Source organism: Sphaeramia orbicularis, chromosome 16 (assembly GCF_902148855.1).
Source record: "Sphaeramia orbicularis chromosome 16, fSphaOr1.1, whole genome shotgun sequence".
In the NCBI taxonomy this organism is placed as follows: Eukaryota; Metazoa; Chordata; class Actinopteri; order Kurtiformes; family Apogonidae; genus Sphaeramia; species Sphaeramia orbicularis.
The window spans coordinates 52,748,916-52,893,094 of record NC_043972.1 but is presented as its reverse complement, the minus strand read 5'-3'; the positions used below and the strand labels follow the sequence as shown (position 1 = coordinate 52,893,094).

Below are 144,179 nucleotides of genomic sequence, written 5' to 3'. Positions count from 1 at the left end.
TTAGGGTTATTGTCAGGTTCAGACCACCTAAATTCAAGGAAAGACACAAGAACACACAGGAGTCAAGTATCTCTTGCTCGCGAGGAGAGTAGTTGACAGAACACTGCTCAGCCACAATGCCCCAACTCACTCTGAGGGTCCTGCCCTTGCTCTCCTCATTTATTTCATTTGGGTGTTCCCTAGTTACATGGGTGTGATTAGTCTGAGGGTTTATGTATTGATCACATTGTTAGTACATGGGTGAATGATTATTTTCCTCTTATTAAATGTCAAAACTGAATCATCCAGACACATCTGTGTAGCCTTTGTGTGAACTTCTGCTTTTGATCAGACGACATGGGTCAACTGGTCTCCAAGGCATGGTCCCCATCTTCCGAGGTGCTTTCACTTCTGCAAAACCTGTAAAAGAACTCTAAGAGCACTTTGCCCTCATTCAGCATAGCATATAATCACATGATAAGTATGGCATGAATGTGATAACTTATGTACAATTATTCTAACAGTTATTTACACAATGTGTCAACCTCGTTTTCCTCTTATTCTTATTTCCTCTTAAACACCAATCAGCCATAACAATAGGCACTTTTCCACCAAAAGCCCAGGAACTTTATTACCAGGAACTTATTTGGGGTAAAAAAAAAAGTTCCTGGTAATTGCGTTTCCACCGCACCCCAAAGTTTGGGGTAATTTATTCAAATCAGGTTGATGATATATGAGGGAGCAGTAACAGAAACTGTAGTCCAGTTCATGTACATTCACAAACTAACCTCTAGCACAATAAAATAACACAGTACTTCAAGTGGATGGGTTGGGTTTAATGTTTTACTGGTTGTTGAATCACTTAATCCCTCTAGAATACATTTTAAATGAAGTTAACCATCATTACATATCCTTAATTTGTATTTAAAAATGGTAGAACATGTATTTTCAACTTCTCATTCCTTAAACTAAATCACATCTAACTTTAAGTGTGATGGATGGTTCTGTTTCATTTCTATTGTTTTACAGATATAGTCCAGGTTCAACCCTAAAGTCAGACACATTTACTCAAATGCCTGCATTTATTTGACTGACTTGACGACATTTGACTGCTTATTACTTATAAAAGTACTTATACGGTACTCATATTTTGATGCCTTGTAAATGAACAGACAGTTTTGGGTTAGATTTTTTTTTTTTATTAAAAATTGAAACAAAACAAAAGGTGCAAAAAACCAAGGTGCCTTGAGATTAAAAGGGAAATAAACGTGTGAAAGGTTCAGGCTTTTGGACCAGTGTGTGTGACCAGCGTGTCCTGGACAGCCGGTCTGGAACTCCATGGTCCCGGTGCCTGTTAAGCATTCCTACAGGAAAAGTAATAAAAATGCATAAATGAGTGATAGAACACGTGATGACAGATTCCTACCAGTGTGATGTGACATGTCTGACCTGGGCCGTTGTATACAGCAGTGGACGATGGACCAGCGCACAAACAAGCCACAGGTTCAGAAAAAGAGGCGAGTTCGTCCAGTCCATTTCAGGTGGAAATCACAATACATAAAGAATAAGTCGGTGTTCAGCTCACTGCGACAACACGAATACATCCAGTTCTCTGATTTAGGTTTAGTGTCAGACTGTTGACCAGTTAGCATTAGGTTAACCGGACTTCACTTTTGACTAAACAGCTGGTGCCGCTGACTACTGTTACAGCATGGAACCAACTAAACAGTGAATATTTCTGTGATATACATACCATTGGTTTGGTCGACAGTCGGATCCACTGCGACCGTTGTGGTCCTTTAGTTTCCTTTAATTCTGCATAAATTTCTTCTTCTTTTCTCGTATTTCTTTAAGCTTGTGTCTTATATTTGGCTCCGACAGCTTTTACTCGAACCTCGCTCGTTTCGTGTCGGCAATTCAAAGTCCGTCTGAATTTCCTTGTCGTCTGTCCACATGTTGTAGCTTCTCTTTTGGTCCATTTTCCGAATTATCAAAATACAAAGCTTGTGGAAATTACATGAATTAAATATTGGTGGTGAACAGAATGCGGAAATGCTGCAAGTGTAGTCCACCACTCAGTGTTCTGCAGCACACAGCTCCGCCCCTTAAAGTTCCTTGTAATTAGGGGCTCGGGGCTCGGGGCCCTAGGGCCCGAGCACCTATTGTTCTTCCGTGCGTTTAAACTTATTCTTCATCTTCCGGACAAGATTTCGCCGATTAATTCAGCCTAATCCGCTGGGAGTAGCCCTGCAAATAATACATCAAAATGTTGGGTTTCATCGGGAATAGTGTGCTATGACTCAAGGTAGAGATTCATTAATTTTTCGCAGAGTTATTGGCAAAAAACATGCAAAAAAAGTCCCATAGAAATGAATGGGGAGAGGAAAAAATCAGCCACAAAAATCCACTTGTTTCTGGCTGCTACTGCTTCGCCATACTTTGACCTACAGACTTCATTTAAACTTTAAAACGCAGGCATTTTTGTCATCTCCACAGAATTGTACCTTGTTTGAGGATGAGGTTTACAGTTTTTGATAGATGGGTCTTAGAAAAGGGTCAGATTTGTCAGAAAACACCAAAACAGAGCACACATTCCTGGCATACCAATCTCATTAAAGTGTGAAAACAGATGAAAATCACCTCAAAATTTTGTGGATAACTTGTCCTCCCGGCCAAACGATACATAGGAGGCAAATGATTCTTTCCAAAAATGTAGTCACAGTTCCTGGGCTTCATATGAACCTAAGTTTGAAGACCTAGCTCTTTCTAAAGTGAAATGGCAGGCAGTAGAATGGAGGCTATCCCCTCCTCTTCTTGTATTCAAATCAATACAAACAGATTGTTTTCCTGATAAGTTGACTGTTTTTACACTGCTGTAACTCTGACATTTCTCACAGTACAAGGAAGAAAAACACATCTGTGTGTTCCAGAGCTCTTCGTGCCAGTCATGATCACTTTAGTTTTCACCTGTCTTTTACGGTTGTTCCGTACTGAGCAGATGTTTGGGACCTATTCCAGAGCTCTTTCTGCCTGTCTCTGTGTCTTCTGAGCCCACTTCCCCCTAACAGCCTGAATGTCACTGTGGCAACGATAGGTCTATTAAGGGTCATTGGCACGGCCATTGATCAGGGCTGTTAACCTACACAGCTGTGGGGGGGCCAAGGGAGAGGGGGGCCCATGGGAAGTTAAGATTTTTTTGTTAAAGTTTTTTTTTTTTTTTTTCCAACTAAATTATATGATAAATTGGACCTATATGCAAGCTTCACACATTAGATTTTATAAATTGGTATAATATTGTATTCCATAAAAGTACAGACTGCTGTCACTACTCTGTGAACACCCATTTAGAAAAGCACAAAATTGTTCACTCCACACAGAGTTTGAGAAACGCACTTTGCTTGTTAGGCTACGGTGACTCGTTGCATCTCTATGATAGAAGAAATCTTATCATGATGTCACAGTTTTAAAAAAATAAGTCAGGATTTCAGAGAAGAAAGGAAAGAAAAGAAAGGGAGAGAAGGCAAAATGAAGGAAGTCAAGTTCTGACCAACTTCTTTTCAAAGAAAGCTGAACACAAACTTTTAAACACACAAGATGAAATGGCATTATTAGGTGCCGTTAACTCCTCCGTTATCGTTGCTAATATAAACAGAGGCAATCCACAGCAAGAGCAACATTTTCAAATGAGGCTTTTGTTATTAACCCTTTCATGCATAGTGGTCACTACAGTGGACAGTTATTCTATAGGTTTTCTTTGTATATTCATGGGTTTTGTTTTTTTAGTTCCATATCAACCAACACAGTGGACGCTTATGCATCATCCCATACACTGACATTCCAGTTATTTTCCTGTTCTTTTATCTAAATCAATTGCTGATTGTTGTTAGACTGTAATTAACAGAGTTTTTAAAGTTTTTTTTTTTTTTTTGTATATTTTCTGAGTGAATATTAACTAGTATTATAGTGTGCTAAAATGTTAAAAAAAAAAAAAAAAAATCACATTAGCAGAAGTAACCTCCTGACACCCAGGAAAATGAAAAATTTAGCTTTTTTCCATTAAATATTTGTCTTGATTGGAAACTGCATTATGCAACAGTTTTTTGTGTGTCTTTGTTTGTTTTTCAGATACTTTTTTAAAATTATTATTTATTTATTTATTTATTTATTTTTTATGGAATGTTCTTTGCAATGGACAGCAAGTAAAACTGTAAAACTTCTGTCCCCTACAGACGACAAAAATGCATTGCTGGGTCTCAGGAGGTTAAAAATGTTTTTATTTTGTGGTTTTCACACAGTATGCCAGTAAATTCATGTTTCTGAGCTTCAACAATTAAACACATGGTGTTCAGCTGAGTGGACATTTTTGTAACTCCATGAACAATAGGTTCATAAAACAAACAAACAAACAAACAAACAAATAAATAAAAATCACATTTTTTTTTCATTCCTATAGAGGAATAAAAACACTCAGGAAAAAAATCTTGATGAAGGTTCTCATAATTCCTGCATGAAAGGGTTAAGGTAAAGGATAAATAAAGTAACGGTAGGCTAAGATTGCAACAGCAAGCTACTGATTTGAGGCAAGCAAATATTAAATGAATAGCCTACTAAGCTGTTATGCTGGCTACATGTTAAATAATAATCTATAGCATAGAGGATAGTTCCCAGATGTCATGATATTTGCCTTCACAATGGCTATCATCCATCCTAGCTGCCTGCTAAAACGTAATTTGTGAAACACATTCCAGAAAATGTCAGAGAAAGTGATCCTGTAGCAAACCCCTCACCCTGCACTGATGCAGACTTGAGACAAGCTGAGCTAGTTCAACATGAAAGCAACATGAAACTATTTTGACTTGAATGACTGTAGCAACAGGGCATTAGTGCATTTGGTAAGAATTGTTAAGAGGTGTTGATTATTCTTCATGTTCCCAGTGTGGTTCAATATGTAAAGAGTAGATTAAGTGAAAAAATCTACACGCATTTGATTTTTTGAAACTGTGTGTGACAATACATACATACATACATACATATGTCAGATTGAAAATGTTGTATTTAGGCTCACAGGAATTCTAATCATAAAACCTAAGGGAAAAAACTACAACTGGGTGAGGTCAAGGGCGTCACAGAAGGACAGCCCACTACTTTTTGATTCATAACTTTTGAACCAGACAAGTTTAACACAAATATTACACATAATTCGAAGGGTCTAAATGCCATCTTAAACATATTCAAAGAGCCAAATTTAGTTTCAAATATTTCTAAATGAAAAATATAAAAAACTACTGCGTCACGGATGGACAAAAAATTTATGTCTATTTTTTGCAAGAATAACAAAGTTCTCAAAAGTAAAGTTTCTACGACATTATCATTCCTAAAATGTATTCAGTGTAAACCTTTATACCCTCTATTTTACAACCTAATAATTGGTTAGAGGAAAAAAATGTTTTATCATACCTAATAGGCAAGAGTTTTGACAAACATCAACTGGCAAATGGCAGCAAATGGCAACGTCACAGATGGACAACAAAAGTAAATATCTAATTAAATAAATAATATTCAATAAAAATTAAATATCAAATAATTTTTTTTATTTCAATTATCAATATCGTACACTTTTCTTTACAATATATACAACATACAAATACACATAAACAGTATATTAAAATGTATTTTGCATAGATATTATTGATTGATTGATTGATTGATTTGATGGAGAAAACTTTACACAATAGTATGGCTCTCCCAATATAGTTAAATCATGATGTTAGCCCTGTGATATAGACACTGTGTTGGTGGGTAAGGCCCTTGACAGATGTCAAATTACATTTGTGCAGGGGTATAGATAGAATTTAAGAAGGGGGGAGGGGGCAAGGCATAAATACTGACTGAATGAAATGATACTGAATCCGACTCATACTGCCACCTAGTGGTCCTGCACGGTAACTCAGTAATTTTTGGTCCGATCAGCACCAAACTTGACCTGGATAATGTTGTTCCTGCCTCGAACAAAATGACACAGCGATATTGAACCCAATTCATAGCGCCATCTAGTGGTCCCGGAAATTTGCCTCGGCTGTGCGCCGCTTGGGCCTGGATGTGGATGCGATCTTGCGATCGCGAGCGGGGCCTGTTGTCGTGAACGACCTCAGAATAGAACCGACGGTGCCCCCCCCCACCCCCGACCCCCGAGCCCCTCTCACAATTTCCGCGTGTGGAAATTATCTAGTCTGGATATTACTACCTCCCTACCAGGAACTTCTACGGGGTAAATTCGGGGCCGGGGAAAAGTCATTTACCTGGGCAATTTTCGGTGGAAACGCACCAGGAACTTTGAAAGTTCAGGGTAATGCACAAAGTTCCTGCAAAAGTTCCTGCGGTGGAAAAGGGCCTACTGATTATTTCATTATAATGGTGCATTTCACTGGAATGGAACATATTAAGCAGCAGGTGAACATTCAGTCCTTGAAGGTGATGTGTCGGAAGCAGCAAAATGATCAACATAAGGAACTGAGTGACTTTGACAAGGCCCAATTGTGATGGTAATGACTAGGTCAGAGCATCTTCCAACTGCAGGTCTTGTTGGGTGTTCCTGGTCTGCAGTGGTTAGTACCAACCAGAGCCTTCAATATAAACAGAGTCGCGACACTTCCAAAGACTCTCGTTGTAAAAAATGGCAGAGGAAATATGGACCTACTTCCGGGTTATGGAGGCGCCGATAGTTCCTACACTGAGTTTAACATCAACTGAACACAGTCATTTCTATTGCAGCTGATCTAGGAATTCCAGCGCTAAGTTAATAAGATATCATCATCTTTCAAATTATCAAATGTATTTCCTGTATGAGCGGACATTTATGTTGTGAATTCTGTTTTCTTTGGTATGTGTTAGCATTTGTGTAAATTTATTTCTTAAACAACTGTTATGTTTGATTTTCAGCTGTAGCCCTACAGTTAGCTAGCTTGATTTGGCCAGCTGTTGAGATTTAACCACTATAACTACAAATTATGGAGTTTTTAAGATAAGGTAACGTTGATACAAATTTGTTATGAGTGGGTTTTATTTTAGTTGTTTTGCTGAACTTGGTGGTGTTTAGTTAAGTTTGTCAGCTGAGGAAAAGTACTAATTAGGAGGAGAGTTGCTGTAGAGCTGAGCTCTGCTAATAAAAGTTCATTAAAGTTATTATTCAGGGGTTAAAGGAGGCAAAACTTCTGTAACTTGGCCTTTGTAATATCCGACTCATCCTATAAGAATTCTGTTGAGTTTTGAGTTTGCTAATGTTTAGTTTTTTATGAGTTTAGCGTCTGTGCTAATGCTATCATGCTAAGTTAGCCGCTACGCTATCCGCTGGTTAATGCGTTATTGTGTGTGTTATCAGGAGAGCAGAGCTTGGCAGACACACAGTGTTCACACACTTAACCGCTGTTTTCTGCTTGTACCACAGTCCTATAATCGTAAAACTTAAAAATGGTAAATTGTCTATCTCCTTATGAGTACAGAACAATTGCAGAATGAATGAACTTGTAAAGTTAGCGCCACTCACGTAGCCTACCCAAGCTGACACCTTTCCCCCCAAAATGTACGTTTTCAAAGTAATAAATGCAGTCCTTTCAGTGATCAACCCCACTACTCAAAAGTATAACACACACAACAATACATACAGTAGTGACACAACGCTTGTGTGTGGTTTATTTTGAGATTTACAATGCAATAATACACTCACTGATGTTCGTCCCATAGAAGAACATGACAGCGTTTGATTTGTTCGGAACAAATCAGGCTTACACAGTGGTATAGTCTAGTTTATTCTAGTGGGTATACTCAGATTTTTCCCTTCCCAGTGTCGTTCACCCCCGTCCTAGAGCAACATGTGCCCCACAGCACCCCTCCTAGAGCAGCAGCTGCTCCAAGACAGCCCCACACAAGAACCACCACGCTCATTAACTCATAAAGTATGCAGCCACACAATTGAGATCATGAAAGACTGGTTATTCATTCATTCATTCATTCATTCATTCATTATCTGAACCCGCTTTATCCTCACTAGGGTCACAGGGGTCGCTTGGAGCCTATCCCAGCTACTTAAGGGCAAAGGCGGGGTACACCCTGGACATTTCGCCAGTTCATCACAGGGCTGACATATAGAGACAAACAATCACTCTCACATTCACACCTATGGGCAATTTAGATTAACCAATTAACCTATCAGTGCATGTCTTTGGATTGTGGGAGGAAGCCGGAGTACCCGAAGAGAACCCACGCAGACACGGGGAGAACATGCAAACTCCACACAGAAAGGTCCCACCCCCGTCGACTGGTGTTGGAATCGAGCCCAGGACCTTCTTGCTGTGAGGCACGAGTGCTAACTACTGCACCACCGTGTTGCCAAAGACTGGTTATGTATTATCTAAATGTAAATGTATTGTAAGCAACACAAGATGTACATAGAACAGTCATTAACAGCTGGACAAGACAAACAAGTTTCAAATAAAGAAGTCTGCTCCTCAGATGTAGACATCCTTTTCTCTTTAAGGATGCCAGTTGATTTTGTTGCACTGCAGATAGCACAACCTGTGGAGGTAAGCAAAAACATCAGTACTTAACATTATAATACAAGTGGTCCTTTTGTATCTGTATTAGCATTAAGACCTGCTGAACAGGGTCAAAACCTATTAACCCATAAAGACCCAGCGCTACTTTATGTCAGTTCTCAAATGACATTTTCTCTATGTCTAACCTTTCCTAAGTGATTTATCACCATTAATTTATAATATTATCTTCTGTATTTTGTATTTTATCAGTGTAAATCAAGTATTTTCCAATATTTAATTCACTGATCATGTAGATGTTCATAAAAGCTCAGATCAAAGTTGATGGTTATTATATCAAACACAGAGAAAACTGAAGAAAAAGTGACTTTTTCAGTATTATACATCATTAACCAAGTGTCTCCATCCAGTGTCATGGTTTTACCAATGAATCAATGTTGTAGAAGATGACAGTGTTTCCACAGTAACTACGGGGCCTCTGAACGTCCAAATGGGTCGTATCTGATGACCATGAAAAGAAGAAGAACTGCATTTTACACCAATTATTTACATGTATTTATAGGATTAATGTATCAACAGTTACTAAACAGTTTAGATCAGTAGGTGGTTTGGTTGGTGATGGATGTTTGGGTGTTTATAGGTTAATGAATTTTTTTTTTTTTACAAAATTCAGCCATGGCTAAGAAAAATAGACAAACGGAGGCAAAAACTCCACTCTTTCAATAGCTCGATTTATGTGACTATATCTAACCTATCAGTTAGTCATTTAATGGTGTAAATGGTGTCTTAATTAATGGCCCTTTAAGATGACAATGAATTAATTTCATTTTGATTACCAATTTTATGAATGAAGTATACTAACATTTGAATATGACTTTAACTTTGTACATTTAAATTGTTTCTATCAGCTTTTAATGCTGTCTAGTATTTAGCTAACGCACTGTTTCTCCACTCTAACTAAGGATGCCTGTTTTTAAATTCCCTCGTCTGACTCTGCACAAGGCTGGTCAGGTCCAGTTCTCATCTACAACACACACACACACACACACACACACACACACACACACACACACACACACACATACAGAGCAGCAGCCGCACCTCCTTCATTTCAACCAAACCACCAAGTAGCTAGTTTTAGATATAATTTAATGTGCCTATCACCTGCTGTTTCAATAGCGGTTACTGTACAACGTAGCGTCAGCAGGCTCCCCTTCCCTACCATCAGGTAAAGCTGCTTTGTTTGGCCTTATATTGGATTCTTTAGTAAAGAGAGCGCAGATACAGGAAACAAACGCGTAAAACGCTGTTGGACCAATTCAAGTAGTTGACTCGTGCCGGCCATACACATTCACTGATTCCTTATTAGTTAATGTCGGGTCCATGTCACACCTGACAGAAGCCCCTATGGTCCAAATGTGTCAGTTTCGTAACAGAGTAGGGAAATGTATAAATGGGAAAGTGAAAGTATGTCATAAAACCATGCTGATATGTATCTTTGTGCAATTTTCAGTGGTTATACGGAAATTTGGGACCTATTCTAGTGGGTATACGGCGTATACCTGCTTATCACATTGACTACACCACTGGGCTTACATGAACCACGTGATCACCAGAGTGGCGGCATCAAAGCGTGTTGTAGCTCTCTATATAGGGCTCTGGTACAGACCAAAAATGGACTAAGGAAGGACATTCCAATCTCAGGCCAATTCAACTCCTGTGGGTGGCACTGGACAAATAAATCTGATCCATGACACCCCACCTCTAATTCCAGGATTTTAGGGATCTGCTGCTAATGTCTTGGTCCAGATACCACAGCACGTATTCAGAGGTCTGGTGGAGTCTAGGCCTCGGGGTCAGCGCTGTTTTGTGGAAAAAGGGTTTCCTACTCAATATCAGACATAGTAATAATGTTCTGTTCCTATATGCTCGATTGGTTGACATCTGGTTGTTCTTTAGATACCTTTGGTCAGTTCGAACCACTGTAAGGGAGAATTTATGTTACTCTGAGTCACTGTACTTCATCATAACTATCACACCTTTGTTGGAATGTTGTAGGATTATAGAATGTTTAATGGTGTGTCTAACACATCAACTTTGAGGTCTACATGTTCACTTGTTGCCTAATATATCCCATCCACTGATCGCTCTCATTGTAATAAGATAATCAAAAGTAGTACCACTTTGCCTGTCAGTGGTACAAACGGTATGGCTGATTGGTGTATATGTCATATTTTGTCCTTTATACTGTTTTTGGCTTGATACGTTTGAATTTTTTTTTCTGTCTCGAGTATTTTACACTGTTTTATCTTATTACACCTTTGACTTTATTTCTTCATTTCATCTTGTTGATTTTCCATAGATCTTTGTTTTTTAGATTTCATGTTGCTAAATGTTTTATGTCATCTTTACCTCATTATGTTTAGGGTAACAGACTGTCTTTTCTATGTGTTACTGTTTCATCTGTTTAGGTAGAAAGTGGTCTGGATGTTGAAAAGATGTACAATGAAGAATTAATGAAAGAAATGGATATTTCCCCTCAAATCCATTTAATCTCAGCTAACAAGCCTGTTTTGAAAATGTATTTAAAACTAAAAATTTGTCCCACATGAAAACTGAAAACCACTACTATCCATATCCACATCATATACTTTGTTAAATAGTCTTTTGCTTATTGGGCAAGAATTAAACACAGTAGGAATGTTGCAATGAAAATAGATTTTTTGCTGATGGCAGCAGTAGGAAAATGAAATACTGCACCCCACCCCTTTGCATAATTCAGCAGATGAGGACAACCAGACTCATTACTCATCTGATTACACAACAGAAGCATTATTAACACACCAGCCATTTTTTTGTTGTTTATTACCCCATCCCCCTTCGGAATGGGGTTGTTTTTGGTTCGATTTGTTTATTTGTTAACACTCTAGCAGCAAAACTATTGGTTGAATTCATACCAAATCAGATTTATAGATTGTCAGTGGTTACGTTTTGGGAAAAGTAGATCAAAGTTCAAATTTTTAATGATTTTTTTCCCTCTCCCATTTACTTATAATGGGCAAAATTTCAAATGTCTATAAAAACATCGATTTTGTTTCAATTTACTTCAAACTTGGCACATATATAGAGGCAATTGATATGTTGACATCAGCACATGCATAGACAAGATGACATCAGCTGGATTGATACCAAATTAAGCTACAATACTTGCGAGGGGTGGGGTTTGATGTACCTGACACCACTTGTTTAAAATATTCTCGAAGAAACCATTTACTTGGCACAGGGGAAAACAGGCCCAGCATGAGAGTTTTGTGTCATGATCTTTGCTATTAAAAAAAAAAAACTTCACCCCCTCCTCATCCATTTGGTTTCTTCCAGAAACTTAAAAACCCCCTAAACCCAGGGACCAACTGGCCAGAACATCTGTGAGACGAATAGAAGGTTAGTGCCTGCACTCTTGTACACCATCCATCGTCACTTTCATATTTCAGGTAAGTCCTGAACATCGTACTACATGTTGAGTTGATGATGTTCCTGATCTTATACTTGCAGGGCTGACCAAAATATAAATATTAGCAAAAATATCACAAGAAATAATTAATTCTCATGTTTAACAAAACCACATCAATAGTTATTTTAAAAAAAGAGGAGTAATAAAGAGGGTCTTCATTACAGTAACATTTCAGTTCTTTATTGCATTAAAACAGCATAGGTTTTTATCAGCAAGTTAAACTGCAACTCTCCAAATTTCTGTCTCCCATTGTGCTTAGCCTTTCACTCATACAAAAGCACAGTTGTCCAATTATACTGCTAACTTTTAGATCGGATATGTTAAATATCAGTCAATGCATTCAATAAATATCTTTTGATTCACAATAATAATGCAGAATGAAAATTCAAATTATGTTTATTCTAATCAGTCACAACCTTTTCTCATGTAGAACGATGAAGCTCATGGAAGTTGGCCTTTTGCTCTTCCTCCTAAGGAAATGTTCCAGTGATTATCGTAAGTATGACATCAGATTACTTGTTAATGTGTTTAATTATTAATGATAAATGGAGGCATACACTACCTTTCTAGACCACTTGAGGAAAGTGAATCCCAGTCCATGTGGAATGTGATATAGTATCAGCATTACAGTTTGACAAAGGCTTTTTTTTTTTTTTTTTTTTTTTTAATTTTATTCGAATTGTAATAAGAGGCATTTAAAGTTGTTTCTGTGCAGTGTGTTGCAAATTGCAGTGCTGAAATGGTCCAGTGGCATATTCTGGGTGACTAACGTAAAGTTGGCCGTAGATTGGTAGATTGGCAGATTCTAACTTTGGCTGTCAAGAGTGAACAAACGAAAGGACCACAAAGCACATATGTTACCTTGTTGTAATCTTGGTTATGCTGGCAAAACACTACAACATCATTTCAGCTGAAATGACCTGCATTTCATTATATCAAAAAGCAATTGCTTTCTTCAGCAGGACCGTTGTGCACGGACCACTTAGGGACCGTCTACAAAGTGCTCAAATGCAAATAGTGGGAAATAAGCTTTTGCTAAAGGAGGGACATTTTAATTGTTTCTTGCTCAATAGCTCCACCCACAAAAGGAGAGGAGCCTCCATATTCACAGACCATGATAAGGACACCTCCTCCTTCCTACTACAACACTCAGTTTAGGGAAATATACTTTTGCTAAAGAAGGAGGAACTTTTTAAATGTTTCTTGGTCAATAGCTCTGCCCACAATAGGGGAGGAGCTTCCATAATAACAGACCATGATAAGGACACCTCCCCCTTCCTACTACAATGCTCAGTTTAGGGAAATATACTTTTGCTAAAGAAAGGGGAACTTTTAAAATATTTCCTTTTTAATAGCTCCGCCCACAAAAGGGGAGGAGCCTCCAAACTTGCAGCCCACGAGAAGGACACCTCCCCCTTCATACTACAACTCTCAATTTAGGGAAATATACATTTGCAATTGAAGGAGGAACTTTTAAAATATTTATTTTTTAATAGCTCCACCCACAAAGGGGGAGGAGCCTCCATACTCACAGCCCATGACAAGGACACCGTCCCTTTCATACTACAACTCTCAGTTTAAGTAAATATACTTTTGCGAAAGGAGGAACTATTTAAATGTTTCTTGCTCAATAGCTCTGCCCACAAAGGAGGAGGACCCTGCATACTCAAACCCCATGACAAGGACACCTCCCCCTTCCTACTACAACTCTCAGTTTAGGAAAATATACTTTTGCAATTGAAGGAGGAACTTTTAAAATATTTCTTTTTTAATAGCTCCACCGACAAAGAGGCAGAAGCCTCTATAATCACAGCCTCCCCCTTCCTGCTACAACAGAAAATTCTTAAAATGGAGGCTCCTGCACCTTTGTGGGCGGAGCTATTAAAAAATATTTGAAAACTTCCTCCTTCTTTAGCAAAAGTATATTTCCTAAGAGTCGTAGTCGTAGTAGAAAGAGGGAAGTGTCCTTTTCATGGGCTGTGAGTATGGAGGTTCCTCCCCTTTTGTGGGCGGAGCTATTGAAAATGAAATATTTAAAAAGTTCATCCTTCATTTGGATATTTCCCTAAACTGAGAGGTGTAGTAGGATGGGGTAAACATTGTTGTCATGGGCTGTGAGTATGGAGGCTCCTCCCCCTTTGCGGGTGGAGCCATTGAGCAAGAAATATTCAAAAACTTTTTCCTTCATTAGAAAAATTTTATTTCTATAAACTGAGTGTTGTAGTTGGAAGGGGGAGCTGTTCTTGTCATGCACTGCGAGTATACAGGCTCCTCCCTCCTTGTGGGCGGAGCTATTGAAAAATAATTATTTAAAAAGTTCCTCCATTAGCAAAAGAATATTTCTCTAAACTGAGTGTTGTAGTATGAAGGGGGTAGTGTTCTTGTCATAGAGTTTCAGTATGCAGGCTCCTCTCCCCTTGTGGACAGAGATATTAAAAAAGAAACATTTTAAGAGTTCCTCCTTCAATTGCAAAAGTATATTTTCTTAAACTGAGAGTTGTAGTATGAAAGGGGCGGGGTTCTTGTCATGGGCTGTGAGTATGCAGGCTCCTCCCCCTTTGTGGGTGGAGCCATTAAAAAAGAAATATTTAAAAAGTTCCTCCTTCAATAGCAAAAGTATTTTTGTATAAACTGTGTTGTAGTAGGAAGGGGGAGGTGTCCTTGTCATGGGGTTTGAGTATGCAGGGTCCTCCTCCCTTGTGGGTGGAGCAAGAAACATTTAAATAGTTCCTCCTTATTTAGCAAAAATATATTTCCTTAAACTGACAGTTGTAGTAGGAAGGGGGAGCCGTCCTTGTCGTGGTCTGTGATTATGGAAGCTCCTCCCCCTTTGTGGGCAGAGTTATTGAGCAAGAAACATTTAAAAAGTGCATTCTTCCTTAGCAAAAGTATACTTCTCTAAACTGAGTGTTGTAGTATGAAGGGGGCAGTGTTCTTGTCATGGAGTTTCAGTATGCAGGCTCCTTCTCCCTTGTGGGCGGAGATATTGAAAAAGAAACCTTTTCAAAGTTCCTCCTTCAATTGCAAAATTATATTTCTTTAAACTGAGAGTTGAAGTATGAAAGGGATGGTGTCCTTGTCATGAGCTGTGAGTATGCAGGCTCCTCCCCCTTTGTCGGCGGAGCTATTAAAAAAGAAATATTTAAAAAGTTCCTCCTTCAATAGCAAAAGTATATTTCTTTAAACTGAGTGTTGTAGTAGGAAGGGGGAGGTGTCCTTGTCATGGTCTGTGAATATGAAGGCTCCTCTCCCCTTGTGGGCCTAGCTGTTGAGTACAAAATAATAATAAAATGTCCTTCCTTCAGCAAAAGCTTATTTCCCACTATCTTCAGTTTAAAGTTTTTTCTTTTTGTCAACACAATCTAATGGTACTTCCTGTTTTGACAGACCTAAAAATAAAAGCATTTCATGAAATAACTTCAATTAAAGCGTTTTCTCTTAATAATTATCAGCTTTGTTATGACTCTCTTTTACTAATAACAATCATGTGAAATATCTGAAAAATAAAGAAATATATTATTTTAATATAAACTTAAACCAAAATGAATTGCCTGGATTTCTCTAAACTCAAATAAATTAGTCTCAAAAATAACGCTAAGGCTGCAGGGAAGCGAAATGAAGAGTGAATGCTGAATGACAGATGAATGTGAAAGCTGAATGGACAGTGAATGTATAGAGCCCAGAGAATAAAAGTTAGTTCTAACCTGATTTTTTTTATATGTACAGTCTAAGTTACCTGATTGTTTGATTATTTGTTTTTTGGATTTAAAATCTTATTTTAACAGTTTTTTTTTTTATTAGAATTTTTTTTATAAGAGATATAATATACCACAAATACTGGACTGGATTGGACTTGGTTCTTCATATGACCTGACTTAGTGTAGGTTTGTTTAAAATAAAAAAAAAGGTGTTGGTTTTGAATGATAATAAAAACCTATGTGTGATACTTTGGTTGCATTTAATTTTAATGCTGGGAAGAGCTATTTTGATGTTAACCATATACCAGAAATTCAATACCTTCGATACCTGCAGATGTTACCGGCCATGGAAGGTTAATGCAGTTTTTCTTTCACTATTAAGCCTATCTGACCAATCGTAGGCTCTAGTGCCCCGTTTCCACTACGTGGTATCGGCTCGGCTCGGCTCGACACGGCTCTGCCTTTTTTGCGTTTCCATTATGAAAAAGGACCTGGAATCTGGTATCCGGTACTACTTTTTTTGGTATCACCTCCGCCAAGGTTCCAGGACTGGGGACCAGATACTAAAACGTGATGTATAAACACTGCAGACCACTGATTGGTCAGAGAGTTGTCTCTGTGACCCGCCGTTTTACAAAAAACAGATGCAGAAGTGGACAGTAAATACCACGGTACATTAATTCACATGATAACAGCCCAAAACTACACCATGGTCGGTCGAGGAGAATCAGTCTTTGTTGGCCTACGTAAAAATTCAGACGAGACAAGACGCAACAAGAGAGTTTATCAGCGACTCTCTGAACAGATGACACGGAAGTAACGTGCCGCATCTCTATGACGACCAGGTACTATAAAGTCAGTAGTATCTTGTAATGGAAATGGTCTCCAGGAATACCGAGTCGAGCTGAGCCGAGTTGAGCTGGTTCCACGTACTGGAAATGCGGCATGAATGCTTTGCTTTAGGCTACACTCCTGATCAAAATTTTAAAACCAGTTGAAAATTGCAAGAATTCACATTTTGCATTGTTGGATCTTAAAAAGGTTCCAAGTAGAGTTTCAATAAAAAGAGAGGCCGATGCACAAATGTCTAAATCTACAGTCAACTGAATGTCCACTGGGGGTTGATTCCAAACATGAGTCAATCCCCATAGACCCCCATGTTAAAAAGCTGAAATAAATAAGTTTACGGTGTGTTACAAACAATAGTTTGGTGTCGATACTTCATTTCCTCCTCCAACACAATTATATATGGGTGAATTTTGAAATAACTCACTTGTTCAGATTCCAAAAACTAAAAAGGAATATAATAAGTAATTAAGGGAGTAACCACTGTGACTGACAGGTGAGTCTCATCAGTATCTTCTGTACCAAGTCAGACATTCAGAGCTCTTGTGTAGTGAATAACTTTTTTTTTTTTTTTTTTTTTTTAATTATTCTAGGAACAATAGTGGAGTCTGTCATGAAGTTTATAACTGCCATAACTTGGCTATATTAGCTGATGTTAGCATCAATTACCTCACCCCCTGAAGGGGAGGCAAGGGGTATTGTTTTGGGTTTGGTTTGGTTTGTTTGTTTGTTTGTTTGACTGTTAACATTCTAACAGCAAAACTATTGGTTTATAATTTGCCAGTGACCCAGAATAGATCTCATTACATTTTGGGAACAGTAGGTCAAAGTTAAATTTTTTATGAATTTTTAAAATCTTTTTTTTTTTTTTTTTACCCATTTACTTATAATGGGTGAAATTTCAAATGTCTGTAGCAGCAAAACTATTGGATGAATTCATACCAAGTTTGGTTTCTAGTTTGCCAGTGACTCAGAATAGATGTCATTACATTTTTGGAAAAACTAGGTCAAAGTAAAAAAAAAATTATGAATTTTTTAAAAATCCCCCCCCCCATTTACTTATAACAGGCGAAATTCCACATGTCTATAAAAACATCAATATAGTTTCAATTTACTTCAAACTTGACACATATATAGAGGCAACTGATATGCTGACATCAGCACATGCATAGAGATGATGACATCAGCTGGATCCATGCCAAAATAAGCTATGATACGTGCGAGGAGCGGGATCTGTTGTGCCTGGCACCACTTTTTTTATTGGATTTGTGGTCTGCCAACTAGCCTGCTAATTGGCTCAGCAGCTGATTTAAAAAAAACTGTTTCTGCTACTTTATTAAGCAGCTGAAATGACTTGATGGTGGGTATTATCGTCCACTTTTTTATATATTTTTTGGCATCATGTTGGACCAGGGCCTGTGGAGTCAGAATGTTCTACCCATGCTATGTAGCTTTCCTCCAGGTCCTATGGTTTCCCCTGCCATTAAAAACATGTATGCTATGTTAATCATCCTGTCAGCGCCCTTGACTACGGTACTGGCAAAGATCTGGCAAAGATCTCCAGGTGCATACATTAGTAACCAACTTGTGTGCTTAGATGGATTAAATGCAACCTTTGTATACTAGGAGCAACTAATGGACATATAGTCACCAATATACTGAAAGACGTACACGCTAAAATCTTCTACATTACAGAAACTCCTCACTATCTTAATGTTTGAAATTTCAATCTCAGTGTTTCACTGAATCCGTTTCACTGAATGTGTTCAGTGGTCTGATATTTCCAGGCTTTTGAAGCATCCCATCTTTGCATTTACATATGTAAAAATTATGTCCTAAATTTAGAAACTGAATTTCAAATGTTTCATTCATAGAAAATGTGGCCTTGCGTGGCAAAGCGACCCAGTCTGACCGCTATGAACACATGTTTGGAGCTGCTTATAATGCCATCGATGGGAACCGAAACTCTGTATTTGCGGCTGATTCCTGTACCCACACTGATGAACAGACCAACCCCTGGTGGAGGGTGGACCTGCTGGACTCCTACATCATCACCTCCATTAAAATCACTAACAGAGGAGACTGCTGTCCTGAAAGGCTCAACGGGGTGCAGATCCATGTTGGAAACTCTTTAGAAGACAATGGTTTAAGAAACCCAATGTGAGAGAAAAATATTTGCAGATAGATATTGTTGAACTTTCTTAAAAATCTTTGCATTGATATAAAAGGCAGCTAAGAATTGTATAATAACAATAATACACTAATCAGCCATAACATTCTGACCACTGTTATGACACTGATAGGCAAAGTGTTATAACTTTTGATAACTATTGATTATGTCATTGCAACAGGACCTGTCAGTGGGTGGGATGTATTAGGTAGCAAGTATGTACACCTTTGAAGATGATGTTAGAAACAGCAAAAATGGTGAGACTTTGAGTAGTGAGAAATTGTAATGTCCAAATCACTGGGTCAGAGTATCTTCAGATCTTGTTGTTAGTTCCCAAGTAAAGTGGTTATAACTGACCAAAAATGGTCAAAATGGTCAAAATAACAATAACCAGATCTCAACCAATCAAGCATCTATGGAAGCAGAATATTATTACCACCTGTCTAATATTGTGTAGGAAACCCTTTTTCCACAAAAACAGCTTTGACCTAAGTCCTAGACTCAACCAGACCTCTGAATATGTGCTGTGGTATCTGGACCAAGATGTTAGAAGCAGATCCCTGAAGTCCTGGAATTATAGGTGGGGTCTCCATGGATTGGATTTATTTGTCCAGCACAACTCACAGAAGCTGAATTGGCCTGAGATTGGAATGTCCTTTCTCAGTCAATTTTTAGTTGGTACTATCTACTGCTGACCAGGAACACCCAACAAGACCTTCAGTTGTGGAGATGCTCTGACCTAGCCATCACCGTTACAATATGGGCCTCGTCAAAGTCACTCAATTCCTCATATCCATCATTTTGCTGCTTACCACACATCACCTTCAAGGACTGAATGTTCACTTGCTGCTTAATATGTTCCATCTCAGTGAAAGGGACCATTGTAATCTTCTTCTTCTTCTTCTTGATCGCTCTAAATGGACATCCCAGTCTCTGTGATGAAAGCTGCCATCCGGTGAAGGTCCTCCAAGGCACTGTAGAGTTTCTGTTTTAGAGTGGTCTCCTGTGTCCACAGTTTTTGCCTTAGGACGTAATACTTGGTACAGTATTCTAGCAGGTGCTCTGTTGTCCGTCTTCGAGTCTGGTATGGGCACTGGTCCGTCTGGCCAGTCCCAAGTTTGTTGTGTAGGTGTTGACTGTGCCTGTTGTGACCCGTGTGTAGTCTTAAAATAATTACTTGCTCCTGTCATACCAGCAGATAGTATGGGTCATGTTTTCAGTGTTGAGGGTGCTGAAGATTCCACTTTTTGCATTGCTTAGTTTTGATGATTGTTTTTGCTTCCTGAAATGAAGTAGCTTTGTCTTCCTGCTCTAGTCTAGATCCTGTCTTTGCCAATGTATCAGCAATGTTGTTGCTATGTATGTTGCAGTGTGATGGAATCCATTGAATCACGACTGTGTGATCTTGACTAAGCGAGGTAAGGGCAGTAGATAAACTGTTCATTTTTTTCTTCCGAGATGTTTCTAGGGCTTGTAGGACAGATTGCGCATCAGTAAGGAGAACAACATTTATTGAGGACTTGCAGCTGACGTCACTGGTCATGTGATTGTTGTTTACACTGCCATATTCGTAGGCACGCTATCTGGATCCAGAAAGTCAGAACTCTCGTTGCTTTATATTGTTTTTCTTTGGACTCATGTTTGCATGTTTTGTTATTTGCGAGCATGTCTGCTTGCGATAAAGGCACCATAGATGGGTTTCAATGTTTACTAACAACAGTGATGCATGTGCAATTCTGAGGCAAAAACACGAGTACCAGCCACCTCAAGGCTCTCCCCCGGAACTTGTGAACGAGCTGATATGTTAGCTCTAAAACAGTCCATTAACTGTCTCTGTCCAAAAGCCGATCCCATCTTCTCTTTCACGGCCGCATAATTTGACTTGACTGCATCAGGAAGGCTGTCCCATAGTAGAAAAGCAGACTTGTACAGACGGGTGGGGAGTATTCTCACCAGCTATCTGCTGAATTCACCGGTGTCACCTGCTGTAGGTCCAACTGCCACTTCAGTCGAGGAAACTCTGGCTGCCATCACCGTCAAAGGGAGCAGGTAGATCCACAATCACTCTTTCTCTATAGGGTGATAGGCCAGGGGAAGCCCTCCTGGTGGGTTTAAAGGGGTAAAGGTGAGTTTTCTGGTCCATCAATCACAGTAGCACCATGGTCATTGGTCATTTGGTTCCATTGACAGTGTGGGCAGGTGCCAAATCCTGCTGGAAAATGAAATCAGCATCTCCATAAAGCTTGTCAGCAGAAGGAAGCATGAAGTGCTCTAAACTTTCCTAGTAGATGGCTGCGTTGACTGTGGACTTTAGAAAACACAGTGGACAAACACCAGCAGATACCATGGCACAACAAACCAGCACTGACTGTGGAAACTTCATACTGGACTTCAACGTGGATTCTGTACCTCTCCGCTCTTCCTCTAGACTCTGGGACCTTGATTTCCAAATGACATGGAAAATTGACTTTGATCTGAAAAGAGGACTTTGGACTTTCCACAGGTCAGTGATGATGGAGCTTGTTTTTTTTCCCCCAAAAACCATATTCAATTCTCTGGGCAATGTACGTGACTTGATCTTCAGTGGAGTAGTATTGTCTGAAGCCTGCTTGCTCAGGGGTGAAGATATTGTTTTTCTCCAGGTGCCATATAAGTCCTGCATTTATCATGCACTCCATTACTTTTCCAGTGCAGCTGGTGAGGCTGATTGGTCTGTAGTTTTCCACATTGGCTCAGTCCTTGCCTTTCTGATGTACTGGAACCATATTTGCTTTGTGCCAGGATTGAGAAACATGGCCTGTTGTCCAGCTGTTGTTAAAAAGGTCAAGAAGTCTGTTGACTCCAAGGTGCTGTAACATCTCATTTGTAACTTTGCCTGGGCCAGGAGACTTCTTTTGTTGTAGTGACTTTAGTGCATCATCTAGTTCACATGTATTGAATGTCTTATTTCTGTGGTGTTCCGGAGTTTCTGTAGTGTTCTCTATATTCCTTTTTTCTTCACAGACTTCCCACCTTCTGTTTTCAGGAATATCGAGATTACATATTTCTTCATAGGCATTAATGAAACAATTTGCTGCTCTTCTTCCCATCATCACTTGTTGATCTTTATCATGATGGTGGTTGTTCTTGTGTCCTCATCATTCATTGGCTTTGCCAGTTTCCATACTTTATTCCCATTTCTATCCAGGTTGAGGTTTTTGGTTTTCTTCCTCCAGCTGTTTCTGGCAGCTTGCATACAAGTTCTGTTAAGTTTCGCACAAGCTGCTTTATGGTTAATGTTATTTTCAGTGGTTGGGTTTGCCTCCACCTCTTCTCTAGCCTTAGCCACCTCGCCTTCCAGTTCTTGTATTTCCTCAATTCAGCATGGCTTGTAGTTCTTACAAGCACCTCTTGGGATAGTTTCAATTGTGGCTCATAGAATGGCTTTGTTGAGGCTGTTTGTGGCTTGGTTAATGTTCTGATCATTAACTATAATTCCCTTGTTATATTTGTCTGTCAGCTGTGAAAATTCCTCCCACTTAGTTTTTCCATAGTTCCATCTAGGGAATGTTTTTTGATCTGATGATCTATAATGTTGGTCAATTTCTAATTTAACTGGTCTGTGATCTCACCCTCCAAGTTGTTTTAGTACCCATCTCTTAGTCTTCTGTCATCTGTTGAGAAGGCAAGGTCTGGGTTTGAGGTGGATATTCATCTGCGTTAAAAGAAGGTTGGTGGGTCTTCTATTTAAGAGAACCATTTTATTGTCTATCTTCCACTCTTACTGCTACTTCCTCTCCGGTTTGTCTCCGCATATCCACAACAGGTTGAGTGGCTGTTAAAGTCTCCAACAACCAAGCAGTTTTCAGTGGATACGTGTAGGTGCTGTAAGGTCAGGTCTTTGTCTGCTGGACAGTACAAATTATATATGGTGATGGTTGAGATATTCATTGTGATTTGGATGCCATGTATTTCAGCTTGTTGGTTGGTTTCAACAGACAGGTGTTTGGCAGGGATATCATTTTTTGTGAGGATAAAAACATCTCGCTTGTGTCTTCCCTCCCTGTCCATTCAAAAATTCGGTACCCTCTTATAGTAAATGTGTGATTTGGATTCAGGTGGGTTTCCTGAATACAAGCCACATCTATCTTCTCTGTGTAAAGTCTCTTGGTAAAGGAGATATTTTTTTTCCTGTAGATGCCCCCAGTGTTCCACTGTAGAACATTTAGGGTTCTGGTCTCACCCTCTGATGCTGTTGTTTTCTGGCCAGTTGCCAGTCGCCAGTGACCATTGTCGTCGATGCCTGGCTCCTCGCATCGGGACGAGGTGGAGGCCCCCTTGTGGCATGGGGCCCAGTACTCCACCTGCCTGGTGGGACCTCACAGGCGCAACACCATCATGATGAGTGCATGTTGTTTCCATTCCCTCAGCATGATGTGTCACATGCGCATTTGAGCCCAGTGTATCCAACTTCGGTGTTGGTTTTCTTGTCTGGGTTTTTCTTCTCGTAGGTGATTTGCCTTCCAAGACTGCAGATCATCATCCACCCTTTTGAATTTATTATAAACTATATCCTGGGGTGGGGTGGGGGGTGTTGTCATGACTGTTGACCCGATTTTGGATTCCTTCACTCAATCTGTAGAATCTGTATTGTGATGAAATTGTCATTATCATTTCTATTTCTCCTGTCAGTGGTCACATTGTTATGGCTGATAGGTGTTTATATACAGTACAGGCCAAAAGTCTGGACACACCTTCTCATTCTTCGCATTTTCTTTATTTTCATGACTATTTTCATTGTAGATTCTCACTGAAGGCATCAAAACTATGAATGAACACATGTGGAATTATGTACTTAACAAAAAAGTGTGAAATAACTGAAAACATCTCTTATATTCTAGTTTCTTCAAAGTAGCCACCCTTAGCTCTGATGACTGCCTTGCACACTCTTGGCATTCTCTTGATGAGCATCAAGAGGTAGTCACCTGAAATGGTTTCCACTTCATAGCTGTGCCTTGTCAGGGTTACTTAGTGGAATTTCTTGCCTTATTGATGGGGTTGGGACCATCAGTTGTGTTGTGCAGAAGTCAGGTTGATGCACAGCTGACAGCCCTATTGGACAACTGTTAGAATGCATATTATGGCGAGAACCAATCAGCTAAGTAAAGAGAAACGAGTGGCCATCATTACTTTAAGAAATGAAGGTCAGTCAGTCTAGAAAATTTCAAAAACTTTGAATGTGTCCCCAAGTGCAGTCGCAAAAACCATCAAGTGCTCCAACGAAACTGGCTCACATGAGGACCGCCCCAGGAAAGGAAGACCAAGAGTCACCTCTGATGCTGAAGATAAGTTCATCTGAGTCACCAGCCTCAGAAATCGCAAATTAACAGCAGCTCAGATTAGAGACCAGATGAATGCCACACAGAGCTCTAGCAGCAGACACATCTCTACAACAACTGTTAAGAGGAGACTGCGTGAATCAGGTCTTCATGGTCAAATAGCTGCTAGGAAACCACTGCTCAGGAGAGGCAACAAACACAAGAGATTTATTTGGGCCAAGAAACCCAAGGAATGGACATTAGACCAGTGGAAATCTGTGCTTTGGTCTGATGAGTCCAAATTTGAGATCTTTGGATCCAACCGCCGTGTCTTTGTGCGACGCAGAAAAGGTGAACGGATGGATGCTACATGCCTGGTTCCCACCGTGAAGCATGGAGGGGGAGGTGTGATGGTGTGGGGGTGCTTTGCTGGTGACGCTGTTGGGGATTTATTCAAGATTGAAGGCAACCTGAATCAGCATGGCTACCACAGCATCCTGAAGTGACATGCCATTCCATCCGGTTTGCGTTTAGTTGGACCATCATTTATGTTTCAACAGGACAATGACCCCAAACACACCTCCAGGCTGTGTGAGGGATATTTGACCAAGAAGGAGAGTGATGGAGTGCTGCGCCAGATGACCTGGCCTCCACAGTCACCGGACCTGAACCCAATCAAGATGGTTTGGGGTGAGCTGGACCGCAGAGTGAAGGCAAAAGGGCCAACAAGTGCTAAGCATCTCTGGGAACTTCTTCAAGACTGTTAGGAAACCATTTCAGGTGACTACCTCTTGAAGCTCATCAAGAGAATGCCAAGAGTGTGCAAAACAGTCATCAGAGCTAAGGGTGGCTACTTTGAAGAAACTAGAATATAAGATATGTTTTCAGTTATTTCACACTTTTTTGTTAAGTACATAATTCCACATGTGTTCATTCATAGTTTTGATGCCTTCAGTGAGAATCTACAATGTAAATAGTCATGAAAATAAAGAAAATGCAAAGAATGAGAAAGTGTGTCCAAACTTTTGGCCTGTACTGTATAAGCAAAATAAAAGACATTGTGACTCATTTTACAGAATCAAAACTTCAACCAGTCACAACAACCTATTACTTTAAATCTAATATTTCCCTACATTTCACAGAACTTTCTATATTAGATATGCAGCGCTGGATATACTTTGCTTTTTCCTCTCTTCTCATAGTGTTGGAACTATTGCTGCCATTGCTGCAGGCTCAACAGACACTCTGTCTTTCACCGACCATGTGGAGGGACGTCATGTGATTTTGGTTTTACCAGGAATAAACAGGTTTCTCACACTCTGTGAAGTGGAGGTCTATGGCTACCGGGCACCGACAGGTAACAATTTGAGTTTTTAAATACAGGATTAAACACAGGAGTAAGTGTTTTTTATTATCAATAGTGAACGCAATTTGTCATTACTTCGTCATTCGTAAGAGAACATCATTTGGTGGCCTTTGAAATGCCATGGTAATCCACCTAAGAAAACCAAATACCAAATATAAACCTCCCTGTAGCACTGATGGAAAAGTAGCCAAAGCCATAGCGTACACAAAAATACCTGCCAATCTATAACACAAGTTGAAATAAGCAAAATAATTTGACCTGCCCCATGAAAAGTTGGGTTATCCACCTAAACCTGACCTTGATGGTTCCATAAATCTCATTTCAATGGGGCTTTCAGTGAGGCCTGTATTATGGTTGTTTACTAAAACTAGGGTGAAATTCATTCAACTCAAATACAACAAATAATTTCCACAGATCAATTTAAAATTCCTGAATACAATTGTAGTTTCTGGTCTGTTAACAGCAGTACATAACTTCACTTTGTGCTCAGCTGTGTGGTCATGTAAATCCTTACTTTGTTTACCTTCCCCTGAATTGGACAGCTCACATAAAGGGCTGACAAATGAAACATCATGTGAGGAGGTGAGAGATGCCTCAGAAAAGCCTTATTCTACGTCAAAGGAATCCATTAAGTCCTCTTTCTTCAGCTACAGTGGGAACTGATGCTAGTTAATGCGTTAATGTTAGGTAGTGCTAAACTCAATTGTCTTCTCCTTTAATTATGATTTGTAAGTTTACTTATAAGCTTCATCACTTCCTCTCCTATTTTCTTCATATGGAAAGTAGTTGGATGAGAACTGAAAATGTTTTATGGAGTCACGGACACAGTAGTACAGCAGAGTCAATACAGAGGAATGAACAGAGGTGGATCCGGAACGGGAGATAATGTCACAACTTAACACCTAGGTTACAAAAGGCTTGAGAATTCATCTTGTGGGTATAATAAATGTACACAATTATATGACAATCCCATAGTTGCATAGCCATGTTAAGAGTGTGGCAAAATCATAAATGCATCCTAATCTATGACTACAGATATGGAAGGACTGTATACATCCTTGTAATGCTTCACTTTTGTTTTTCACAATATTCCAACTCCAATTCCCTTTTCACAAAAAATGACTTCATTCTAATTATTATTATTATTATTATTATTATTATTATTATTATTATTATTATTATTATTATTATTATTATTATTGTAATTTTGACTTCATAATCTATAATATAATAATTTTTCCATTTTGTAATATTCCTGCAAATTCTTTGAGTTTTATTTTTAAGTAATGCTATGACTTTTTTTCTCAAAAAAATTACATTATTCTTAATATCTACTATCTATTATTCTTATGTTTAGAATTTTGTTCATTAAATATTACAACAGTGAAATGTGCTAAAATCAAAATCAACTAAAATCAACTCTACCTCTAGCTTTACATTATCCAGTGGAGGTGCATTTAGACTAGTCTATAATAGATATAGATTTATAGACAAGGTTTTTGTTACCTGTTGGAAATTAATAATAATAATAATAATAATAATAATAAAAAAGCCCCCGCCCCCCAAAAAATTGCTACAAAGGTTTTAAAGATGAGTCTATATGCAACTCTATTGAAGTACAAATGAAATATGGTAATGAGTGCCAGTAAGACACTTAAACATGTTAACGTCAACATCACTGGATCCACATCATGTCTGAAAACAAAGTTAAAAGTGGGTGCATTATTTGGCAGACGAGATTTTGGGTTGTAGACATTCATTGCACCACATGCTGTTGTAGAGGATCAGTTACTTAGTTACTTAGAAAGCCCAGGTGAGTGCTGATTATGTTGTGGTGTTTTCCAGGAGAGAACCTGGCAGTTAAAGGGAAGGCCTCACAGTCATCCCTGTATCCTGGTGGCAGTCCATACAACGCCATCGATGGGAATCGTTTCAGTCGTTGGGAATTGGGCTCCTGCTCTCATACTGCTGTAGAAAATGACCCCTGGTGGCGACTTGACCTTGGCAAGACCCACAAAGTGTTTTCTGTGAAAATAACCAACAGATTTGAAGTCCCAGAGCGGCTCATTGGAGCAGAGATCCTCATTGGAAATTCTCTGGAAAATGAAGGCAACAACAATACAAGGTAACTGTAGAATTAGAAGTTTACAATTGTAACGTGAGGGTTCGTTGGTGGTTAATGGTTCATTCTTGATAAAATGAGACAGCAGGATGGAGACGGATTTCTTCTTATAACAGTGCTTTACTGTGCATCTCTTGTGACAGCCACAACACTTCCTGAAACAACAACTCACATGACCACACCAGCCAATCAGGAACCAACAGTACCTAGATTGGCAAATGTCAAGTGATTTAGAAAGGCACATTCAACAAGCCATTCTAGCTGCTTATAGACAACAAATGAAAATAATTAAATGTATAAATGTGTAAATAATAATTCTGCAACACAAATGTAAATAGTTATTTGTGCAAACACCGTCAACACATTTCTTTAACAAATACCTGAGTCAACTTATTCCCTGTAATTTACTCCACCGTTAAACCTTTCATTCCTTCAACATAAATTATTTTAACTTCTGAGCCCTACACAATGTTAAAATGTTAAATTCTACTGTACATTAATAGAAACCCTTATTTCAAGAATAAAATCATAATGTTACATGAATAAAGTCATAATTTAATCTGCAGGAAATTGTTAAAACACTAAAATTGTTAAAACACAATTAGAGCGGAATGTTTTGCTATCAGTGGTTCCCTTTCAGACACTATAACCCTAAAGTGCGGAATTCCACAAGGCAGTAGCCCCAGCCATCTGCTTTACAATATCTTTGTTAATGACATACTGTATGTTTTACGTAAGGCCTGCATGACTGTATTTGTCAGGGGTGTCAAGCTCATTTTCTTTCAGGGGCCACATTCAGCCCAATTTGATCTCCAGTGGGCTGGACCAGTAAAATAATAGCATAATAGCCTCCAAATATTTTATATGCAAAAAATAACATTAAATTATGAAAACATTTACATTTTACAAACTATCCAAACAAAAAAGATGTGAATAACCTGAAAAAACTGAAATTTCTGAAGAAAAAATAAGAAGAAATAATAAGAAGAAAAATCTGATCAATATTCTGCCTCAACTTATGATTAATACATGTGCATTACAGATCAGATCTACCAAGACACAAAACAGGCAGAATATTGTTATAATTGCACTTAATTTTCTTTAGACATTTCAGGTTGTTCATAGTTGTTCAGGTTATTGATGTTTTATCATTAAAAAATATCCAAATGTAATGTTCTTTGCAAAATCAAAGAGAAAAAAATGGTGTTGCCATTATTTATAGACATAATGTCATATTATTTTTATCACATTAAACTAAGAAGAAAATTTGGAGTCACTATTTCTAGGTTATTATACTATTATTTTCGAATTCAATGCCCTTGACAGGTAATATCTTCTGCACTTTGTAAATTCATCCCGTGGACCAGATTGGAACCTTTGGCAGGCCGGATGTTTGAGACCTGTGGTATATGTGGATGATAACACTGTACATGTTTGTGCCTCTGGCTTGGATCAGGTCAATAACATGCTACAACAGGAGTTAGTGTCTACTTGTGAGTGGGTGGTGGAGAACAGGTTCAAACTGAATGTGTTACAAACAAAGTGTATGATCTTGGGCTCTAAACATATTGTGAGAGAAGCCCCGAAGTTAAACATCTCTGCACAACCGATCATTAAAACAAGTGACAGAGATTAAACTGTTGGGGGTCACTTTAGATCAAACTATGTCATGGACGACACATATAAATAATATTGTGACTAAAATTAGTAAAAACATCTCATTAATTAGATGCAATGCCTATTTTATGTCATTTGGAACAAGAAAACTCATACTACAGTCTTTAGTTCTATGTCACTTGTACTACTGTTCCATTGTGTGGATGGGCGCTGCTAAAAAAAGACCGTGATAAGCTCCAGATAGCTCTGAATCCGTCTGCCAGACTAGTTCTGGGCTGTCTGTTTTGAACTAATGTTAATGCAATGCATCAAAGACTGTCATGGATGAAAGTCAAGGACAGATTGGCATGTAGTTCTGTGTTGTCTTTGCATAAAATCTGGACCTGACACAAACCCTTTAGCCTGTTCTCTAAACTACAGTACACCTGTAACAGACATGGGCTGAACACCAGACCAGCCTTGAATGCTACTTTTACTTTGCCTTTGCCATGAACTAATGCACTCAAAAAGATGTTTATATACCGAGCCATCTCATACTGGAATATGTTACCTCCAGAAATGATGAAGTAATCATGTTGTTTTTAAAACACATCTTAAGAAATCTGTAATCAATAATGAAACAATGCTAAATTAATGTAACTACATTTTTTTTCTTTTCTGTGTGCTTTGTAAATGTATAAATTGTGATATTGTTATATTGAGAAGTAATCATGCTGTTTGTAAAACAGATGTTAAGAAATCTGTAATCAATAATGAAACAATTAATGTAACTATGTTTTGTTTTGTTTTGTTCCTGTCTATGTGCGTTGTAAATGTAAAAATCGTAATTCTTTAATTTTGGGAATGCGCTCCAGGAAGAATAGTCTCTGCTTTGGTAGAGACTAATGGGGATCCTTAAATAAAGAAATAAAGAATGAGCAATTTGTACAAGCATTATCAGTATGATAAGTAAAATAAATATGCATGAATATATCTCAATATAAATTCAGAAATCATGTAATGTCAAATAACATAATCAAGCTAGAAAAACACACAGAGAGCGCAGGCCTTCACCAAGGGTGGCCCCCCCCCCCCCCCCCGGTCACCACCAAAACTGAATCATTTGTTCCTTGTGCCAGTATCAACATTTCCTGAAAATTTCATCAAAATTCATCCATAACTTTTCAAGTTATTTTGAACATGGACAGACAAACAAACCAACGCCAGCAAAAACATAACCTCCTTCGCTCCTTGAGGTAACAAACCTGTAGCAGTAAAAGTGTATGTATCAATTTATCAAATCCAAACAATAGCTGCTGATTTTGGCTCAGCTGGGAAAATGGATCTTATTCTCTTTATTCACCAAATATTCTCTTTATTCATATGATGAATGCTATCTTTGTTGAGATATTATACCTTCACACTGTAATAATATTCTGAACATGACTTTATATCCTAAAATGCTTTAATTTTTTTTTCACAAAGTTCCGACTTGTCACAAAATGTTTTAACTTTTTTTGTGACAGAGTGAATTTCTTCTTTTGCCATCTTTGCATTAACAAAAAAACAAACAACCAAACCCAAAAAATTCTAGTCATTCCAACTGACAACTATTTAATGTATTTTTTTTCCCATCAAATATTTTTACATGGTTCTTGTAATGTCTTGATTTTAGTGTGTGTGTGTGTGTGTGTATACACATATATATATATATATATATATATATATATATATATATATATATATATATATATATATATATATATATATATATATATATACACATGTATACAAGCTTTTTTTTGTCAATACTTACATTTTTATTCCTGTAATAATTTGACTTTGCTCTCAAAGTAATCCATCATTACACTCAATGTTTCAGTTTTTCCATGAATATTTAAGATTTAATCTGGAAATATTTTGACTCTTATCTCAAAGTATTTCAGCCTTATTCTATTTGCACTTTGAGTATTCTCTTGAAATTTTACTGCTTTGTTATTGTAACATTGGGATTTTTTCATGATCATATGACCAGCCTTTTTGCATCTTCAGTGTTGCTGTAATAAATAGCAGTTCCAACAGGACATGTGCTTTTGTGTGTTTCAGCGCTGATGTCATCTGTGTGATTGTTTTCAGGTGTGCTGTCGTTACTGAGATCCCAGGAGGTGCTACTGCTGATTTTCAGTGTGACGGGGCTCATGGAATGGATGGTCGCTACGTAAACATCATCATCCCAGGAAGAAAAGAGTGCCTGACCCTGTGTGAGGTGGAGGTGTACGGCTCTGTCCTGGATTAATTTCAAATCCTGGTTCAGTGGCAAAAGCTAATCTGTTCTGGATATTTTGATCCAAATTTAAATGATTTTTCCTTATTCAAACATGCAGATGTGAAGACCTGCAGAATCACAAATTAGTTAGATTAATGCTTATGTCACTCAATCTAAATGTCTTCAATCTTTTTGCTGGTATCTGTGACTGGATATACTTATAGACGTAAAGACGACTCTATCACCCTCTGGTGGCTAGCTGCAGAATAGCTCGTGATTGCAGCTTCCTCATGTTATTCAGTGGGACTGGGAAAAATTTCGAGTACAGTCTACTTAACTTGTCCTGAAGGTGATATCTACAATGACGTATTTAGGGCCACATAAGAAAATAAAAATGCTTGTCACTACGAGAATAAAGTCAAAGTTTTAAAAAACTCATTATTTAACAGAATAAAGTTGTTATATTTCGAGAATAAATCCATTATTTAACGAGAATAAAGTTGTACTTTTATGAGATTAAAATCGTAATATTTTAAAAATTCGACAGCGTTTCTGGTTTTGCAGCAAAGGCAACAAGTGAAGCAGCAACTTTCCCTTCTGTTGGACTCAAAAACTCGGAGTAGAATCCTCACAGTTTCTTCAGAAACACCAAACCCTCTCAGTTTAGTTCTCTGGTGGAACCACTGATAGCCCTACAGCTGACCGCTTCATCAGTTTCTCCTCCACAAAAGAGGCAATTTGCTACAAATCAGTTTGGTTCTTACAATAAACCCAAATATGCACAAACTGGCTTCAAAGTCTTTAGACTAATGATAATGTGTTGATGGAGGGACAGACTTAGTATTTGGCCTTTGTGTCTAACCCCCAAATGGGATGCAGCGCTGTGTCGCTGGTGCCTGGTTGCCGGGGTCGGTGGCTGCCTCCTGGTGTGGATGACTCCCTGAGACAGCGCCCCCTTTTTACTTTTTCGTTCTGGTCTACCCACGCTCAGTCAGTCTTTTTAAGTATGTGAGCTTGTGGGTTTGCATATGTGTGTGGGTGTGTGGGTGGGGGGTGGTACTGATTTTTAAACTGATATGTAAAGCACTTTGTGCTACAGTCTTAATGTATGAAAAGTGCTATATAAATAAAGATTATTATTATTATTATTAAATGAAAGTATGACTTCACAAAATGTTCACAGTCCTACATTCAATGAGTGGGTGCGGCTTTATTCTCATTATATTATGACTTTATTCTTGAAATATAACGACTTTATTCTCGTTAAATCGTTTTTTAAAACTACAACTTTATTCTCATTATTGCTGTGTTCCAGGTTGTTTTTTGAGTCCGTAAGTCATGATTTCAAACCACGACTCACGACTTTGTAGCGTTCCAGGCAAGTCACACTAAACTGCCTGAGCGCAAGTAATTGTGGGAGCTAGATATAAACAAAGCAGCATGGTGGACCGTACGTTAGGCTCATTTACAATAATTTCTATCCCAAAGGTGCTTGCTCTTTGCTTATTTGAGGGAAACAGAGGAGGAAAAATGGCACATGAGGCAAGAGAAGCTGTTCTACCTTTTATGTTCTGTTATTTGTATATTTGGTATTAATTACCTCCGCCAAGGAGGTTATGATTTGTCGGCGTTGGTTTGTGTGTCTGTTTGTGTGCAAGATAACTCAAAAAGTTATGGACGGATTTGTATAAAAATTTCAGGAAATGTTGATACTGGCACAAGGAACAAATGATTAAATTTTGGTGGTGTTCGGGGGTGGGGGGGCCCATGAGAGGGCCAGTATCAACATTTTCTGAAATTTTCATACAAATCCATCCATAACTTTTTGAGTTATCTTGCTAACAAACAAACACACGCACACAAAGCAAAGTGATCACAATACCTCCTGGCAGAGGTAATAAACAATCTGCATAAACACCACATCCATGGGGGGGCGCTATAGCTACATGACGTCAGAACTCAGAACTGGGAGAACATGGATCTGGTAGGAGTTCACGGGTGGGAAGTCACAGGTTTGGCTGACATTCCAGTGCATTTTCAACTGGTAGAATGTTGGAAAAACACCAGTTACGGGTGGACTGGAACACAGCATAAATAATGACTTTTTTCTCGTTAAATTAGTTTTTTTTAAAAGTACAACTTTATTCTCATTAAATAATGACTTTATTCTCGTTAATTAATGACTATATTCTCAGAATATTACGACTTTATTCTCAAAATATTATGACTTTATTCTCGTTAAATAATGATGTTATTCCCATTAATTAACAACTTTATTCTAGTTAAACAGAGTTTTTTTTTTTAAATGACAACTTCATTCTCGTTAATTAATGACTTTACTCTCGTAATGACAAGCGTTTTTATTTTCTTATGTGGCCCTAATATGCTGTCGTAGATATCTGTCTTTAGGTATTTTTATGAGGCGTTCAGATTGTCATCTTTTGATCATCATATTAATAATAGAAAACTGGGTGATTGATAACTGAAAAAGACCGCTGTCCAGAATCTGTCTACTGTCATGCTCTTTCAACATGGCAACTCCAGTGACCACAAGATTTTGGTTTCACATTGTCCTTCTTTATACATAGTCTATGATACAGAGAATGAAGCTGCGCTGTATTAAAATATAACCACTTGCTTTTTCATATCATGTAACTGAAATAAAAATGTGATAATATGGTTGGCTTGGCATGTTTTTCACTAAAAATTTAAATATTATACTCAGTGGATGTTTTATAAGTGCTTCCAAAATACAGTTAATGACTATCTGGGTCCATTTTCGTAAACACTGATGTAGATCTCGCTAATAGTCAGATTTCAAATAGATTTGAAAGTGTATGTTGTACAAAGCCATTTCAGGTTTTATCCATCTCAAGGAGGACTATATTGCTTCAAATCTGAAGACTTAATAGCTACAAGCATTGTTCTGTCTTTAGATCATTGGCTGATAACTTTGTACAGCCTCCTATAATTGGTCCCATTGTCCAAACTAAAGAACTTTTGTTGACAAATTTTTTTTTTTTTTCTTTTGGTCTGAATCCTCTAACCTTTATTCTACAGAGGTGAATTCCTGCTTCTTTGATTTGTGCTTCCTGAGACCTTATTCTTACCCCGTTGTTTACCAATTGACTTAGCAGTCCTTGGAGAGTATGTATATATAAGACACATACCCTGAAGTTGCAGAAGTAATGTCAACGTAACTTCAGGTCTGTTCAGAACATGAACTGTATGGAAAACACAGATGAACCATTTGGAGACTGCAATTTTCAAGCCTGAAGATGTGCAACATGGCTGTTGCCATGTTGTTGTTTTTTTTAACAAATAGATGGAGTTGGAGATCTAGGGACGAAAGTAGACCTTACTGAAAACACTGACCAAATCCAATAAAACAGTGCAATAACAAATTAAAATTAAGCAGAGCTTACTGATACCCCCAGCCAGTCGCACAACACTTTGCCCCTCCTGCTCACAGATATCCTACCTACTCAGGGATTAATCGTGAGTCTTAACTTTAAATCTTTTTAAAAACTTTGTAAAAAAAAAGAAAAAAATTGTAAAAGTTGAAATTTAGCTATCAAACTGCATTGCAACTGCATTCTCATCATGGCAAAGAACCCGTATGTCAAATTTGAAAAAAAATCAGGTGAATGGTGTCTGAGAAACTGATTGGACAAAAATCTTGGACAGATGGATGGAACTCCTCGTATATACAGGGTGGGGAAGCAAAATTTACAATGAACATTTAGTTGTTTTTTCTCAGCAGGCACTACGTCAATTGTTTTGAAACCAAACATATATTGATGTCATAATCATACCTAACACTATTATCCATACCTTTTCAGAAACTTTTGCCCATATGAGTAATCAGGAAAGCAAACGTCGAATTGCTGAATGCACTCGTCACACCAAAGGAGATTTCAAAAATAGTTGGAGTGTCCATAAAGACTGTTTATAATGTAAAGAAGAGAATGACTATGAGCAAAACTATTACGAGAAAGTCTGGAAGATACTATTAAAGAAGAATGGGAGAAGTTGTCACCTGAATATTTGAGGAACACTTGCGCAAGTTTCAGGAAGCGTGTGAAGGCAGTTATTGAGAAAGAAGGAGGACACATAGAATAAAAACATTTTCTATTATGTCAATTTTCTTGTGGCAAATAAATTCTCATGACTTTCAATAAACTAACTGGTCATACACTGTCTTTCAATCCCTGCCTCAAAATATTGTAAATTTTGCTTCCCCACCCTGTATATCTATATACCCTACCCCACAGTAGGGGTATAATAATAGCAGTCATGAAGTAATTTCAGATCCTTAATACATGTCAACACATACAGTTGTGTTAACGCCAACATCAGTTAATGCCGGTAAATTGCACAGGGCATTGTAAATGAAGCATCAATAAACTTCATGACAGAATCCTTGGACCTATATGAATCAACTTGAATTGAACTGAATATCAGTGTGTATCAACAGAACTGCACCTCTGCCAGCTTGGACCGAAAGGTGTTGCAAAAACTTTTCAACCTTTATCGACAAAAGTTTTGGCATTTTCATGAAATTTGTAATTTTTCTTCTTGAAGTTCAAACATATACAGTTGAATAATCTAACTTTATCCTACTTTATTCTGTATTTTCTCCATTTTTTATACTTGGTGTGAACACTGAAGTGTCATTAGTTGTATATTGTAACAAATACAACATGTTCCATTTTAGTCCAAATATAAAGGTCCATTGCAGCTTTTTAGTCCATGTGGTTTGCAAAACGGACCAGATTTTCATCTCTTTCCCCTAATCTCTGTCATTGTCTGCTACTTTCAAAATGGTTTGAGGCAGCTCAATGGCGTAGTGGGTAGCATCTGGACCTCACTAGTAGAAGTCTTTGTGTTCAGGACATTCCCAGTTTCTGTGTTGAGTTTGCCTTTTCTCTCAGCCCTGTGCAGGTTTCCCCCAACATCAGACACAGATATACAGTATGTAGGACCATTTTCCTGGAGTTGGTCCCAGAGCACCTCTAATAGCAGCTCACTGCTCCTAATTTGTGCTAATACTAATAATTACTGCTGCTGTTCGGTGCTGTGTGGATAAAGATAATGAGTAACATACAGAGAGGGAATTTCCTTTCAGTGATAATTAAGTGATTTACAAGTGAGAACTTACATTGACAAGTTTTCAAAATGTGTTATTTCACTGTAACATTGGTGATATTCCATCATGTTGGACTGAAGCTGTTGTGCTCTTTGGTCTGCAGGAAGTCATGCATCTGTTGTCAGCCTGGAAAACCAGTGGTGGCAGATCATGCCTCCACTTGACACCTCTTATCGCAGGTCACTCCAGCAGAAAGACAGGACAAAGAATTTTAACTGCATTTTTTTTGGGAAACTTTACTGGCAAAATAAAATGTAACTAGTAACGAAGTAAGCAGAGCTTACAAATACCCCTGCTCGCACTGAACTCTTTGCTCCTTCTCCTGTCTGACCTCCCCTCTGCTCCTCCTCTGTTTACGCCCCAGCCTGTTACTGACTCTCCTTCTTCCCTGGAGTCTCTGTGCTTTATCGCCTCACAGGTTTTCCCTGGTTCATCTTTGGACCTGCTGCTGTGGTCCTGCTTCACTCCTGCCTGCATTGCCATCACTCATTTATCCATAGAGTTGTGATAGTGTTTATTATGTAGTTCCATAGATGGTAGAGGTTTCTATTATTGGTACTAACAGCTGCAGTAGAAGTATATTCACTGTTAGTACTTGTATTTGGAGGAGTAGTATTAACAGTTATGGACATTTGTTCTAGCTATTGGTAATTATACTAGCACCAGCTGTATAAACAGCAGTTTTCAACTGTTGTAGTCAGTTTGCTGCCCCCCCCCCCCCCCCTTTAACCCCTACTGGTCAGGGCAGACCACCATCCTCCAAGAAGTCTGCTCCAGGTTTCTGCCTGTTAGAAGGAAGTTTTTCCTTACCACTGTCACCAAGTGTTTGCTCCTGTTCTTGATTCTGTTGGGTTTCTGTAAATTGGCTTAGAGTCTGGTTTGGACCAGTTCTATATGTAAAGTGTCATGAGATAACTTTTGTTATGATGTGATGCTATGTAAATAAAATTTGATTGATTGCTTCCTGCTCAACTACATGACCGACTAAAGCCTCTGCGTCCAATACAACCTGAAGGTCCTAAGGGAAAATTATAGTACGTCAGGATCTGGGGTTGGGGTCAAGCACAACAGATCAGTCTTAAACTCTTGTGAAGCAGCTCACAGTAAAGCAGAAAAGTCCAGTATTTCCCTTGAAGATGGAGATGTTAGCTCTCTTGGGTGATCAGTGAATGTGTCATTCTCATGCAATTAAGTGTGGTTCAGTTCAGTTTGAAGACAAAAGCAGTAGTGCTGTAGGGACATTTTATTTATTTAAATACAGACAAAATAGACAAATATAAAAGATATCTGAAACACATGTAACAGGAATGAAGAGTTTGACAAAATATCTCAGAAAGTAGGACAACGGTCACGCTTCCTAGAAAATGGGCACTTGACTTAAAAGATCAACTCTTCACGAGTAATATATGACAAAATAGCTTGGAAATGAAACACACTAAAGGAAACAGATATCATTTGTTAAAGCACCTGTTACAGTTTTATCAAACCAATCTCACTTCAGTGTACAGTCTGCCTACTAACTGGGACTGGGCTGAAAGGTCAACTATTCAAATACTCGTTTGGCAGGTGAACACCCAGTTTTCGAGTTTAATACCAGAATATTTACTTTTTTAAATACATTGGACAGTGGTGAGCAATCAGTTAATGTAGAAGAGACTGCTAAATCATCATGATCAAGGTATCTTATAAATTAAACCAATGATTCACCCTGTCATACACAACCTATCTTTGTCAAGATGGTCATTCATGGTTTCCAGGCTTTGCCTCTGTATATTGTGTCATCAGCATGACTGTGGCTATGCTAGTGAGTTTATCTCTATGTCTATTTCCAGTGATTCTTTGAGTGAGTCTGTCAGCACTGAAAGTCATTCACTTTATGTTCATAATCTCATGCTTTAAACATGTTTGGACTGTGTTCAGCAGCAGATGGCCTTGGGGAACATCTGGCCTAAGGTAAGTCAACATTTTAAGACAGCATTAGTAATGTTTGAACATCTTTGCATAACACCATAAAGTGAATCTTCACTCCAAGCCCCCCTCCTCATACATAACTTCTGAGAGAATATACACGTGTTTCTTTCTCCACAAATTTAGCTGTGAACTGGGACCTGGAACGCGGACCTGAATCGTCTGGTTCAAATGGAAAAATGAAGCAAAAACAATAAGATCTAGTTTCTGTGTGATGTGGAACTGTTACTTCCGAAGGTTCAGTCCTGTTGTTGAGTGAAGCAGATTTCTTGTCAAAAGTACTGAAATAGTTTAAATAAAATTTAAACTTGACATATAAAGACTGAAGATATAAAGTCTTACACAACTTAAAGTGGGTGTAAAGGACACTTGTGGACAGTAAAAGCTACAGATGTCTAGATTATTCAGTCTTTTGGAAAACCTATTTACAGTTAAGTGTGAGTCTGCTAAATATACAAACTGTTCTTAGTAAATTTGGCTTGCAGAAAGATGCTAATGCTACCATGAATACAGTCACTGCTACTCACCATCTGGACTTGACTAGATGTTACTAAAATCTCAAAATGAATGGATTTTCAACACTATGTACACGCCCTGTATGTGCTACAGTAGCCCAAATTATGCAGCTTTAACAACACTTCCTTTGGCAAAAGACAACAATTGAAAATTAAATGGTAAAAAAACCCCAATACATTTACACATATCTACTTTACATATCTGACTGATTTTTTTTTTTTTTTTTTTTTGTAAATTCACATGTTGTATTTGGCATTTTCAAATACAGTTCATGAATTAGTACGAAGAAAGCTTAGCTAATAAGAACATTTGATCATTTCCAGTAGGCATAAACCATAAGATACGGCACTGCAGCAAGACATGTCATTCACCTGAAGTTAGAAGAATACTAGATTATATCCCATATTTAAACTAGCTGATGGTAGTGACATTTGTCTTTGCTTCTTTACCAGTAGGTGTTTGAGTAAACACATGGTTATTGAGATACCTGTAGATTAGTCTGGCTCAAAAGTACGATCAAGTTAAAGTAGTGATATTTTGCTTTTTTAAAATGGAATTTTGCATTTTAAAACATTTCCTTGTGGTCTCTGTAATTATTGTGGTAATTGTAAATGCTCTTCTTGGGTCGTAATTCTTCATTAATTAAACTGCACAGGTCCATCTTCAACCCTATTTCTGAGTGACACCAGAAAGGTGGTTTGGAGCACTGGCTTGGGTTAGAACAATTATGCAAAATATTCAAAATTCGCCACATCACCAGACATGTATAGTATCACAAAAACACCCTGCTTAAACATTTAATTTTTAACTTATTAGAATAGACTGTTTGATTATGTTTGTCCTGTAAAGCTGTTTTCCTGTAGTTAGTGGGTGGAGCTTTGAGTAGGACTAAACACTGATGTACAGATTTCTTCAAAACTGGAGTCTTTGAAATGGAACTGACAATAGAGTCGAATTCTAACACTTTCTTGCATCTTTTAGTGTGTAGTAGCCTATGTGGTGCAAGAACAGGGGCTCTCAAACTTTTTAGGGCTGGGGACCCTCATGGGGAGAAATTTTTCCATACACCCCATTATTATTGTCATGCTGACTGAACCACTACTGACATTTTAACATTTAAATTAACATTTTAAACATTTATACCTAAAAACAGACCCGTCTGGTAATAATGAACTTAGTTTGTTGACTCGTCCAACTGAATAGAAAATTGCTCTCATAAACACAGTCTGTCCACTAGCTGTGCCTGAATGTCTGCTGAAAGTTCTTCAGTTCTCCTCCTGACAGTGTCATTTGAAAGTGCTATGACGTTTAGTTTATTAGCTGCCTCTGTCCCAAGCACAACTTCATACATTTCCACTGCTGCTGGAAGAAAAACTTGTCCGATTGAGTGTGGCTTTTTACTTTTTGGGATGCATTGAGCTATCAAATAAGAAGCCATCTATCCTTTTTCTGATATTGTGGCCAAATTCACCATTCATGTCTTCTGGCGCATGTACTTCATACACATATACTTTCGGTGGAAAAAATCTTTATGATTTTCTTAGAGTCTGCATGCTTTGTAATGAGATGCCGCTTTAGCTTGGCTGGCTTCATGTCCACGTAGCAAGCACCTGAAGACTTGTGATGCATTTTGGTCTTCCATCCTCATTCTTAATAAAATCAAACTCAAAGTAATGGTCATCATATTTTTTGTGTTTGGCTAATTTGAGCATTGGATCATTTGATGAAGTGGACAGACATAAAAATATATCCATCATGCCAGCTGGAGCAAAGCCAGATGCTGGCATGTTGCACATGGTGTTTAAATGATCTGTGACAGAATTACGCTATATGTCACAATATGTCAGCTTTTACTGTCCCCAAACTACTGTAAAAAGGGAGCCATGACCTCTGAAAGCTTGTTATATTGGCACTGTGGTTCTCATGCTTTGTTGTGCACTTTTTTTAGTTATGCCAACATTTAATTAATTGCAAATTATTTTGCTGAACCCCAATCTATGGCAGCGTTCCATGAACCATTTTCAAGCCCCATTTTGAGAGTGGTGATGCTAGAGAACGCTATTGTTAAAGATATGAAAATACATGTGAACATACATGATACATGGGGAACACACCTGAATGAGGATATAGAATTGAAATCAACACTCAGTGCAGACAGCTGTTTTTGTGCTACAGCACCTACAGGGGTTGGACAAAATAATGGAAACACCTTCACCTCAAGATGATAATGCCCCAATCCATACAGCTAGAATTGTTAAAGAATGGCATGAGGAACATTCTAATGAAGTTGAGCATCTCGTATGGCTGGCACAGTCCCCAGACCTCAACATTATTGAGCATTTATGGTCAGTTTTAGAGATTCAAGTAAGACGTTGATTTCCACCGCCATCGTCTCTAAAAGAGTTGGAGGGTATTCTAACTGAAGAATGGCTTAAAATTCCTTTGGAAACAATTCACAAGTTGTATGAATCAATACCTCGGAGAATTGAGGCTGTAATTGCCGCAAAAGGCGGACCTACACCATATCAAATTATATTTTGTTGATTTTTTAAGGTGTTTCCATTATTTTGTCCAACCCCTGTATTTTCCAGTATAAGTGGTTCCAGTTTTTCAGAGTGGTGTCCAACTGTGTCAAGTCATCGGTCTTTATATCTGGATCTTTGATTTGAAACAAGAGGAAGCATTTTTTTCCTCTGATTTCAACCCCAGCAACTTTCATCCATCCATCCATCCATCCATCCATTATCCACCGCTTATCCAGGGTCGGGTCGGGGGGGGGGGACAACAGTCTTAACAGGGATGCCCAGATTTCCCTCTCCCCAGACACCTCCTCCAGCTCTTCCGGGGGGACCGCGAGGCGTTCCCAGGCCAGCCGAGAGACATAGTCTCTCCAACGTGACCAAGATCTTCCCCGAGGCCTCCTCCTGGCAGGACATGCCCAGAACACCTCCCCAGGGAGGCGTCCAGGAGGCATCCGAAACAGATGGCCAAGCCACCTCAGCTGGCCCCTCTCGATGTGGAGGAGCAGCGGCTCTACTCCGAGCTCCTCCCTGGTGACTGAGCTCCTCACCCTATCCCTAAGGGTGCGCCCAGCCACCCGACGGAGGAAACTCATTTTGACTGCTTGTATCCGGGATCTTGTCCTTTCGGTCATGACCCAAAGCTCATGACCATAGGTGAGGGTCGGAACGTAGACTGACCGGTAAATCGAGAGCTTCACCTCTCGGCTCAGCTCCTTCTTTACCACAACCGACTGATACAGTGACTGCATCACTGCAGCCGCTGCACCGATCTGTCTGTCAATCTCACGCTCCATCCTTCCCTCACTCGTGAACAAGACCCCAAGATACTTGAACTCCTCCACTTGGGGCAAAGACTCTCCGCCGACCCGGAGAGGGCAAATCCCCTTTTTCTGGTCGAGAACCATGGCCTTGGATTTGGAGGTGCTGATCCTCATCCCACTTGCTTCACATTCGGCTGCAAACTGCCCCAGGGCACGCTGAAGGTCCAGGTTCAATGAGGCCAACAGGACAACGTCATCTGCAAAAAGTAGAGACGAAATCCTGTGGTCCCCAAACCGGACCCCCTCCGGCCCCTGGCTGTGCCTAGAAATTCTGTCCATAAAAATTATGAACAGAACTGGTGACAAAGGGCAGCCCTGCCGGAGTCTCACATGCACCTGGAACAGGTGCATGTGAGACTCATGTGTTTTGTGGATTTGGAGAAGGCGTTTGACTGTGTCCCCTGTGGTATCCTGTGGGGGGTGCTTCGGGAGTATGGGGTCCGGGGCCCTTTGTTAAGGGCAGCCCGGTCCCTGTATGACTGAAGCAGGAGCCTGGTTCGCATTGCCGGCAGTAAGTCAGACCCCAGCAACTTCATTCAATTCAAATGTGATTGTGATGAATGTTTTAGTAACTACAGTAAACTACAGTAAACTACAGGTATCCTGAAATCTCGAATTTACTCCAGTCCGTTGTACTGGTGAAGAAGCGGCAAGCAAACTGACCATGTGACATCCTCACTGTCAATTTTTTAAAGATAGCTGATCACAAATACAGTGGAATCTAGTTTTATCTTGTGTGCTGATTAATCCAGGTGAATGACAAGTTTTTTTTGCAGGGCTGTGTCTCACACAACTAACAACTACTACACTATGATTTATGTCCAACCAAACCCTTGAACTCCATCTGGTCATGACTACTGAAGTAGTCAGAAAAGGATTTTTAAAAAAAACAACACAATAACAGAACTTTTCCATGTTATTCCCAAAACCAAAAAACATTTTTCCTCTAAAATGTAAATTGACAGCATAAAAATATTCACACAAATAAATTATAAAAATATTGTACTACTGAGAATCTGTTCATAGATCGACACACAAAATGTTCACAAAATGTATTGCTTCACAGGATGTGGACATCACAAATTGGTCCTGATGAAAAAGGATTTACTAAGCTCAAAAAAAAAAAAAAAAAAAAAAAGACAAAACAATACTGATATGAACATGTTTTTTTTTTTTTCATAAAGAAACAGAACCAATCCAACACACTTATAGAAATGCAGTACAGAAATGTACTAAAATTTCAGCTTTGACTGGGAGCAAAATGGGAATTTAGCTCAGTGACGGATGCAGATTCAGGGACAACTGTCAAGTCTCCCTAGGTCTTAAATATTGAAAACTGCAAGGACATCACGGTCAACGGCATTCAACCCACTATGACTCCATCCTTCAATACCAGTTGTGTGGGTTGGAGATTCGGGAAGTAAAAAGCTGTAGTCAGTATCGGTGAAAAGACAAAGAACACTTGCACCTGCTGCAGGGCTAGTCCTGCTGTGTGGAAATCAGTTTGATGCTAGCTGTTATCTGAGATCTTTGGCAACTTTGGGGATTTTGAGTACCTTATACACGTCGTTGGAGAAGACGGTGTTAAAATGGGGCCGTGAGTTCCTGGACATGTGGGTGCACAGAGGAATTTTACCAACATTTTGGGGATCCTCAATATCCCAGATCTCTGGCATGCTGCACCCTGGTCTGGTAGCAAAGAAAAGGAAATCAGAAATGAGTGACAAAGAGAAGTAAACCATGTTAGGAGGATAATCTCAAACAAAAAATATATCTATTTGTCCAGGATATTAGCTATTATTAAGCAATTCATTGCCTTTTATCCTTTGCACAATAATAGCCAGTGTACAGAGAAGAATTGGGTGAGAAAATTACAATATTATGATATAAATGATAAATGTTCAATAAATGCATCACTGTTCATGAAGCAGCATGTACAGTACAGGCCAAAAGTTTGGACACACCTTCTCATTCTTCGCATTTTCTTTATTTTCATGACTATTTTCATTGTAGAGCCTCACTGAAGGCATCAAAACTATGAATGAGCACATGTGGAATTATGTACTTATCAAAAAAGTGTGAAATAACTGACAACATCTCTTATATTCTAGTTTCTTCAAAGTAGCCACCCTTAGCTCTGATGACTGCTTTGCACACTCTTGGCATTCTCTTGATGAGCTTACAGAGGTAGTCACCTGAAATGGTTTCCACTTCACAGGTGTGCCTCATCAGGGTTATTTCGTGGAATTTCTTGCCTTATTGATGGGGTTGGGACCATCAGTTGTGTTGTGCAGAAGTCAGGTTGATGCACAGCTGAAAGCCCTACTGGACAACTGTTAGAATACATATTATGGCGAGAACCAATCAGTTAAGTAAAGAGAAACGAGTGGCCATCATTACTTTAAGAAATGAAGGTCAGTCAGTCTAGAAAATTGCAAAACCTTTGAATGTGTCCCCAAGTGCAGTCGCAAAAACCATCAAGCACTCCAACGAAACTGGCTCACATGAGGACCGCCCCAGGAAAGGAAGACCAAGAGTCACCTCTGATGCTGAAGATAAGTTCATGCGAGTCACCAGCCTCAGAAATCGCAAATTAACAGCAGCTCAGATTAAAGACCAGATGAATGCCACACAGAGCTCTAGCAGCAGACACATCTCTACAACAACTGTTAAGAGGAGACTGCGTGAATCAGGCCTTCATGGTCAAACAGCTGCTAGGAAACCATGCTAAGGAGAGGCAACAAACAAGAAATTTATTTGGGCCAAGAAACACAAGGAATGGACATTAGACCAGTGGAAATCTGTGCTTTGGTCTGATGAGTCCAAATTTCAGATCTTTGGATCCAACCGCCATGTCTTTGTGCGACGCAGAAAAGGTGAACGGATGGATGCTACATGCCTGGTTCCCACCGTGAAGCATGGAGGAGGAGGTGTGATGGTGTGGGGGTGCTTTGCTGGTGACACTGTTGGGGATTTATTCAAGATTAAAGGCAACCTGAAGCAGCATGGCTACCACAGCATCCTGAAGTGACATGCCATTCCATTCGGTCTGCGTTTAGTTGGACCATCATTTATTTTTCAACAGGACAATGACCCCAAACACACCTCCAGGCTGTGTGAGGGATATTTGACCAAGAAGGAGAGTGATGGAGTGCTGCGCCAGATGACCTGGCCTCCACAGTCACCGGACTTGAACCCAACCGAGATGGTTTGGGGTGAGCTGGACCGCAGAGTGAAGGCAAAAGGGCCAACAAGTGCTAAGCATCTCTGGGAACTTCTTCAAGACTGTTGGGGAACCATTTCAGGTGACTACCTCTGGAAGCTCATCAAGAGAATGCCAGGAGTGTGCAAAGCAGTCATCAGAGCTAAGGGTGGCTACTTTGAAGAGACTAGAATATAAGAGATGTTTTCAGTTATTTCACACTTTTTTGTTAAGTACATAATTCCATATGTGTTCATTCATAGTTTTGATGCCTTCAGTGAGGATCTACAATGAAAATAGTCATGAAAATAAAGAAAATGCAAAGAATGAGAAGGTGTGTCCAAACTTTTGGCCTGTACTGTAGTCAGCCTTATCAACAAGAACATTTGGAAACCAGAGTCTTGTATAGTTTTAATGCGCAATGGCTAAATTTTATGGAGTCCCAAAATAGGTCTATGATGTTCTGGTTTACAACTCCTATGTTCACAGGATACCCAAACTTCAGAAGCCTGGGAGAATAGAGTAATGAAGTAATGTGGAAGTGCTCTATTCCAGGACAGCTGTTTTTATGCTGAAGTGCTCCTGACTTTAATTTGACCCTCCTATCAGAGTGTACCCTATCACTAGACCATAATGACATAATGACACTGATGGATTTAAAGTACCTAGTTCTCCTGGTGCACCAGGAATCTTCCAAGATGAAGTAGTCTACTCCCAGCTTCATCAGGTTTCTCTTCACTGTTTCACCAGACATGCGACTGTACATGGAGTATACCAGTTTGGTTCTCTCCCTGCAGGAGAAAACAGAGTATGGCACAACTCACTGGATTTGACAATATAAGATTTACTCTAGGCAAACACAAAGATTTAGTCTTGGTGGTATTTAATGTGACGTGTATATATCATTTTTTGAAAAATTATTGTTATACAATATAAGCATTGGCTTCTAGTTGAAATTAAAGCTCTTCTGTCACAGCAGTGTGGAAAAGATAGACTGACCTCAGACCAGCATCTTCATAGTGGGGGTGGTTGACAATGGCTCGACCTGCAGACAGCTTCACACTGGCCATGGTAGGCATAGCTCCAGCAAATACAGAATCTGAATATAAACATACATACATTAAGTGCCAATATTTTTAGGTGGTTATGAAAAAAACCCTTTATTCAGACTGTCTATAAACTAAGCTGTAAATGAACATAAATGATGTTGAGCCCCAACAGCATAGTATAAGGCCATAGGATCCGACCTAGCAAGATAGCCATAACTTCTCTATCATGGGGTATATAGCCAAATGTTGACAGACAATGTGAATTCAATGTTAAGCGTTGTTTGTTGATGGGGTACCATCTCGTAAGGTACAGACTCAATTACCTGTATTTGTTAAAACCCACTTATTGTTTGACAACAAAGTTGATTAAATAAATCAGTTCTGAAGGAGAAATGCAGAGTTGAAGAGAGAAAATTCCTCATGGGACATATTTATATGTGGATAAGCTACAAACAATACCTATCATAGCTTACTGCTTGCACCAAAGCAGCTGACTGGACAGATACTGATTCCTCCACTCGCAACAACATTTACACATTAACCAGCCACCATCCAGTAGTAATAAAAATTGTTTTGTAATAGCATTGGTAAAAATACTTAATTATGTTTTATATAAGTTGATGTAGCTGTGCTGGTCAGATTTTTCAGCATTCTTGAAATCAGGCGTTAAAAGACATTTTCCTGTTAAGTTTTAAATATTTCTGAAATACATCTTACAAAGTAAAAATACTAACTCTAGTTGCAATCCATCTCCCTTCTGGACTGGGTGCCCACTCTTTGCTTGTGTTTTAAAATTAAAAATCCAGTGAAGCCATGTGTTATGCTGTCTATGAAAGCTGCAATGGATAGTTGGCTCTGTAATAAGGTAAGTACCGTAAATTCCGGACTATAGACCGCACCTGAATATAAGCCGCAGACCCTAATTTTAGAAAGAAAATCAATTTTGTACATGTATAAGCCGTGCCGGTTTATAAGCCACGGGTGTCCACCAGTGGCGATTTGTCATAGACTGCAAGAGAAGCCCGGCTTCCCCTATCATTACCAAAATTAAATGGTTAAATATGTTTGGTTGTGTTGACATTTCATTGACTACACGTGTTAAAACACGTTCATCTCACAGACGAGTTCGTTCAGAATCAGCTTTATCACAAATCATCAGACTCAATGTTGTTCACTTCTCATACATTCCCGTTGCGCTGTTTCCTCATACGATCTATGGTCAATGCATTTCCCCGTTGAAGCCTGGCTTCTATGGGAGTCTATGGGACCGAGTGGAACCTTTTTTTTCATTGCGTCAAAACTGGACGGTAATTGGATGAAGGTTTTCTTTGAGTTTAAATGAAATTATTCCCTGTATGTAAAAGGGTATGATATGTGTGAGCTTGCTGTCATATCTATAGGTTGATTCGTTGTTAATATGATGATTAAAAAACAAAAGACAAAAAACGAGGCAATAAAAGGATAGTAATAAAAGCACATTTTCTCTTTCTTTTTTTTTTTTGTAGGTGGACTTACCGGGGTTTCCTTTGGATTCGTGCCGATACGGGATTGACTTGCTTTTGCGCCGGCTGTGGATTCACAGACTTAAAATGACTTGAAAGACACTTGAAAGTGAACAAATTTTTGTTTTTCGTTAGAGTAGGACTTTTAATTTATTTTTAAAATATAAAGATTAAAAACAAGTAATTACATCTGTTGTAATATCATTTTCATTTAACATTATGCACGACGTGCAGTAGGGACGAGATGCCACGGTACCCAGCCGTGGTACCGAGCTGAGCTGTGGTACCGAACCATGGTCCCACGGCGCCATGGCACCTGGCACCGAGCTGTGGCACTGCTGTACCACGGCTCGGTGCCGGGTGCCATGGCACCGCTCGGCTCGAAGTGCTGGTGGTGCCGTGGCACCTCGAGCCGAGGCACCACTGTGGTGCCACGCCACCTGGCACCTAGCATTGGCCCCAAGGTGCCGCGGCACCACCGAGGTGCGGCGCGGCACCACCGGCACCTCGAGCCGAGGCACCAAGCCGTGGTACCGGTAAAATCGTCATATAAGCCGCGTCGGAGTATAAGCTGCAATGTTTAAAGCGTGGGAAAAAAGTAGCGGCTTATAGTCCGGAATTTACGGTAGTTGTCTGTGTAAGTTTTCATTTGCCCAGGCCATCATTCTTCAGTTCAGTTCAGAACTAAAGAAATCTCTTGGATGAGACAAATCATTTCAAAAGAGTGAAACAAGTCCAGTTGAACCTAGAAGAACTATCAAGAAGAAGGTAAGTTGTTCATTATTCATAATTTGTCAAAATACCAACTTTTCCCAGTGGGTGAAGCTCCATGAGTTGCTGCCACACAGGATGTCACCTAACACCAATTAGCAAACAGCAAAGCTGAACTGTATTAGCTGAGATTCAACCAGTGGGAGGCAGCATCTATGATGTTGAAGTACTTAGCACTAAAATGCTTTGGACTTGAGCTGAAAACATAGTTTGAAGGGTTTATTTAAATCTGGATCTGAAACTAACTGGGCAGAATTTGAAAATAAACCTCTTCCTTCTGCAGTTCTCTGTTCTCCATCCAAATCAAAAGACTAAATATGAAGACAGATTAACCTGATATCCTTCATGCTTTCAGTTTACTAGTGGCATTGTACCCGTGGTGCCATTGTACGATAGCATGATAAGTAGAATTTGTCTGTCACCACTATCCATTTGTAAACTACCATTTAATCATGCACTGTGCAGGTAATAATTTGAGCCAATGTGAGGCATGACGGGAAGAGCATGTATTTGTTTGGCCTGTCAAACATGATTAAATTCATACAGCGGTAGTGAACTGCAGCCTTCACATTGTAGCATCATCTGCTAGCAGTAGAAATTTCCTGAACGGCAGCATAACCACTTCCAAAAATAGAGTATGGCAGCAGGGATGAAGAATTCAAAGTAGAGAGAGGCTAAAATTGCCCAGCATACTTCACAACATTTGAATACGGACATAAAATTGTGCCTAGTAGATAGTCAGGTAATGTTTCTATTCATTTGGCAAGTTTGGCAGCAATCGGGCCTGTGAAGGCTGAGGAAAATCCGTACAAATGCCCTCCTGTGCTGCAATATCGATGGGACACAACGTGTATTATATAGTAGGATGAGGAGTCAGAGCAGAGCAGCAGGGTCATGTCTGATGGAATCCTAACAGTGACCAGTAATTACAGCAGTCAATCACATACTTAATATAAAGTGCAGTACAAAACACTACTTGCCAGGCTGAGTGTTGTACTGTATCCAGTCTAAAAGCTCTTCCTGGGGAAGGTTGCTGAATTCTCCAATGATGGCCCACTGGCCCTGAAGGTTGGCCACTCCTTGTATGGCCATGACAGCCAACACAGCAAATACTGCAATCTGGTGCTTTAACTTCTCCCCAAACCAGCTAAATAACTGAAACAAACTCACAGGTTATGAAAGAGAAGAGAGCAGAGGACAGGTTGAGGTGAATAAATCTGTAACCTGAAATATGTTTAATGATCTGTTTTAATGTGAAACTTTAATGACCCAAAAAAGCTTATTTGTACAGACACAGTATGCAGTGTTTCCTAGCTTTCATTGTATACTTTCATCAAGGGACCAGACTGACCTGTTTGGAGCAGATTAGTGAGGCCATGATGCACATGTGAGGTGTCAGGAAGAGCTTAAGACGCATGATGAGGATGGCCAGGACAGCAAACGCCACCAGCTGCAGACTGTGATACACCAGCTGCAAAGAGACCAATTTAGGCAAAATCAAAAACACTACCTACACCGGGGCATTAAAGCAGTTATCTAGCAAACTTTTTAAACTTGTAGGCACTGTGACTGTGATGTGGAAATCAGAACTTTCATCTGCTCTGGGAGAGATATTAAGAGAAAATGGACGAGGCAGCCGAGACAGCTGACAAAAGGCAATGCAGTGAGATTTCACAGAAGAGACACTGCTTCATTTCACAGTGATGAGAAAAGGGATGAAATTCACCTAGGGACAAAAATCACTGAGTAGCTTTCACTGTGGTTGGAGGCATTATAAAATTTAACAGAAAAATTAAGCAAATGCGTAAAAATGTCTCAAAGCTCTTACTGAGGAAAAATACAAGAAGGGGATTTCATTACTTACCTCTCCTTTTGCAGCCATTTCAAATCTACAACAAAGCAGAGAACAATTAGACCATTAACCATTCATATTTCATTTTAAAGCATTTGGTAAGTGACAAGGTCAAGTGAAACTAGATGTAGCAAAGACGCTCACCCTACACCTTCATCAGCATCATCAGTCTTGTCAGCAGTCCTTGCACCAACCCTTTGGAAGTGGATTATTTCCTGGATAGTCTACACGTGGACATGAAGAGGATACATTACCTCAACCACATTAAAGATTCCCTTTGCTTATCGTTATTCAGACAAGCAGTCTTCTGTGTATGAAGATGTTTCTAGCAGCTTGCTCATGTACTGCATGCTATGCTTTGTCTAATCGCCTCATGTATTCTTAGCTTAGTGGAGGCAGGTGTAATGAGATTAGAGCATATACTGTACTTGCTGGCAGTTTCTCAAATTATTTACCCTCATCATGTTTTCCACTTTTAATAGTTCATGCAATATGACTCAAGAATATATTGCCATATTCATAATTTCTCAAAGCTAAAATTTATACAACATACAGGGTGGGGAAGCAAAATTTACAATGAACATTTAGCTGTTTTTTCTCAGCAGGCACTACGTCAGTTGTTTTGAAACCAAACATATATTGATGTCATAATCATACCTAACACTATTATCCATACCTTTTCAGAAACTTTTGCCCATATGAGTAATCAGGAAAGCAAACGTCAAAGAGTGTGTGATTTGCTGAATGCACTTGTCACACCAAAGGAGATTTCAAAAATAGTTGGAGTGTCCATAAAGACTGTTTATAATGTAAAGAAGAGAATGACTATGAGCAAAACTATTACGAGAAAGTCTGGAAGATACTATTAAAGAAGAATGGGAGAAATTGTCACCCGAATATTTGAGGAACACTTGCGCAAGTTTCAGGAAGAGTGTGAAGGCAGTTATTGAGAAAGAAGGAGGATACATAGAATAAAAACATTTTCTATTATATAAATTTTCTTGTGGCAAATAAATTCTCATGACTTTCAATAAACTAATTGGTCATACACTGTCTTTCAATCCCTGCCTCAAAATATTGTAAATTTTGCTTCCCCACCCTGTATATGACCCCATTTCCAGAAATGTTTGGACACTTTCTAAAATGCAGTAAAACCTAAGACCTGATTGAATTTCTTTGGAAGCCTTGAGTTTCCGTCATTGGTAGTTACTGTCTGAATCTCCTCTTCATGATGTACAGTGAAACCTCACAGTACAAAGTCCAGCACAAGCACTATATGACTATGAGGCCATAATGTAGGTACCAGACTTTGGGAAAAACATGTGGACTTGATAGCAGCTTATGTCTCTAAAATTCAATTTTCATTGATGGTTCCTTCACAAATACATTGCTGGTATTGCTGGTAAGCCATTTGGATGTCGATGCAGCCTCTGACCATCACAGAGGTTGCTTTTACTGCTAACAGTCTGGATGGTCTTCATCTTCGACATGCACGACCCAACGTCCATTTGTCCTGAAAACCAGCTGAAACACAGGATACAGCACACACTTCCTTCTAGTGCAACACTCTTTCGGGTGACATTCCTAGATGCAGCTACTGGGCAGGGTTTGTTCTTCTAACAAATGAAACGAGTGGTGCCAGGCACAACAAACCCCGCCCCTTGTATGTATTATAGCTTATTTTGACATGAATCCAGCTGATGTCATCATGTCCATGCGAGTGGTGATGTCAGCATATCAACTGCCTCTATACAGGGTACATCAGAAAAAAGCAGACTCTAAGAAAAAAAACACATAAAACCAAAATGCGAAGACAATTTGAAAATCTGGTCATATGTGTTTCTTGACCATGTAATTCTCCCTTGATTGACACCAGTGTCCTGGGTCAGTTTTCATGCTTCAGTGAACACGGCTAATTTGAATTGTGCAAAATAAAAGTCTTTTGCGCATGGAAGTGTAAGGGTTAATATGAGATCTGTCGCCATGGATGACCAGTTCCATTGGTCTTTTACTTGCATACATAAAACACGGAAAAAATAATTACTTGTTAACCCCCTACCATTGATACAAAGATTTCACATTAATGAAATGTTTGGGTCTATCATGCCAAACACAAGTGGTAAATGCTGTTAGTGAGGATTCTTTCTGTACTAATTATAATACTTATAACAGGGGGTGGGGTAGGGTTTGTCAGCCGGTTTCCATACTAATTATAACACTTATAATGGGGTGTGTGTGTGTTCATACAGGGTGATGCGGAAGTAAAAGTGAAACTTAACAGCGTTACTAATTACTCTATGTTTGTGAAGCTCACCTTTTCTGTACCTCCTGAATCTTCGCAAACTTTAATTTGAGGGGGTAGGACATTTGGTAGGACATTTGTCCTGGCCTATTATGCATATGTATAATAAGCCTAATGCGAAGGTGATGATTTTTTTTTTTTTTTGGTGTCGCGGCAAGGATTTTGCCATGGCGCTGCACCACAGCAAATCCTTACCAGCGGAAACGCTGATACAGCGTCCGTGGTGCACTCGGACAAGGTTGCAACATGACGTAGGGAAGTCACAAGTCATTGGTGTTCAAGTCGAGTTGCAAGTCTTTTTACATCTTGTCAAGTCAAGTCTAAAGTAATCAAATTAATGACTCGAGTCCACATCTCTGGTGTGTTCAAACTATAGGGGGATCACATTCCTCAGCCTCCCCAGTAAGGTCTACGCCAGAGTACTGGAGAACAGGGTACGATTGGTAGTTGAACCTCAGATTGAGGAGGAGCACTGCGGTTTTCCTCCCAGACGTGGAACCATGGACCAGCTCTATACCCTTGTTAGGGTGCTGGAGGGGGCATGGGAGTTTGCCCATCCAGTCCACATGTGTTTTGTGAATCTGGAGAAGGCTTACAACCGTGTCCCCAGGGGCATCCTGTGGGGGGTGCTCCAGGAGTACAGGGTGGATGGCCCCTTGCCAGTGGCCATTCAGTCCCTGTACCGAAGGAGTGTGGGCCAGGTCTGTGTAGCTGGTAATAAGTCGGACCTGCTCCTGGTGAGGGTTGGACTCCACCAGGGCTGCCCTTTGTCACCGGTTCTGTTCAAAACTTTCATGGACAGAATTTCTAGGCACAGCTGGGCAAGGGATGGGGTCAAGTTTGGTGGTGGGAGGATCTTGTCTCTGCTTTTTGTGGATGATGTGGTCCGCTTAGCTTCATTGAGCAGTGACCCCCAGCTCTCGCTGGGACAGTTCACAGCCAAGTGTGAAGCGGCTGGGATGAAAATCAGCAACTCCAAGTCTGAGGCCATGGTCCTCAGCCGGAAAAGGGTACAGTGCCCACTCCGGGTCTGGGAGGAAGTCCTGCCTCAGGTGGAGGAGTATCTCGGGATCTTATTCACGAGTGAGGGTAGGATGGAGCGGGAAGTTGACAGGTGGATTGGGGCGGCATCTGCAGTGATACGGATGCTAAACCGTAGTGGTGAAGACAGAGCTAAACTGAAAGGTGAAGCTCTCAATTTACCAGTAGATCTACATTCCCACCCTCAACTATGGTGATGAGCTCTGGGTATAAACCCAATTTGGTATGAATTCAACCAACCGTTTCGCTGCTACAGGCACTAGAAATTTCGCCCATTATAAGTAAATGGGGAAAAAAAAGATTTAAAAAATTCATAAAAAATTTGCTGCTGGAGTGTTAACAAACAAACCAAACCAAAAACAATGCTCCTAGCCTCCCCTTTGGGGGGCGGGGTGATAAGGTGAGCTCATACTGTCTACAATGAAATACAAGTCAAACTACATTTTAATATCATTCAGTTTACTCTTTTTCCATACTGTCAGCTTCTTATTTGATATTGTGAATAAATACAACTCATCATATGCAATACTTTTGATGAATACTTCGATGAGCTGCTTCTGAATATACTTCATTATGCCTGTTGTTTTGTCAAAAATATAAGAAAAGAACACTTACCCTCCAGGCAATGAGAGCAGCCACAAGAACATTGATTGGCAGCAGCATTGTCTTGAGGTAACGTATGACAGTCTGAGACACACAAACAGATGCATGTATAAGGCAAGGAGGATGAGACAGGGCGTGTTCATTTTATAAAAGAAGTATATAAACATCCTGACATTCACAACATGCAAATGCAAAAAAAAATTAAAGCCGCAAGCGACATCTAAAGGCCCTCGCCACAGGCACGTCCAGTAGAAGTATGTCCATCGTTCAGCCGGTGGCGCTCTAGCACCAAATTTCAATGTCTTCTGATGAATGGGTGTAGGCCTGGGAGATTGACAACTGATTCAAATTTGAGGCAGATCTTTGGTTTTATGTCCAAACTAAAGAAATTGTAGTATAAGTAAATCTGTAGGGGGCGCTATGTAGCTAAAATTGAATTTCTTCCTTTGAATGTGTGTAGACCTGCGAGATTTACCACTGAGTCAAATTTGAGCCAAATCGGTGTTCGTATGTTTGAATTAATGCAATTTTCGTGAAGGTAAATTTGTAGGGGGTGCTATTTAGCGAAATGTCATTTTCTTTTGATAAATGGGTGTAGGCCTAGGAGATTGACAACTGATTCAAATTTGAGCCAAATTGGTGTTTGTATTTCTAATGTGAAGTAATTTTTGTAAAGGTAAAATTGTAGGGGGTGCTATGGCACCGAATTTCAAATTTTTCTGATAAATGGGTGTAGGCCTGAGAGATAGACGTCTGAGTCAAATTTGAGCCAAATCGGTGCTCATATGTCCGAACTGAAGCAATTTTAATAAAAAAATAAAAAAATATAAAAAAAATTTGTAGGGGGCGCTGTAGTGCAAAATTTCAGTTTCTTTTGACAAATAGGTGTAGGCCTGGGAGACAGATGTCTGAGTCAAATTTAAGCCAAATCGGTGTTCGTATGTCCGAACTGATGTCATTTTTGTAAATGTACATTTGTAGGGGGCGCTATAGTGCGAAATTTCAATTTCTTTCAATAAATGGGTGTAGGCCTGGGAGATGGACGTCTGAGTCAAATTTCAGCCAAATCGGTGTTTGTATGTCTGAGCTGAAGCAATTTTTGAGATGGCAAATTTTCGAAAAAACTTCGCAAAGTTTGTAACCTCGTCGCACAAAAACGGTGACACCGATTCAAAAAATTCGGATGACTTTTGATGTCCCACTTCTCTAGATACTGTACACTGATTTTGAGCTCATTCGGCCAAATGGCTTAGTAGGAGATAGTTAAAATACAAAGTCAGCGAAAACGCTGACTCAGCATTTTGGAAATTTCAATCCAATATGGCCGACTAAGGGTTGGTTTAGGGGCGTGGCCATAATATTTTTTGTTTGTCTCCTCATGATGAATCTGTGTGCCAATTTTTGTGGCTCTACGACAAACTTTATGTTGGACGAGCTCCCATTGGCGCAATGCATTTCCACTTTTCAAGGGGGCGCTGCCGCAACATTTCTTTAGCGACCTCTACGAAACCTATATGTAAATTCAATTTCTCGCACTTCTGAATTTTAGGCAAAATTTGGTGAGTTTTCGTAAATGTTCAGAGGGTCAAAATTAAGCTCAAAGAGCAGGAGAAAAATAAGAATCTGAGCAAGAACAATATAGCCGTTTCTATGGCAACCACATATTTGGCCTTATTTGAAAGCTGTCGAGCTCCCCCACATGTCTGTCTCAGTGCCGTGAATGTGAATATGTGTGAGAGTGGTGACAGTGGCGAATGGCGACCGCGTCACTGCTGATTTTGTCCCCATGCGCCCACTGCAGACTCAATAGGCCCTGCGCCGGCTTTACTCGGCTCGGGCCTAAAAATGCTGTGTCACCCAGAATGATTCACAAAATGACATCACATTGTGTTGTGAGCTGTTTTCTTCCTATTCCATGGATGTGGCTTCCTGTATGCTGAGGCCTATCCCTACCTCTTTGATATGAAACAGCATGTATTTTCTATTTCTGACATCTCCACTAGAGGCAAAGTGTCATTTTGAAGGCAAAGGTTTGATGAGAGGTTGACAAAAACCCACCCGGAGGCTGGTATTTTAGTTCTCATCATACTGTGTGAGGCAGCTTGAGCAGAAATGTAAGGTGGAATGGACAGACTTTTTTTTTTTTTTTTTACCTCGAACTCCATGAAGTCGAATTCAGCTGCACACGTGTACATCATAGTGTGGAAATCCTTGTAACTTGTGAACTTAGACTTGATCAAGCCGCTGATGTGGGCCTTGGAAAAACAAAACAATATAGAGATGATTAAACGCACAGTCGTAGCAGCAAAATACTAGTTGAACTTGAATGTGTATACACACACACACACACACACACACACACATATATATAGACACACAGGGTATCCCAAAAATGTATACACACTTTCAATAATTGTAAAGTAGGTGTTTTATTAAAATTCATTTAATTTTCAAAATGTAGTAGCATTTACAAACATCATTTTATTGTTTTGTCACCGCCTGTTCTCAAACTGAGATCTGTTCTGGTCCAGACACTGCTGACAACACCAAGCAATGGATTCGCACACATCACGAAAATATTTCCTTGGTGTTTGCGTGCATTCACGTTCAATGGCTGCTCTCAATTCAGCGACTATTGCAGGTCTCATAGCATAGACTTTGTCTTTTAGGTTAACCCATAAAAAAAAAAAATCTAGTGGTGTGAGGTCTGGTGAACGTAGAGGATATTCAACGAAACCCCTCCATCCAATCCACCTGTTTGGCAAGTTCACATTTAAGCTTAGCACAGGCTACTATAAGTTAGACTGACTTCCTGGACAGGTCAGAACTGACTTCTGAGAGAGGGCGAAGCTTCGTTTGTCAGTTTCTAATTGTGCACTATAAAGGAAGGCCTGATTGACAACCAATCCATTCTCCACGAATTTCTTTATCGTTTATGCCTCCACGACAACTTAACCATCAAATATTTGACAGCAAGCAGGTAAAGACCATTAACTTCATAGACTAAGTTGAAAATAAGTTAAAAGCTCTGACAATGACCTCAAGTTTTCATATTGAATTTTCCGTAAGCATCTTCTAAAACACCACAGGATGCCATAGTTTAGTTTCTGATATTTGCAAATTTCACTTGCTATGAACAACAGTATTAGTTAGAAAATTACATTAATGGCATTAAACCAGAAGCAACATTACAACTACCCTGAAACAGAAGACTGAAACGGGTGGCATGGCATAATGTCCATGGTATAAAGATAGACATTTAGAGTTAGGTAAGTTTTACAGTTAAGGTAACTTACATCATCAGAGGCACCAAAGACTGTGGACAGCATAAATTTTAGCAGAACTGTGGAGCTGACCCAAGCCAAACCCTGCATTAGCTGGAAGGAAGAAGAGGGGAACAGATCTGCAATTTGATATATACACACACCCTAAACTCAGACAGAAACCTGCAAACAAACACATCAATCAAAATCTCACATATGTAACCAGCTTGCCTTCAGCGTAAGTTCAAAGCCAAGCCAGCAAACTATAGTGATGTGTGTACGCAGCCCAAACAACTCAAACGGTACTGCCACTGGTTTCCCTTTTTTAGCTGAAATGTACAGGTCTTACTGAGAGCTGGGTGCCTTAATATGTTGTTTGTTTTGAATAGGCTTTTTAATAGAAAACTGCATTTTTAGCATCTAAGTACTTAAACAATATCATCATTAGACCATTTGGTCAATTAATCTGAACAAAAGAGCAAAGGAGAGGAAGACTTTTTCATACCCAGATGATGATGCCAGGTTTGAAGACCTGAGCAAATTGATCCCTCAGTGCAATGATAACCTGGAAAACAAGAAGAAAAAATTAAAATGTTTTTTTTCATTCCACATGTCACCACCCTGAGCTGTGGCTATTAAACATAATCACTGCACTCTACAAATTAGGGTTACAACAGCATTGTAATTAATGTCAGTAATCATAAGCTTTGATTTGGCCTCACTGATTTGAGATTTTTATGCACATCCTCATTGGGGTTATTTTCACCTAACTGTGTTATCTCTCATTTTTCCTATACATGGAGTATCAGCTTAGCTGGGTGTCATGTCTATCAGCTGGAAGTGCAATCTGCTGTTTGCTGAAATAGGCTGATAGACTAAGTTTTAAAAAGGAAGAGTGGAGGGTGAAGACTCACTCAAGGAGACTGTCAAGGGCCTAGATAGTTGATGAAATACACTAAAATCATTTAATACCGACTGAAAGAAGAGACTTTTTCACTGTACAAACCAGTGCGATCACTGTTTTTCCTTTCTTGCTTTTTTTTTTTTTTTTTGAGGATTCATTTTTATTTTAGAGCTGTATCTGGATTGATTATTTTTGAATAAATCATTATTTCTTTTTTGCATTTACTAAGGGATTAAGTCTTTCCTCTGTGGTCAGTTTTGTGTTTGAAAAGACATAAGTATTGCTACTTGTGTATGAAATTCATGTTGTGTGGTGTTTGGTGACAATTCCATGAACTCAGATATCTCCATTATTACTTTACACATTACATTATTACATGGTCACACACATTTATAGTTATAAATGTCACTCAGTATGGACAATGTGTTGATCCTCATCTACAGTTGCAATCAGAAATATTAAGCCCCTCACCTCAAAATACATTTTAGTGATGTAGATGAGAGATAATGACAATAAATGACAAAAAGCCTCATTAAACAAAAAAGTATTGATTGATAGATATTTGAGTTTTTTTCGATGACAGAAGTTGACTTAAATTTGACGTTTGAAGGAAAAATGTAACTCTTTTAACATATGTGCATTTGCAGTATTATTCAGCCCTTCAGCTTAAGTTCTCAGCTTTTTTTGTAACGAATGTTCTCAGTAAGTGCTGACAAGCCTCTTTACACATGTTGATCTCAATCTTTCCCTATTCTTTACATGCAAAATCCTCTAACTCAGTGGTGTTTGATGGCTTCCATGCTGCAACTGCCTTCAGTAAATCCCACCTAAAAGTTTCAATGAGATTCAAATCTTGTGACTGAGAAGGCCAGGACAGCCCAGGATCTCTTTCTCAGACAAACTTTGCTCGACTTGGAGGTATGCTTGGGATCACTGTCTTACTGGAAAGTCCAATGATCACAAAGCTTTTAATTTGTCAACAGTGGGCATCAACCATGATGCCCATGATAAAGACTGCCAGAACGTTGCCAATCCTGCTGCAAAAAAGAGCCCGACATCACTGGCGACCCACCTCCATGCTGTACTGTAGGGATGGTGTGCTTTGGTCTATCGGCTTGACATTTCACACACCAGACATAATACTACTCCATATGTCCCAAGAGTTCCAGTTCGGTCAGTTCCAAACAGTACAGTTTCATTAGGCCACAGAACTGTCTCCCACAGCTCTGTAGTCTAATCCAAATTTCTTCCAGCATATTCTAGTCAACATTTGATGTTCTTTATGTTAACAGGTGGAGTGCATCCTGGAGTCCAGCCATGAAGTTCTTGTTTGACTTATAGTTGCCACTGGGACACTTCATGAGGTCATCCTGTAGGTGACTCGCAGTGATACAGGCATTTCTCTTAGTCGTCCTGACTACGTTGCTAAGAGCCCTTGATGAAATTTTTGACTTTCTTCCATGGCCAGGTACATTGCAGCTATTCCATAAGTTCTAAATTTCCATAAAATGCTCCCAAAAGTGTCCCTTGGATTGTGAAAAGTTTTTGGAAATGTTCTTATATCCAAGGCCCTTCAGATTTGATGGAAAAATCTCCTCTCTTTTAGCTTTTGTGGAAACTCATTTATCTTTCCCATGATTGCAACTCATCTTCACAATTGAAGCAATTGAAGAATCTTTATAGTTACCCAAGGCTTAATTATGTTTCAACTTCACTTTAGGCCATAAAAAACTGCCAGAAAGCTTTAAAAACAACAATATTTTATAGGGGTTGAATAATTGTGGCATGGCTACATTAAAAACATATACTGTAACACACAAATACAATATCATGCATTTTCTGTGGTGATTTTACATATCACTCAACTCATATAGAAGTCATCCAAAGAAGAATGTTACACTTTGAAAACACTTCAGTTGATAAATCCTTAAAGTCTTTGGGGGTTTGAATATTTGTGATTGCAACTGTAGGTTCAACTTGGGAAGTTCTTGGACAAGTTCTTTTGGAATTGACTTTGGCCTTTACTCCCAAGTCAAATTGGAGCTGATGCGTCAAATTGGGACATCAATGTTGACCTACATTTTTCAGGTCTATTGTTGCGTTTCCACTACATGGTACCAGATCGGCTCCACTCAACTCGACTCGGCCTTTCTGCGTTTCCATTACAAGAAAGGACTTGGCATCTGGTACTCGGTACTAGTTTTTTGGTATCACCTCTGCTGAGGTTCCAGGACTGGGGACCAGATACTAAAACGTGATGTCTACACACTGCAGACCACTGATTGGTCAGAGAGTTGTCTCTGTGACCCGCCGTTTTACAAAAAACAGATGTCAAAGTTTACAGTAAATGTAGCGGTAGGTTAATCCACATGATGACAGCCCGCAAAACTACACCATTCAGTCAGGAGATTCAGTCTTTGGTGGCTGACGTAAAAAATCAGCATGAGTTTGACGAAACAACATGCAACAAGCGAGTTTAACAGCAACTCTCTGAGCAGACAACATGGAAGTAACGTGGTATGACGGTATGACGTCCAGGTACTGTAAAGTCGGTCGTATCCTGTCATGGAAACGGTCTCAAGGAATAGTATCTGGTATCCGAGTCGAGTCGAGTCGAGCCGGTTCCATGTAGTGAAAACGCGGCATTTGTACGAGAAGCTTGCACAGTTGAGGTGAGGGGATAGTGATACTGTAATGGAGCAGTGAGCAACAGGGGTATAGGTGCAGGGCAGTCCTCAATATCTAAAGGGATGGCCAAGGTGTGATTACAATGTTCAGCATTGGTCTTGTTCATCATATCGTCCAAATCAACTGAAACTGCAAACACTATATAATATTTTAATCCTACGGACAGGTGCTCGTTATTATGTATCTAATGTTCAGTTTGATTTTTCACTTAGGAAAATCTTTATGGAAACACCAAAATTTGAAAAAAACAAAAAACAACAAAACACCCCCCCCCCCCCCCCCCAAAAAAAACCCAAAACAAACAAAAACAAAAACAAAAAAACAAAAAAAAAAACTTTATGGATTTTGCAAAAACACAAATCATGCTTTTTTACCATTTTCCCCAAAAGTAAATGTCATATAAGAAATGATAACACCATTTTCCAATAAATTCTGATGTAGTAAACATTTAACACGTTATTGACTAGATGGTAGCTGCTTATTCCCCGATATTCTGAAACATGTCTGGTACAACAGCTCGTGATGAGAAGTTTAAATTATTTTTCCATTTCATTTCTAAGAATGGTTGAGATGGAAAACACCAACTGCGCACTCTGCATATTCTACTCACTTTATTAAAGCCATGTGTAATGTAGCTTACAGTTCTACTTCGTGGTAACACAATGCAGTCCAGACCAGTTCATAGAAATGCATGTCATTCACATTTTTAGTTTTGTAACTTTTCAAAAGTTTAGTTTTGAATTTGCTTAACATTTTGTGGAACCACTGATTGTTAGTGATCGATAAGTAAACTTACGTAACATTTAGTGAATACAGTGAGTGTAGTGAGTGGTAGTGCATCATAGTGAACATACTCACCCAGATAGAAACAAGTGAAGAGGCATAGAACGATGTGAGGAGCATGGAGTTGCCAAACATTAGGACAAAGCACACGCCAAGAGTGATCTGCAGTAAGAGACAGGAGAACTCGTTTACAATGTTATGGACTGTAGAATGCAGTACATGCAACTGCAGCAAGTGTTCATAAGCTTCATCACCGTTATGTGCCTGTGGAATTATACATCATGCTCATGGAGATTCAGAGGTATAGGAGCTTTTGGATGTTTACAGTGGTCTCACAAACACATTCAGCTATATTTTACTGCTGCCTTCAAAAAAACACCTTCAGTTTTCCAGCAATAAGACCTTTTTGTGACTATGTAGCAGAATACACTGCTATTTAAAGCAGCTGTTCAACTCAATGCAGAGCCACTCAGATGAAATAATCCTTTTTCAGTGAGGTCCAAGGCTTAATCCTAAGGTGAATACTGAAATAATGGAACACACAGAACACAGCTTTAAAAAAATAAAAAATAAAAAATAAAACAACAACAACAACAACAACAACAACAACAACAACAAAAAAACAACGCATCAGAATATCAATACTGATAGTAAATTCATTCTACAGGATTGTTTTGAGTGTTCTTAGAAATTACACTTTTTCACAATTCTCTTCCATATTATAGACAAACCATTTTACTAGTATTTGGGCCCAGTAGAGGATGACGAAGTCAGAATTTCTTAATTGCTATACTGAAAAATTAAAAAATAAACATAAATTTTGAGTTTGTCCTTTATAACTTTCACTTTTGATTTTTTTTATCTTAAAATATGAGAGAACAGTAATTTCCACAGCACAGCAAAAAAAAGTTCCTAATATTTTCAAATATTTAATGTCACAACATTTAATTCTGTTATATTTTTGACACGGAGGTGAACCTAGACCCGAACAACTGAAACAGCCCCAGATCTGAATCTGCATCTGAACTATTAACTGAGTTAATCCAGGTGCAGACTTTTTTGGCTAGGTAGTGTACTATGGTACATTAGGGTAGTGCCACAAGTAGTTTATGTTCTATTTAGAGCTAAGCAATGTGATAAAAATGTTTATATTCAACATTTTCCAAGCATTTTCTACATAAAGTATGTAAAAACAAAAACAAAAGATTTTTAGGGATGTTTAACCAGCAAATGAATTTTATCACTATTTCGATTCTTTCAAACCAAATTTCCAGAGGTTTAATGTTGGATACTGATAAGAGGAGGGTCTTCTGTTCAAATGCAGGGTTTAAACTACTCTTGCACTCAGCCAGGCTTTGTATCATTTCTTCCTGTCTCCCTCCTCCTTGACAGTTAGATGTTATTGTTATTGCAACAAACAGCTGTCAGAAAAACATGTCGCCTTCAATAAAAGAAGAAACTGATAGGGTTGGGAGCATATGACTCCGATGGATATGACAAGCTGGAACCTATTGTTGATACCTGTTCATGGCAAAGCATCTAACTGTGTCCAGCCTCTTTATCAGCACTGTAGGTCACAGAGGACACACACCTGTTTTCTGTGTGTGAGGTTTCTCCTCCTCAAACACACAGCTAAATTCGTAGTTGGCAGGCTCTGTTAAATTATGCAGAGCCATATGTCTTCCTCTGACACAAATCTCCACTATCTCACCACAAAGGGTCCTCTCCTTATCTGAGCAGTACACAGTCCCTGGCTAACAGCCCTGCATGCTGAGGGGATTAGGGGGAAAGAATGCAGACGAGATGGACAAACAGCCACAATAACACACACCTTCGCACATTCTCCTCAAAACACAGACATACTTTTGTCCTTGGCAGAGTGAATTTGGAACTGTGCACGCCCACATATAATCTTTCATTTGAAAGACTTTTCTCAAGCATGCAGTATCATCTGCACTCTAAAGTTAGCCCTGTGGCCTCTGGTGTGCTGTCTTAACGGGATGTACAGATGAATGTGAAATCGTCCCAGCCTGAGGACAAAGGAGCTGAGCTAGATAAAGGCAGCCGAAGCAGAGCACATAAGGACAGCGGATTGAGGACAGACTGCGTTCAGCTTCTGGATTGTTTCAACATTGCCATCACATGTGGACAACTTTGACAAGTGATCATGACAACCAGATGAGTTGCAATGACGGGATATTTTGAAAATGCTAAACTATTAGTACATCCTATTTTTTACATAGTAAATTAGATTAAAGTACAACTCTGGAAAAAATTAAGAGACCACTGCAATTTCTTCTGAAACCAACATATCTGCATGTATGACAGCCATTCCATTCCTGTGTATGTTGAATTCCAAAACAAGCACATGTTATTCTACTTAATAAACACCTGATCCAGGTCTTATTTAAGAAGGAGAAGTAAAAACCACTACTGTGGCCATCACCATCTTCTTAAACAGGACTAGCTGGGTGGCAAAAACAGTGTTATTAGTACAGCAAAAGTAAGTGGAATCAAAAAATAACAATTAAAAACTACTTGACTTCTGCTCTGACAATGTTCCCAAACTCTGAGGACTGTTTTTTCTATAAGGACAATGCTCCTTGCCTCAGCTAGGTCAATAAAGGTGTGGATGATGGATCACCAGATGAAGACCCTGTCATGGCCAGTCCAATCTCCCAACCTGAACCCACTTTGAAAACTTCTGGAACATAATCAAGAGGAAGATGGATGGTCACAAGCCATCAAACATTGCTGAGCTTCTTGAATTTCTATGCCAGGAGCTGCATAAAGCCATCCAAAAACAATGGTGGAGAACCAAGACACGTGACAGCTGTCATTGAAAATCACGGTTATTCCACCAAATATTAATTTCTGAACTTTTCCCAGGTTACAACATTACTATTGTGTTGTTTAGAAATGAATATCAGCTAAAAATTACTTAAGGGGTCAAATGAGTGGCCATTTTTGTAAATAAAAAAAAAGTTATAAGAAATGCATAGAACTGTGTTGAAATAATGCTAATATATTTGTGCACAGACCACTGATATTATTTCACAGTGGAAGCTATATTTTCAGAAATATTGTATTTTGAATAGCACGTGTATGTGAAAACTTCTGCTGGTGGACGGACGTGACAGTGGACGGATGTGACATTACCCATGATGATCTGGTCAGTACCAGTACTTTATTAGTAGTAAACTTATATACTTACTATTGCTAATTATCCACTTATTCATAAATGTTAGTATTGTGGATCTAAAACAATAACAGCTTAACAAAAACACAAAATATGGCAGTGGACGGATGTGACATGGTTGTTACGGATCCCATCATACAGATGCTCGGCAGCCATGCCACCGTTTCCAGAAATGATCCCTGTGCAAAAACTAGTATCATAATTATTGATTGTATAGTTTATCATCATACTAAAGAATAAATAACAATATAGAATTGTTATTTCTTTATAAAAATGCTTATTATTAGAAAACTGTTGATTTAAAAAGGGATGTGTGATATTCTTAATGTATGTATTCGCATAACATAAGCAGGATGGATCAGCACGATACTCCATATTGCAACCTGCAAAAATAAAACATGTGATGTGTAGTATATAATCTTGTAAGAAAAATTGGGGAATCTAAAATAATAGAATATTTATTTTCAGGTCAATTCAGTTACAATATAACTTGGCCATTTGCGACATGAAAATATAGCATTAATTGCGATGAAACTGGACATTTTTGACCTGAAAACATAGTTCATATGACCATCAACATGTTGCAACATAACTGAAATCCTGTAAATTTGCATAACTTGCACTTACCAACACAAAGTTCCTTTGGGGATTCACTTATATTGATTTCTTATGCACAAAGACATAAATAAGACCTCTAAGCAAATTTTAGCCGATATAAACTTGCTTTCTTTGCATTATTTGAGGTCTAAAAACACTGCATCTTTTTGTTATTTTGACCATGTATCATGTTCTGCAAATACATGCACTAAATAACAATATTCTTATTTGGAATTTGGGAGAAATGTTGTTGGTAGTTTAGAGAATAAAACAAAAATGTTCATTTTACCCAAACACATACCTACCAGAGAAAGTGATAGTTTTGTAGTGGTGTCATTTTTCTTCCAGAGCTGTATATTATCTGATGATGCATCAGTAATACATTAATATGTTAACTAGTTGTCAACTATGGAGTAGACTGCCAACTATTTTGAAAAGTGATTCATCAGGACAAGTAATTAAAATAGTCTATTAAAATCTATGACTAGCTTCTTACACGTGAATATTTTCTCATTTCTTTCTTCCTAAAGAGGAGACTGAACACCTTTGGATTGTGGACCAAACTCAGAAGTTCATCTTCACATCATCTTTGGCTTTGAGAGCACAAATCAATGCTTTCATCATTTGATAGATTCAACAAATAGCTGTTTCAAACCTCTGGAAATTTGGCATTGGGTGGCTGTGGTTCAGGAGGTAGAGCGGGTCGTCCAGTGATGAGAAGGTTGGTGATTTAAATCCCGCTCTGTCCTAGTCATATGCTGTTATGTCCTTGAGCCAGACCCTTCACCCACCTTGCCTCCAGTGCTACTCACACCGGGGTATAAACGTTTGGTGCAACCACGCTTACATCAGTCTGTGTGGCTGCATCAGGGCACTTGCGGCTACAGGTGTGCTTTACCACTACCAGTGTGTGAGAGTGAAGGAATAATGGAGCCAATGTAAGCCTTTGAGTACAAAAAATACATAAATGCAATCCATTATTATAAAGTCAATAATTAAGTGATTAACTGCTTAGTCCTCTGGAATGTTGTGGCAGGACCTGGTGTGTACCTCAGCTACCATTATTACTAATTTATGCTACCTGTGGACCTCTGCTAATTTGTAATCCTCCTGAGAATTGGCCATGTCTGTAATTTGTAAAGTTAAAATTCTACTATAAATGACCTAACCTATTTTAGTAAAGGCCCTGTGATAACATTAGTTGTGTGTGAAATGGCATCTCTGTGATTTGGAACATACAGTGCCTGGCCCAAAAAAAAGTCGCCACCACAAAAAAAAAAAAAAACGGTCACACAGACTAAAATTTCATTTGGCCTCTTTTAGCTTTGATTACAGCATGCATTCGCTATGGCATTGTTTTGATAAGCTTCTGCAATGTCACAAGATTTATTTCCATCCAGTGCTGCATTAATCTTGTGTTGATGACGGGAGAGTCTGACCACTGCACAAAGCCTTTTTCCAGCACATCCCAAAGATTCTCAGTGGGGTTAAGCTCTGGACTCTGTGGTGGCCAATCCATGTGTGAAAATGATGTCTCATGCTCCCTGAACCAATCTGTCACAATTTGAAACCAATGAATCCTGGCATTGTCATCTTGGAATATGCCTGTGCCATCAGGGAAGAAAAAATCCATTGATGGAATAACCTGGTCATTCAGTATATTCAGGTGACCGCATTCTTTGGGCACATAATGCTGCTGAACCTAGACCTGACTAACTGCAGCAACCCCAGATCATAGCACAGCCCACATAGGCTTGTACAGTAGGCACTAGGCATGATAGCTGTATCACTTCATCTGCCTCTCTTTTTACCCTGATGCGCCCATCACTCTGTAACAGGGTAAATCTGGACTCATCAGTAGGGCTGGGTAAAAAAAATTGATTTGATCGATCTTAGATCAATTTCGTTTTAATTTTGTATTATCAATTAATAGTGGATGAGATCGATTTTTCAGAGCAGGACTGCGAGTACCTAACCCGGGTACTGCTGACGCGGAAACGCGGCTGGCTCTGTCTTGCGAAGCCCTAGGGGAGACGGGGTGTCTCGATCTCGCTTGCGATGGTTCTGGCGCGGGAGGGATGTGGAGGAAGGGTCGGGAAAACCCCTTCAGGGGAGGTCCACCCGTCCTCAAAGTCGAACCCGTGATGTGGAGGAACTGGCCGCCCAGATGGTCTCCGAGGCGAGTTGCAGAGGCCGGTCACTGTAGGCATATTAACTTGGATCCACACTTAGCCATAGGTGATACTAGCACCTATGGCTGAGTATGAAGTTAAAGGAACAGTAATGCAACAATGATGAACTGCTATTCCCCCCCCCACACCACCACCACCGTAGAAGCATGGCAATGTTTCTGTCCCGTTCATGATTTAAGAGCAGATTCATCTATTTACTGCTGAAATGTCATATTTATTTCCTTTTTAATATCAATACTGATGTGTTGCATGACTGCGGTAGTCAAATAATCAGGTTACAACTCACAATTGTACTTTAGTATTACTAAATGAATCTGAATCAATCAATTAATACCGAATGGAATCTATATTGGATCAAATTGAATCATATCGTGATTGACCAATTCAGAACCTTATGAATCGAAATCGAATTGATTATGGAAATTGGCCATAATACCCAGCCCTACTCATCAGACCATATGCCATTCTTTCATTGCCCCAGAGTCCAATCTTTATGTTCCCTAGCAAATTGAAGCCTTTTTTTTCCAGTTAAACTCACTGATTCATGGTTTTCTTAAAGGGGTTATATTTTGCTAAACCCACTTTTATTAGTCTTTGGTACATTTATTTGTGTATTTGGGGACCCTAATAATTCATAAAGTTTGAATTTGAACCCTCTAGGTGCTGCAAAGCTATTTTTATATTCATTTTGGCAAAAATCGAGTGGATTTCTACAACCCGTATAAATTCCCTCTTAATTTGTTACGTCACGACATTTGCACATATAAGGTCAAGACTTACGATGAACATTTCTCCAAGTACCCCATATTTGTTTTTCAGCAGCAGCAGTTGTAGTCCATACTGAAAATATGTCCAAACTCCGAGCTGATTACCTAAAATGTTCAACTGTTGGTTGTATTAATGAACACATGTCACCACACCAACCTCCAGTCTCTGAACACGTAAGAAGGGCCTGGGTCAACTTTATTTTTTGTGGGAATATCCCGGCAGCTGTGGGAAAATCCCTTCTTGTCTGTGCTAACCACTTTGAAGATGAGTGTTTTAGCAACCTAGGGCAATACAGAGAGGGATTTGCCTAAAAACTGCATTTAATTGAGATGTCAGTTCCAACTGTGTAAAGCAATGGTGGAGACAAGCAAGTCGTAAGTTATAATTTACACTAAGAAATGTATTAAATATAAATGTTGGCATGTGAACATGTACTAATTTCAGCCACCACGTTCATCATGTAATACGTTAGAACTAAAGGACAAAAATTAGAGAGTAAATAAAATACAGTATACATGTTCTTGTATAGTTGTCAGTAATAATCGTTTAAAATATAAAGTCATTGTAATAGAACATAGCCCGTATACTTACAGCTTTTGGTAAAAGGTAGACAATAAAAAATAAATAAACAAACCATTGAAATGTGTTCATTAGAAATTGTGGTTCTACAGGTTCTTCTTTGCTGTCCTTGCGCTCCAGGTCAGACTCTGGCTCATACCTATAAGGCTGAAGGTTACAGTTTGCTGTTGTTGCCATTATTAATTACAAATTCTTATGAATTATAATTTCCAAAACCTTTTGGTATCACTAGACCAGCGTACTGTATCTTGAAAACTACAAAGATGGCTGAATGGGACAGAGCAGCACGGTCAACAACCTGGAGCGGGTGGGGTGTGAAATGGTTCATTTGCATTTCAAGGGCCAGCGCTCAAAACACCCTTTCTCGTGTCATTACTCAGAAATAGGGTTGAAGATGGGCCTGTGGAGTTTAATTAATAAAGAATTAAGACCCAAGCATAGCATTTACAGTTTATGTAGACCACAGGCAAATGTTTTAAAATGTATAATTCCATTTAAAAAAGCAAAATATGACCCCTTTAAGGCTACACAGCTGTTCAGTCCCAATCCTCTGGGTTGTGTGGAAATGCTCTTACTTTCACTATTAAACATAGCCCTGAGTTCTACTGTTGTTTTTCTTCAATTTGATCTCATCAAATGTTTAAGTGAGCACCGATCATGATCAATCAGGACTTTTTTCCGACCACATTTCTTCCTCGAAGACAATTGTTCCCCACCATCCTTCCAGTTTTTAATAATGCGTTGGACAGTTCTTAACCCAATTATAGTAGTTTCTCCAATCTATCTCCTATCTAGATGTTTTCTTTGCTTGATGAAGGCCAATGATTTGACCCTTCTCAAACAGACTAACATCTTTTCCACGACCACATGAAGTGTCTTTCAACATGGTTGTTTAAGTAATGAGATGCTACTCATTGCATCAGTTGGCGTTAAATAACTTCTTCCCAGCTGAAAGATAATCACCCATCCAATAGGAGGCTCATACCTATTTGCTTAGTTAAATTCAGGTGGCGACTTTTGTTGTGGCCAGGCAGTGTATTTTGTTTATGTATTCTACCTCTTCTGCTGGTGAGGGTGAACCAAAGTGTTCTGGGTACAAATTCGGAAGGCTGTGTGTCACAATATAGCATGGATGTTCAATGAAAGCCCAAAGTTAAATCCTTCATAAGAGCAACTTCTCAAACAATAAGATAGATGACAGGCATGCTACACTAGGGAACATTTTCTAATCTGAGTATAACCCAGACTTGGCTGAGTGAGTAAGCTGCATGAAACACTGACATGGGGATTAATTTTGAAATCAGACATCCAAATTCACCAGACCCGTACAAATAAGGGTTTAGAAAGCAGAATGACTTGTGAACTGAGGAGGTCTCGTTACCATATGAGTGGCCAGGATGAATTGCATCTTGGTGGCACCAAGGTAACCCAAGATGTATGAGGCAAAAAGAGAGGCAACCTGACAAGACAAAAGAACAAGCATCAGCGACACACTTCATAGAGGAAATGAAGGCCTGGTCATAAATATTGTGGTGCCATTTTAAATCATATTACAATTTCATTTTCATATCATATATTGTGGCTATGAGTACTGCAATACTTTATAAAACAAATACACTCAGCCCACTCAAAGTACCTGTAGATGAGGTTGCAGTGCAATGAGACGAGTAGGCTAAACTACGGCCGCAGTTCCTATTTCTACTCAAGTCACAGTTCAAACTCCTATATTTCTGTCCGTCAGTGCCTTCATATCACCGTTTTTTCATTTTTAACCATCTTCTAATATGACTTAGTCAAATGATGTAAAGGGTAAATGCTGTTTCATTTCTCTTTTTGTTTGTATCAGTCTTTCCTGGCCCTTTTCCACCTTGGCCAGCTTCTTAACTTCCTGCAGCTTCTCTGCCAGAACGCTCTACACTTCCCAAGTCTCTATTTTCTCCCTGATATCTGTGTCTTTTCCCATTTATTGTCACATTCTCTCTATATACCTTGCTCTCTATTTACCTGGGTGAGCAGCACAAACTGGGCAAACTGCCAAGGAAGCATGAAGCACAAATTTGACATGCCCAGAGCGACCATGGCTGTCCTGCCTGGGTTCTGTGTCCTGGTGAGAAGAAATTAAGATGAGAAAAAAACAAAAATAAACAGGCTAGACAGAAAATATGGAAGTAAAGGAGAAGAAGGACGATGCACAAAGACCACAAAGTACCCACTAAACACAAGCACATGTTCAATTTTGAACCACTCTCGTCATTTAAAAGGTTAGTGATAAGTTACCCTTCAGGACCACTATACCTGTTTTAGCCTTTCTTTTTGTTGTATGACATTGTGTGATTTGTTGTACATGTATAAATCTGTTCTGTTCTTCATTCTGTTTGTGTGCTGCATCTTGGCCCGGTCATTATTGGAAATGAGAATCAGTTCTCAAGTAAGTTACCTGGTTAAATAAAGGTTAAATTAAAAAGAAAAAAAAATTACCCTGACTATTCTACTTAAGCCATTGTATGCACAAAAACAGCTTTGGAAAAGGAAAAAGCTTATTTTCCCATTTACAGCTGCTGGTGGCAGAAGACAGATGTTGATTTATTGTACGTTTTTAAAGGCAGTAATAATAAAAACAGTTTTTGAGAGGAAAAATCGGATTTATGATTAGCCAGCATCATCACCCACGGCTGAACAATAATTATCAGAACTGTGATATACTTTTAAATCATGAAATCTGGCTGAAAGCTGTATGCACCTGATGTTTGGCCTCAAACCTGCCCAGTGATTGACTGTGTTTTTGTTGGTCTACATCTATGTTTTTTTCTCTCCTCTCCAACCAGTCAAAGCAGATAGCTACCTACCAGGAGCCTAGTTCTGTTGGAGGTTTTTCCTACAATAAAGGAAATTTCTCCTCCCTGCTGCCGCTGTCAGCTTGCTCAGGATTTGTTCAGTTTCTTGACTATAAAAATGAATGAATGAAAAATGAATTATATTCATTGTGACACATGTTTTATTGTGTCTTTAGGGCTTAATTTGTTAACATTATTTTGATGGAAAATAAGACTGTTTGTTACAATTATTTGGTCCATATATTTGTGACATCACACAGTTTCATTACTAACACAGAACATTAAAGTGCTCATAAATATCTACTCAAATATGTATAATACATGCATATAAGTTACAGAGACTGTTGAACATGAAATGTGTCCATGTGTTACCGCTTGATTGGACCCTTCAGTGTGTCATACATGCAAAAGTATTTCCATAAGGAGATTTAAATAAACTCACTACCCATTTCAGTTTCAATTTATTCTTATTTATATACTAGTCATAATACATGATTAACTTAAGACACTCAACTGAAGACAGAACAAGGTTTCAGGTAGGTGGCTACCCTGCAAAATATCTGTATAATACTGTAATTACATTGGTATTAGTGTCATTTAAAACAAACAACTGAGTGGGAGAATTCTGACAGTGCAGTTTTTTTTCCTGAAAAGTAGACCATATGCCAAATTACACTCAATCAGGATTTTAACATTATGAGTTTGTCCAGATATATAGCTCTAACATTGTTTGGTGAACAGAGTTGAAAAAAGACCCCGTTATAGTCCATGGGCCAAGACCAGATATTTGGGATATTGGCACCACCCAAGGGGGCAAGTTCTAGTGATGCATTTTGAAATGGCCTATATCTATAGACAATATTTTTCTGTAATAGCCTTTCCAGAGTAGTACCTTAGTCCTAGCTATCAGCCATTGAATAAACCCACTGTAAGGGACAAAATCAGAGGTCATAAAACGTCATTTGAATGTATGGAATGTTAATACCAACACATATTCGCCACATTCATGGCCAGTTCTTTGTTGTTATCAAAGATTTGAGTTACATATAAACCAAAATAAACAGTTTAGACAGTAGATAAGTGCATACTGCAGCATTACACATATAGCAGTCTCGTTGATGAATAGTCTCTCCTCTAAGCTAAGTTTAATTAAGGTTAAGTGAAGTAAGGTGGTAAAGTGAATGTGAGAGAAAGTCCTTAAGGTTAGGAGAAAATGTAAAATGTATATAATAGTTTAGCAGTTTCATTATGAGCATAATTAACCCATAAAGACCCAAATATATGCATGTGACCAAAAGCATCTACTGATCTGAACTGTAATACTGATTGATCCATTAATTCTATCAATACATTTAAATAATTGATGTAAAATACAGTTCTTCATCTTTTCATGGTCATTAAATATGACCCATCTGGACGTTCAGAGGCTTCGTAGTTACCATGGAAACACCTTCATCTTCTACAAGTTTGATTCACCAGTAAAACCCATGGAGTTTGATCAATGACAGTGGGTGGACACACTGGGTTTATGTTCAGTTAATGAGAGATTGGACAGAAAAAGTCACTATTTCTCAAGTTCCATGATGATTAAAGTACACGATTCATAAAAAAGGGAGATAAATATTTATTATTAATAATATTCTCTGGAGAGGGGGTGAAATTAAATAAGTTGCACTTCTTTCCACCCCTTTTCGGGCATGTAAATGAAACTATTGTGCTGTTCTTCTGTCTAAGATGTTACACTTGTTGATATTTGTATTATTATTTATGTTTTGCTTGTTGCATATATGTTAAATTTCATTGCATGTCCGGAATAAAACACTACATCAAATCAAAATAAATGAAGACTGGTGATAAAAGTACCGAAGTCACATTTTTGGACAATTCAAGTTGAGCATATAAACATGATGTATTTGTTTAGCTAAGTCCACCCTCTAAATATTTTTTAACAGACTTTTTTTTTTTTTTTGTGATATCAGTACTTTTAGCACCAGGATCTTCAAATACAGGAAAATACCTGATTTTCACAGAAAAAAAATCCAAATCACAGAGGATAAAATCATGATAAATGGTGATAAATCACTTAAGAAAGGTTAAATAGAGAGAAAATTCTATTTGGGAAGTGAGACAAAAGTAGTATCAGGCATTGAAGGTACGCCTGCTTGGGTGCTGTGCCACTCATCCCTGAGTCCATTTTAAGTTTGGCCCTAGCATCCAGACCTGCAAAGACACCAAAATACCTTATGTGTCATTTTCTTGTCTGTTTGCATCAGGATTGGCACAATAACATGTGCTCTTATGTATGAAATTAAATGGTCCATTGGTTTTCTGCTCCGTAGTTGTGTCATTATTAAACTGCTGTCTTTGGTGTGATCACTCCAGAACTCCAGAACTTTCATTTGCTTTCATTTGCTCTGTATGAAAAGAGAATTCATCATCATTTCACTTATTTCAATCTTAACAAGAAAAGCACTCAGAGAGCGCAGACCTCTGCCAAGACAGATCAGTGCCCCCCCCCCCCGCCCCCGGACAGACAAACAAACCAACGCTGGCAAAAACATAACCTTCTTGGCGGAGGTAACTATGTCTGGACTAAGTCTTTAATAAACATTGATATTTACTTGCCTTGGATGCGGTGCCTAAATGGAATGAAAACACGTATAGTATTTTCTGAAAGAAACAATCAATTGGAACATCTTCCTACAAAATCTGAAAAGTAGAAGCATAATGTAATGTCACAACCTTATCTTGGACCAATTCCCCTAGCATTTTTACAGGAATAGGTGGAATAATTCAGAAATACCACCATTCGCCATTAAGCGTAATGATACATTTTTTGGAAAAAAAGAAGGTACTATATAATCATGACTAAGCTACTCATTTGGAAAGGCTATCATGGTTTAATACACATAGATATGTCCTACTAACAAAATGGCACCACAAAGGTTTTGCCCCCTTTGGTGGTACCACTACCTGGCCTGGCCCATGGACTATTATAACATTTCCAAAAACCGCATAGGAGGGGAGGTCTGCACCTGCTCGTCTCTGCAGTGAGGGCTATAAGTAGTGAATTTTGCCTTGGGCTTTGCAGCCTTTTGACTAATGAAGGCATAAGGTCTGTGTGCTTTATTGGAATGAACTGAAATGTTCCATCTGAATTGAAAATTACAGAGAGCATATATACTGCAGATGGATAGATATTAACCAATATCAGCATTGATGACATCAGCCATCTGCATCTAACATGTCATTTCACAGACACCTGTGGCTCATACCTATTGTTTCATCAACTTGTTGTTACTCAAACACTAAAAAACACTTCTGTTATTTTCATATTCATGCATTTCCTATGTTTGCACAAGAAGGGGTAATACATATAGGGTTCATACAGGTTTCTACAAGTTAAATTTAAGACTTTTTAAGACCTTTTTAAGACTACTTAGAACAGAATTTAATGCCCATTTCACAGCCTGTTTCATGGCCACACTGGCAAAAAATGTGTGACTCCTAGAATGTAGGAAAATATATTTATTTACTCCAACGCCTTGATTCCCATTGTTCTCTGAGTTGAACTGATTCCTTGCACAAGGTGCAGCAAACTTCAAACACGTTCCCCTCCAGTTGTGTCAACCGGATCAAGAATGATTTTTTCTCCAATTACTATCCATTATTATCTCCATTATCAGGGGGCCAAGCCCGCGGGGACTGCGGGACGCGTATGCCAGCATTGGTCCCATTCCAGTGAATGCAGGGAATACGGCTCAAACTGTTACTGCAGCCTAAAGCGTACATGGTAGAGCATTGACATTTGGAGGGTTGGTCCAGACCCCTGCACAGAACTGCAGCTCCACTATTATGGAACCACCTCCCTGCCTCAGTCTGGGGAGAAGACACCCTCTCTATGTTTAAGAGTAGGCTAAAAAGTTTCCTTTTTTGAATCTTATAGTTAGGCCGGCTCAGGCTGCTCTTAGTTATGCTGCTATGGGCTTAGACTCCTGGGAGACTCATCAGGATACACTGAGCTCTTCTCTGCTCCTCCTCCTGTCTGATCTCCTCTTCGCTCCTCCCTCTCTCTGACCTCCTCTTCTCTAACCTTCTCTCTCCTAATCTTCTCTTCTATTTACACCCCAGCAAATACATGTTTCTGACTTGACTTCTTCCCCGGAGTCTCTGTGCATTACTGCCTCACAGGTTTTCCCTGGATAATCTCTGGATCTGCTGAAGTGGTCCTGCCTCTCTCCTGCCTTCATTGTCATCACTCACTTATCCATATTGTTGTTATTGTGTTTATAATTTAATTACATAGATGGTAGAGGTTCCTATTATTTGTACTAACAATTACAGTAGTAGTATATCCACTGTTAATTCTCTCTCTCTCCCTCTCTCTTGTCAAGGCAGACAAGCATCCTCCTGTAGTCAGGGTCTGCTCCAGGTTTCTGCCTGTTAAAAGGAAGTTTTTCCTCGCCACTTTCACAAGTGTTAGTTCCTGGAGGATTCTGTTGTGTTCTGTAAATTATTTATATTTCTTTGTTTTAACATTTGCAATACTTAAAACTTGCTACTTTGAAACTACCTTTTTATTAAAAAAATCAAAACTAAAAAAAAAACCCTTCTCTTAATGGAGGCTACTTCCCCCAGGTAAAATCTCAGGAAACGTTGCTTTGAATTTTGGGGAAATGCTGCTCCACGTTGCATCTTTTACCAACTGCCAGGCTTGTGCCACAGATCAAACACAGACACGCACACACACAATTGTCTTTCACATTTGTGAAACATAGGTCCGTGTTCCATTGTTTGTCAAAATAATACGTTTTTGCCTCTTACTGCCGTGACTGGACTCTTCTGCCAACATTGTTGTGGGGCTAACCCACTACCTGCCTGGTACCTGGCTCATCCTGCTCCCCCCGAGCCCCGCCCCTCTCCAATGACAGACAGCAAACCAGTGCAAAAGCTTGACAATAATTAATAATAGCTAATCGACCATTTCATCTCGGGAGGGGGGAAAGACATTTGTAATTTTGATTGGGTAGAAATTTTGACCAGTTTTACTAAGTGATGAGTCAACTTCTTGTTGTTAATTACTGACTCCTTGGCAAGCTACTGGAAAGGGCCTCATTAGCCACCAGCAGATCGCGAGTGAGGTGACAGACACCTGGGGTAGACTAACATTATTTTCTTTGTAGCTTGGAAATTTCCCAGACACATTTAAAGACAATACAGCAAACGTAACTTAAGACCTACCATATCAAATTTAATACCTTTTTAAGACTATAAGGTATTAAATGCAGATTTGTAAATTTGGGTGTACTCACATCTACTTCGTTTGGTCTGTTTAAAATGGACCAGAGTTTGTTTCCCTGGAAAATCTGAACTTCTTTTTATGTGTGAATACAAACATGCAAATTCTGATTCAAATCAAACAAGCGGACTGAGACAACCTCTTCCACTTCCAAACAGACTCACTTCTGGTGGGAATATAACCAGCCTCGAGCCACACGGGTAGTCAGAGCTAATAGCAGCAGCCATGAGCCATGGAGCAATGAGGTGATTGAATGTCTCACTGACATCTGATCAGATGCCCATATTACAAAACTGGCACCGAATGAGCTGTTCTTGACAGTTAACATCATTTTCATAAATTTGTGTCTGTAAAAATAGAATACATATTCTGAAAACAATAACTGCATGTAGGAACTTAACGTTTATTTTCATCAACACCGGCCGTCTCTGATTCACCCCGCCCACGACTTCTCTGTCCAATGCCAGCTCATTACATGCGTGCTTCTGTTTAAAAATTTTGGTCCACCAGCAAGAAGTGCAATGAGAATGCTATCTGACCCAAATGAAAAAAATTAAGCCCGCATTCGATCCAAATCAAATAGGCAGACGAAAGGTCTTTCCAGGTGTGAATACACCCTTCAAGACTTTTAAAACTTTAAGACCCCATGGAAACCCTGTACATAACAATAAAAATGAAATGACCAGAGGGAGAATGTGAGAGTGAATGAATAATGGGTCAATAATGTAAAGCGCTTTGGGTGTCTAGAAAAGCGCTATATAAATCCAATCCATTATTATTATTATTATTAAATAAACATAAAACAGTATCAATATTTAAATCAGCTATCTGCAAAATTGTTACTTTAAACAATTTGGTTGGCCATGGCTCAGGAGGTAGAGCGGGTTGTACAATAAGTGAAGGGTTGGCAGTTAGAGTGCTGCTGTGTCCTTGGGCAAGACACTTCACCCACCTTGCATCCAGTGTCACTCACACTAATGAATGAATGTTCGGTGGTGATTGGAGGGGCAGTTTGGCAGCCACACTTCTGTTAGCCTGTCCCAGGATAGCTGTGGCTACAAACATAGTTTACCACCACCAGAGTGTGAATGTGAGAGTGAATGAAAAATGGATCAATAATGTAAAGCGCTTTGGGTGCCTTGAAAAGCACTACAGAAATCTAATCCATTATTATTATTATTACTGTTATTATTATTATTATTATTATTATTATTATAAAAAAAAAAGGATATCCAAATCAGCCCAGAGTTTTAAAATCAGTGCATCCCTAGCATATGCCAGTATAAAGGTGGTGGTTAGCATACCGCAGGATGTAGGTGAGGAGCAGCATCTGCAGAACAAGAAATGGGTAGGCAAAACTCTCCCTCAGGGGTGGGGTCCACATCACACGAGTGCTCTGAACAGATACATCACATATATACATCAAGAACAAAGTTTAACCTACAATATCACATAGTTGTTCATTATCTCCTTCAAAACACTATAAGTCAATATGTATGAAATGCAGGACATAAAACCAGAAGCAGCTGTTTTTTGTGCTAGCAGTATTTATTCTCTATATACAGTACAGGCCAAACGTTTGGACACACCTTCTCATTCTTCGCATTTTCTTTATTTTCATGACTATTTTCATTGTAGATTCTCACTGAAGGCATCAAAACTATGAATGAACACATGTGGAATTATGTACCTAACAAAAAAGTGTGAAATAACTGAAAACATCTCTTATATTCTAGTTTCTTCAAAGTAGCCACCCTTAGCTCTGATGACTGCCTTGCACACCCTTGGCATTCTCTTGATGAGCATCAAGAGGTAGTCACCTGAAATGGTTTTCACTTCATAGCTGTGCCTTGTCAGGGTTACTTAGTGGAATTTCTTGCCTTATTGATGGGGTTGGGACCATCAGTTGTGTTGTGCAGAAGTCAGGTTGATGCACAGCTGACAGCCCTATTGGACAACTGTTAGAATACATATTATGGCGAGAACCAATCAGCTAAGTAAAGACAAAGGAGTGGCAATCATTACTTTAAGAAATGAAGGTCAGTCAGTCTAGAAAATTTCAAAAACTTTGAATGTGTCCCCAAGTGCAGTCGCAAAAACCATCAAGCATTACAACGAAACTGGCTCACATGAGGACCGCCCCAGGAAAGGAAGACCAAGAGTCACCTCTGATGCTGAAGATAAGTTCATCTGAGTCACCAGCCCTCAGAAATCGCAAATTAACAGCAGCTCAGGAATTAGGAGACCAGATGAATACCACACAGAGCTCTAGCAGCAGACACATCTCTACAACAACTGTTAAGAGGAGACTGCGTGAATCAGGCCTTCATGGTCAAATAGCTGCTAGGAAACCACTGCTAAGGAGAGGCAACAAACAGAAGAGATTTATTTGGGCCAAGAAACCCAAGGAATGGACATTAGACCAGTGGAAATCTGTGCTTTGGTCTGATGAGTCCAAATTTGAGATCTTTGGATCCAACCGCCGTGTCTTTGTGTGACGCAGAAAAGGTGAACGGATGGATGCTACATGCCTGGTTCCCACCGTGAAGCATGGAGGGGGAGGTGTGATGGTGTGGGGGTGCTTTGCTGGTGACGCTGTTGGGGATTTATTCAAGATTGAAGGCAACCTGAATCAGCATGGCTACCACAGCATCCTGAAGTGACATGCCATTCCATCCGGTTTGCGTTTAGTTGGACCATCATTTATGTTTCAACAGGACAATGACCCCAAACACACCTCCAGGCTGTGTGAGGGATATTTGACCAAGAAGGAGAGTGATGGAGTGCTGCGCCAGATGACCTGGCCTCCACAGTCACCGGACCTGAACCCAATCGAGATGGTTTGGGGTGAGCTGGACCGCAGAGTGAAGGCAAAAGGGCCAACAAGTGCTAAGCATCTCTGGGAACTTCTTCAAGACTGTTAGGAAACCATTTCAGGTGACTACCTCTTGATGCTCATCAAGAGAATGGCAAGAGTGTGCAAAGCAGTCATCAGAGCTAAGGGTGGCTACTTTGAAGAAACTAGAATACAAGATATGTTTTCAGTTATTTCACACTTTTTTGTTAAGTACATAATTCCACATGTGTTCATTCATAGTTTTGATGCCTTCAGTGAGAATCTACAATGTAAATAGTCATGAAAATAAAGAAAATGCAAAGAATGAGAAGGTGTGTCCAAACTTTTGGCCTGTACTGTAAATGCTATGAAGCTCACTTTGAGAAGAGCTTCATGTTCTCAGAACAAAATGTCCTCAGCATTAAGTGTTTTTCTTTTTCCGCCAGTAAAGAGTGAATCTGAAAGACTCGTAATTTGAAAAAAGTTTCAATTCACTGCAACCTTGTTTTTTACTTTTTCAATAAAAAAACACAAACATTTAAGTCATGTGACTGGTCAGCTGTTTTCAGTGACCTACCCTCTATTTTCATAAAGAGTGAAATGGCAAACATCCACCTTCACACACACAGACGTTCTATTTTAGCTTTTTGACTGTTTGCTTGGCTGAAATGTATTGATTGGATTTTTGTAGTGTTGAACCTGACCATGCACATTAAGAAACAATTACAAATTGCTCTAGTACACTTGACATTCGCAGAATCAATCTCAAGCAGCAGTGAAGCTATTGTGGAGTGCATGTGCGGCCCAACACTTGAACATCTAATGTTCATTTTTCTTAATTTGTTACCCATCAGTGTGACTTTGACAATCACAGCTGCTCCTGAATGCTACTATACAGAGAGAAGAGCCTGGAAAGAGGAGTGCAATATGTTTGAGCAGACCATCAAACAGCTGTGAATGTGTTTGTGATTGAAATGTCAATATATTGATCTAAGAAAGCAGGTAGACTTCCTATTTGTTCTAAAGGAAACTAGAGAGGAGGAAGGGGTGGAAGGACTGAGCTTTAGAGTGCCAACCAAAACCAGTACTAAGCTCCTTTGAGGGCTGAAATGAGACCCTATTAAACAGCCTGTGCTTGTTCTAAGGGTTTTTTTCCCCCATTCAGAGTTTACACATTTCATGAGCTTACACCCACAGTGACTTACACTGAGCTGCAAAGCACCACAACACATAATTCTGCTCACTCACTGACACAAATGGAGAAAAGAAAGAAAACACAAATACACTCACCTCACCGTGATTGAAGAAGAAACACAGTGCAGTCACAATACCACCCAGCAAACTGCCACTGATAAAACAGAAAGCAGAGAGAGGCACAGAAACAGAATAGGTTCACAAAGAGGATCTACAACCTGAAATAAAGCTTTTAAACTGCTCCCTTACTTTCATATTCACATCATGTGTGTCTGGGGTTTATAAAGATCTAGACAGAGGCTGCATACACACACTACAATGTTTTCACACCAATATTATAAAATGAAAACAATCTCTGTCAACATTAGCAATTCATGCCATGCTCACACCACAGAGATATACTGATACACATAATGTAGATCTCTTCTTGTTTTGTTTTTTTTGTTTGTTTTTTTTAAATCCATCCACACAATCTTCATTTGACAAAGTATCTCTGTCTACATGACAATGACAAAATGACCATGTACTGCTAAAATGCTTGGAAAAACCACTGTTTCCAGTGTATTCGAACTGAGGACACCATAATACTGGACATAGCAGACACAGAGGCATTAATCTGCCATGAAGGTGGAGAGCTACAAAAATTTTAGTTATAAAGTTACATCAAGCGTTAGTTCACGTTGTCGAAGTATATTCTTTACATTCTGTGGATTTGTCCATAATGCTGGTCCAGTCTGCCTAATGTATTGCTGCTGACCTTGAGCTACTGCAGGCCATACACACTACACATTTATACACCTAGATTTGATGTTTCAAGAGCAGCTTCATTATACAAACCAAAAACGGCACCAATATCCCTGTATCTCACTGGCAGGTTCTATCAAGAATCAATAACAACATGAATTTGCAAGGTTGTCAGGTTCTGCTGCTATGTTAGAGTCCTGTAGTCTTGATGCAGGAGATCAATCTCCCAACAGAAGTGGGGGGTACTTTCACTGGAGGATGACAAGTAGATGAAGTAAAACAAAGGTCTTTTAAACCACAAAGTATTAGTATGAACATAACCTGGTAGACTTATCCCAGTCTCGCTACCCTCAGCAAAGTCAAAGCTCACAGGAGATCTCTCCCACCCTGCCCATCACCTGTTTGACCTGCAACGTTCTGGGCTGCGTTTTAGGTCAATCGAATCTCACACCAGATATATGAACAGCTTCTTCCCCTGGGCTGTGCGGACTATTAACACACCATATCTGAAATTAATGTGCAATAACTACTCATGAGACTGTGTTTTTATGTTACATCTCTTCTGTGTACATAATGATATAAATATTCTTTAGTATTTTTATATTGATGTACATATTCTTGAGTGTTTTTTTTTTTTTTTTTTAATCTAGCCGAGAACTACCTGTAAGCAAAATTTTGTTATGTGCATATAATGACAATAAACATTCTTGAATCTTGAATGAGACATGAGTCTCATGTCTGGCACATGAATGTTTATATTCTTATAGTAGCACATATTTTTATACTACCTTTATATTTTTAAAAAATTACCTTGTTATACTCGATATCTCTAATTGGCACATATTTCTATTGCACAATATTTTATAGATATTCTTTTAAATATATTTCTGTATTATATTGTGTTATTAGTTGTAAGTGCACCGTCGCTGGCAGAGACCACCTTCAATTTCATTGCACAACCTGTGTAATGACAATAAAGCCTATTCTATTTTAAACTATTCCATTATAAGAGATGGGATAGATCAGAATATTCCAGAAGTTTAGTGGAAAGCAGAGTTACCTGAGGTAGGCACCATAAACGAAGAACAGGCTCAACATCACCCCGTTCAGCAGGAACACACAGGTCACGTAGAAATATGCTGGGTCACCCATACCTAAGGACACATCCACGCAAAAAGGTAGGCATTTACGCAACTGTGATGGTGAGCTTGGAGTTAATGGTCACTAATGCAGACAGACTAGACATATGGATACAGTGAGCTAAATATATTTACATGTCAATCCTCTGTTTGTTTTAGGGTATATCAAACAAAGTTGCTTATAAACTCATCTTCTAAGCTCTTATGATGCAGAGTTGAGACTGGGATACAGAGCTGCAGCCTTACGCACTTTTCTGTGCTTAGAAAGCAGTTACCCACTTTAAACCCTATAGAGATTGTGTCTGTCCCCCGACCATCTAAAGTTAATATACTGGAAATAAAGAGAAAAACAGCTGTATATCAAAACCTAATAAAAATCAACACCACTACTCCAACAGTTCAAAAGCACAAGAAAGTAAAATGTAGCCTCCTGAACATTAGATCTCTATCTTCTAAAGCTGTATTAATCGATAATATATCAGATTATCACATAGATTTATTCTGTTTAACAGAAAAATGGCTTTGTGAGGAGGAGTATGTGTCCTTAAATGAAGCTGCTACTCCTAGTCACCTTAGGGCGTTTTCACACAGCGTACTTGAGTCCATACTGTACTTGGATATGTTCACACCTTTCCCGCAGATGTTGCATTCCCACGTGCGTATCACGGCCTGTGCCCCAGTACGAATAGGTGGTATATAGCCGAAACAGTAGGTGGCGGTGTGGAAGGAATTCTGTCGCTATCCTACAAACCCGGAAGTCAGAAGAAGACAAACCCTTACCTATATGTTAGCCTGTTTGAGGCAAGAGAAGCAGGAGCGACTTTTGTTGTCTCTGATATATCACCGAGTGGTTCAGTTGATAAGGCGAGCCCGGTGCCACGGGATCCAAGGCTTTTTCAGGAGACAACAAGGAGCACCGCCTATGATCTCATGGTGATTAACCCACTTCCAGTGTCAGAGTGGTGATAAGGTCACTTCTGGACTCAGGCACAGATCGTTTTCACATGGCAACATATCGTGCTGGAGTCCAGGCAGTGTGGACCCAGAACCACCTTCTCAACTGGACTTGGGCTCAGTGCTCGAGCACAGAACGGTTGCATTCATATGGATAAAATTAAGTGGATTTTGGGGTCCAGCATACTTGAATATGGACTTGAGTACACAGTGTGAAAACGCCCTTAATAATAATATTCATCAAGACTCAGGCCGAGAAGGGGGAGTCGCCACCATTATTAATTTATTTCTACAATTGAATTTTAAACCTAAGCCAAATTTTAACTCCTTTGAAAATCTTAATCTTTCCCACCCAATCAATAAAACACTCAAGCCTATAATAATAGTAATAATAATAATAACAATAATAATAACAACAACTTATACTAACTTATATAGTGCCTTTCATGGTACCCAAGGTCGCTTGACAAAGAAAAAAGGAGGGGGGAAAAGGGGAGTCGGGCTTAGGGGTCAATACTGTTAATATATTGTTTGTTATACTGTACCACCCTCCTGGTCCATACACTGAATTTTATCAGAGTTCGCTGAGTTCTTAGCCAGTCTAGTACTTAAACACTTTTGTTATTGTTCCCTTTTTATGAGCTGAACTAAAAGATGCAAGACTTTTTCTATGCACACAAAAGACCTACTTCTAGGGATGGGAATCGATAAAAATTTAACAATTTCAATTCCATTATCGATTTTGCTTATCGATCCAATTCCTTATCAATTCTCTTATCGATTCTCATTGGGGAAGGGAATAAAAGAGTACAACGGTGTGTTTGCATTAACTGTCTTTTATATTCCATCTCTGCACAGAAAATAAAACATACACAATATGTACAAATAATAATAATAATAACAGATGTTTGGGGGGGGGGGGTGTACAGTGAAAGTGAAACTAAAGACGCTTTACTAATTCCTCTATTGACCGCATTTCCACAAACCGGAACCGTTCGACTCGGCTCATCTCCCGTTGTTGTGCACCTCATTTCCTTTCCCCCTACCTTCGGAAACTTGTATTTGAGGGGTACGATGCTTGTTGCCCACACCGGAACTGGACCCGGATGACAGCCTGGTGTTCACTCTGCCGCTAGATTCACAAGCGCCGCTAAGTAGCGTATCAAATGAATCACAAGCTGTGGACATATGTTTGAGCATATTGGAGGGATTCCACCATTTTGAAGAAATGGAAGCTTTCTAAGTGTTATAACTGGACCTTGTGTCATCTTCTTGGACTGTTTCTGCCTCAACACCATGTTGGCTATGTCTGACCAAAACAATGCAGCGTACACGTGACGTATCGCACATTCGCATGAAGGCAGAATCGATAAGCAGAATCAATATGCAGGCAGGCAAACAATTCCAAGGATTCGAGCTATTGGATCCGATTCTCAAAAGAACCAGTTCTCAATTCCCATCCCTACCTACTTCTCTCAAAACTGTTCGCAATCTGTCTAAATCTGTTAGTGAGCACCTGTCCTTTGTCAAGATAATCCATCCACCTCACAGGTGTGGCATATCAAGATGCCGATTAGACAGCATAATTATTGCACAGGTGTGCCTTAGGCTGGCCACAATAAAAGACCACTAAAATGTGCAGTTTTATCACACAGCACAATGCCACAGATGTCGCAAGTTTTGAGGGAGCGTGCAATTGGCATGATGACTGTAGGAATGTCCACCAGAGCTGTTGCCCATGAACTGAATATTCATTTCTCTGCCATAAGCCTCTCCAAGGGCATTCAGAGAATTTGGCAGTACATCTAACGGCTCTCACAACAGCAGACCATGTGTAACCACACCAGCCCAGACATCCACATCCAGCATCTTCTCCTCCAAGATTGTCTGAGACCATCCAACCCGGACAGCTGCTGCAACAATCGGTTTGCATAACCAAAAAATTTCTTCACAAAAACCGTCAGAAACTATCCCAGGAAGCTCATCTGCATGCTTGTCATCCTCATCAGGGTCTTGACCTGACTGCAGTTCGTTGTCATAACCGACCTGAGTGGGCAAATGCTCACTTTCGATGGCGTCTGGCACTTTGGAGAGGTGTTCTCTTCACAGATGAATCTCGGTTTTCACTGTACAAGGCAGAGGGCAGACAGCATCTTTGGTGTTGAGTGGGTGAGAGGTTTGCTGATGTCAATGTTGTGAATCGAGTGGCCCATGGTGACGGTAGGGTTATGGGATGGGTAGGCATATGCTATGGACAACGAACACAGGTGCATTTTAGTGATGGCATTTAGAATGCGCAGGGATACTGTAATGAGATCCTAAGGCCCATTGTTGTGCCATTCATCCCATAACCATCACCTCATGTTGCACTGTGATAATTAGTGCTGGGTATCATGGCCAATTTCCTTTATCGATTCGATTCATAAGGTTCTGAATCCATTAATCTCGATTCGATTCGATTAAATATCGATTCAGTAGTAACTGACTGATTCAGATTCATTAGTGATACCAAAGTACAATTTTGAGCTGTACCGGATTATTGGACTACCGCAGCCATGCAACACAGAATCAATATTGATATTACAAAGGAAATAAATATGACATTCCAGCAGTAAATACCTGAATCTGCTCTTAAATAATGAACAGGACAGAAACATTGCCATGTTTCTACAGTGGCTCAGAACGGACTTCGTCATCCTTATTCTGTTTTATGGCTGGTGGCTTCTAGCCTTAAGGGCGCATTACTATTACCTGCAGCAATGCTACCTATTTCACACCCCTGAAACATAATCATGCTGGGCCCTTGGTACAAGAAATTCACTGAAGGGGGAGGGTGGGTGGTGCTTCATGATTGCCGCTTTACTATCCCTCTAACTTTGCACACAGCCATAGGTGATCGAAGTTAATATTTCTAGAATGACCGGCTTCCACGACCTGCCTCCGCCGGCCAGAGGAAGGTTGGGGAAAACCCCTCCGCGGGAGGTCCCTCCCACACCAGAACCGTCGTGAGCGAGACCAAGTCTCCCCAAGGGGCTTGCAAGCCGTGGCCGGCTCTACGTCAGCTGTGTCCAGGTCAGGTACTCGAGGTCCTGCTCTGAAAAATCGATCTCATCCACTATTAATGGATTACGCAAAATGAAATTGATCCAAAATCAATCAAATCGATTTTTTTACCCAGCCCTAGTGAAAATGCACGACACCATGCTGTAAGGATCTGTACACCAGAGGTTGTGTTAACCGAAAATATTCCGTCATTGACAGATTTTTTTTTTTTAAATGACGGAAAATTCTGAAGGCTGTCCGTCATTTTGACAGATTAAAATACTGAGGGTAATCTACTGTTAACCTTTCCTGCTCGGCTTGTCCGACCATAGTCAGCGAGCACAGGGGAGATTTCCTCCAGGGCCGATGTCAGGGTTAACTCCCTTGCCAGTAGTGGAAGACAGCAGACTCGGGTCCTTGCTCTCAGACAGCAGCTTTTATTTTATGCACAGTATATTGATGTTAGAACACTTTTTCCTTCTGTCCCTCTTACACACTCATACTCAAAACTGCCGCTCCCTCACCTTGCTCGACCACTCACACCATACGCGTGCGCCACACACCGCTCTTGCACTTAAAGGAACACACACACACACCAATCTCATAACACTACCCAAGAAAGTTTTCACACAACACTGTGAACAGAACCTGCTCGCAGAATCACTGGTCTGTCTGTCTCTTAACAAGTCATCAAACAGTCCTTAACAGCATCCTACCTGTATAGAACCAACAGCACCACTGTTCACAACTACACTGAATACAACAGCGGTACTTCTGTCACATGACTCACCGTTAGTTCACCTGTAGTAGACCCCCTGTCCAGTTGATGGTGAGTGTGAATATTATATTAATCAGTCAGTGTCCAGTCTTGTGTCATTGTTTTGCTGACTTTAGCCAAAATTAGATGCTACTTTGCTAGTGCAAACTATGAAGACAGCTGAGTCTCCTTAGTTATTTTAGAAAGCCCAGTAAATATGATGGCATTTATAAACGCAGTGAAAAAAGAGGGACTGATGCGGTGAAGGATGACAAACAAGCAAGGAGTACGCCAGTTCTTATGGCATCTGGTGGGCTATATATACACATTTTCTACCTTTTATGTGTTATTTGATGGCATGTCAATTTGTGTGTAGATCTCTGGTTCACATAACCTGAACTCTAACCCTCAGTGCATGATAACACACCAATTAAAAGTGGCGTATATAATTATGCGAGTCGTGATATCACGTTGGTTTATCAGCCAGCAGCAACTACAGCTGCTGCATCATTGAGATGTTTTTGAACATTAAATACTACTAAACATATCTCTTCATCATTAAAAAATAAAAATGTGAAATGACCGATAATATGTTATGACGGAATTTTTGCGACCCTGTCCGTCAAAATGACGGACAATAAAAATGTCTAGTGCAACCTCTGCTGTACACAATTCCTGGAAGGTGAAACATCCCAGTTCTTGCATGGCCTGCATACTCACTGGACATGACATCCATGGAACATGTTTGGTATGCTCTGAATCAGCGTATTCAACAGCGTATTCCATCCATCCATTTACTACCGCTTATCCGGGGCTGGGTTGTGGAGGCAACAGTCTAAGCAGGGATGCCCAGACTTCCCTCTCCCCAGACACCTTCGACCACTTGCATCTGGGATCTTGTCCTTTAGGTCATGACCCAAAGCTCATGACCATAGGTGAGAGTAGGAACGTAGATTGACAGATAAATCGAGAGCTTCGGCTTTCGGCTCAGCTCCTTCTTCACCACAACCGACTGATACAGCGACTGCATTAATGCAGATGCTGCACCAGGTCTGTCAATTTCACGCTCCATCCTTCCCTCACTCATGAACAAGACCTTGAGATACTTGAACTCCTCCACTTGGGGTAAGGACTCCCCACCGACCCAGAGAGGGCAAACCACCTTTTTCCGGTCGAGAACCATGGCCTCGGATTTGGAGGTGCTGATCCTTATCCCACTCGCTTCACAATCGGCTGCAAACTGCCCCAGTGCACGCTGAAGGTCCAGGTTTGATGAGGCCTACAGGACATCATCATCTGCAAAAAGCAGAGATAAAATCCTGTGGTCCCCAAACCGAACCCCCTCTGGCTCCTGGCTGCGCCTAGAAATTCTGTCCATGAAAATTATCAACAGAACCGGTGAGAAAGGGCAGCCCTGCCGGAGTCTAACATGCACCTGATACAGGTCTGATACAGGACTTACTGCTGGCAATGTGAACCAGGCTCCAGCAGCGTGTTCCAGTTCCAGCCAAAACCTAGCAACTTTGTACAGTCATTGAAGAGGAGTTGGACCAACATTCCACTTTCCACAATCAACAACCTGACCAACTCTATGTGAGGGATATGTGTTGTAAATGGTGGTCACAACAGATACTGACCGGTTTTCTGCCCCCCCCAGTAAAACTGCACATTTTAGAATGACCTTTTATTATAGCTAGCCTAAGGCACATCTGCGCAATAATCATGCCATCTAATCAGCATCCTGATATGCCACAACTGAGGTGGATGGATTATCTCACCAGAGGAGAAGTGCTCACTAACACAGATTTAGACAGACTCATGAAAAATATTTGAGACAAATAGGCCTTTTGTGTACAAAGTAAAAGTCTTACATCTTTGAGTTCAGCTCATGAAAAATGGAACCAAAAACCAAAAGTGTTGCGTTTGTATTTTTGTTCCGCGTATGATCTTTAGATCAGGTCTCAACCAATCAGATCAAGGCAGATGGCAACTCACCTGGAACTTCGCTGTCAAGGCTGGATGATGTGATCAAAAATCTTTTTATGAGTCAATATAAGTATCTTGATAAATATCAAATTATTTCTTATTTCTTAAATTTAAAGGCATTTTTTTGGTCTAGCTGTTTATTCATAGTTTTAAGCTATTGATAAAAGAGACAAGACAAAAACAATGCACAAAGATGCAACAGGATGCAAAAATGATGTAAAAGATTCAATGACAAAAACTAAGTGATAGATGCATCAAGATGAATACAACATAAAAATAAACACTTTGTCAAACAGACAATTATCACTGCAAAGATCAGGTTGTTTAATGTGTACACAGTGATGTGATCAATACACCTTGAACTTCATACTTCAAAAGAAGGGATGCAGCAGTGGGTTCACGACAAAACGGTTAAATGAAAATAATGGCTATGAAACCACACATGGATACCAGACACTACAACCGGTATTAATATAGAAATGCAAGTTCCCCAATTTGTATTCATGGGTTTGTTAAGAAATGCAGATCTAAAACAGTTCATGACCAAAAGGTTCTGTGAACTCACACCCCAAATGAAAATGAATTTCAAGCACCATCAAAACATTTCCTCTCAGCACTGCTGCCAGTAAATTTAACAAGTACTCTAACCTGACTATTAGAAATAACTAGGTACTGAGAGATGTGTTTACAGTACTAAGAGGTGTTTTATTACTGTGAAGGTACAAATAAAGAAATAAATCACAGGTTATATTTATGAAGGACTGTTTCAATTCGAATCTCCCTGCTCTCGAATTTCTATTGTGGTCTGCTTGTCACAAATAAAGTGTGTGATAGTTACAGGAATCACTCTGTGCTTTCTATCTGGTAGCTCTTATGCAAGGAAGCTTGCATAAGATTTATGTAAACACTGTGTGTACATGGACCCTGGGGTGCCATACTACACTAATGAGACTCACAAACACACAATTCTCCACTAAAGAAAGCTGACTGCTGTCTGCACCTGTTTACTGGAAGCACATTTATCTGTTGAGGAAATGTTCCCACCCACACAGTACATGTATAACAATTTTAAGTGTGAATAATAGTTTAAAATCCTTTCTCTTTCTAGTGGACTACTTTACTATTTTGTTTCCCTTTGCATGTTACACCTTCATTTACCAGTGTGTTTTGTGAGATGACAAATGTTGATTCAAAAGTAAAAAGCAAAACATTTCTGGAAAATGTTGGCAACCCAAGTCCTTTTCTTTTCCCCTCTAACAACTTAGTGTACAAATTCAGAAACAAACAGACGGCCAAACCACATTTTTAGGTGGCACTTCAGTTGATCGCTTGTCTCTGCTACACTAAAGTCATCTTAACTAAAGATTTTCATTTTATTTTAACTTACTTTAATAATCAAGTCATTTAAGAACAAAAACCTGCTTATTCAGAGCCATAAACACATTGTATACTACACTATTTGACACGTCATGATTAGTGCTGCGTACCTAAACCCATGTTCAGGTTCAGGTCCGGACTTATAAGTCATAAGACATTTTTTCATTAGAAGAATACTGGTTCCGATCCGAACCAGTATGTTAATGTAGGGCTGCATGATTTTGGCAAAAAATAAAATCCAGATTTTTCCTCTAAAAACTCGATTTCGATTTTTGGGTAAAACTAGAAAAGACAACAGAAGTCAGATGTCATTTTCGTTAGCAGCCTGCAATGCAAGTCACTACTCCCTACCTGAAATCTGTGATGGTATCACGTGATGGGCCCACAGAAGTTTTATTTATTTATTTATTTTTCATTAAATCTTTATTGAATTAAATAGAGTATACAAACAATGTATACGACAAGAAATTAACAGAACAAGTTTGCCAGGGGGAATACACTACAATACAATGTCCAAATCAGAGCAAATACTGACGGTTTTTAGAGCCTTTTTGTTTCCAGATTTATCCAACAGCTTTAAATAAAGTTCAACATCTTTCAAAAAATAAATAATATTTGGTTTTGTGTTACAGAAATTACATTTGTGAATGAAAAATTTAGCAGGTAAGAGAAATAAATTACTTACAATTTATTTTTTTTTGTCCTTTTTGGGGTATCTGGGCCCACAGAAGTTATACCACTGTAAGACAGGCATCAGTCGTGCGTGCGTGGACTGCGTAATATGAGTGATCCCCATGCGGTTCTATTTAACTTGGGGGATCCGTGCGTAGAACAAACCGACCCAGGACACGCCGGAGGAATTATATCCCTGGAGCTGGTGGATGTGTCTGGGCAGAGGGCTGTCTGGGCTCTTCTGCTGAGGCTGCTGACCCCGCGGCCTGGACCCGGATCAGAAGAAGACAGTACCTTACGGGTCCGGGACAACGTAAGATGAGTGATCGATCCCCATGCAGCTATATTTCAGTGTGCTTCAGACTGTGAGTCTGTGAGTTTTACCATAAATTAGTGATGCTGACACTGTCTTTGACTTTTTGTCTTGCATTCTTGGTACACTGTTTTGCCCCTAACAAAAGGTAATGCAATACGAATGGAAGAGTCGGGACTCTTGCGTTCGTATTGCGTTACCTTTTTGGGACTCCCGACGTTACTCTACTAATATATGCTATGATGCTACGGCAACAATTACAAAAAATTTGGGCTATCAGACACCTATTACAATTTACATGCCTATTTTCCTGAACTGAAAATCCTCAGGTAAAAAGGGTAAAACTCACCTAGCTGATATTTTGCCCACCAAACATCGCCGTCAATGTGGCTAAGGCAGCATGTGGGGTTGTCTCTATGTCGTGGTGGCATCTCAAGTGCCTTGCGATGTTTGATGTTCCCCCAGCGCACTGGATCTCTTTCCCACACAGTTTGCACTTTGCTTTATCGAAAGGCAGCTTCGTCACATGGTCCCACACTTTACTGTTGGTACATTGCGGCATTGTGTTTACCTGACCTGTGATCTGATATCCAATATGGCGACCGTACGTAAGTGCTAGTTTGTTTTGCAAGTCCAGTACCGGTTCCCGACGTTCCGTTTTTTTTGGACTTGAACTGAAATGTTTTTACAAGTCCAGAACCGGTCCATCGTACTGGTACGCAGCGCTAGTCATGATGGTTTTAACATTGTCAGTCTTTGTTTCAAAGAGATTATTTGTGCACCAGCAGACATTTATCTCAACCAAAGACTATTTGAAATTGTTAACTTATAAGGTAAGTTGCAAGTCAGAAGCATCAGACTGAGAAATACCCAGATTATAAGACTACAAACCAAAAAATCACAAAAGTGGCATCATGCATATCTTTCTCCTCTCTGAGGATGTCTCAGAAGCTTAATAACTATTTCAATATTCCTCAAAGCCCTTTCTTTTTTAGCCGATATGGGAAGTAGCAGGTTACTTTGATTATATCACTGATTGGGTGACTCGTAAAAACCCAACTGAGGTTAAAAAAACCCCCAAAAAACCTGTGCATATTACAGATTGTAACTTTAATAAAGCTGAAATAATAATCATTGTTTCAAACTTCTAGATTCACACAATAAGAAGCTGAAAAATGATGCTGGTGCTTTAACAATGCCTAGAGTCACTAAATTTGATGATGCTGTATTTGAGGATCTCAAACATTGACTGTGATATACTCTAATTTTCCCCAAGTCACAAAAATGCGGGCACCATTCTAAACTATAGGCACAGTTTACAAGCCAAAGTACATTATAAAGCCCTACAGGGGAAGAGGATTCTACATATTAGTGTAGGTCAGGTCTCTCGACTGAAATCTCCCTGAGCAGTCTTTTTCTGTGCAGGTGTCTGCATGAGGGATGCATTTGTGTGCACATAATCCACCATGCATGAGCCTATTAGTGGTCTGTGTGCAGATCTCCATGGTGACTGTTTGTACCTTCACAGCTGTCCACAGGAGTAGCCCTCTCCTCTATTGATGGACCAGCACATCTTTGTTGGAATCCCAAGTGAGCCCATGACACTTGTATAGATGCGGTTACCAGCTGGCCAGGACCACCTGTGGAGCACAGACCATCAACACTTCCTGCCTAAGCCTGTATGAAAGCATTCCTAGGTGGACCAGTTCAAATATGCAACGGACTCATACTGTTATCCTCCTGTGGAAACTGTTCTTGAACTGTCATTACTGTTAGGTATAAAGACCATGATCATCACAGAACAAATTTATGTGTAGAAACAGGTTTCAATTTCAATTCTTGTGTAGTCCTTTAAAAGGTCCTGTGGGACTTTCTTTGTGATCTTGAAAAGTCTCATATACATATATTGTGTATGCTTGATCGTAGTCCACAATTTAAAATGAGATTATCAGCACCAAAACAGGTTATTTCTAAATGTTAATTCTCTGCCTCCCTGTTGGGTCGGCTGGACAGGACCAGACTGATTTAAGGCAGACTTGCGTCTCTATGACAACACCACGCCGACCAGCACAGTTTAGGAGTGAGAAGTAAGCTGAACAAGTGAAAATTAAGATCTGTCCTTTTTCCTAAAAAAAGGGATTTCTTGGATTTATTTTGTTGTAATGGTGGACACTGGGACTGGAGCTGGACTGGCAAAAGGAAAAAGGACAGAAGAAAACCAAATGGGGGAGTGATAGAGCACAGGCTAAAACACCGGTAAACCTCGCCATTGCTTTCAATGACAGAGAGAACTAAGGGAGTTAAAAGGAATGAAAACAGATCCGCAGTTGACCCTCTTCCTTCTAGACAGGTATATAATGCTTTTCTTTATACATATGCATTGGAACAATGCATTTTACTGTTGGCTGTTGGTAGCTCAGTCAAACACTTAGTAAAAACTTCTGCGTTAGCTGCAGAGCTTGTTCTTTGTTGTCGGTAATATATTTTATTTTGAGCATTGTTTTAGTCACCAACTAAAGGCTTCATAAGGCGAGACTGAAATGGTTATGTACGGAGTTTAACGTTCATGCCAGAGCCTGGATACTAAACTGCCCTTTGGGAACAAGACAATTTCTGAAGAAATTGTGCTGTGAATGCAGAATGCTGAAGAGTTTGACTCTTGGCTTGAGATGGGGCCCAGTGGATATAGGTTAGAAGTTGTGAAAATTTTGTGTAAGCTCCAGAGTAAAGAAGGCATAGAAGACGGAGTTGGATGTCCAAGTACAGTTTCATGTTTGGTTTCGCACCAGTTACTAAAACTACGCTACAAACGGACTTTATAAAGTCTGCTTGTTGTCTTGTTTCAAACGTTGCTTTGCACCCTGCAAGTTGCTGTCTTGAAAAAAAAAAAAAAAGAAAAAAGCAGAGTTGTGAAGAATATCCACGTTTCATTCATTAGCTTCAAAACAAATACATGCTCTAACTGATAATTAATTACGCCTTATGACAATAATTGCTAGTGGCTCATGGGAAGCAAAGTCTTTGTCTCGAAAAAACACCACAATTCTGGCCGAAGGTGTCACTACAATCCACTTCAAATGGATACTCCTCACGGGGCCTTTAAATAGATAACTGAAAATACACCCCAAAGATTTCACTCATTTACAGCTGCTTTACCAACATAGTCACATAGGCTTGGCTGTATGTGTTGAGTTGTTTCTGCAGCTCTGTCTGTGTTGCCATGATAATGCACACTTGTAGTCTTGCACACACGCTACACGTCCATGTAACCACAAGAACGTCTGCAAAAAAGCTAACAAAACAAATTTTGGACAACAGAACACAACTCAAACAAGAACTTCAATGGACAAATATCAAAACAAGCAGTCTGAGACCAGCATATGCCCGAATAACTTCAAAAATCAAAAGGACCAATGCAACAACTTTGCGCTGCTAAGCAAACAATAAGCAGATTTAACAATACAAGTATTATTTTGCTACCACTAAAAACCTACCGAAACAAGTCAAAGAAGTGCAAAACTAGTCACATTACGAAGCTATGATTGTGAATTTCGCCTCATCTTTGCTGTCTTCTGATCAGGGGTGGCTGATATGGCAAAATATCATATCACATTTTTTAAAAAATAAAATCACGATCTCGATTTATCATAAATCTTTACATTGATCCCTTGAGATCAATTGCATATCTTTTGCCAGGTGAAAAGTCACTGCTTCTGTTACCTCTTTCCACTGTTTGCTACTCTTTTCATAAAGAGTGCCTTTACTAAATGCTTGGGTTAAAGTTGTTTTGTTTTGTTCTTTTGTTTAACGCTACCTGTTTTCTCTGGCTGCGGTGTGGCAGGTCTTCTAGTAGTTTGGATCATAGCATACTGTTTGAGCATGCATTGATTCAGGTTGGACAGGGGGGCTACAGTAATAACAGTGTGAACATATTCGTGGAAAGCTTATAATGCGTACAGACAACAAGCTATTTAAAAGTGGTACATATATTTACATGAATCATGATATCACGTTGCCTGGTGAGGTTCATAGTGTTGCCATCCAATGTGCGAATCATATCTGCAAATTTTGCAAATTACTGTTGTGTGCACTTTGTCATTTGGGGAAAAGCCAAACCAATTCTATACAATGTAAGTGGAGTTCTTTTTTAGAAAGCAACTAATCCGTTTCTCCGTCAGCCATGACTCCCGCTACACTGTGAAATCCATGTGACATGGACATGAACCGATGTGATGCGTCTGTGTTAGGGATGCAAATAATTATAATCCATTTTTCATTAGTTGGTTTACCTTAGCGATCGATTAACGATAAATGATAAGCGACGATTTCCTCAGAACCTGAATTTCTCTTTTGACATGGTCTATAAGAATAAAAGCTAAATATTGTTAATATACTTCTTGAAAAAAGTACGTCATATTCCTTAATGATTGATTTATTGTACCATTGGATACAGTACAGGCAATAACATTTATGGAGTAGAACCAAATAAATTCTGCAGAGAAATTCAATAAAATAAATGGATCTCAAGAGGGGCAGTTTAGAAGAAATGGGCATTTCTGACTTTGCATCACTGACATGATGGAGCAAGATTTCAGTGGAGGAGCCCCTCCACCCCACCCTACCCCACCCCCACAGCAGCCTTCAGACAGGTGTGGACAGGGTGACTCCCCCATTATTCAACTTCAGCACACACCACAAATCCCACCATGGAAAAGGGCATTAACTGACAATTAATAATTTAATCGAGCAAATTCTTTATCGATAGTCAATTAATGTTTACTTCCTTAGTCTGTGTGTCTGCATATACATCCAGAGCCATTGAATACTCTATGGCTCTGACTACATCATATTATAGATGATTCCACAATCTCTCTGCTTTGTCGGATCATCAGTATGTTCTAATCCTTCACAATCTAATATCATCATATCACATACCCCTACTTCTGATCATAACTTGGTATTACATGAATGTAATTTCTACTATCGGCTAATTAATTCTTCAGTGTTACATTGAAATTATTCCAACTAGAAACAAATGGCCTAGGGTGAATGAGTAAAAATCCTCATTACCTCTGGATAAAGGTTGAATCTCTTCAGTGTGTTAATAACCAAAGGGTACTCTGTGAGTTGATCATTCATCACCATATGGAGGCCGTCCAGGAAAGAGGGAGCCTCTATAATAGTCTTGTAGTAGGAGTAGTATAGACCCTGACAACACAAGACAATGTATAGAGAACACTAATGAACAATTTGGTTGACAATATTAAAAGGTAAAAACATATGAATGTCAAACCCAGGCTCAAAATGTAATAACTGGAATTTGAGATTAAAAAAAAGAAAGAAAGAAAATAAAGGGGAAAAAAAATCATACCCAGTCTTTAGGTCTTCATATATCAAGGGCATTTTTATGTAGTTAATTCATATTCACATTCACATTTGTTGAAAATTGTTATTTATATCATGTCTGCTTTTACACACAATTCCAGTATTCAACTGCAAAACAGTGGCCTTTTATATTTTTGGAGCTAAGTCTAGGCCTATAAATGTTCACAGCACAAATAAAGGCAGCAACAAGTCCTGGATGCAAACCAGTGGACTTCAAGCAAAGTTATTTTTGGAACACATAAAACAACTACATGTGGAGCAGCTTTAACAAACACCTAGACTCAGGGTAGTGAGATGTTTCTTTAATAATGAGTCAAATGCATTTTTTCTTGTGCGTGTCTTTTTGCTTAAAAACTGGACATAAACCAAGAAGAACAGGATAGTGCAAACTATATATTTGGATCTTTTACTGGACAAGAGTTGCAACTGTTTCAAACTTGTATTGCTGCTGGTGTGAGTAGTTTTCAGGTGAATTATTTTGCACAATATTGTATGTACTTTATCACATTTGATTATTTTGGAAATTTGATAATTTTGAAACTCATTTAGAACTTTAAAACAAACAATCTCTGTTCATCTTTTTCCCCATTGTGTAGCACATTATGAATATCATAATTGAAAGCTAAATTACAACTATATATACATTGTAGTGGTACATCATCCTTAAACGAAAACAGAGCAAACATAATGATAGATTGAGTGAGGCACTTGCCTTAGCCCACTTACAACAGAAAATCATACATGGCACTCTGCATGTTAGGACTTCCACTTTTAACCGAGTAAAAACTACAGTAAGGCTTATGTGCCATTTATAGATATATGCCTCATTACGTGTGTGTGTGTGTGTGTGTGTGTGTGTGGAAATTAGTGAAAGAAAAATTGAGAGTATCCAAACAATGATTTATATAAATCATTGTTTTGCGCTCTCCATTCTTCCCTTAATCAATCTGTATTTTAATCTATTATCAATATTGGATCAGCTCTGTACATATCTTTGTAATCTTCATCATACTCTGAGAAGAAAAAAAAAACACACACTTGAAATTTTTACATGAGTTCACATTGTTGCTGACTGAGCTGTGAAACAACTGTAAACTGTTATCACCTTCAAAACAACTAATTAATTCTTAAAAAAATAAATAAAAGAAAAGAAAAACTGCATACCATTTCTGTTCGAAAAGCCATTTCCTTCTCCAAGTTAGACAAGTGAGAGAAGTGCCTGTCATTTTCAAAGAGCTGCGACAGATGACACCTGCTCAACAAAAGGGTAAAGACATGAACTAACAAAAAGTAGCACAGCTGTTCACACCAATACAGGGTACATGACTGGATAATGTTGTTAGAGCCACTTACCAATGGAGGTATCCAGTCAGAACAGCTGTGGGCACAGAGGATAAACTTTCACATAGGCTAAAATTTTAAGTTCGCGTTTAACCAACAATGGTGACCTCGGGAATCGTTAGTAGTGATTTAACACATATTGTAATTGAAGCACAGGGTGTAGAGACTCAAGAGGTGTTGCTGTGGTGCATTTACTGGGGAGAACGTACTACTGTACTGTAGTATCAGTGCGTAAAGTTTGTCAGAAAACCTCTTAACGTGTGTCAAATTGTATCAAGCAAGCAGAAAAGAGTTAGTTAACATGTATATATTCTTAACAGTGGGTAGCTAACATTGCCGAGCTAACATTTAGATGCTAACGTTAGCTTACTGATGAGCAGTGGAGATAACTAATCTAGCAGAGGGCACTGCTACAAGTAAGCACGTCGTTAGCGCTAAGCTAGGAATCCAATAGTAAGCTAGCTGCTAACAGGGAAGCTAGGTCCTAACTTACCGAGGAGAAGAGTGATTCCCAGCGTCACTGCCCCTGAGGGAGTTAGCCCCAGCTTGTGTCTGATGCCTGAGAGTCCGTTTGGAAGGGAGCTGTTAAATGCTTTGCCATCCCTGCCTGGTCGCCTAACGTTACTTTTCCCAGAGGGTGAAACAAACGGGCTCTTGTCACGGTCAGTCTGGGTCGCTGGACTCTTCCCCGATTGTTTTCTGTTTTTAGCCACCATGATTTCCGGGAAGCAAGGACCGAGGTTAGGGAGTAGGGACCAGTTGAAAAACCCAAGGGGTGTGGGCTCGGCAGCTCCACAGTGACTCGTATCTGCTGCTCAGATCTGCCCCTGGACTACCTGAGTGATGCTTTCGCTGGTGCTTCGCTTTACACGCTCGTAGAAATCTTATACAACTCCGCCCCCAGGCGGACGCGTGGCTGTAATACATAGAGCGTGAGCTGGTAACCATGGAAACGTCGTAGTGGGGGTACCACAAAGAGAGGCAGTAGGCCACATTTTCTGCTAGAAGACAAGGAAATAGAGGACAACAATAACATGATTTTCACATTGTTTCATTATTTCACATAATGTTGGTGTGTCTGTATTTTTTATTTCAGTGCTGAGAGAGGTAGGCTCAAGAGAGCATCAGAAATGACCATTCATATTTGACGTGCCATTTAATTCTTGCTTTAACTCAATGTGTTCCCTTCAAAACTGAAAGAGTGTCACTTTATGCAAAAGAAATGAAAAACAAAGGTAGCATTGCACTTGAGGCTTACACCTCACAAAACTAGCTTACTGAGTTTTTCTTCTGAAGCTGGATAATCTCACCAGCGTTGCAAAGGTTTTAGACTTTTGTTTTTCTGTGCTGGAGCCTGTCCCTGCTACTGCTTGAAGTCTCCAGTTCATCATATGACATGTGGAGGTGAACACCCATTCACTGTCACATTCTCACCTTCTCATATTGTCCCTGTGAGGTGCATGTCTTTGAGTGGTGGGGGATGCTGAGTACCCCACCCCCATTTTACATTTTAAGAATCTTGTATAAGTCTGTAAATAACCATAATACAGCAGGCTACAGTAGTATAGTTAGCTGCAGATAAAATGTAGAGAGAGTTACATATATAAATAAATATTAAAACAATTTTGTGGTTCAAGGTGAGTCAAAAAACATGGAAACATGGCGGCGCACGTACGTGCAGCAGCTCAGCACTCCAGCGAACGGTACTCTCTTGTTAGTATACAGCTAGTTTATTCCGTATTAAGTGCCAATCATGTTCATGCACATGTTAAATACAGTCGACAAGAACTGATTACCATCGGTTCTAGTCAAGAAAACTGTAACTTGGAAGATCCACGTCATGACATACCGACGGAGCTCGTCAATCCACCGGAGTCTCCATGGATTACTATACCTGCAAGGCGACGGAGGCGACGGAGGCGCCGCAGACAGCGGAAGCAGAAACGGGGCCGCCGGGCTGGAATACGAGCTAGGCTAGGACGCAATCCACAGAAGCCTGGGGGGGGCTTGTGTTTACACGAATAACAACTGGTGCACAAACGCTACAACAATGGACACTTATTGCTCTCCTGACCTGGAGTACTTAGCAGTAAAATGTTGCCCCTCCTATCTGCCGCGAGAGTTCTCTGTTGTGATAATCACTGCTGTTTATATACCTCCTGATGCTAACACCGCAACGGCTCTGGGCTATTTGCTAACTGCCATTAGTAAACAACAACAGGCCTACCCAGATGGAATATTTGTAATAGCACATGATTTTAACCTGTCAAATATGAAGTCCGTTCTCCCCAACTTTCACCAACACGTCCATTGTCCTACAAGAGGAAATAACACTCTGGACCATGTGTATAGCAATATCAAGCATGGGTACAAGGCTACAGCTCTGCCTCACCTGGGAATGTCTGACCATATTTCCTTATTCTTGACTCCAGCATACAGACCTCTTAACAACATGGTCAAACCAACTGTCAAAAGGATACAGGTGTGGCCAGAGGAGTGTCTGAGCAACTCCAGGACTGCTTCATTCATACTGATTGGTCATTGTTTGAGGAGGACAACATTGACATCTACACCTCGACTGTCCTGTTTTACATTAAAAGCTGCATGGACAATGTCACCACCACCAAACAAATTAGGGTGTTTCCGAACAACAAGCCCTGGATGACTACAGATGTGTGCCACCTGTTTAAGACCCGCAATGCTGCTTTCCGCTCGGGGGACACACCACAGTACAGAGAGGTTAGAGCAAACCTGAAAAAGGGTGTCAGGGACGCAAAAGCCAAGTACAGACGAAGGATTGAACATCACTTTGAAAGCTTGGACTCCTGTCGTGCTTGGCAGGGCTTGCAACTAATCACTGGACAAAACCACAACAGCAGCCTGACCAACAACAGAGACTCCTGGGCAGAGCAGCTCAATCATTTCTTCAGCCGTTTTGAGGTGGATGCAAGCAACAACTGTCACTCCAGTTCCGACCACCGATAGCCAGCCACTCACTCTGCAAACTGCTGATGTGAGACGTACCCTTCAGAACATCAACACTTGGAAGGCAGCTGGCCCAGACGGACTACCAGGACGGGTTCTCACAGACTGCACTGCAGAGTTAGCAGAGGTTTTCACCAATATCTTCAACTTATCTCTGTTGCAGTGCTCTGTCCCCAAGTGTCTGAAGACATCCACCATAGTGCCAGTTCCAAAGCAGGCTGCAGTGACTGAGCTAAATGATTACACACCGGTGGCATTAACACCTATGATCATGAAGTGCTTTGAGAGACTGGTGCTCAATTACATCAAAGCTGGCCTCCCACCCACCCTGGACACACATCAGTATGCATACAGGAGCAATAGGTCAACTGATGACGCCATCTGCACTGCCCTCCACATGGTATTACACCACCTGGAACAACCAGGGACACATGCACGGCTGCTGTTTGTAGATTACAGCTCTGCTTTTAATACTACTCTACCCAGCAGGCTGTTCTTCAAAATGCACAACCTGGGCATACACCACAACATCTGCCTGTGGGTCAAGGACTTTTTGACAAACAGACCACAGTCAGTCAGGATGGGCACTCATCACTCCTCCACTCTGACACTGAGCACAGGTGCCCCACAAGGTTGTGTGCTAAGCCCCTTCCTTTACTCCCTGTACACACATGACTGCACACCATCATATAACACCAATGCCATCATTAAGTTCGCGGATGACACAACAGTGGTGGGGTTGATCAGAAACAGCAATGAGCCTGCCTATAGGGAGGATATGCAGGGGTTGACAATGTGGTGTAAAGAAAATAACCTCACACTCAATATCAAAAAAACCAAAGAACTTATAATTGACTTCAGGAAGAAAAGGGATGTACACAGGCCATTGGACATAAATGGTGAAGATGTGGAAAGGGTGGCAACTGTCAAATTCCTGGGCACCCACATCACAGAGGACCTCAAATGGACTGTTAATACCAACATGCTGGTGAAAAAAGCACAGAAGAGGTTATACTTCCTGAGAACGCTCGGGAAGATTAACCTCTCCCAACATCTACTTGTGTCTTACTACCATTGCACCATTGAGAGTGTCCTGACCTATGGGATCCTGACGTGGTATGGGAGTAGCTCTGCAGCAGACAAGAACGCCCTGCAGAGGATCATAAAAGCTGCACAGAAAATCATCAACTCCCAACTCCCTGCCCTGAATGACATCTTTTCTTCTCGCTGCCTCCAGGAGTCCTGTAACATCCTCAAAGACCCTTTCCACCCTGCCCACCACCTCTTTGCACTCTTACCATCTGGGAAGAGATACAGATCCATAAAAACACGCACCACATAATTCCGGAGTAGTTTCTACCCCACAGCCATAACCACACTAAACAATGAACTTAACCACTAAAGTACTGACATTTTTTAATTGCACAATTTTGTACATTGCCCTGCATACACTGGCACTGATGGGATGTGTGTGTGACGTACTGCTGTGTGATAAAGAAGGAGGTGGATGTGTGAGGGAATGAATGTATGGATGTTGATATGTGAGTGATGCATATTTTGTTTTTATATTTTGTTTTTATTATATATTTATATTTTATAGTTATTAATACTATTTATTACTATCGCTATTTTTATGAGTCTGTATCCTGATAGTGCACCTGAATTTCATTGTACATTCTGTATAATGACAATAAAGTATCTTATCTTATCTTATCTTATCTTATCTTAAAATGTCTGTTTAGACTGTAAAGGTTGCTGACTACTTCCTAAAGCAAATGAATAAAGTTGATCTCACAGCCTTATGCTCTGTGCATTTGTTTTTTGGTATCACCTTTACTCCATATAATCACACCCAGACGACAAATTAAAGGCAGTTGTTAAAAAAATTCATAGTAGTCATATACTGGCATTATCAAACCAGTAGATGTCACTAAAGGCCTTCAGTATAATAATATAAACTATATCAAAATCACAATTTAACATTTTGTACTAGAAACTGTTTTGTTGCTCATTAGAAATCTAGTTTGGATTGTTGTTGAAAGTGGTATATGCAGTGTTCCATACTGTATCTTCCAGGTTATAAGTGTTATTCTATACAGTATGAAAAAGAATGTCTTCATTGATATTTGGCTAAGTAGTATACTTTGGTTCAAAGCACATCAGATAATTCTTAATAGGAAGATCAAGGCTTCTCATGGGTCTTGTCCATATTTAAAATGTCTCTTCAGTCATTAATAATTTGTATAGTGTCTTAGGGGCTCAAACACCCAAGACCAAGTTTCCTTAGTGGCAGTTTTACAGTATATTAAGATAGAAGAAAATGTGCATGAACAAAATACAAGAATTTTACAAATCTGTACAGTTCTGTGAGACTTGTATGTGCTGTGATGATTTAACGGGACAGACATACTGAATGTAGGCCTGTGCTGTAGATTTAGATTGGACTGTATGATGCTTTATCTATGGACAGAAAACGGGAACATAAGGAGAGACGAATTGATCTCATCTGTTTAGTTTAGACAGACACAGGGATTGAGTGAAAGGGGGGGAAAATGCTTTTCCCTCAGGTGTTGACATCATGACAGCTTTTCTAAAACTGCTCAAACAAACAACAGCCCAGAGGGAATGCACACCGATTCCCGCTCAGGGTAATGTGATGTGGTGATGGTGGGCTGAGGAGGGTTATGTGTGGGTGAGAAAACCAGGAATGAGGTGAGATGTTTCAGGAGACACTGTGTTTGTTTTCCCCACCAGTTTGGCACTGGGAGCCATGTGAGAAAGTGTGAGAACCAACGCTGGCTATGAAGGAACAAGCAGTCAAAGCTGCTTTTGCAGAGAGCTGGCCAGTCATGAATTCCTTAAGACTGGATCCAACTGACAAGTGACTTCACAAGTCTGAATTACACACACTGTATATTTTGCTTTAGCCCATTTAATAACTGAATTATGTAATTTTCATTTTGATCTGTATTTATTCTTTTCCTCCTTCATTTGATTCATTATAGCTAATCTTGTATTTTAACATGTCAATGTTACATTCTATGATGTGCTTCTCCCTTTTTTGTTTTCATTAAGACACATTAATTATCTTGTTAATCTTTGAAGCACTGATTTTTTTTCACCATCCAAGGTAACCACTGCTAAAAGATACTAAACTTCCAAGTGTGTGAATTAGATGCACTGCTAGTTCAAAGGCAGCCTAAAGGGGCACATCATTAGGAATATGTGGGTTTGGTGTCCACTGCCAAACTGTCAAAACTGGTAGAACCTAGGCAGTCAGTATCAGTTCAAATGTGTGCTCCGTGTCTTGGGGAACTGAAGCAATTATAGCTATCGCTTGCAACAAAAATGCTTCCTTGACAACACATCAATTCCACTTTTCAGATCACAGAAGTCATTGTTTATTCCTGACTCAGTCTGTTATTATTTAATATTATTGTATGACTTTGCTGCTTTAACATGTTAGTCCAGATGAAGTGGTAACTTTAAGATGAAAATGAAGCTAGTAGAGAAATTACACTAACAAGACCATCAGGGGATTCTTCAGGGGGGTCATAAAGTCTTCTTCTGGCATGTTGGCATAATTTCGTTAATACAGGTAATGTTATTGTTAATTTATACTAGATTATATGTTCTGTCAGCTAGCCTGCTAGTTAGCTAGCATTCCCCATGGTTTGTTCAATCCATCCATCCATCCATCCATCCATCCATCTTTATTCATATAGTGCCAAATCATAACAAAAGTTAGCCTATCTCATGACACTTTATAAACAGACCTGGTCAAAACCAGACTCTCAAGCCAATTTACAGAACCCAATAGAATCCTCCAGGAGCAAACAATTGGTGACAGTGATGAGGAAAAACAGTCTGTCGCTGAAGGTGCTCCTCGGCTGATTTAGGACACAGCACAGTGGGTGGTTGGCATTGTTCATGATTGCCCTGAGTCTACACAGTGTTCTCTGCTCTGTCACCTCCTCTATGGAGTCCAGCTTAAGGCTCACTACAGAGCCCGACTTCCTGATGACCTTGCTCAGCCGCTGGATGTTCCTCTTGCTGCCACTACCCCCCCAGCAGGTCATAACGTAGAAGACAACACTAGCCACTAGCCATACAGAGTTGGAACACATCTGTCGTAGCTTGGTGCAGATGTTGAAGGATGCCAGCTTGTGCAGGAAGTAGAGCCTGCTCTGACTCTTTCTGTAGATGTGATCAGTGTTCAGAGACCAGTCCAGTTTATCATCCAGTGTCCAGTGTCCAGTAACACCAGTGACGTGCAGTCAGAGGAGGCAGGGGAGGCAGGGGAGGCAGAGCCTCCCTTGTCAATCTTGAAAAGAAAAAAAACTTGACTATAAAATATAATAAATGTTGATAGTTGTCAGCTGGTATGTCCTATAAACTCATTTTCCGTTCGAATCCAATATTGTTATTATTATTATTATTTTTTTTTTTGTCAATTAAAATAGCAGAATTTCTGCATGCTCCGTTCAAATATAGGGAGGAGATACGTTGTGAGGCAGCGCTGTGCTGTGCCTCCCGGAGAACTGTCTACTCCCCTCATGAACTCTGCTGGTACCTGATGAAAATATTGTGTCGCTGTCCCTCTGTATATCGCAGTTAAAATGCTTTCAAACACTCTGATTATATGCTCTATCCTTCCATAATCTGCATAACGTATGGAATGTATTTCTGTAATGTGTTTAGGCTCGCAGGTTAATCATAAAACCGCAGTGAAAAAGTCACTACGGGAGGCAAACAGTACCCCTGCCTCATGATAGATGGCGCCTGTGAGTCCACAGATTCATGCGCTTATAATCTTCTTCGTTCTGTTTTATACACTTTAATTCACCTCATCAAAAATGGAGGATTACATTTCATGTACAAATAAAGGTAAGACCATGAACTTTTTTTATTTTTAGTTTGAAATGGCTCTTTTTGAAGGTTTCCTGTTGAGTTCCTGCCAGTCTACCTATGCTGACTTGATGCAGAGCCCATACACCCAGGCCATTCCTTTTGCTCACTCTCTCTATTCCAGTTTCTCAGGCCACCATATATTTGTAGATCTGGCTCTGAAAGAGTCAGTGCCTCCCCAGCCATGAACCCCACTACACGTCACTGAGTAACACAACCTCAAATTTGACATAAACACCTTTACAAAACCCGTTTTTGGTCTCACATTGGTCCCACGAAATAATCTTGGACATCTTAGGACTGTTAGGGCCTGATTTACTAAATAAAGGGCACAAATGTGCTCGCGCACCCTAAAAAATGCATGCGCTATTGATTTGTGTGTCACGGGTGGTCAACTAAGATGACAAAAGGCGCAAAGTCTTGGAGACCACCCTATTTAAATGTGGATTTTATGTGTGCTACTGGTTGTCGTCATGGAGACAGTACGCTGTAATAAAAACTGCTTTAGGATACCCCAGTACTCATAAATAAGAAGTTGCTCTATTTCCACACAGAGGGGTGGATAGGTATTTCTCTGCTGTTGTTTATCAGTGGTGAAGTGTGTTATTAGTGAAATAAATAGCTTCTCTCTGTATGTTGCTCTGTTTGGTGAAGGAAAACTTTTAAGCCCGCGGACATGATAAAAAACCCTCTCCATCAATGCTTATGTAGGCGGTTCAGGAGTCCAGTCACAACACCGTGGTCAGTACTGTTTGTGTGCGTGTGTGTGTGTGTGTGTGCGCAGAACTACAACCCATCCTGCTTGGTCTCCTCTGCGAGAGACAGAGGAAAAGACACAACCCTCGGTGCGTCCTGTTAGTAGATCAGCTTCAATGTGTTTTTGCATGCCTTTGGTAAAACAGGCCCCTACAGTTTATAATGTACTCTTGAATTATTCACGTTTATCAACCTGTGATAAAGAAATAGACAGAGCCAGAGCCTTCAATACAGGAGAGTCATGACACTTCCATAGACTCCCGTTGTAAAAAAATGGCAGACAAAATATACTTATTGTAAATGTTGTATTTGTTTAATCATGATTAATAATTTCATGTTGTTGAATAATTTAGATAAATGTTAAAAGGTAATGTCATGTGTTTATATTGGAACACAATAATCTTGTTTATATAGTTAATATATCGGTGCTGTGCCTGGCCCGGAACCAATGTTTGTTACGTTGCACTGCTACGGCAGAATTAAATGAAACAGCTACATTGAAAAGCATGGCTAAGGGGTATGGAGGAACTCTTGCTCATGACAAGCGGCCAACAAGTTATTTTTTCTTTTATTTGCACCTCACTTTGTTTATATTTCCACGTTTATACTTTCAACTATATCATGTATAATTATTAATGTAAGCATATGTGTTTCCGTTGCTGTATGTATGTGTTAGAACCGGTAGCACGAGATCTGGACCCAAATGCACAACCCACAGACAAAAATATAGTTAAAGGGTGTTTATTAAACACAGGCAGGAAAAACAGTTCACAAAAAGGGTTCTTGAATGAATCCTCGCAGGTATGTTTGTGTGGATTCGTCACGGCGTCCGAATCCAAAAGGGGAAGCTCACTGCCTGGGTCGGGAGCACACGAAGGGAACCTGACTAGGAGAAAGCAGAGAAGCGTCAGGGGACAGACCAGGTCATACACGGTAACTAGTACAACTAACAAACAGGCAACGGTACATGAGGGGAAAAGCAAAAGCACTAACCATAATCCGGGCAAAAAGGTCAAACACCAGAGTGGCAGAATCAGGCAGAGGTACCGATAGGGAGTCAGGCAAGCTCAGAAGTCGAGGAAACAATCCAGGTCAGGAACAAACAGGCAGGCAGACAAACAGGATCAGGAGAAACGCTGGTATGTAAACACACCACAAGGGAGGAATACGAACAGGCACAGGACAGGGGAAAACACAGGGCTTATATACACATAAGGGAGGGAAGACAATGAGACACAGGTGGAACAAATCAGGGCGGGGACAGGTAATCAACACAGGTGAAACAATCAGGGAAAGGAAGCAAAGACACCAGACATGACACAAGAGGAGGACTTAACAAAATAAAACAGGAAATGACACACAAGACAGACAAAACATACAAGAGTCCAGGGACTGATATGACAGTATGTCTCTCAGTTCTCACGGCATGAAAGATGAGAGGAGAGCAAAATAAATGCCAGTTTTAAAGGAACCGTTCTGTGTCTGTCATGACAAAAGCTACACTTATATACTATACGAAATACTTCTGGGTTATGGAGGGGCCAACAGTTCCAACATTGAGTGTAGCAGTGTCAGAACACATTCATTTGTATTGCAGCTGATCTAGCAACTCCAGTGCTAAATTAATAAGATATCATCATCTTTCAAATTATCAAGTGTATTTCCTGTATTAGCGGAATTTATGTTATAAATTCTGTTTTCTTTGGTATGTGTTAGCATTTGTATAAATTTATATCTTAGCTGAAACAACTGTTATGTTTGATTTTCAGCTGTAGCCCTATAGTTAGCTAGCTTGACTTGGCCAGAAGTTGAGATTTAACCACTATTAATTAATTAATTAATTAATTAATTATGGAGTTTTTAACATAAGGTAACGTTAGAACGAAATTTGTTCTCAGCTGGTTTTATTTTAGTTGTTTTGCTGAACCTGGTGGTGTTTGGTTAAGTCTGTCAGCTGACGTAATTAGGAGGAGAGTTCATTAAAGTTATTATTCATGAGTTAAAGGAGGTGAAACTTCTGTAACTTGGCGTTTGTAATATCTGACTCATCCTAAAAGAATTCTGTTGAGTTTTTAGTTTGCTAATGTTGAGTTTTGAATGAGTTTAGCATCCATGCTAACACTAACATGCTATCTGCTGGTTAATGCCATTCATTGTGTGTGTTATCAAGGGAACAGAGCTTGGCTGGTGCACAGTGTTCACACAGCTAACCACTGTTTTCTGCTTGTACCTCAGTCCTATAATAGTAAAACTTAACTGTAAATTGTCTATCTCCTTACAAGTACAGTACAATTGCAGAATGAATGAACTTGTAAAGTTAGCATCACTCACACAAGCAGCCTACCCAAGCTAACATGAACCTTTCCCCCCAAAATTTAAGTTTTCAAAGTAATAAATGCAGTCCTTTCAGTGGTCAGCCCCACTACTCAAAGTATAACGAACACAACAATACATACAGTAGTGCAACAGCAGCTGTGTGTGGTTTATTTTGAGCTTTACCATGCAATAATACACTCCCTGCTGTTTGTCCCATAGAAGAACATGACAGCGCTCAGTTGTTTGGAACTATTCAGACTTACATGAACCACGTGATCACCGGAGTGGCGACATCAAAGCATGTCATAACTGTCTTTATACAGCTCTGGACAGCACACACGTTTTGCACTGTTACTTCAAACAGAAGATTTTTATTGTTCTTCCTCTGGTGCACAAGCCTACTCTACCATTGTGCGACATGCACCATCTATTGGTCGGCATAAGGAATTGCACTTAACTCAAATGAGTTATAATGGAATCAGATGCACTACAGATGAATTGCAGAAAAACAAAAGAGTTATAAAATAAAATAAAAATAGTAGGGGTGTCTGTTTTTTTTACCCAAGTGTCTTTTTTGGCACCATTTCCATACGCATTAGGCCTGTAATGGTACCCATACGAAACAAAACCATTTGGGTTTGCACCTGTTCACTTCGATACACAGCTGTACTGAAACGGCACAGTATGTTGAGAAAAAGAAATATGAACGAAAGATGTTGTTTGATGCAAAACTTTAAATCCACGCAAGTTTCACATAGACATATTGAAGGAGTGCACATTGACCCAAAATACGAAATAGCAGCTGTGACAGGGTTAAGAAAAACAACAAATATGTCAACCTGGATGGAAGAGACTGAAGATACGGTCCCCAGTTTGGGATCACTTCAGGTTCCTGGTGAAAGACAACAACAAGGAAAGAGGCATTGATAAGACAAACGTTGTTTGCTGCCTATGTCCGGTAGTTCTCAAACACTTAGGCTGAATCCCAATTCACCCCTTAGCCCTCCCCCTTACCCCTTCATTTTGCGCATACACGTGAAGGAGTTGTGTTGTCCTGATTCTCAATTAGACAGAGGGGAAGGGCTAAGGCGGAGGGCTGTATAGCTCTCAAAACAGAGATTTTCCAGGACCACACTACAAATGTACGTATTGAACAGAGATGGTTACAGTTCCTGATGGCATGATGAATACTTTTGGAAACAAAGTTTTCGCGTCTGTTAATAGCGGCATCGATGACTGCTGATGATGTAACAGGCTGCGAAGGGTTGTCCCATTTCATAGGGGAATGTTTCAACCCCTAACCCTTGCAGCTCCGTTTCAAGGGGTAGGGGTAAGGGGGAGGGCTCAGGGGTGAATTGGGATTGGGCCTTACACTTGCTGTCTCTCTCTCTCTCTCTCTCTCTCTCTCTCTCTCTCTCTCTCTCTCTCTCTCTCTCTCACACACACACACACACAAATACACAAAGTGGCCTAAACAGTTTGTTAGCTGTCCTAAAATAAATAATTTGGTTAATTTTGTCGTCAGTGTTGCTCTGAAGTTTGTTAAAAGAGAATACAAGTTTGCCCTCATGTTAATGTTGCACTTCATGTGGAATTTTGTGTTTTTTTTTTCATGCAGAATGTGAACTGACAGAACTGTGATTTGATTTTTGCTGTTTGTTCAAAACTACCTTTCAGGGTAAAGTGCAATACTAATGTTTAAAATAAATTTAGTAATATTTTATTTGGGTTTTTTTCCTATTTGATTTATAGCAGCAGAATAATATTATTCCTGTTCTTCTATATTATATTGTCTCCAAAAATTTGGGGGGAAATGTTCAAAAACTCTACATAAATGCATTAAAGACATTTTGAGGGGTTTTCTTTCTTCTCATACCGAACTGAAAAAAAACTGAACTGTGGCTTTCAAAACTTAAAATGTACCGAACCGAAAATTTTGTGTACCGTTACAGGCCTAGTATGCATAACTATTTTCAAGCCTCTACATTAGCAAACTCAAGAGAAGACTTCAGAAGCATACAGATTTTCACAGGAAAACCAACTTTTGTCCTCTGCATAGAAATCAGTCTACAGGCTATTATCATGGATGTAGACATCCAAGACTGTCAATATATATTTTACACATGACCCTGCATTTACAATATCAGAAACCATCAACAAACCTGAAATGCATTTCCTAAGTAATTTATGGTCATAAACAATACATCTCTGTATTGAGCAGGAAACACACTAATCACTTCTGCAACACTTAGGCTTAGCCCCAACTGACACTTGTTCTAAAGAGATTTGTTTTTATGATTGTAATTTGCTGTTTAGTGATTACAAATTATGATGCTGATTCTTTAGTGTGAACATACCTTAATTTTTTGTGTGGACAGTGTTTTTTGTGACGCACCGCCCTCAGCGGTGCTAGTAATTTATGTTTGTTGGTTTCGTTCATTTCCTGATTTATTTTGGTGAGGAGTACTGTTCATCTGTGTGCACTGTGTCTGTCTTGTCTGTGTCCTCCCTGATTCCCTGATTGTCTTCACCTGGGGCTAATTACCTCTCCACCCTTTAAATACCCTCCTCTCCTTGTGACTGTTGTCAGTGTGTCTTTCATGCCTTGTCAAGACAAGGTCTTCACTGAACCTTTCTCCTGATCCTCTGTGCTGCTTTGATCCACTTTGTAAGTTTTTTTAGACCCGAATCTCATCCATCCCCGGTGCCCTGCCACCGAGGAGCTTGCGAACCACCTCGGTGACTTCAGTTTGGGTGATGGACGAGTCCACCTCTGACACCTCAGCCTCTGCTTCCTCTATGGAAGACGTGGCAGTGGGATTGAGGAGGTCCTCGAAGTATTCCTTCCACCGTCCGACAACATCCCCAGTCGAAGTCAGCAGCCCCCCACTTCCACTGTAAACGGTGTTGGTGGGTAACTGCTTACCCCTCCTGAGGCGCTGGACGGTTTGCCAGAATTTCCTCGAAGCCGACCGATAGTCCTTCTCCATGGCCTCCCCAAACTCCACCCAGGCCCGAGTTTTTGCCTCAACAACCGCTCGGGCTGCAGCATGCTTGGCCTTCCGGTACCCATCAGCTGCCTCCGGAGTCCCACAAGCCAACAAGGCTTGATAAGACTCCTTCTTCAGCTTGACAGCATCCCTTACTTCCGGGGTCCACCACTGGGTTCGGGGATTGCCGCCACGACAGGCACCGGAGACCCTGCGGCCACAGCTCCGAGCAGCCGCTTCGACAATGGAGGTGGAGAACATGGTCCACTCGGACTCAATGTCCCCAGCCTCCCCCGGGATCTGGGAGAAGCTCTCCCGGAGGTGAGAGTTAAAGACCGCACTGACATCGGGTTCCGCCAGACGTTCCCAACAGACCCTCACAACACGTTTGGGCCTGCCGAGTCTGTCTGGTTTCCTCCTTTGCCTGCGGATCCAACTCACCACCAGGTGGTGATCGGTTGACAGCTCTGCCTCTCTCTTCACCCGAGTGTCCAAAACATGTGGTCGGAGGTCTGATGACACGACAACAAAGTCGATCATCGACCTCTGACCTAGGGTGTCCTGGTACCAAGTGCACTTATGAACATCCTTGTGTTCGAACATGGTGTTTGTTATGGACAAACTGTGACTAGCACAGAAGTCCAATAACAAAACACCACTCGGGTTCAGATCGGGGAGGCCGTTCTTCCCCATCACCCCCCTCCAGGTCTCACTGTCGTTGCCCACGTGAGTGTTGAAGTCACACAGGAGAACAATGGAGTCCCCAGTCGGAGCACCATCCAGTCTAAAACGTTTACTGTAAAAAAGCTTAACGTAGCTTAATGCCCGAAAACTTCAATCAATCATCAAGTTATGCATGGACATCTCTAATCATGTCCCCTTTTACCTCTCTTGAAATAAAAAAACCCCCCAGAATTATGGACACTGTCCACGTTAAGCCATAGGCACACATTATAGAGAAGAAGCTTAACATAGCTTAATGCCCGAAAACTGCGATCAGTTATCACCAATATTAAAAGTGGACATGAGATGTCCATGCATAAGTGATGACTGGTCAGTGTTTTTGGACATTAAACAACGTTAAACTTTTTTTACATTAAATGTTTTAGACTGTCCCGCTGGGACTGTGTCTCACCGTCTTCTGCCTTATTGCCTGTTGGAAAATAATAAATTGAGTGATTAAACATGAGTCAAAGTCTTTGATTTCCTCTGATATCCTGGCATGAACACACACATGACCCTTTATCTTGTTTGGCTGTGATCAGACTATTGTATGACCCGTGTAATGAACAAATTTTTGAGTTACACAAATACAAAATATATATTTACCTTGGGGGTGATCTGAGTCACCCACATGTGCTCCCACCACCTCTGTGAGAACAGCGACTCTCTGCTCAAATGGGGTGAGTTCATCCTCTTCTCTCCCCCTGCTTATTTTGGCCTTCACTTCACATCCACCTTGACATCATCTGATCATGCAGAGAAGGGAATCCTCGAGGGAATCTCACCTGTAGGCCCTGTTTTTACTAACTTGCATATTTAAATTGGGGCTTGGAGAGGGAGGAGTCTGGTACCCAAATATATGCGGTCAATTCCACGCTAATTGGGATGTATAAAGGAAATGTGCTTGGATTCAGGTGTACGCTCAGTTTTATTCATCAGGATTTTTTTTGGTGTATGGGGTTGTCTGGATGTAAGCATACGCCGGGTTTCAGTATGAAATCCATGCAAGTCTTTATACATGAGGCCCCAGGTGAGCATATTATGCACAATTTGCACTTCAAGTTATAGAAGGTCAAATTATTTTTTACAATTTGTATTAGGTCAGAATTCACATTTTCAAAATTTTGCAGGATTTTTAAAATTCTGACCCAGCCAATAAAAATGGGCACATTGTAAACAATGGGGAATTACTACACTAGCAGCATTCTTTGAAGTGAGTAAAAAATGTGCATTGACATATTTGAGCATTTAACATTTGACCAAAAAAATAAAGATGCATATTAACCAGTGTTGCTGTTAATTACTGACATATGCCAGGCTACAAAAAAAGTAATACAATTTTTATGTAATATATTGAAAACAAAAAAAAAACAAAACTTTTTTTTGTGTTTTTTGCATCACAAAATATAGGTTGTTTACATTACAAACATAGAATTTAAAGGGTTAAAAAAATATGGCAATTATTGAGTATTTAGTATTTTTGTTCGCAGCTCAAGTTGATTAAAAAAAAAAATTAATAATTTCAAAACAAACTGCATGAAAAAAAAAAAGACACTATGGCACAATTATACACAGTCAGTTTAGGAAGGGCCTCTCTTGACAAGATACCTGAGGATTAAACAACATGTCAACATTAAGCCTCTTGGACAGATGGTGTCATCAACCACCATCTGCAACACTTGGCCGACAGCCTCCAATTGTACCCACCCACATTCCTGCCCAGTTAGTCTCTGCCATGCAGTGTTTGGTGTAAAAACAAATTCCCTCAGTATCACTGCAAGCTGAGCTAACAGTTTTCAATAGTTTTGTCCTTTGGCGCCATCCCCTCTGAATGCCGTGACAACCACTAAGCCTCAGTTATTGTATTTCAGCTGAGTCTTGCAGCCATGAATTAGCTGGGAATTTGAGAAAATACTGCCATGAGGAAGAAGATGAAGAACCTGTAGGGCTCCTGCTGGGTTGCAAAATGGGGATGATGATGAAATATGTGGCATGCAGGAAAGGGTATTTATTGCATGTAACATTCACATGTGCTGGTGGTTTTCAGGCGTGGCTTTGGATAGGCTGAAATGGGAAAGCAGTAATGTGTGATGCTCCAACAACAACTGCTGTGGGTTGATAGAACAATAAGCATCCTGTCAGATGTGTATGGGCAGAGAGATGGCACTTTGTGCACATTGTGAAAACTGCATTCCCATGTTGTAAGTATAGCAATGAACTGAGGGACATTAGAAGGTTTAGTGTTTATGGAAAGGTCAGTCATTCTAAAAAAGAATACTCTACGGCATTTCTGTCCCTCTCGTATTTTATTTCTAGTAGTAGTTGGTAGTATTTCTATATAACACTCAAAAGTTAACTAATGAGAAGAACTAGTGTTGACCTTTTCCACAGATGTCAGTGACTTGCATTGAAATTCAGTGACTTGCATTGAAGTGATATCTACAGCAGCTAGCATGGTAACCAGTAAGCCCCACAGCATGCTTTGTCATTGTACCCCTTTGTACCAGGAGAGGGAGTAGTGAGTCAGTGTAACATCCAGTCTGCCATCAGTTCAGCAAGAGAAGAAGTGTTAGCAGAACCAAAAGAATGGCAGGCAGTTGGTTCGTTAAATGTAATGGTGTTGAAATATGTGCCAGCACCACTTGTACTCTGATACACAAAACTGATACAACACATTTAGAGGCAGTGTCCTTCTTTAGGATGACCTAATATACAGTACATAAATACATATCTTGCATAGGGCGCCACAATGCCTGGAACCAGCTCTGGCTAGAGGAGGTGGCTGGGGAGATGGAAGTCTGGGCTTCTCTGCTCTTCTCTGCTCAGGCTGATGCCCCTGTGACCCGGACCCAGATAAGCGGAAGAAAATGGATGGATGGATGGATTGTGGCATGTCAGTGCGCACCTGATAGGTGATTAGTGGGTGGCACCGACAGAGCCTATAAGGAATAGTGGGTAGTCCACATATCATTCATCCAGTCTCAGGTGGGTTTCGTATAAGCAGCGTGTCACGGACCAGCATATTGTTGGGGCTTTATTGCTCCCTCTTCTGCGTACCTGATTTCCCAGCCAGAGCCATTCGTGCGTCTACCGGGTGGCTGTCACGCATCCCCTCTTCCTCACTCTCCGGCCGGTGTGCGTGTGGCCAGCTTCGTGTCGCCAGGACTCCTCCGGTAAGTCTCCTCATTGTCGAGCTGATTCGGGCTTCATGCCAGAGTTGACCCCAAATTATGCGCTGGGTCCTAGGCTGTTGCTAGGACTAAGCCGTGGTTCTGTGCAGCACTCCCCCTCCTTCTGCTGCCCATGCATGCACGTGCTTTCGCCGACAGGAAGGATGCTCACACCTGAACCAATATTGTTTCTTGGTTTGGCCGTTCACTAAAACTCCCATCTTCATACAGGACCTGCAGCGCTTGGCCTGGTTTGTGTCCGCTGCCTCTGCCTTCCCTAAAGGTACTGTTGTTTGGCCCATCTGTGTTCCAACAGGGTTCCTACGCCGAGCGCCATCTTTTGGACCCCCGTCTTTGCAGCTGTACGTTTGGTGTGCACATGCTGCTGCGCTTGAGCCGGCGTGCATGTATGTTGAAGTATGTTGAGGATAATTAATTCTTTTTTTTTTTTTTTTTGGACTTATTCTACGTTTGGGTGAGTAAAGTTGCATGAATATGTTATTTTGTTGCTTAATTTTGCGTTGTATGATTTTGCTGTTGGTGGCTTTGCATGTTTATTTATTTGCTTATTTTACTGTATTTTTCTGTGTTCAATTTTGCTGCGCTTATTTATTGTGATTTTATTTGCTGTGCATCTTTGTCGTTGTTGCTTTGCTTAACGTCAAGTCTTTTGTTGTTTTGTCTTACAGAATATTATTCTCTGGATATTATGTTTTAATTATTGAATTTTAATACTGATAAAATTAATAGGCCTGTTTTTGAAGTGCTGTGATAAAATAAAGTTAATTGTGTGTAATTAATCACAACCTCTGTCTTACCTGTCTAAACCTACGTGGCCCTTTTGTATATATGTGGTAAACTGATACAGGTCCCGGGGCCTTCTCCCCGGGTGGCATTGTCAATCCTTTGTCTATGAGTAAGAAGTACTGCCGTACACCACCTACTGCCCCCTCACGCTACAGAATGGTATATGGACTGAACATATACAGCGCATTTTCTACACCTTAATGGTGCCCAAAGCGCTTTACAATTCCTCACCCATTCACACACACATTCATACACCAGTAGGCGGCTGCTGCCATACAGGGTGCTGCCAGACTCTACTGCGTCTTGCCCAAGGACACTTCGACATGTGGACAGTCAAAGCCAGGATTCAAACCGCCGACCCTTCGGTCAAAGGACGACCCGCTCTACCAACTGAGCCACAGATGGATGGATTTAAAAATGAAATGTTATTAATACAAGCTTTGCAATTTTAATGCCAATTTAGAGGAAAAAATATTTTTAGTTGAATTGACAACAAAAATTTAAATCTCAAAAAGAATAACTGAAATTGAACTTAAATGAAAATCCTAACTACATTAGAATTAAAATCTAATGAAAATTTCAGAATATAAGATTATTTTTACTGCAGTATAACATCACTATTATCCTAAATTTTGTGCCATTTCCATGTACAGGTACTTTACAGTATGCTGTTACTCTGGATATTGTGTGCACTGTTACTTTGTGTAGATGCCTTCCATTTCATGGGCAATGCTGCTGTAACACAAAATAGAAAGCATAATGTGTGTCTGTCAGAACAGGGGTTGAAACAGAATTCACTTCCAGGCCAAATGGTCCCTCACAGTACTGTGACATGTTTATTACGACAGATACACATGCTGTCAATGGTCACTCCTTGTTTGGGGATCAGTTATCTCAACATTAAGGCCCATTAGTATTCTCTGGAAACCAATTCAATTAGCTCTGTCCAGGGTCCCCTGGGGGTTGCAACACCACATCAGTCAGACCGCCAGACAGCGGAGCTGTCACACACCACATGTGTAGGTGTTCATCTGTTTACACACATAACAGAAAATTTCAATCTAAATTCAGAGATTTTGATTTATTCTAGACCTTGTGCTGTGTTTAAAAAAGGTTCTTGTGATGTTAGAAGACAAAAAGGACTGTGTCAAAAAGCATACAAATAACATGATGATGAAATAATGATGTATACAGTTAAAGCATATTAAAGCATACAGTTACAGTTAACATATTATCATCAGGACTGACAATGTGTCAGTCTAATGTTAATGGTTTTTGGACATATTCTCCTAAGTTCCAGCATAAAAATCAAAGCTGCAAGCAAGAATGAACAGGCTCTTGCAGACTTTTGCATCCAAAGTTTAACTCAATATGTTGGCCTTCTTGTTGGGTGTAGTGATGGGTGCAGAATGTTTTTTTATGTCTCTGAAATTCATTCATGTCAATAGCAATTTTGATACAAATGTGGAGGCATAAATTTTCCAATAAACATAAAAATTTTCCCTGCCTGTTCAGCAAAAAGCTGCTATTTTGATAACTTGCTCAAAATTGGGCAAAAATGGTATATCCTAATCAAATGAACAGACCTCCTGTTGGTAAAGGGGTTGGGTCCACAAGGTTTTTTTGTTCATTTGAAGCTGGCATATTTGCCTTTCAAAAACTTTGCACATCTACATTACACACCACTAGCACCCAGTTTTTCACCACTTTTGATGCATATAAACTTTTGGGACTTTTGGGATTTGAGATTTTTTTTTAAATTTTTTTTTTTAGCATTTTTAGAGTGCATGTTCATGAGGGCCTTTGCTGTGGTCGTACACATGCACACATTTGTACATACTCACAGACATCCCAATATGTTTATCAGCTATGTGTAACAATAATACGTTACAGAGAAGCAGCTCCCCAAGTAGAAACCAGAAAAATAGCATTTATTTGTCCCATATGGCAAATGTGAGAACATGACTCAGTATAATGAAAAACTGGAATTGAGGCAATATCCCACATGTAAGACTTGGAAGACAATATATGAATTCAAGCAGATTAATGCCAGTTTTACATCTAAATGTATCACAAATTTTAATGAAATTTTATTAAATCTGCAAAAAAGTGAATTTCTGTGTCTTTACATGATATTTCAGTGTAAAATGAATATAAGACATGATACGCCAATCTATCAAAAGATTCAGATTCGGAGATCTTGGTTATTTTGTTAATTTAGTTGATTATTTTGTTCCTTTGTACACATTGGCTTTTACACCATTAAACCCCGATGGACACAATAAATTCAACCATCATTCTAACTCAACTTTCTTATTTGTGGTTTTATAATAATTTTCAGCAGCAGGAAGAGAAAAGACCAATTCATGTAAAGCAACTTCTGAGAAGACACAATATACTTGGTTTTTTGATTGAAGATTTGAAATAAGCCAACCTTTCAGCATTGGAAACATGTCTCTCAATTGTTAAACATGCCTTTTGTCTATATTGGATGTGATGGGACCTGGTTATTCTAGTTGTGCACCCAAAACCTGAAGTTTATTATATAAATAAGCATATGTAAAGGTAAAACAATTAAAAATTAGGCAGGAAGAACTGAATTTAATCCTTGTGCTGACATTGGAGGAGTACCATCATTAATAGGAAGTCCACCAGGTGCTACTTTCCTATGTTGTTGTCATGACATCAGCTTTAGGTGGACTTAGAGACGGCCTTGGTCTCATCTTCAGTACTGGTAACACAGCTGCCAGGCTTAGCAATGCACCTTGACCTCAAGCACCTGAATCCCTCACGTCCCAGTACAAAGCTGTCAGCTGCTGCACCTGCTGTGGCACCGATGAAGAGATAAACAAAGAAGCTCATACACCACACACAGTTTCATTAACACAGAGCTGTTTATCTACATGGGATTTGTGTTTCAAACACTTTCCTAACATCTTAACACTTTAAGTCCATGTAAAGCAGAAGGAATTATGTGTCATGAGTTAGTCACACCCCAGACTCATTTAAATGATACAAAAACAATTGCTAAGTATGTTGATTTTAAGTTTATCATGTTATGAGGCAGTCCATTCTAGCCAAACTAAAGCAGATATATCATTTGTTTCAAAGCCACTGGATTCATTTTACTGAAACAGTATTTTAATTTGCAAAACAGGGGAGTTTTTGTGTAATGAGATAGCAACTGAATACATGAATTAATATGTTAACAGAAATGGCAACATGGGTAAATTTGTGAGATATTGTAAATTCTGTGAATATTGTGGAACCGATTGGGAATTGACCGTTGCTGGCCTTTAAGGATGAGGATGTGCTGTCTGAGTGGTAAAATTACTGTTTTTATCGGAACAGTCTGGTGTTCAGTGAAAGAGGACCTTTAGTTCAGCTACGCAGAGTCGCCCCGCCCTATAAGTGAACTAAGCAATTGCTTAGGGCCCTGTATCCACCAGGAGGCCCCAGACTTATGTATCATGTCATTTGATTTGTTGATGATCTGGCAACGCTAAACAGTGAAAAAGGTGATTGTAATGAAAACCTGGCAACCCAGGATGAAGCGATTCATCATTTTGTTGGAGCAAGCGGTTTCGCCGTGTGCAAACGATTATACCCATCAGGTGCCGATAAATGTAGGAAGAAACAAGTCGAAGAAGAAAAGAAAAAACTCTTTCAAAGTAATGTGAAATACATTTTTCCATGAACACATAATGACAACAAATACTTCATGGTAACTCGGTGGAGTGCTTGAGTGCTGTCTATTTAGTGTTCACCTACAATCTAATGCAGTGCTACCATGATGTCCTGAGTCACTGTCAATACTGCTTTCAACTGTTTAAATGCAAAAAACACTATGCTATGCCAAATACATTTTTGTCAGTCCAGTAAATACGTTATGTTAGAACAGGGGAATAGTGGTCCATGAATGTCGGAGCCAGGGGGCGGTAGGTCTTGAGAGATGAGTCATCTTTGGCGTGCCTACAGGCCCGGCCCCGTTCATGTGGGGGCTAGACAAGTGCCCCCCCACCACCATACCATACATCCATAAACACAAAATAATTTCACTCTGAATTATGACATTTATTCATGTCAAAAGCTCACCAGCTATATATAACAATGTGTTACATTTTAACACAGAAAATACAGAAAGTAAAGAGAAAGACTACACTTGGCAATCATTGAAGTTATGAGGTCACCGTAGCTTTACCTCTCAACAGTCTGTTCTGAGTTGCTGAAGGTGTCTCTGCAGAATATAGAGATTTACACTTTTTTTTAACCTCATTCTTGAACATCAGTGTTAAATATGTTGAGGTAATGGGGCTGGTATTATGCTTTCAATCAAAATTCTTCTTCAGTGACAATGAGGAAGATCCCATTTGAAGTGATAGACAGACAAGCTTCATGAGAAGACTTTTAGTTGATCACATTCTTACCAGTTGTATCATCAGGCTGAAGTGCATTTAAATTTGAATAATTTTTTGCGAAATCATACTTTCTTGAAACATTATAAATAAATATTGAACACATATTCAATAATAATAATAATAATAATAATAATAATAATTAAAACCGCAAGCGGTGTTAAGGCCCTCGCCCTCCCATGCGACCGCCTCCCCACGCAACCGCCGAGGCCACCAACAGTGAGAGGACACTGTATCATGGGCTCGATCCGGCATTCTGCGAGATAAGCATAGTTTTATACTTCTGACAATGACCGCTCAATCTCGAGCTCATCACAGCCACGCCCAACATTTGATCAAAAATGTAGGTGATAACTTTTGATCGCACATGTGTGTTGGTGATTTTCACCCAGTTTGGTCCAAATTAGTTGTAAACCCTAGGAGGAGATAATGAAAGTATGAGGGGTGGGATTCTGACAAAACACCATTCTTTTCTATGGCACAGTTTTGGTGTTGTCATGGCAACACAATTGTAAATAGGGGTGTGTCCTTATTGACTTTTTGGTTCAGTTTGGCATGAGGGATGTGTGTGCCAAATTTCTTTTGCCTATGTCAGAAATTTTTTTTCACTTCCATTCAAAAACGGTAGGGGGCGCCAGAGAGCTATTTTACGATCCAACCATACGAGTGACATATCATCGTGTTCAGGTTGTCATTCTGCACAAATGTTACATTGGGTCAAACTCAATTTGAGACTTTGTGTCTGAGATATACACACTTTTATACTTCTAAAAATGGCCATTTGGTTGTGAGGTCATCACAGCAACGCCCATCATTTGATCAAAAATGTAAATGGTAACTTTTGATCACACATGTGTGTAGGTTATTTTCACCCAGTTTGATCCAAATTGGATGTAAACCCTAGGAGGAGATGATGAAAGTATGAGGGGTGGGATTTAAGAGGTCCACACTTCCACCCAATATGGCCGACTTCCTGTTGGGTTTAGGGCGGGGCCATAATGTAATTTTTTACTTGTCCTACTATGGGCTATGTCTGGACCACGTTTCATGTTTCTATGTTGAAATTTTTTTTGGGTGGGTTCCCATTAGTGCAATGCATTTTCATATTTTGAGGGGGCGTGGCCAAGTCATTTTTCAATATTTCTAAAATTCTTCTTGCTGAGAAATTCTCCTTTTCCACAGTGTAATTTTCAGTCTGTGTACCATTAGTGGAACACAAAGAGTTTTTCAGCAATTACATCCCTGGGACAAAACCCCATTCATTTGAATGGTACAGTTTTGGTGTCGTCATGGCAACACAATTGTAAATAGGGGTGTGTCCTCATTGGCTTTTTGGTTCAGTTTGACATGACAGATGTGTGTGTCAAATTTTTTTTTTGCCTATGTCAAAAAAATTTTTTCACTCCCATTCAAAAACTGTAGGGGGCGTGAGAGAGCTATTTTACGATCCAACCATAAGCGTAATATATCATCGTGTTCAGGTTGTTATTCCGCATAAATGTTACATTGGGTCCAACTCAATCTGACACTCTGTGTGCGAGATATACACACTTTCATACTTCTAAAAATGGCCGCTTCGTTGTGAGGTCATCACAGCAACGCCCATCATTTGATCAAAAATGTAAATGGTAACTTTTGATCACACATGTGTGTAGGTTATTTTCACCCAGTTTGATCCAAATTGGATGTAAACCCTAGGAGGAGATGATGAAAGTATGAGGGGTGGGATTTTAGAGGTCCACACTTCCACCCAATATGGCCGACTTCCTGTTGGGTTTAGGGTGGGGCCATAATGTAATTTTTTACTTGTCCTACCATGGGCTATGTGTGTACCAAGTTTCATTTTTGTACGTTGAAATTTTTTTTAGGTGGGTTCCCATCCGCGCAATGTATTTTCATATTTTGAGGGGGTGTGGCCAAGTCATTTTTCAATATTTTGAAAATTCTTTTTGCTGGAAAATTCTACTTTTCCACAGTGTAATTTTCAGTCTGTGTGCCATTAGTGGAACACAAAGAGTTTTTCAGCAATAGTGTCCTTGTGGAAGAACCCCATTCATTTGAATGGTAAAGTTTTGGTGTTGTCATGGAAAAACAATTGTAAATAGGGGTGTGTCCTCATTGGCTTTTTTATTCAGTTTGGCATGAGGGATGTGTGTGTCAAATTTTTTGTTCCTACGTCAAAAAATTTTTTTCACTCCCATTCAAAAACTGTAGGGGGCGTCAGAGAGCCATTTTACGATCCAAACATACGAGTTCCATATCATCGTGTTCAGGTTGGCATTCCGCACAAATGTTACTTGGGTCCAACTCAATCTGACACTCTGTGTGCGAGATATACACACTTTTATACTCCTAAAAATGGCCGCTTAGTTGTGAGGTCATCACAGCCACGCCCAACATTTGATGAAAAATGTAAATGGTAACTTTTGATCACACATGTGTGTAGGTGATTTTCACCCAGTTTGGTCCAAATTGGATGTAAACCCTAGGAGGAGATGATGAAAGTATGAGGGGTGGGATTTTTGAGGTCCACACTTCCACCCAATATGGCCGACTTCCTGTTGGGTTTAGGGCGGAGCCATAATGTAATTTTTTACTTGTCCTACCACGGGCTATGTCTGTACCAAGTTTCAAGTTAGTATGATGAAAAAAATTTGGGGAGGCCTCCCATCCGTGTAATGTATTTTGATTTTTGAGGGGGCGCTACCGAGTCATTTTGCGAAATTTTTTCTTAGCGACTTCAAATAAAAAAAATTTTCGCCAGGCTTGAATTTTTGGTCAAATAAAATTGACTTTTTGTGAACGTTGAATGGGTGAAATTTGGGATCAAAGCGGCATAGAATAATAATAATAATAATAATTAAAACCGCAAGCGGTGTTAAGGCCCTCGCCCTCCCATGCGACCGCCTCCCGACGCGACCACCGAGAACACCGACAGTGAGAGGACACCGTATCGTGGACTTAATCCGACATTCTGAGCGGTATACACAGTTTTATACTTCTGAAAATGAATGCTTCATCACAGGCTTGTCACAGCCACGCCCAACATTTGATCAAAAATCTAAGTGGTAACTTCTGATCACACGTGTGTGTAAGTGATTTTCACCCAGTTTGGTCCAAATTGGATGTAAACCCTAGGAGGAGATGATGAAAGTATGAGGGGTGGGATTTTAGAGGTCCACACTTCCATCCAATATGGCCGACTTCCTGTTGGGTTTAGGGCGGGGCCATAATGTAATTTTTTACTTGTCCTACTATAGGCTATGTCTGAACCAAGTTTCATGTTTCTATGATGAAATTTTTTTTGGGTGGGTTCTCATTCGTGCAATGTATTTTCATATTTTGAGGGGGCGTGGCCAAGTCATTTTTCAATATTTTGAAAATTCTTCTTGCTGAAAAATTCTACTTTTCCACAGTGTAATTTTCAGTCTGTGTACCATTAGTGGAACACAAAGAGTTTTTCAGCAATTACATCCCTGGGACAAAACCCCATTCATTTGAATGGTACAGTTTTGGTGTCGTCATGGCAACACAATTGTAAATAGGGGTGTGTCCTCATTGGCTTTTTGGTTCAGTTTGACATGACAGATGTGTGTGTCAAATTTTTTTTTTGCCTATGTCAAAAAAATTTTTTCACTCCCATTCAAAAACTGTAGGGGGCGTGAGAGAGCCATTTTACGATCCAACCATACATGTGACAAATCATCGTTTTCAGGTTGTTATTCCGCATAAATGTTACATTGGGTCCAACTCAATCTGATACTCTATGTGCGAGATATACACACTTTCATACTTCTAAAAATGGCCGCTTCGTTGTGAGGTCATCACAGCCACGCCCATCATTTGATCAAAAATGTAAATGGTAACTTTTGATCACACATGTGTGTAGGTGATTTTCACCCAGTTTGGTCCAAATTGGATGTAAACCCTAGGAGGAGATGATGAAAGTATGAGGGGTGGGATTTTAGAGGTCCACACTTCCACCCAATATGGCCGACTTCCTGTTGGGTTTAGGGCGGGGCCATAATGTAATTTTTTACTTGTCCCAACATGGCCTATGTCTGTACCAAGTTTCATGTTTGTACGATGAAAAAAATTTGGGAAGGGCTCCCATCCGCGTAATGTATTTTGATTTTTGAGGGGGCGCTACCGAGTCATTTGGTGATATTTTTTCTTGGCGACTTCAAATAAAAAAAATTTTCGCCTGGCTTGAATTTTTGGTCAAATAAAATTGACTTTTTGTGAATGCTGAATGGGTGAAATTTGGGATCAAAGCGGCATAGAATAATAATAATAATAATAATAATAATAACGGAACCATACGGTTTTAATAGGCCCTCGCCGACATGTATGTCTGGGCTCGGGCCTAATAATAACGGAACCATGCGATTTTAATAGGCCCTCGCCGACATGTATGTCTGGGCTCGGGCCTAATAATGTGTTCCCTGTGATCTAGAAACCCTTGGTTAAGGTGTGGGTATGAATCAAATACATGTAAGCAATATGGAGCTGAAACGATGGATCAATTAATCCACTCACATCAATTTTATACATTTTTTCAATTACAATTTTTCTGAATCAAAGCTTCGTTTCCTTAATTTGGAAGGTGGAAAAAACTGGTTCCACTGTTGTGTTTTACACAGATGCTTATTGTGACACACGACGCCACAAACTTGTATGTTAGTTTCATTTTAAGTTCATGGTAAGTTGGATACACGTGTTGAACACTCCTGTACACATATTGTTTGTAGATGGCATTTGACTTACATATATATATATATATATATATATATATATATATATACACACACACACATTAAGGTTCTCCTCCTTGAACTGTCACCTTACCATGGTGGAGGAGTTTGAGAGCCCTAATGACCCTAGGAGCTATGTTGTCGGGGGCATTTTTGCCCCTGGTAGGGTCTCCCATGGCAGATTGGTCCAGAGCCAGACAAAGAAGAGGTTCAGAAGACCCGGATGACAGACAAGACTAAGAGTGTGTGTACCTGGCCCGGAGGGCTACCGGGTCTCCACCCAGGAGCCAGGCCTGGGGTTGGGGCCTGTGAGCGAGCGCCTGTTGGCTGGGTCTTCACCCATGGGCTCCAGCTGAGCCCAGCCCGAACCGGTTACATGAGGTGCAGAGCTGTCAACAGACCACTACCTGGGTGTGAGTTGGATGAGGTGACAGGGGAAGATACAGCGCAGACCTGGTAGGCCCAAACGGGTAGTGCAGATCTTCTGGGAACACATGGCAGAAGAGCCTGTCAGGCAGATCTTCAACTCACACCTCCGGCAGAATTTCAACTGCACCCCGGGGGCAGAGGGGAGCATTGAGTCTGAATGGGCTCTGCTCCTCTCTGCCATTGCCAAGGCGGCTGTGGCGAGCTGCAGCCGTGAAACTACTTTGTGGCGGCAGAGCCCCAGGGGTTGATGAGATCTGCCTTTGTGTATCTCAAGGCTTTGGATGTTGTCAGGCTGTCTTGGCTGACACGCCTCTGCAACATTGTGTGGACATCAGAGGTGGTACCTTTGGAGTGGCAGACCAGGGTGGTAGTCCCCATCTTTAAGAGGAGGGACCAGAGGCTGTGTTCCAACTACAGGGGGACCACACTCCTCAGTTTCCCTGGTAAAGTCTATGCCAGCGTACTGTAGTGTCACCAGGGGCATCCTGTGGGAGGTGCTCCAGGAGTATGGGATGGATGACCCTTTGCTAATGGCCATTCAGTCCCTGTACCGAAAGAGTGCAAGCCTGGTCTGCATAGCCAGTAATAAGTTGGACCTGTTCCCGGTGACCCTTTGTCACCAGTTCTGTTCATAACTTTTATGGACAGAATTTCTAGGTGCAACCGGGTGGGGGAGGGGTTCGAGTTCAGTGGCGGGAGGATCCTGTCTCTGCTTTTTGTGGATGATGTGGTCCTCTTAGCTTCATCAAGCAGTGACCTCCAGCTCTCGCTGGGGCAGTTTGCAGCCAAGTGTGAAGCGGCTGGGATGAAGATCAGCACCTCCAAGTAGGGCTGCATGATTTTGGCAAAAAATTAAATCCAGATTTTTTCCTCTAAAAACTAAATTTTTGATTTGATTTCGATTTTTGGGTAAAACTAGAAAAGACAACAGAAGTCAGCATGTCCTTTTTGTGAGCAGCCTGCAATGCAAGCCACTGCTCCCTACCTCAAATCTGTGATGGTATCATGTGATGGGCCCACAGAAGTTTTATTTATTTATTTTTTTTCATTAAATCTTTATTGAATGAAGTAGAGTATACAAAGTATACAACAAGAAAATAACATAACACGTTTGCCAGGGGGAATACACTACAATACAATGTCCAAATCAGAGCAAATACTGATGGTTTTTATTGCGTTTTTGTTTCCAGCAGCTTTGAATAAAGTAAACATCCATCCATCCATCCATTCATTATCCACCACTTATCCAGGGCTGGGTCGCGGGGGCAACAGTCTTAACAGGGATGCCCAGACTTCCCTCTCCCCAGACACCTCCTCCAGCTCTTCCGGGGGGACCCCAAGGTGTTCCCAGGCCAGTCTAGAGACATAGTCTCTCCAACGTGACCAAGTTCTTCCCCGAGGCCTCCTCCTGGCGGGACATGCCTGGAACACCTCCCCAGGGAGGCGTCCAGGAGGCAACCGAAACAGATGGCCGAGCCACCTCAGCTGGCCCCTCTCGATGTGGAGGAGCAGCGGCTGTACTCTGAGCTCCTCCCTGGTGATTGAGCTCCTCACCCTATCCCTAAGAGTGCGCCCAGCCACCCGACGGAGGAAACTCATTTCAACCGCTTGTATCTGGGATCTTGTCCTTTCGGTCATGACTCAAAGCTCATGACCATAGGTGAGGGTCGGAACGTAGATTGACCAGTAAATCGAGAGCTTCACCTCTCGGCTCAGTTCCTTCTTTACCTCCACCAACCGATACAGTGACTGCATCACTGCAGCCACTGCACCGATTCGTCTGTCAATCTCACGCTCCATCCTTCCCTCACTCGTGAATAAGACCCCAAGATACTTGAACTCCTCCACTTGGGGCAAAGACTCTCCGCCGACCCAGAGAGGGCAAACTTCTAAAAGTCCTCTGAAGTTCAACATCTTTCAAAAAATAAATAATATTTGGTGTTGTGTTACAGAACTTACATTCGTCAATGTAAAATTTTGCAAGTAGGAGAACTAAATTATATATATATATATATATATATATATATATATATATTTTTTTTTTTTTTTTTTTTTTCTTCCCCTTTTTGGGGTATCTGGGCCCACAGAAGTGATACCAATGTAAGACAGGCATTAGTTGTGTGTGCGTGGACCACGTAATATGAGTGATCCCCATGCAGTTCTATTTTAATTGGGGGAAGAACGTGGAAGAGACCGACCCAGGACACACTGGGGGGATTATATCCCCGGAGCTGATGGATGTGTCTGGGCAGAGGACTGTCTGGGCTCCTCTGCTGAGGCTGCTGACCCCGCAACCCGAACCCGGATCAGAAGAAGACAGTATGGTACAGATCCGGGACGACATAAGATGAGTGATCCCCATGCAGTTATATTTCAATTGCGGGATCCATGCATGAGGCCATGGCTTACATTGGTATCACTACTGCGGGCTCATTAACAGATTTAAAGTCTGGTCATTACACAGACTTTTGTGAAAGACCGCTGTCACAGATAGGAGGAAGAGTCTACGGTAGCCCGCGGGCGCGCAGCCTGGAGGCACGCAGCCGGGAGGCGCGCAGCCGGGAGGCACAAGAGAGATGAAATTGATTTGACAATTTCCCTTTTTTAAAAATCGTAATTAAAAAATCCAATTTCGATTTAAAATCGATTAATCATGCAGCCCTACCTCCAAGTCTGAGGCCATGGTCCTCAGCCAGAAAAGGGTAGAGTGCCCACTTTGGATCAGGGAGAAATTCCTGCCTCAGGTGGAGGAGTTCAAGTATCTCAGAATCTTATTCACAAGTGAGGGTAGGATGGAGCAGTAGGTTCACAGGGAAACTGGGGCAGTTTCTGCAGTGATACGGACACTAAACTGGTCTGTTGCGGTGAAGAGGGAGCTAAGCCGAAAGGTGAAGCTCTCGATTTACCAGTCAATCTACGTTCTGGACCTCACCTATGGTCATGAGCTCTGGGTAATGACCAAAAGAATGAGGTAGTGGGTACAAGCGGCAAAAATGAGTTTCCTTCACAGGGTGGTCTTAGAGATTTAGAGATACAGTGAGGAGTTTGGACATCCAGGAGGGACTCGGAGTAGAGCTGCTGCCTCCAGTTGAGGTGTTTTGGGCATCTAGTGAGGATGCCTCCTCGATGCCTCCCTGGGGAGGTGTTTCAAGCATGTCCATCCGGGAGGAGACCTCGGGGACCAACCCAGGACACATTGGAGGAATTACATCTCTTGGCTGGCCTGGGAACATCTCAGGATTCCCCCCGAAAAGCTGGTGGAATTGGGTGGGGAGAGGGCTATCTGGGCTTCTTTGCTGTATGTTTATAGATATTTTTATATATACTTTCATACTGTAGTTATTGTTGCTGTTCTATCTATCTATCTATCTATCTATCTATCTATCTATCTATCTATCTATCTATCTATCTATCTATCTATCTATCTATCTATCTATCTATCTATCTATCTATCTATCTATCTACATATATATACATATATACATATATGTGTGTGTGTGTGTGTGTGTCAAGGTTATAATAGTTTTGGATTTTTAATTATAGTTTAGTTTTAATTAGTTTTGACTTTTTTTCCCCTCTAATTCAGTTAGTTTTAATTAGTTTTTAGGGCAGGTTTGGTAGTTTTTATTAGTTATTGTTTTTTTCTGAATGCTTAGTTTTAGTTTAGTGTAGTTTAGTTTTAGTATTAGTTTTAGTTATTTCATATATTTTTATCTTCCTCACCATCCTATTCAAAGAAATTAGTGAGGCACGGATATGGATTACTTTGGACACTTTCATTTGGGGGTTGGGTTAGGGCGGCTCATTGACTGAGCACAGACACAAACACATGTACAGTACAATGTATAAATTCCCTATAGCAGGTTGGGGGGGGGGGGGGCTGCGATCCATACACAACATCACTTATGTTAAAACAATGTGAAGATGTGCAAAGCGTGAGAGGAGATGCACAAAGCAGCCAGCAGTAAACCAGATAGAAACATATATAAACCAGCTAACCAGCAGGAAACCAAATAGAAACATATATAAACCAGCTAACCAGCAGTGAACCAAACTGAAACATATATAAACAAGCTAACCAGTAGTAAACTGCATACAAACATATATAAACCAGCCAACCAGCAGTAAACCACATGCAAACATATATAAACCCGCTAATCAGCAGTAAACCGCATACATATATAAACCAGCTAACCAGCAGTAAACCACATAGAAACATATATAAACCAGCTAACCAGCAGTAAACCACATACAAACATATATAAACCTGCTAACCAGCAGTAAACCGCATAGAAGCATATATAAACTAGCTAACCAGCAGTAAACCGTGTACAAACATATATAAACCAGCCAACCAGCAGTAAACTGCATACAAATATATAAACCATATAGAAACATATCTAAACTACTTATAAACATATATAATACAGTTCAGCTGCAGTAAACCACACCTTAGCAGATATCTCATATCTAAATCATCTCCAGTTCAATTATTAGCCAACTTTGCTTCAGTTCAGCTCAGGTAGCTATAGCTAGTAACATCAAACGTTTTTTTAACATGATAACAGGTTCCATACCTCTGTAATTAGATTAGTTTTCATGCTCCTCTTTTCTCCTCTTCTAAACTGTGCAGTTAAGGGCTTGGAGGGCCTTTTCATGGTGATAAACTCGCCAGTATTTACCTGGATGCTACTTCAACACTTGTCTGACTCTGTCCTTTCACTCTGCTCTGTCTTTGTCACTCACACACACACACACACACACACACACACACACACACACACACACACACACACACACACACACACAGTGAGAAAAGAAAAACCAAAAAAAAAAAAAACCCAACCCCACGCATCACTAAAGTAAATCCCATACAGGACTGTGCTGCTTTGTCCCAGCTTTAGTCTGTATGTTCCAGGTAGAGTGGGGACCAGAAGACGACTGGAAACCACAAGTGATCAGACATGAATTGCTTACAATAAAATTGCTGGAGCAAAATAAATCAATTTGATATCAATCTGACATTGAGAAAGACAAAAACAAAGGGAATTTTATTCATAATTTTTATATGTTTTAGTTAGTTTTGTAAGCTCACAATACAGTTTCAGTTAGTTATCATTTTTTTCTTTTAATTAGAGTTTTTATTTATTTCAGTTAACGAAAATGTTTTTACAATTTTAGTTTTCGTCATTTCATTCGTTTTCGTTAATGATTATAACCTTGATGTGTGTGTGCTTTTACTTATATTTACTTATATTCTTTCAACTGGTTCTGGGGTAAAGGACAAGCTGTTTTCAGATGTGTATTTTTTCACATTTTTTTGTTTTTCCCCCTGCCTTTTAAAAAATTAATTTCAGTTGAATCAAATCAAGGAAAAAACAGATAAATTACTAAATTACAAAAATGATTAATAGCAGCACCTCTAAAGCAATATTAAAAAAACAATGTTAAATTGATATTAAAATTGAAGATTTGTATGCCTGTAGAGTGCTTTTTAATTTTTTTAGTCAGTATTTAACAAAGAACACTGAGGGTGAGAATAAAATGAAGTATGGACTGATTGCTTGTGAGTGTCTACATTAACACAGTCACATCTAAGCCCTGTCAGAACACAGTTGTGTAACAACAGAAAAGATTAAAAATAGAAAGACGGAGGGTAAGTGAGAGGCCAAGCAGTGAGTTGAGACAGAGGACATGATTGGCTTAAGCCAGTGCAGAAAGATTGTTTCCTTTGGCCTTGTGCTGCGATTTCCTGCCCTGTGATCAACTCTTCCATATGATTAGGCCGATGTGCAGGGCATGCAGTCATATGACGGGCTTTGCTTCACACTGGCTGTGCAGATAAATGAAGCAGAGCACCAGTGCAGACAGCAGCCTCACCGAGGTTTAGACACAGCACAATGGAAGATACGAAACAGCAGCTACACCTTAGTGTTGTGTTATCTACAGGACTCAATAAAAACACCAGCACTTTTTAATAACAGAGCTACAGGGTACATGTACATGGATGTGAGCTTCAGTTTTAACACTTTTAACAACCTCCCCCCTCTGATTCTGTTTCCTGTTTGGCCTCATTACCCTCAACTCATATGGCTTTCTGACCCTAATGGTAAACATTGCAACTAAACACTATGCTTTATGTCAAGAATTATTATAATTACTCTATAGTATATATTACTGTACAATAAACTCACCTGATGTTCAAACCTGGTCAAAAACATATTTTCACTTTGCACTTTACTGTCTATATTACCGAGCAATTCCATTTTACTTTGCACTTTACAATTTATTGTTTCACCTTACTGTTTTTCTACCATTTTGTTTTTATACTTGTAATTTATTATATATAGTGTGTTTGGTCTTTATTCTATGTTGATCTTAAATTGTATTTTTACAATCTGTCATGCTGCTGCTGCACTACAATTTCCCAATCTGGGATCATAGGACAATCTCCTGTGAAAACAGTACATGCAGTCCTCTAGGAGTTACGGTGCTGTCTCCCTACACCTCCTGTAATTCCTGTCTATTGGGCCACAAATTGAAGACGCTGTTGCTTAAAGTACTGAGGTCACCTTTTGGACAATTCAAGTTGAGCATATAAACATCTTGTATTTGTTTAGTCCACCCTATAAATATTTTTTACAGTTTTTCTTGGTTGCTTTGGTACATTTCTTAGATCAGAACTGAATTCTCAAAACTACTGGTTCAATCTTCACATCATTGTGTCACATGTGCAGATCAAAAAATGATTTATAACAATTTATAACGATTTAGAAAAAAAGTCTGATAGAAATGTATACAAATATGCTTGAAATATGATAATTTGTTAAACCATTTTGCATGTAATGACTTACGTGATGAACTAATGTCTAAATGTTGTGAGGGGTGAGACCCATTATAATACATTTTGATTAACATTACAGAAGCGATTGATAATGTAGGAAACAGCAGAGAATTGTACATAATCATTTGCATAGATGTACCAAAGCATTTACAACTTGTTCAAAGACATGAGAAACTGCTTTTTTGATGTGCACAAGTGACATGATGTGAAGATTGAACAAGTAGTTTTGAGAATTTCAGTTCTGATCTAAGAAATGTACCAAAGCAACCAAGAAAAACTGTAAATACAACATGTTTATATGCTCAGCTTGAATTGTCCAAAAAGGTGATTTCAGTACTTTTAGCAACAGAGTAGTTTTGAGAATTTCAATTCTGATCTGAGAGATGTAACAAAGCGACTGAGAAAAACTGTAATTAATGTATGACAGAGAATGTGCTTTTATGAATAAGTTACCTACCCAAACTGGCTACATGTACATAGCACTTAGTTTAGTTACTATTTCAGCTCTTGTTTCACCATGTTTATTTATTTACCACTGAACATTACCCAACAAAACATTGTAATATGCTGCATATTTTCTGTGGGATTACTTTTGACCTGAAGTCTTTGTAAAACTGTAAAGTCTATAAAACTCATTCCAGGTTTCACTAACATGTACTTGCCATCAAAAGAATAGACCTTCAAGATCACATACAACAACACAGACACCAGAGGAAAATGTTGCCACTCTACATTTCAGCAATCCACTGATACAGTACATATAATCTTAACATTATATGTAAAACAGTACACAGGTAAAATAAAACACAACTTTGGTTCACCAACACAAAGTTATTTATCTCCTAACCTAGGACTTTGTAGAAACATATAATGGTCACATATTTTCCTGCACACACACACAGACACACAGACACACACACACACACACACACCTGATCAGCTCTGAGTAGAGTCTATAGGCCCTTTCCCACCGCAGGAACTTTTGCAGGAACTGTCTGTATTACCCTGAACTTTCAAAGTTCCTGGTGCATTTCCACCGAAAATTACCCTGGTAACTGACCCTCCCCCGGCCCCGAATTTACCCCGAAGAAGTTCCTGGTAGGGAGGTAGTACTTTTCAGATTACCAGAAACTTTAAGGGGCGGAGCTGTGTGCTGGAGAAGGCTGAGTGGTGGACTAGACTCGCAGCATTTCCGCATTCTGCTCACCACCAATATTTAACTCATTTAATTTCCACAAGCTTGGTATTTTGATAATTCGGAAAATGGACCAAAAGAGAAGCTACAACAAGTGGACGAATGATGAGGAAATTCAGACGGACTTTGAATCGCCGACACAAAACGAGCGAGTAAAAGCTGTCGGAGCCAAATATAAGACACAAGCCTAAAGAAATATGAGAAAAGAAGAAGAAATTTATGCAGGATTAAAAGAAACTAAAGGACCACAACAGTCGCAGTGGATCTGACTGTCAAACAAACCAATGGTATGTATATGACAGAAATAGTCACTGTTTAGTTGGTTCCATGCTGTAACAGTAGTCAGCAGTATCAGCTGTTTAGTCCAAAGTGAAGTCCAGTTAACCGAATGCTAACTGGTCAACAGTCTGACACTAAAGCTAAATCAGAGAACTTGATGTATTCATGTTGTCTCTCTGAGTTGAACACTGATTTATTCTGTATGTATGTGATTTCCACCTGAAATGGACTGGATGGACTCGCCTCTTTTTTCTGAACCTGTGGCTCGTTTGTGCGCTCGTCCATCATCTAATGCTGTTTACAACAGCCCAGGTAAGAGATTTGACATATCACATCACACTGGTAGGAATCTGTCATCATGTGTTCTGCAATTCATTTTAACATTTTTATTACTTTTCCTGTAGGAAAGCGAAAAAGGGACCGGGACCATGGAGTTCCAGACCGGCTGTCCTGGACCAGCTGGACCACACACTGATCCAAAAGACTGAACCTTTCACACATGTTTATTTCCCTTTTAATCTCAAGGCACCTTGTTTTGTTTCAAATTTTAATAAAAAAAAATCTAACCTAATACTGTCTGTTCATTTACAAGGCATCACAATATGAGTATAAGTACTTTTATCAGTAATATGCATTTGAATTAAATGCAGGCATTTGAGTAAATGTGTCTGACTTTAGGGTTGAACCTGGACTATCATGTCTGTAAACAATAGAAATGAAACAGATCCATCCATCACACATAAAGTTAGATGTGATTTAGTTTAAGGAATGAGAAGTTGAAAATACATGTTCTACCATTTTTAAATACAAATTAAGGATATGTAATGATGGTTAACTTCATTTAAAATGTATTCCAGATGGATTAAGTGATTCAACAACCAGTAAAATGTTAAACCCAACCCGTCCACCTAAGTACTGTATCATTTTATTGAACTAGAGGTTAGTTTGTGAATGTACATGAACAGGACTACAGTTTCTGTTACTGCTCCCTCATACATCATCAACCTGATTTGAATAAATTACCCTGAACTTTCGGGTGCAGTGGAAACGCAGTTACCAGGAACTCTTTTACCCCAAAAAGTTCCTGGTAAATAAGTTCCTGGTAATAAAGTTCCTGGGCCTTTTGGTGGGAAAGGACCTAATGTAATTTCATTAGCCCAAATTAGTGACCTCCTTTTCAGAGTCTACTCAATGCCAGAGGGGCCCTGCTCAAACTCTGTAACCCGCCAGTACACACACACACACACACACACACACACACACACACACACACACACACACACACACACACACACACCACCACTACTGACCAAGAATCACCCATCTGGGACCTTCAGACATGCTGACAAACACAGACGGAGACGTACACATAGAGCTCCCTACATCTTCTCACAGGTTTCAGCCAGTGAGTGCTTTATCATTACCAAAGAGGCAGCTATTATAATAGTTATACATTAATTCAGTTCATTCAGGGTTTAGTTTCAATATTTTGTGGTAGAGGCCTCATTTAGAATATAGCAAAGGAAAAACAACAGGAAAGAGCACAGTACTGATAAGAATAACATATTTAGTAAACAATGAAACTTAAATTGAATTGGCTAAAACAAGAAAAGAATAGATAAAGGTAAAATATCAAGGAGAAATGAAAATAAAAATGTAATCTCCCAAGGAATGAAACTGGGGGCAAGCTTAAGATTCTGAAATGAAACCAGTATTATGGGGCAGCCATGGCTCAGGAGGTAGAGTGGGTTGTCCAATAACCAAAGGATTGGTTGTAGAAATCCCGATCAGTCCTAGTCATGTGCCGCTGGGCAAGACACTTCACCCACCTTACCTCCAGTGTCACCCAAACTGGTGTATGAATGTGTGTGAATGTTTGGAAGTGGTCAGAGGGGCCATTTGGCAACCACGCTTCCGTCAGCCTGCCCCAGGGCAGCTGTAGCTACACATCACCAGAGTGAGAATGTGAGAGTGACTGAATAATGGATCAATAATGTAAAGCACTTTGGGTGCCTTGAAAAATATTATAGTAATCTGATCAAAATTGTTTGTGCTACCTTTTACATAGCCTGGTTTTCAGCTTTGACAGTTGCACACATTTACTGTGGTGTTGCTTTGATAAGATTATGAAATTTCGTAAAATCTATTTCCAGCATTTTATGGACACCCAATGTTTCTGACCAGCTGAAACAACCCCAGCAGCCCCTGCCTCCACAGACTTGTACTGTAGGCACTGGGCATGATGGGTAATCACTTTATCCACCTCTCTTCAACTGGAACATCTTTTGTTATTGTATCATTTTTAATATTTCCAATAAAGCCTTTATAAGCTATTTTACAAATGTTTACTAGTGTCTCACCCAATCAAAACCAATCAAAACCTTTTTCAGCATCTAAACCAGGGCTGGACTGATCATATGGAGTACCCATTGTTTTCCTGGTGGGCTGATCAATATTGAGGCCGAATGGAATTTTTGTGTTTTTTTGTAACTACAATAACCCTCCCAGCCCGGGGATATAGACATGTAACTGGCCCAGTGGTTTATCTTTCATCTAAATCAGCGTTTCTCAACAGGGGTGCTGAGACCGAAATGGGGGTGTCTGTTTAAGTATCAACGTCAAGCTGCATGTTCTGTCAGTGACAAAATTCTGTGACCCCCTCCCCCCTGGTCCTCCACAATAAGATACGCAGTGGTAACTCCCTCCCCCCTTCTTCAGTGGTAAAGTACCCCCCCATCACAAAAAAGGATCACTGATCTATATTGTCAATCCTTCACCTTGAGTAGCACTGGTCCACTGGTCCTCAGCCAGGCGTGTTCCAGAGATTTGGAAACCCTTTTTTCCCCTTCCCCTTTCCCCAAAGTTTTAACTTTTGTATGCAACAAATGAAGGTATTTTTAAAATGAAGAACTGCCTAATTTTTCCTGCACTTTACAGGCTTAGACTGAAGGAAGCAATGCGCTCTTTCAATCTGAGTATCTAAGTTTGGTGGTAACTTTAGCACTCTGGGCAGCAAGTCTTTAACAAACTCAGCCACGTTTCTCCCCTCACTCCCCTCTGCTATTTGAAAGATATGAATATTACTCCTTCTCAATCTGTTCTGGAGATCATCACACATGGTTGAGAGTTCTGTGACACATTGAAGCAGGTACCAAAATACCCTCTTCTGTCTGGCTTCAGTGTCCTCAATCAGACCCGTTTTTTCTTCTAACCCTCCAACTCTCTGGTGGACAGGTTGTCCTTTTCTATCCCCCACAGATTGTTCGGGACACTCTAAAGATTGTTTAGTTTAATTGTGAGCAGGAGTGTTTTCTTTACAAAGTTTTATCTTTGCCAAAGTTACCCTGCTATCCAACAAGTGGCTACCAGCTAGCAAGCTAGCGCTAGCAGGCAGAGCCCACCCACCCTATAAGCAAACTAAGCAACTGCTTAGGGTCCCGCAGCCACCAGGGCGCCCCAAACTTATGCATCATGTCACTTGATTTGTTAATGATCTGGCAACACCAAACAGGGAAAACGGTGATTGTAATGAAAACCTGGTGTGGCAGGAGGATTTGCTCCTCCCCTCCGTGCACCAAATCGGTACTGATTAATGGGAGGTGCTATGCGCCCTATATATACTTAGGTGCAGCCACACCTTAGCCCGCTCTCTCTTCCTCATCCGGTGGCAGCTGCAGCCTCGTGGTGTGATTTTACCCAGTGTAAAGCTGGGCTGTAATGCTGGTGGCTGGTTGGCGTGTCTGAACAGGTAAGGTGCTTGAATTCAGCCTTTTGGCTGGATGCGCAAAAGCACATTAGTAGCTCCCAGCATTCATTACCACTACCATTCATTGTAGTGCGACTGACCTCTGGAGCAGGAGGGAGAAGGGCGTTGCCCTGCTGAGGTTCGGTTGAGGCACATCTCCTGGTAGGTCGCTGCTGTTTGTCCTGTGGGGTTGTGTTCCTTGTCTGCTACCTGGCTCTCAGCTAATTATGCATTTTATGCTGCAGTGTGATTGAGCCTGGATCACATCTCCTCCATTCTCTGGACAGTGAGGCTGTGGAGCTGTTGGGTGTCCTCCATCACTGACCTGCCATACTTCCCCCTGTCCTGAAGGTGCTGCTGTTCTGGTTCAGATGGTTTTCTTTTAATCGTTCTTATCCGCGGTCGGCATAGCTTTGCCTTGCTGTGTCTGAAGCTCATTGGTTGGCATCCAAGGGAGCACCACGGATCCCATTCCCCTCTCCAGGGTGTCTTTTCTGTTCTGTTGATTTTGCATGTAGTTGTGTAAAGTGTTTTTTTTTTCCGTTTGTGTTATTGTGAACTCATGTAATTGAATCATTCATTTATATGGTTTTCCTTTTTGTTCTGTTCTTGTGTGTTGTGTTCATTGTAATTAACCATATTTTTTCCGTTTGTTAAATTGTATCTTTCCAGTTGAATCTTTAGTTTATATTGTTTTCCTTTTTGTTCTGTTGTTGTGTATTCTTGAATTGTTTAATATCATTAACTGCATTTTTCTGTTTAGTAACTTGTGTTTACAGGTTAGGTTGTATTCTATTAATTGAATCTTTAGTTTACATTGTTTTTTTTTTTTTTCTTACATTCTGTGTTTTTGTGTATTCTTGGTTTGTTGCATTATTGTGCTTTTTGTTTAGTACTTTGTGTTTATAGGTTGTTTAATTATATTCTTAGTTTATTTTGTTTGTGAATTTGGGTGCAGCACGTGGCCCATTTTAACCGTGTTTTTCTTCTTTTGAACAGGTGCCGTGGACCTGGGGGCGGCAGCGTGATCCTGGTGGTGGATTTTCTTCTCGAGTCTCAGTTTGGTTTGGTGTGCAGCTTCACAGGTATTGGTTTGCAGTCCCTGTTTATATTTTGTTTGATCCTTGCTGCAGTGATAAGCCCCGGCCCTGTTCACCTGCATGGGCCACCGTGCTAGCTTTTATATAATAGCAGCCATTTTAACATGTTTTGTTCAATAAATCATTTTTATTCTGAAACCGTCTCATCAATCAGTCAATCAATCAGATTTTACTTATATAGCGCCAAATCATTACAAAAGTTATCTCATGACACTTTACATATCGATTTGGTCGGAACTGGACTCTAAGCTAATTTACAGAAACCCAACAGAATCCTCATGCCCCCTGTGGTATCTTTATGAACCAGTGAGCCTTGTAATGCATTAATTTCCTGAGGTACAATTCCCCAGGTGGTGATGTCGCAACATTTACACTTTTATGCCCTCCCCCCACTCGCCACACTGTCAGCCCAGGATGAAGCGATTTGTCAGTTTGTTGGAGGAAGTGGTTTTCACCATGTCCAAATTATTATACCCATTGGGTGCTGATAAATGTAAGAAGAAAAAAGCTGAAGAAGAAAAGAAACAACTCTCTCAAGGTAATGTAAAATACATTTTTCCATAAACACATAATGACAACAAAGGCAACTTGTCTTGCTTGGAGCCCCCACATGAACAGGGACAGGCCTGCTAGTTGGACTTGGTGATCTCGGATGTTTTTCATCAGTTTCCTTAGAACTCGCATGTCTAATTGATGCTTTATGCCACAAGGAGGATGACATCTTGCCCAAACGTACTCTTTTATCTTGAAAGTTTAAAAGATCAGTAGTTGTCACTGTTTTTTGTTTAAATTATCTGACAGACCCTCGTTTCTATGCTGTTGCTTTCATCATGACGTCACCGGAAGTCCCATGTTTCCCTTTTCTTTTCTCCTGATCTCTTTGTCTGCCTGTGCCTGTGTTTACTTTTGTCCCTCTTCTTGCTCTTGCTCTTTCTCTCATTACCACGACAATTTATAACTAAGCCTCTTATTAAAGCAGACGTACCTGATTGAATACTTGAGCAAATTGTAAAGTCAATTGCTTAAATGAAGGTGAAGAGTTCCTGATCAAAGAGGGCCAGGCAGTGTGTCTGCAACTGTGTGCATGCATGTATATGTGTGGAGGACTCCATCTCTGAGAGCTAGACACTTAACAAGTTTCTTCTGTCACTTGTCAACACCCTCACCGTCTAATCTTTTCAGCCTATGTAAGTTTTAAAAGATTAGAAACATTCTGCATGGCTTTGTGCAGGCCACATAAGGGACTGTGTCTCCTGAGGCCCCTTGGTTCATTCTCACAAGGGATGAGACAAAGGCAGACAGGCAGAAAGAGGTGTGGAATGGGCATGAACATGGTGGGAGTTGTATTTCTAGGTCATTTTTACTTTTTCCTCCAGCTTAAGGTCTGCTACATGCTCCATGAGAACAAAGAAATTGGTTTGTCTTCTTGAGATGGTAAAAACAAGAACAAAGTTAGTTCTGGCCAAGACATTTCATACTTCAGGAGAAACACATGTGCCGAACTTATGGGAGGTCCTCTGCTTTCCACATCAACCACACCCACTTTGAATGTCTGACCAGTCACACAATAGTTCTCACACATCGCATTAAATGAAAGTTCTGCCCAGATGGTGTGTCGAGAACAAGCTGCAAAAACTCCAAAACCAGCTGCGAGAACAAAATTATGTAATTTTGTTCTTGCAGCCCCAGGAGGAAGAGGAAAGGTCTCTGTTCTCGAGTATGTAGCAAGCTGAAGAGATAAGGCAGATTCTTGAAGAGTCCTTTCTATGGCCTCATAACATACAGCCACAAAAAACCTTGAAGCATGTACTTAGTTTGTGTTAGAGTCTACTTTGTGCCAGGAACTGGTCATTTGTGGACATCTCTGAGTTACTGACTGTGTCCTGTGCCTACATCCATGATAACAGTGATTTCTACATTGAAATCACTATCGTTCACTCTTGAGTGCTTATGGGTCAGTGTCTCTCTTCTGGTCCTCTACAGTTGCAATAATGCATAACCATAAACCTTGCACAGTGGATTGAGGGACCTCAAGGTGGCCCACTGATTTTGGAACTGTTATTTTGAAGCCAGGAGTTTGCATTTTGACTGTCACACTGTTGGCTTTTTGTATCCAGAAGTGACCATATTTGGACAAAAGGGGTGGTGCTACAGGATTGAGAGGGGTCAGAGCCATGTGTGAAAGGTGAGATCATATAAAAATAACTGTCATTAAACATTTGTGTAACAAAGTCATTTAACCGCCTTAGTTGTGTAACTTGTAAACCACAACTACAGACATCAGAAAAAACACACATTTTATTCACTAAACAGAAGCTCCAAAAGTCCAATTCACCTTAAAGCAACACAATCGATTTTTCAGCCTTCAAATTATATTTTCAAGGTCATTTTGGTGGTACAACAACTCACAATACGTTCAGTTACACTTTTGTCATCACTCCAGAGCGTCTGTATTGCCTGCACTGGTACCACGCAACTTCTGGTTTTGGGTAGGAACCCCTACACCAAAAAAACCCCCGCAAAATTTGACTGCTTTACGGCATATATCACATCCCCCCTCCACTTTCAGAAGAAAATGCAGGTAAACAAAGTTATGAGTGAAGGAAAGCTACAAAAAGGCTCACGGTCATGGCTGAAGCAGCAAGAAAAACAAAGAGTGTAAGGATGTTGTTCGAAGAGACAAAGAAAACAAAGCGTGAGAGGGATAAAATAAGAGGCTTGACTAGGGTGAATATTGACCTAGCTTTCACTCACTGGCATGACCTGAAAGAGGAGGAGGGATGCCTCAAAGATGGAGACCTGGTGGTGTTACTGTTGGACTAGTAAGTGCTAACATAGGAAGTAAGCTTCCAATGTTTCGGTATTACAAATCGATCTTTGATTTTTGTATTACAGTATGAATATCATGACCACACAAACAGCATTGTATTACAGTGTAACTATGTTCCCACAATGAGCAGTTGATTATAGGCTGTTATATATTACGACGACGTATTAGGGCCACATAGGAAAAATGAAAACTTGTCACTATGAGAATGAAGTATTTGAGAACATATTTCAAGAATGAAGCCATAATATTGTATGAATAAAGTCGAATACAAAAAGTCATGATTTTACAAGAATTAAGTCATAATATTAGAAGAATAATGTCATCATATTTTGAGAATAAAGCCACAATATTACGAGAATAATGTCATACCCACTCGTTGCATAATGGAG

General features: G+C 40.0%; 2 protein-coding genes and 1 long non-coding RNA gene across 3 annotated transcripts; 2 read left to right on the top strand and 1 right to left on the bottom strand.

The window, feature by feature from the left end:
- The first annotated feature begins 11,935 nt into the window (after nt 1-11,935).
- LOC115435310 (fucolectin-5) lies at nt 11,936-31,752 on the top strand. The gene is made up of 6 exons (XM_030157631.1): nt 11,936-12,019; nt 12,470-12,534; nt 18,458-18,743; nt 25,253-25,407; nt 27,262-27,541; nt 31,271-31,752. The coding sequence occupies exons 2-6, from the start codon at nt 12,474-12,476 to the stop codon at nt 31,428-31,430; spliced, it is 942 nt and encodes a 313-aa protein (XP_030013491.1). The 5' UTR covers nt 11,936-12,019; nt 12,470-12,473; the 3' UTR covers nt 31,431-31,752.
- Nucleotides 31,753-43,108: 11,356 nt separating this feature from the next.
- Nucleotides 43,109-100,260, bottom strand: dpy19l1l (dpy-19-like 1, like (H. sapiens)). Its single transcript, XM_030157619.1, is given in 24 exon segments — nt 43,109-44,065; nt 46,244-46,369; nt 46,578-46,677; nt 49,881-50,055; nt 50,252-50,371; nt 50,765-50,789; nt 50,897-50,976; nt 54,711-54,782; nt 56,852-56,953; nt 57,995-58,075; nt 58,467-58,526; nt 62,412-62,498; nt 71,053-71,130; nt 71,676-71,775; nt 79,109-79,200; nt 81,931-81,988; nt 83,639-83,732; nt 94,339-94,361; nt 94,363-94,439; nt 94,441-94,458; nt 97,889-98,026; nt 99,368-99,455; nt 99,557-99,581; nt 100,038-100,260. Coding segments are annotated over 24 exon segments (2,214 nt in total). The 3' UTR covers nt 43,109-43,893.
- A 34,082-nt stretch (nt 100,261-134,342) lies between these two features.
- LOC115435316 (uncharacterized) lies at nt 134,343-138,582 on the top strand. Its single transcript, XR_003937683.1, has 3 exons — nt 134,343-134,364; nt 137,734-137,739; nt 138,518-138,582. It is a non-coding gene; the product is annotated as an uncharacterized LOC115435316 (long non-coding RNA).
- The last annotated feature ends 5,597 nt before the right edge of the window (nt 138,583-144,179 follow it).

Coding starts and splice junctions, on each gene's coding strand:
- LOC115435310 (XM_030157631.1), top strand. CDS start 12,474: ATGAAGCTCATGGAAGTTGGCCTTTTGCTCTTCCTCCTAAGGAAATGT. Junction 18,744..25,252: donor AATGGTTTAAGAAACCCAAT/GTGAGAGAAAAA, acceptor CTCTTCTCATAG/TGTTGGAACTATTGCTGCCA. Junction 27,542..31,270: donor GAAGGCAACAACAATACAAG/GTAACTGTAGAA, acceptor GATTGTTTTCAG/GTGTGCTGTCGTTACTGAGA.